The following is a 137,688-nucleotide window of genomic DNA, read 5'->3' on the forward strand; positions in this document are numbered from 1 at the left end:
TGTTTCAGTTTGTTTCTTATACAAAGGGATGAAGTCACTTCAATGGAAGGCATATGCTGAGAAAGTACAGTTGTTATGTAACCTCGGTAATTTATCCAATGATGAGTCACTTGCTTGACAGAACTAGAGCCACCAGCTTGCATGCGGTATCAAATTTATCTACAGTACGTTGAATAAAAAGTTGCTTAATGGAACATCTGCGTCATTTTTTTTTCTTTTGCAGAAGCATGTGGGTGGTAATTTCTTCAGATGTTTGGCTAACACTGTGAGTCATTCATGAGGGCTGTCATGTTCAGAACGCAGTCGGGCCACGTTGTTCTAAAAAAGAAACAAACTCTGCACCCCGTGAAAAACAACACGTCAGACGATTAATCTCCCTGTAATGTTATCTTTTTCTGAAGAACACCTAAATCTTTCCATTCTAAGAATCACTGCGGCAGATCAGCAGTGGAATAAACTTTCTCTGAAAAGGAAGATTTAAGAGGGAAACTAATCTGCTGAGGTTGACACATGACGTTCCCACATCTCTTGGGCACCACAATAGAATTTTCATTGCTTCTTTCAGTGTATCTGTGTAACTACACAAACCTCTGCCAGAAAGCAGATAAAAAAGAAAAGAAAAGTTGGCAGTTTAAGAAGAAATGCCATACAGAGAGACATGGGTGGGGGGGGGGCTAAATGAACACACTCGATTCTATTATTGTATCCCACTCTAGCTGGAGTGCACGAATGCCAAGAGCACTGATAGAGGAGAACAGTGACGACTGTGACATCACTGCTCCTTCAGCGCTGTGAGACGGGGCTCGACTCGGCTCTGCACCAGCAGCAGCAACCTAAGGCGATGGACAGATGATGGATGACTCATTCTCCGCCACCCACACCACTTCCAATCGTCAAGGAACTCTCACCGGGCTCTGCACGGTGATCTGGTCGCCCCGAGGGGAAGGATAGACAAGTAGTTGTGATGTTCAAGTAAGAAAGAAAGTTGCCGCATTTTATTCCCCAGATGATGGAAATGTTGATAAGGTTTTTTAAAAACAAATGCACACAGTGAGTCAGCTCTTAAGACATCCTAACACATTTGAAAGTGAGAGCACATAAAAAGTGCTCTTAGTGGAAAAGAACACTAGAAATAACGGGTGAATGATTAAAATCGTTCTTATTGTACAGTTATGGTTACATTGTCTCTCTCACCACCTTCATACCCTTTTGTATTCAATGAATTTAACAAAAAAAGAACACAGTCATAGATGATAGTGACTAATATTATTACTTTTGTTTATTTTTTCAAGTTTTCATTAGATATAGAAAAGCTCTGACAGTTCATTTGTTTTTAGGAAAAAAAAGTCTTGAGCCACCCCTTATTTCTTTATATTTTCTTCCAATTAGCCAGACTTTATTGTAATTTTTAACTGGTCTTGAGCAATAGGTCTCCAGGCATTTACACTCATTTACTGAATTTACACTCATTCTTAGTCCTGTCCTTATACCTAAACATTGGTTTGAGCAATGTTTTTTTCTAGTTAAGCCACTTCACACTGACCTATGAATCATTCAAGCAAAAAAAAGCTCCCAACTTAGTGTTATGACTACATATAACAGACACATTAGCAAAGAACCAGTTTTGAAATTGCATCTTTAAACGCTTTGTCACAAAAAACTTGCAAAAACACATAAGTGTGCCTGTTTCATTAGCTGAATCTATGAAAAATGGCAAAGATAACATGGTTTAGTATAAATCAAAGAGCTATTTGACTAAAAGCTCTTTGATTCCCAAAGAGCTATTAGTCAAAACCTTGGCATATCTGCATGGTGTGCAATGTACCTCGAAAAACGTGAAGTAGCAAGTGGAGGACAAAAGAAGAAGTTGCAGGCCTAACAAAAACAGAACATGTACAGCAGATGAACGATATCTGAAAGTCGTGTTCTTAAGAAACAGGAAGAAATCCAGTAAAGACCTGACACAGGACTTGAGAGATGAATCTGGCTCTACTGTTCACTGAAGCCTCATCAGAAATGCTCTGAGTAGAAGCATCGCTGCCAAGACATCATTTGTAAGGAAGGAAGGAAACAGGATGAAAAGGGTGGGTTATTTCAGATTATGTAAGAACTGGACTGACAATCAGTAGTGACAGGTCTTATGAAGTTGTGAATCCAAAGTTGAAATTTGGGGTTCAAATTATTGTGAATAGGGCAAGGAGGTCAGGAGAGAGCTACAGCAGAGAGTGTGTACAGCCATCTTTAAAACACGGTGGAGGCTCTGTCATGATTTGGGGCAACATTTTAGCCAGTAGTGTTGGAGATCCATACATCCGAATATCCAAAGACGAGCTTTGAATCTCCTTCAAGAAGCCTAGAGAACTATTCCTGAAGACTACTTAACAAGAAAGCTGCTTAAGAGAGTTCAGGCTATGTTGAAGAACGAAGGTCGTTCAACAAAATATTTTGCCTTACATATTGTATTTCCATGTTTGTTTGCACATGTCTCAATAAATCACTGCACCTATTTTCCATTTTCCTAGAATAATATGAAGAAATAAGGTGTGGCTCAGGACCTGCACTGTACTGTATTGTATGAACCAACAAGTGATGCAACAACTGAGCACACCTTTCATAAATGTGCTGATATTTTTAACTATATGTGCACCAGACTTAGTTTCTATGACACATTTGTTCATCAAGAGGAGTTATGGCGATGGCATATAGTTAGCATGGTCACACTTTTAACTTTTTCCTTCTTTAAAAAGTCTGTTTTGGATCAATTCTCTCCTGCCAAACTTCTTAGTCATCTTTTCATTCAGTACATTGGTACACAAATTTGTTTTCATGGTGCCATCTATAAATGTCATCTCCCCCACAGCTTCTGCGCTCGTGTAGCTCCATATCACCACACTGCCCCCTCCACGCTACATGGTCGCCGCTATATGTAGTCACTTAATTAGTCGTGACCAGATCCTCACCATCTCTGATTCAAACTATTACCAAGTAATGCCTTGGGCTGTTCTTGTTCTTTGGCAAAGACTCCTCTCAGTAGTTTTGTGAGCACTGGTTTTCTTCTTGGAGAGCATCTGCCGAGGTTGACTTCATGTAAAGTGACTGTCTGAGCAGTTAGTTTCCACATGCAATCCTTGGGCCAAGTCAGAAGCACTTACTGTTTTGTTGCAAGGTTACATAAACAGCAAACCGTGTGGGTGTTATTTTTCAGGACGGCCACTGTTCCTTCTGTTGGTAGTATGGCTGTGTTAGTGCTTCCTCTCATATGAAGTCCCACTGGTTTCTTTTTCAAGTCATGGCAAGTCCTTACTACTTGGAGCCATATTGCATAACTCACAAGCCAATGGCAACATTTCAAAGACCTGTAGTGTTCACAGCTTCTTTCCTAGTGAGACTTAAACACATGATGACGTTACATGTCTCATTTGAAATGACACATCAAATACAATACAATACATGTGGAACATGAGTTCAGGGGATGAAGACTGCTTGACTTCATCTGTGGGATTATGTATGAGAATGGTGTATAGAAGCAACTGCCCCTTGTGCGCTTATGTAAAGTATGCATATTTCATCATGTCTTCTCTTTCCACTAAGAAACATGCTGGGGCTATTTGACGTCTTCTTGCATTACTGACGTGAAATGAATGAATAAACACTGGGTAGCAGGGATCATGAGGTAAGGACAGAATAAACAGACCTCAGATGGCCCTGCTCAGTCGAGCCATTGTCCTCAACAAACCCCTCTATTCGGTTTCACTTTCCCCCTCCTCCTCGCCCTCGCTCTTTCTGTTTGCACAATAACAACTCAACTGTCTAATTCCATTATCCCACATTACAACAGTCAACAATAATATAACGAAGTGATGCTCCATGAGACGATGAATGTGTTTGTTAAAGGCGTCAGCTACTCTTGTATTGCATTGTACTCATCTGTCTGCTTGGAGAAACATTTACTTTTCTGAAAAGCAGAAATACGCCACTCTTTGGCATATCTAACTAAGCAAATCAAGTGTTTGTGTGTATAACTTACACTTATCTGTTCTGTTTGTTTAGAGTTGTGGGTTAACTGCAAAACAGTAAAAATAAATCAGTTTAATACCGTTTTAAAGTGAATGAACATTTCCACTTTTAGAAACAAACAGTTACAGAGACTTTATTCTGAATTCTACAAGTGCATTGTGCAATTTCTCAGTGTTATCACTAAGAAAACAGTATTTGAAATAACTACCGGTTAATCTTTGTCCCATTCAGCTGCCATAAACTAATGCCAATTACTTCTTAAAGCATCATAAACTAGATAAGTAACATTAGGCAACGTTTTACAATGGCTCCTCTGTAACTTTCCATTTGAAGGTAGCCTTTGCACACAGCACTTATCCTTTTAGATGAAAGTATAATTGATGGTTTCAGAAAGTGTTCGACCAGTGACAAGGACAATTATTACATGTAATTATATGGCTGCTTTTGCAATGAGCGTGGCTTAGTGTGAGAAAGACACACGTTCTTTACTGTGAGTGTAAATAAGTAAATGGACAGGGTGACCTAAGGCTGCAGAGATTTTAACAATTACTGTGAGGCAAATCCTTTCACAGAGCTAGGTTTTCATCTTTGAACTATTCCTTCCATCTCTGAGCCGCTGCCTGGGTTTGTTGGCTTTGAGCATTAAGGGAGCAGTTCAGTCTGGGTTAAGCCTTTTCAGCCAACTGTTCAAAGCCCTTTTGCACAGTTTGCCTGACTAGCCGCTTCTCCTGCTGAACTGCCTCCTATTCCATTTTAGGATTTATAGGAATCTCGATCCTCTCGTTCGACTCTCAAGAAAATCCACCCCCTGTATGGGATTAGGATTCGGTCTGTATTACATAGAAGTGAAGATTACATCCTTGGTAAATGTTAAACCCAAAAAGGGGTCCTCCCGTGAGACGACAAGAGCACCATGGTACAGGCCGTTGTGGATACTAGGACCATAACAAAAATACTTTCCGAGTTCAACAGGATTTGTAAACTGAATAGAAGTCAGACACATGCGGCCTGCAAAAAGATTTTTAACAAATTCTCTCCTTTGCCTCTTAAAAATGAATAAAAAAAACATCAAATGACCTGAAAAGTAGACCTACTGTGATCAGTTCCAGCTGCAATTAAATTGTTTTTGGATTGAGTAGATTTGCATGATTCACAGGTCCCCCCCAAAAAAACCAACCAAACAAAAACAGCCCCTCAGTTCCCCCCTCTGTCTAAAACAAGCCGGGCGGCTGTGCTCCCAGCCAGCGCTGTGTGCTGGAGATGCCCAAATTAATGATCTCATCTCACTTCAAACAGATCCAAGTAAAACTATTTACTCTGAGCATTTACAGCAAGTGTAATAGAAAGCAGCAGTGCACTCAACTCCAAATGTTAAACATGTATCAGGGGTTTAGTCTTGACAAATTAGAAAACAAACAAAATAGGGGAAGGCAGCACGGTGGTACAGTGGTTAGCACTGTGGCCCCACGGCAAGAAGGTCCGGAGTTCAATTCCACCAACAGGCTGATGTCTTTCTGTGTGGAGTTTGCATGTTCTCCCCCGTGAACCCACAGTCCAAAGACATGCAGTTAGTGGGGATAGGTTAATTGGAAACACTAATTTGCCCATAGGTGTGAATGTGGGTGCGATCGGGTGTCTTAGCCCTGCGACAGACTGGGACCTGTCCAGGGTGTACCCTGAGACAGCTGGGATAGACTCCAGCGCCCCCCGTGAAGGATAAGTGGAATCGGATGGATGGATCCATCAACTTTCTACTGCTTGTCAAGGTCCAGGTTGTGGAAGTAGAAACTTCCCAGACCTTCTTCTCCTGATGTGTATAGCACCGCAGACACTGCGCCAATTCACCTGTCTTTCTCCTGCTCCAGTTCCCATCACTTGTCACCAACACCCTCCCCGAGCTGGGCACCTTTTTTCAGCTGAAAACCACGGCTTCTTTTTTGCTTACCACATTGTAATATTTACAAATACTGAAAATGAGATATAAGAGTGGCGCAAAAGGGATTTCACAAATATGGCCTTGGTTGGTTACAGGAGGATGAGACTGTGCAAGATCAACTTCTTGTTATGAAAGGTAATGATTTTCTCATGTAACGTATTCTGTTTCTTCTTTAAAACAATATCAGAGGTTAAAGCAATCAGGATGAAGGCTCTAAAACTCCTTAATGTGGTCAAAGCTTCCGTATCACCGCGCACTTACCTGAAAAGAGTAAAAAATGACCAGTTGTCATGTTTGACATTAAAAATCATTCATTTCTGAATGTGTCGAACCTTCTTTCTTTTCTGCTTTGTGAAACTATCAGGTTAGGCTGAGCTAACAAAGTTTACACTCCAGCAACTTCAAAGTTACCCCAGATAGCAATTTGTTTGCAGAACATATCAGTTAGTGCTACGATCCTTTTCCCTGTAATAAGTAACCGTTTAATGTACACCTTCAGTCAAGACTATGGTACATTCTGCCTAATGATTATGACTAAATAAAGCACCCAACATCCAGCTTGGTATTAGGTTTGATACAGATAAACTGTTTATTTGATGTGAAAGAGTTTTTTTGACAGCAGTGCTTGAGGTTACTGATGGCATAATGATGCACTGACTAATCAGTTCACCTAGAGTTACTGAATAAGTCTGTGTCTATATTTCTGCATAAAAATGATCTAACAACTTGTTGTGGAGCTGGTTTAGTTCACTGGGTTGAGCAGGCAACCCACACGACTAATACAGAGCAGAGGTTCAAATCTACCCTGAGGCTGTTTACTGCCTTTTCTCTGGTCTTTCTCTATACTCATCTATTGGGGGGATTTCTTAAAAGTCCAATTAAAGTAATAAAACTAAAGCTTTCGCTTTGGTTGTTGTTTTTTCCAGGAAAAAGACTGAATAATACACATTTGTGAGGCAAAGAATCAATAGAAGTCATTACTGATTTGATCTTCTGCATTAACTGTGATCTACTGCAATAAAACTGACTATCATTGACCCTGATTTATCATGCTAAGAATGACTTGATTTGGAGGTTTGGATATTTAGGTTTTCTTACATGAACTGCTGACCTCAAGTCCTTGGCTCATCAGCTGGAACCGGTTTGGAGAGGCCTTAGCTGCTTAGAAGTTACCGTGGGATCTTTGTATGACTGTAACAACTCTTGGATTTTTGCTGGTCAACCACATCTGTGGAGGGTAACAGTCTCTTCCCTCCATTTGTACACAAATCTATGAACACAGACTCTTGCAGACTCTTGGGAGACAGACAACAGCTCCTTTTCAAAGGTCCTTAAAAAATGACACCATTCTAAAAGCCTGTTTTTACATCAGACTTTGAATGAGCCTTGTCCTATGAATAAAAGTTTTTTAAAAAGTCAAAGTATGAGAACCAGAGAAGAACAGTTCTAAAGTTTAATTAATCCTCTTTGATCTAAGTCAACCCTAACCCTCATCTGTGATGACCTTAACCCTAACACTGTGAGAATGTGTCATTTCTCTGATTATTTAAATGATTCTCCAAATTCTTGGCAAATAAAATGATTTAAACCTAAATCTAAATTTTCTTCTTTCCAAACCGGAGTTCAGGTTAGGGACAGGAGCCAGGGTTTGGGTCATCACCAGTGATGACTTAGACCTCAGAGGGTTAACCTAAAAACTTTTCACCACTAGGTGTCACTAGATTGCCCACTGCAGTTAATTGAGTTTTGTTTTATTACCGCTCCCAATTCAACTTCATAATCCTAGCTATAGTGGCTACTGTACGACAAACAGTTATCCCATAATAACTGCGGCCGGCCGGCATGTTTCTACTACTGTTTGGTTGGGATCTGCCCCAGAGTTTTTGTCCTATATGTGGCAGGCTGTCAGTCTACTGTTTACCTCTGCTGCCAATGCTGGGTGAGAAGCGTCCAGCTTTACTTACTCCTGAAGAGACTGTAAAACTCTGTGAAGGGAGTTTGATACGAGTCAGTGAGTCAGAGAAGCTCACTTCTTTGCTAAATTAAAGCGCTAATGCTACAGCCATACAGAGGTAAGTTGTTGAAGATGATCAGAACTGTTGATGATCAGAACTGATAGCGCTGTTCTTTTTGCCACTGTTAGCTGCTGTTATGTATTATGGTAATATGGTTTATAACCAGCTACTATTGTTTAGGCGGCTCTTGTCAGTTGTCCTGACATGAGGGTCACATGTCAAGTCTGCTGACACTAAGTAATTGCAACAATATTGAAAATAAAAAAGCATTTTTATGTGTTAAAGCCCTGACTTCAGTTCGGGAGATGACGCTTGCGGCGAGAAGGAAGACGATGACATCTTATTCAAATGCCGATCACGTTGTCTCTTTCCTTCATATTTTCACTTCATTGGTGAAGGGACCCCTTCTCACACGATAAAACATAAGTATGATCCTCCATATCTTGAGTTTATAGGTGCAGGCACAAATTAAAATGTCCCAGAGCGCCTATCATTTCTCTTCTCCTCCACCTTTGACATTCTGTGCCAAGATAGTGGCCATATATGGAATGCCAGGACTGCCAAAATGAATTAATTAAATACACCATCAAAAATTAATTAAATGTATCAATAATTAATTAAAATCGGAATTAATTAATTAAATACACATTTAATTAATTAATTAATGACACATTTAATTAATTAATTAATTAATTAATTATTTCACATTTTAATTAATTATTTAATGGTGTGTTTAATTAATTCATTTTGGCAGTCCTGGCATTCCATAGATACATACGTAAAATGTCATTACATGGAAGGGAGAGGTCCTTCCCAGCCACTATATTTAAATATGGTGGGGCAACATGGTGGCTTCCACAAACTGAAAACCTACTCCTGAGTGATTTTAATGCACTAATTATAAGTTTGCGAGCATGGATCAGTTTGTTTGAAGATGTAATTACATACTATTTTTTTTGTTCTTTTGAATAACCTCATCACTGACTCTACATTTCCAGATTACACAGAGGTAAGTGACTGATATACTGTGTGGGACTACTATTGATGAATTAAGACTTAGAATAAATGCAAATGCAAATAATAGGTAAAAAGTAAAAATGCCACTTTAATGGCTCCAATCAAAGCACAAAATTATCATTTAATAACTGAAAATATCTATGAAGGCACAGCTTTAAATATTTCGTAAACTAATTCCAATCATAAGGAGTGATTAAAAACAAACACTGGGCAGATACATGAGAGCCTGGGCAGTATAAACAGATGTTGCAACACTGTGTTGCATGTCTACTTGGGATCTAATCTGTGAAATCAACACCCATTTGTCATGTGGCTTAAAGGGTTTAGATTCTATTATTTCTAGCGTGTAATGTTATTGAGAAGAGTTTTTGGAGGGTGGAAAGGTTAGCAAATTAACAAATAGTGACTCACCACAAACAGCTTTATCTGCCATCTGCTCATATACATGCGGTTAATACAGGCAGCATTCATTTGGATGGGGCTATCGAGGGTTGTTTTGATGACTGAAGTTCAAGAATACCAAAGCTTTGCCAAAGCAGCCTTGAGTGAACCTGAGCACTAAGGACACTGTGCCACTGTCATTCTGCAATGAGCTAGGTGGAAACTGGGCCATCTATATCTGGACTACCCTCTGATTATGAAGAGATTATGCAACCGCACAGCATGCTTTACATAACTGGTTATAGCACTCATTCTGTATAGTCTTTGCTCCCGAAAAGGAATAATTATTCACCCAAGTCACCTGCCCCTGTGACATCTAAACAAATATGTCATTCACTTCTAACACCTATTACCTTCAACCACATTAACTTTCAGCCACGTTGCGAGTGTGATGCAGATGGGTAGCTGAGAGAAAAGGGCACTTACAATTCATTTACAATTACATGGAAAAGCAAATGTCTGATAAAACACCACAGGACTCTCCAAATCTCTCCGTAATGTGTGCAAACGTTTTAAAAAGTTTCACCGCTCCGTCCACACTCCAGGGGAACAAAAGGGGGTCAAACCTGGGGAGCGGATGAAGGTTTTGGATGATTCATATTGCTGAATGTTTACGTCCTTCTCTTTTTCTCTTGCGAGATTCATTCCTGCCATTTAAGGTTTAATGTTTAAAAAAAAATGAGCTTAAAGGTCATGCAGTTGCATCACAAAGCTAGCTATTCAGCTAAGAACTCTCTTTGAAAGCTGTGTCTAAATGTCTCCAAATAAGCATCGTGCTATTGATTTGCCTGCTAACAGATCTCACAGCAGTCCATCGGCAGCTAAACACCATGACTGTCATTAATTGCTGTTTACTCACCACCCTTTTTATTTCAGAATAACTTGGTGGAGGATGTTGGGAGAGGATGCTATCTGGGAAAAAACTCTGGTCCTGTTGCTTGTTTGTATTTCAGAGAAAATGGGAGAGCATTGGTTTACACAGTGCTGTGGCTCCTCTGAACGGTGGGTCAATCAAGGAAACCAGTCATTTGTCATTATTCTATCACATGGAGTCTGACTCTTCACACCTCTTTGGCACTACGGGATAAAGCTCAACACTCAGACAGATCTGGGAGGACATTTTTGCACTCTCCCTGCATCGCTTTGGTCGATGGCAGGTCATAGGAAAGAGGACTTCTGGTAACTGTTCTGTTTGCTTGATTACATTTCGAAACATCCTTTTAAAAATAAACGCTGGCTCGGTTTGTCATTCTTTCTGCAGCTGCCTTTTTGATTAATCCCCTCACATTCTCCCGAGACATGTCCCCGCTAATAAATGTAATTTGTTTTATGAGCATTTCATAAGTCTCCACCCCCACTTCTCCCCAAGTCCTAACCCCCCACTCCCCTACCCCTCCCCAAACGGTCAGAAGTGGTTGCTTTGGTAACAGCGTGACGTATTTAAGAGCCCAAGAATAGAAGCATGAGGAGGAAAGCGGGTCTCAGGCTCTTGGCTCCTGCCTCACAATAAGTCTGAATGCCATTCCAAATGTTTCCCTCTAATTTGTGTCAAAGGCCAACATTTAAATGATGCTGACATTTTTGTGTGATTACGGAGCGGGCAGGAAGTTCTGTGCCGACACGGTCGTTGGAGAGGTTACCTGCTCGTGGTTTCCCTTATGAGAAAAAAACAAATAAACACCCCACCTGGCTGGTTGAGTACACTAAGGTCATCGATTGATGCAGTAATCTGACTGAAGCATTTGGATGGGCAGCACACAAACAGAGGCACTGACAACAACTTATCAATAAACATATACCCGCATGGGCACACGCACACGCTCTGCTTGTTATGAAACAGCCCCCCAAGTCAAACAAAATGAGTCACAGCCTATTTATAGCCGCTGCGATACATCTCTCATGTGTATGAGCCTTGGATGGAGGCTACGTGTCGTGGTATAGACAAGCTGTTACATAAACATGTTTCTGCATACATATCTCGGGGGATTGATGATTCACAACATGAGCATTGCTCTCGATTTAACTGCTTTTCTTAGTCATCAGCCGAACCATAAATAATTACCAGCAAGGCTAAATTTGGAGGTAGAATGTAGGAATTGTTTTACTCACTCTTCTTTATATAAAGCTGAAAAAATGTTCTTTCAGAAAAAAAAAAAAACATTTTGAGAACCAAACTAACATATTCATACCGATATTAATGAAGCACAAACTGTATATAAAAGATGGGTGTGGTCTCTGTGACTTCACTCTTTTGTTTGTGGACTACTACTGACATCTCAGGGTTTTTTGATTTTGTTTTCTTTCTGTTTTTATCAGCAAGTGACCACATTTGGGAGAGAGAGTGGAGTGCATCATACTCGGCTAAGCCTAGCTACCTTTGTTAGGCCTCAGTCGCACAGGCCTAGAAACCTGCGACCATCTGACAACTACTGGCAATGAGGGAGAAATGTGTATTGCCCGATCAGCTAGCATGAAATTGGTCCAAAGGAAGTATACAGGAGCGTGCCAAAAACCTCCCTGCATTGGTTTGATCATTAGTGGGCTGCCAGTGGTTTGCACAATAGACACAACTTGCCAGCAAACTATATGCAGCAATCTCCAGCAACCAGGTTGCTAGACAAGAAATATACATTTATAATTAAGAACCAGAGGTTGCCAGGGGTTTCTGACTGGTCTTCTTTAGACCTGTATCACTAAGGTCTTAACAAGGTGCATCTGCGGACACAGATGGTAAATGGTCTGTATTTATATAGCGCTTTTCTAGTCCCTAAGGACCCCAAAGCGCTTTACACAACCAGTCATCCACCCATTCACGCACACATTCACACACTGGTGATGGCAAGCTACATTGTAGCCACAGCCACCCTGGGGCGCACTGACAGAGGCGGAAATGTGGAAACATATTTCACATATTTTATATGTGGAAACATATAAATACATAATTACTTATTACAGCGGTCCGACAATATTTTCACGGACCGGCCTTTAAGGTGTCCCAGATAAATACAACAAAATAAAACCAGTACCGGTACAAAAAAAAGAAGATTTATTCATAACACACGGGAAAAGACCCAGAGATATATAATATATGTATTATAATACATATATCATGAGAATTTCACTTGCCAAAAACACTGGAGTGCAGACTTCTTGTACTGTTTGCTAGTACAAGTAGCCACAAATATCCATGTTTGTTTAATTTGCTCAGAATTCCTCCAGTCTGAGATAACTGGCTGCTGCTTGCTACCAATCTTGTCCTGCTTCACATTTTTCTCCCAAGAGTTATTTCTCTGAGGGCAGTGTTCCAGACACTTTCGGTTTGGCAGTCATCTTAAAAGGAGGCGCAGGATGTGTCACAAGAGGAGCAAGTATATAACAGTGTGTGTGCAATTCTAGGAAGAGCCTAAAGTTAGTGAGAAAACGAGAGAGGGAAATCAGCAAAGCTGGAAGTCGATTATAAAACTCAATTTAAGCAGCAGGCATATTTGTTAATATTCAATATTACAGCAATGTAGGCTGTTTTTATCTTTCATAATGCCAACTGACTAGCACAGTGTGTTACTGTGTATCACATTAGATAACATTATACAGCAGGTGAAATGAGGTCAAGTCCGTGTCATCAGGCGATACTGTGGCGCTGCAAAGCGATGTTGTGCAAAGCCATAATAAAGCAAACATGAACAAAGGTTGTTCTTAAAGATCAGAGAGGACACGGAAACAGAAGATGTGTATGGGGACAAAATGAGCATGCTAAACAGGAGAAGGGATCAGATAAAGGGCCTCTGACAGGTGAACGTGGTCAGCGGCGAGATGGCTATCAACATGACCTTCTCGCTGTAACAGCTAAGTGTGTCAGCGGAGTGACGGCCTCCTCCCATTCCTGTCCTCCTCCCTGGACTATCCCCGAGGTTACATGCAGAGTGTATTTAAAGCTCGTCCCGAGCACTTCCAGCAGTGCGTCTTACATAACCCTCAGCCTTCAGCTTTGACTAACGCCTCCCGGCTCATCTGTCTGACTCCCAGTGGCTGTTTTTGTGAAGCCGGTCAGCTGGTGTAAACAACCTTGCTGTGAGTCTCGTCTGTGCCACCCACTTTGAAAGAACAGGGAACAGATATTTATGTCCTTCCTGCTTCCCACCGCTGCAGATAGATTCCGACCCAGAGCAAGCGAATTATGAGGAAATCCAGTGAAATATGACTCAAACGCAGTTTCAGAGTTCGTGTTTTGTCTACCAGCTTCTTCTGTAAACTTTTGTTCTACTGTTAACACTTAACAGTGTTCTGCTACTGTACGTGTTGTGTAATTTCTTAATAATTACACACTGTGAGGGGCTTTTTGTCACACTGAATACAGGGGAAACAGAGGGTGAAAGCAGTTCCTTTATTCAAGAAAAAAGTCTGTGACATAAACTCGTGGATGGCTTGACTTGAATGTCGGAGATAAATTTAAACTGAAGTACATTTTCAAGAAGAGTTGCAAATAATCTGTATTTAAAATATTCTCCTGAGACCTCATCCTCTGTAATGGACATTTAATTTTGGTCTATATCTTTTGACTTATTTGAGCTACCCTACTAAGTCCTGATGTGCTAAATAGAGGACATCCTGGCCTTCCCAATGATATCTCAAGTGCCTGGGTGGCCTGTTTTAGCTCCAAAGAGGCAGAAAATCACACAAAAAAAGTTCAACTACATGCTACTTTTTTCGTGTATCTATTGAGCCACTAAGTAAAAAAGTCATAAAAGTGTGAATTTTACTCAGAAAAGTGTCTTGTTTTTGTCACACACATTGTTTAAAACTCAAAGATATCCAATATGCTATCATCTGGATAAAGAAATCAGCCAAAAAATGGAAACTGGCTGCCAAACGCAATCAAGAAATTGCACTATAATGACTTATTAATGCAAACTTGCAGGTCTGTAGAAAAAGTTCACGTTTATGCAGGTTCAACTGACCTGCTGTGGCCATAAAAAGACTGTTCAGACGGCATGGGTTTCCAGAGCAACTCCTGTCGGTGTAATGTGTAGGTGACCCAGTACTCTTATCCATATAGTGCAATTGTTTTTCCACATGTTGTCCATGCATTATAAATAATAACTATTAGAGATTCTTTGTAACTTCGAAACAATTTGAATTTAATTGTTTTTGCTCTTCTTAAAACCACAGGTACACACAGGAACAGATGTTGAGCACACATGTTAGCTTCTCAGCATGTTTCCACATGTTGACAAGCTAACGAAGCTTGTAATGGAGGAATAACACTTCAGCCTCCTGCTCTGAGGGCTGTAAAGATGTCACATTGAAAGTGAAACACGTAATCACATATGCACATATTACAATCTTAAAACGCAGCAGATAGCATTGGAGATAAGTGATGCTAAAGGTTACAGAATGCTCAAATTGCTGTGCAATATAGTTTTATTATTTGATGCTGATGATCATGAATATCCAAGAAGGCAAAATTAAGATAAAATTAAGATAAAAATAATCATACAAATGCAATACTTATTGTAAAAATGTCCTACATCTGACAACACAGCACAGCTTAGGTACTGTTGCTTATCTATCACTGTTGGTTTTCCAGAAAGGTCTTATTATAAACAGAGAAGCTACATTAATACAATACACCGACTGCATTACTCATCAGTCACTTAAATGCTTCACTGTAAGTGTGAATAACAGATGAAAAGTTTGACTGTTAAATGAGAAGCATGCTAATTAAAACCGGGAAAGAAACATTTTGACTGGGATTTTTCAGAAGCTGTCAGTTATCAGTGCCAGCTGCTACACATCTCATCACCATATGATATATACACTCACCAGTCACTAGTTCAGCTAGTTCAGCTGCTTGTTATCTAATCAGCCAGCAGCATGCTAGTGAGCTTAGGCATGTATATATGCTCAGACGACCTTCTGAATTTCAAACCAAGCATCCATCAACATGGAGGAAAGAGGTCATCTGCAGCAACTGTTTGATGCTATTGTGTCGTTAAGGAGCAAAATCTCTGAGGAATGTTTCCAGCACTTTGTTGAGTCCATGCTACAAATAAATAAAGCAGTTCTGAAGGCAAAACAGGGTCCAAACCACTATTATCAAGGTGCACCTAACAGAGTGGCCACTGAGAAACTTCAGTAATTTCTAAACTTTACATTTATTATTCTTGTCCTTCCTCTGTGCACTCTGGGATTAGAATTAAGCTCTTGTTATTTTTCTTCTATTCTTATAATACGGCACATAATTTTCACTCCGTCGAATGAAAGCCCTGGAAATATTCACGTTCCCCCCGAGACATGAGATGTTTTCCAGTTGAGACAGCATGCTCTGTTTGCAGAGTTATCTGCCCTCTTTCCCCTGCAGGTCAAAGCTACAAGGTGAGCTGTTCCATAAGAGCCTTTAATAGCATGTTAAGAATTCAGCATGAACTGGTTGAACTCATGTGCCTCCACCTCTCTTAACATTGTTTTCTTTCAACAGCGACTGCAAGAGTTTTGACTTGCCAGTCGGATCATTTTGAGGAAATGAAAGATAATTAAAACAGTCAACTGTTTGTATAAAATGTCTTGCATCTTGTGCGAACAGCTTACCAAACAAATTATCATGGGGAAGTCATTTTGTAACATATTTTTGTCAAATTTGCCGTTGCTAGGGGTCACACTGTGGCTACGTGTTTTTTTTTTGTTTCTTTTTTTTGTTCACTTCCACAGAAACCTAAAGCAGACAACTTTCTCGAGAAATGTGTTGACATATTTCAAAAGCTTAACTGTGAACTGTGCATGGCACAACTCACTTCCTGTTGCACAGATCAAACACGAATGTGAGAATGACCTTTTACTGAATTCGTGCAGTTTTTAAATAAAAAATAAAACTTTCTGAATTAAATCTCTCCAACGACTCTAAATATTTCAAACTGCGGGCAAACTGATCATTTAAAATAATGATCTTTTTGAAAAATGGCTACAACAAAGTCAGTGGTGAAAGATCATTTCCAGTTTATACGTTAAATGAAGGACGGCCTTCTGACCAAAGGCTCCATTTATGCACTTACAGACTTTTTTGACATTCAAGTTGAGTAATAATCATAATATTCTTCCTATCACCTGCCTTTATAATTGTCTTTTTCTACCTAAGAACCTTCCCGACACGCTGGATTATGAGACCCACGGGTGTTAGCAGCTCATAAAGCCTGCTCGCTGCTACTGTAATTTCCCCTGTCAATCATTTCCAAATGTACCTAAATGGCCTGCTCCAATAAACACAGCCATGAACATGGTGTTTTTTTCTTGCTTGTGCCAATTATTGTGCAATTTTCTAAAGTTTAAGGCGATGCGTGTGCAGATAGAATGCACACACTGTTGCAAAGTATCCACAATGCATACTGTAAAAGCAGAATCAGGCTAGTGTTACACTCAGTCATGTTTCCAAGCTGCCATTGCATGAACCCACTGTTGTTAACCATAAGTGGCGATGATCTATGTCATTTACCCAAACTCATGTCACATGAAAAAACAGACCAAAAAAAAACCTTTACACTGACTGAGCTGAGATCAAACTGACCAGTTAATGCTTAAGCAGGGCTACTTGTTCAAGTATTTAATCTAAAATCACACATCTTAGGAACTTAATGTAACTTTGCTGTTTGTTTTAGTTAAAAAACACTACGATGAGCCGACACTGAACCCCTAGTACCGAGCAATGCTGTTACTGATGTGATGTTTAAACTCACAGTAATGCTGTTGGCTCATGTGGATACTTATTTTGCTTTTTTCATTAGAAAGTTTCATTATATTGAAAAATAAACACATAAACTGCTGTAACGCCTTCATCGTGTTAAACCAGTGCTGACACAACACTGGTGTTTGCTGAAAGGCTGATACCAGTGTACCACCGATATAGCATCTGTGCATTCCTGTGTGATGGCCACGTAATCAAAGTGCCAACCAGAGTGTGTTATGTGTCTGACATATTATAGCAGTCACTGCGATTAATAGTTGAATGTATTGTTTACTTCATTTGACTCATTGTTGCTCTTGTTTTTGCATAGTTATTTGCTGATACTTGATTTCCAGTATGTGGCTCTGGTTCCTCTTTGTTCTCTGTTTGTTTGGATGGTTTTGTTTTGTTTGAGCACTTAGTTCACTATGTTGTCTTTGTTATCTTGCTCAGTCATTGTTCCTTAAAGGTACAGTAGTTAATTTCTTAGGTTATTTATCAGAACCCAAAAATGTTCTACTCATAAACATACACCGATTAGCATGTAAATACATCTTCCAACAAACTGATGCATTCTCATAAACTTAGAATGAATCCATTACGAATATATAGGAGCCTTTATGGACGCCACCATGCTGCCCTGCTGTCTTCGACATTCCACCTGATGGTGTTTTCTATATATAATGACCACATGTTTGTAAGGGATACATAGTAAGACTTATAAACATGTATATTCTCATCATCTATTCCTCATTGTGTCTCCCTCCTCCTCTACCACCTCATCTTCTTGCTCCTCACCTCAAGCCTCATCTCCTGAACTGAAGTCAAGGCTCTAACACGAGAAAAGATGCATAAACATGCTTTTTTCATTCCCAATACTGTCGCAATTACTTATTGTCAGCAGATTAGACATGCCATCCTCCCGCCAGACAGCTGACAACAGGCCCACTACAAGCTAATATTATGCCAGCTAATGTTGGGCTTGAGTTTCCTAAAACTCACACTTTCCCATTGGTCAGCAGTTTACATTCTCACATCGTATGAGAGTTAACTAAAGGTCCTAAAGGTCCAAACAATGTTAGATCCATTTCAAAGCGGCTAACAGCAGCTAATAACAGCACTTACTGACAGAAAAGTTCAGAATATCCTCAGCAACTCACCTCAGTATCGCTGTCATCAGACAGAAGTGAACTTCACTGATTTATCGACTCGTATAAGACTCCTTTCACAAGGTTTTACAGCGTCCTGCAGAGTAAATAGACATGGACACATATTGGCAGCTGAGATAAACAGCAGATCTATAGCCAACACTCACTACTGGGGAACAGCAGTCAGAGTTGTTTGTCCTACAGGAGCCACTGTACCTACGATTATGCATTTAGAGGGGTAAGAAAACAAAACTTAACTGAATGCAAATTATAGACATCTACTGGTGAGATTTTAGATACTGTAACTTTTAAGTTTATTCAGTTCACTTGACCACTTTCAAGGGCTCGTCACTTTTAAAGGCCTCCTCTCCTCCTTCCTGCCTTTTTAGCTTTGTGCTAAGCTAACCACCTGCATGCAAACCCACTTCCGAAAGTTGGATGCACCAACCATTTTCACTGCAATGCATGGAGGCCAGATTAGCACCTGAACACTTTTTCAAGTAAGCCATGGTTTTATCATGTGCACAAAGGGAGGCTTAGCATTCCCTTACTCTTTCCATGAGAAACACATATCTACAAACCCTGAATATATCACTTAACGCCCCCCCACTAACCCTCATGCTGACTTTTGAACTGTGTGCTGATAACAGGCTGAACAGTTCCTCTACTCTTTAGGACATGGTAACCATGTCTTTGTTTTTTTGTTTTGCATTTTATCTCACTCCATCTTACGTTTAGCCCTAGAGAAGACGGCAACCTCTTTGGACTTTGTCTCCCTCGGATGTGGCCTTTTCCGGTTGTTTATTGCCTTTGTCCCAATTTTGTGAAATGCATTCTTGGCATTCAGTTCACACAGAACAGCATTTGCTATATCACCTTCAATTAAATATAGCCCGTTCGGAGATAAGCTTGTATCTCTCAGCAGGAAAGCAGAATAGCTGCAATATGTGCACTTCCTGTGATAAAAATCTTTTCACAAACTTATTCTAAAACAGAACTGCCAATACCTACTTAATTTGCTAAGTATTGCTGCAAAACGTGGAAAATTTAAAAAGCGCGTTTTCTAAAATGCAGCTTTTACTATAGGTGGAAAAGTCCACATGAACAAAGTCTTGTTTTGAGCACCTATGCTGTAACTGGCCTCTATCGGGAACCGAAGGTGGTCAAACAGTAAAGAGCAAGCGGCTCAAAGTGTATCGCACTGTCAAAATGAGCATGTTTGCACAGAGGGTTCACATTTATGATATGATGGTGTGCATGCAGTTCATTGTCGCTTGTGCACATGCAGTGTCCACTGTGAAAACTGGGGTCAGCTGAGGTTTTGTGCCCCAGCTGTCACACTCAGCACACAAAGCCACGTGTTCCCTGCCACAAACATACAGGAATAAGTACCTGTATCAACAAACGTACAGTCTGAATCAAAGGCACTTCAAATGGACTAATCACACTCTGGGTTAACAATACGTAATATGATGTACAGTGTCCAAGATGCTACTCTAAGATATAACACCCTCAACTTCAGCAACGGTTGAATCATTGTTAAAACCAACAGACAATATTTAAACTTCCCAGTTCTAAAAATGTTCTTTATTTCAAAATGACACACTAAATATCATTTTGTACACCAGACGATGACATTTTGGCCGTACACACCACATTTTTTATTCTATAAATTATTTTAAAAACATTATTTACAGAACCTGTAGTTTCCCAATCATTTCTTAGAAAGAAACTCGGACTACATTCTAACTAAAGTTCCCGGTAGCATTGTGCAATGTTGCTCTAACTATACTGAAATCTGCTTGTGACATACATTACTAGAGGAACCTGCTAAACCTGTACACATGCCTTTGACACAGAATGGGAGACAAAGGCAAAAAGACGTTGTGTGAATTTGTTCACGGGTCTCTCGTACGACATTCGAAACTTGAAGCATTTGCTTATTTGTCGCAAAGACAAAAAAAAAGTTATGGATAACTTCTGCTTTTTGTTTAAAAGGAAAATGGTTGATTTTGTAATAATGACTATCAAACATTCAGCAGTGGGTTTGCAAAGAAAAAAAAAGAGGAAATGTCAGAAATGTTCACAAAACTCAAGGGTTCATATAAATGTTGCAAAAAACTGTGATGCAAAAAGAAGTCACATGCTTTGCAATGCAAAATTATGCTGTTAAACTCCTGCTTACTTCCCCAGGAATGCTAACTATGTAGAAGGTGTGCACCTCCATGTTCTCTGCATACAGCAGCCCTACACTGTGATAACTGCCACTGACTTTGTGCCAACTGTATTAAAAACTGCATTAGAAACATAAAACGATAAACTAAAAGGCTGCAGGTCAAGTAATTCAACTTCAACACTGCACTCCTCCTGCATGACACGTCCTGGTATTAAACGTGTAGCGTGTAGACTTGCCAAAATAATTTGCAGTTACTGATGCTGAAACACGGTGAAACATCAGGAAGGGTTAGGACAGCTTAGAGTTATTTAAGAACATAATACCAGGTTCTTTTTACTTCCCCATTGTTGCAAAACCTGTTGGGGTTTTTTTTATTATTTGTTATTTTTTTGCCATTATCTAGTATTGCATATTATTTATTTGTTGCTCTATTCAATTCAACTTTATTTCTAAGGCGCCAAATCACAACAAAAGTCACCCCAAGGCACTTTATATTGTAAGGTAAAGACCCTACAATAATATATAGAAAACCCCAACAATCACATGACACCCCTCACTCCCCACAGGCAAGCACTTGGTGACAGTGGGAAGGAAAAACTCCCTTTTACCAGGAAGAAACCTCCAAATCAGTGGAGCCACCTCATTACAATCAAGTGTATTAAAGTATAGTTACATAAGGAAAGATATTTCTATATTATGCTATGTGCAAAACTGGAGCAAGGGAGAATCTGCAGCTCTCCTGACAATTAGTAAAACTCTCGAAGGTGATCAAGAACGTTACATGCAGTATCAGAGCTACTAAAGAGGACCCGGGGTTCAAAAGTGCTCCAGCAGGGTGTTATATAAAGACTGTAATCACAGTTCACACTTCTAAAAAAAATTGCTCCACAGCCTGTGATTGATATAAGGGGTTATATGCTTCTCTTGTAAGACTGACTCACAGCCGGTGTCTCATTATGCTCCACAGAAAGAGAGAGCGAGAGAGAGAGAAAGGCGCAATATTACCTAATTGTTATGGGAAGATTATCCTCTCGCAGAAGGCGGGGCGAGAGAGGTCAGATGATGATGGTGGTGATGATGATGGTGCCTGAACCGCCGTGTTATGTGAACGGTCGATGAGAGCGCTCCTTTGGATGGTGGGAGGGGTGAAGGGGGAGGGGGGGCGGTCTCACTCAGGAACACACACACAAACAGGGCCCCATCTGGTTCAAGTGAGGATAGGGACCGTCCTGAGCTGAACTCGACGTTACAAATAGGAGCTGCGGCATTCCAAGTGGAGCAGAGTGGAGGTGCGCTACACCGATGATAATATTGAATAACAGAGGCGAGTGAAGCCGCGCTTTGTGGACACCACAGAGGAAGGAAAAGCGCATTCTTCCTGAACAGGACCAAAAACACGTTTGGAGACGCCGAGAGCGGCCATGCGCACCCGCGGAGGAAACTCCTCATTCCACTGAGGTACAATAATGATCATTTTGTAAACAGAGTTTCCTTACAGTGATCTGATCAGCCTACAATAACACCAATAAATTAAAAATGTCTTTTTGTGTTTAAACACCTGAGTGTCCTTTTCTTTCAAGCTGGTGCGGGACTGTGATTTTTACTCCCTCGCTAATGTTCACTTTATGTTTTATGTATTTCATAAAAATCGTCGTACTTTTGACTTTTTCAAAAGCACCTACGGCTGCCTCAAACTGCGCTCATGATGCTGAGGTAAAGAAGAAGAGGAATAGGGTCATGGCAGATGATTTAAAAAAAGAAAAGCAGCCGGTCAGGGATCAGCGTGTCGGTGTCAGACATATGGGTCAGCGCTGATGGAGCGAGTGAAGACGGACACACCGGAAACCGGTCGTGAATCCGTTGATTAGGGTTTCCGATAGAATGCGCAGAAGAAGGATAAACTTGACGCACTAAATGTAAATGTAGGTTAGACTGTGATTGGGTCACCTTGTTATCTAGATGTATTTTTACATGTACTTCTTATTTACTGCCTTATACTCGGAGTACTGCCAAAAAATGTGTGGTGTGACTGACAGTTTGGAGTTTCCAGCACTCCCCTGTCTCACACTGAGTGAGGGCTTGCAAGGTTATATGGAAGTTGCTCCAGTTTTATTGGAGAGCTGTAATGGAGTTACATAATATTGTGTTGTAATAGCTCTTGCGTAACCACTAAATCCCTCTTCACTTGTCCTCTCTATCAAATTGATCACCAGGAGGCGCTGTTGCTACATTCCCGTCACACAGACGTCCAACAGAGTTCAGTGAGCCCTCAGCACCACACAGTGGCACTTGACGTTCATCACCAGCCGGGAGTTAATCATCCAACTACCCAGATGTTTGAAGAGGACTCCCAGGAGATGAGGGTCCAAGAGGACGTGGGAGTGCTCCGTGCCGTGGAGTCACCCTCGGCAGTGGCTTCTGCTGGAGGGGGAGCGGGAGGAGCTTTGTCTTTCACAGATGAAGCTGTGTCCATCCTGACTTCCAGTAGCCTGCTGGCCCGCTCGCTGCTGGGTCGTACCTCAGCCGTCAAACGCAAAGAGAGCCCTTCCTCCAGCGCCCGGCGCAAGCGCGAGTTCATACCTCACGAGAAGAAGGACGACAGCTACTGGGACAAGAGGAGGAAGAACAACGAGGCGGCTAAGCGCTCGCGAGAGAAGCGGCGCGTGAACGACATGGTCCTGGAGAGCCGTGTGCTGGCCCTGCTGGAGGAAAACGCGCGACTGCGAGCAGAGCTGTTGGCGCTCAAGTTCCGCTTTGGCCTGGTTAAAGACCCCTCCAATGCCCCAATACTGCCCCTAACTACAGCTCCCCAGCACACCCCTCAACCCTTGACTCCTCAATATTACCTCCCAAGGGGGGACGGCGGCCTCCAAGGCTCCTCAGCACCACATCCCAACAACCAACCAGCCCAGATGAGCAGCAGGGGCTCCAGGGATGCTGGGAGCATGTCAGAAGACTCGGGCTTCTCTACCCCAGGTGGGTCCAGCGTGGGCAGTCCGATTTTCTTTGAAGACCGCCTTAGCGACCATGGGAAATTATCCCCACACCGGGGTGAGGAGCTGGGGTATGACCTCCACCATTCGCCTACAGATCCCCACCACGCTGCAGGACTAACTGGGGGGAGGATGGATCACGCGGAGGCCATGAAAAACCTTCCTCACAAATTGCGTTTCAAGATCCCCGGAAGCAACGACGGAACCGATGCCCAGGGAGACGGTGGCGTCGCCAGACGCAGCCCCACGCTCTCTACTGCGGGCCGGGAAGCTCCAAGAGAGAAAGGACTGAGCGGAGGCAGCGAGGCAGGAGCAGGCCCGGCATGCACCAGCTCCTGGATCCAGCACATCGAGGGGGAGGAAAGCAGGAGGGGGCGACACTCCCCTCAATACAGTGCTTTGACCTCCAACTACAGCCTCCAGCCCCCTCCCGCTCAAGTGCAACCGGAGGTCCAGTACCAGCACGAGAACACTTACCTGAAGTGTCAGCTAAACTCCCTCAGTGAGGAGGTGGCTCAGCTGAAAAAGCTTTTCACAGAGCAGCTCATGGCCAAAGCCAACTGAGGACCGATGCTGTGAGCCAGTCAGCTAGACTTTTAAGGGCAAAGTTTACTTTAAGAAAGCCAAAAAGGACTTTCAAGTCTAGCTCATCATGTGTTGTTTTTATCTCAAGTATTGTATTGTATTATAATAAATGTCTTTAAAGCTCATCTCATAAACCTGCTGTCTATAACAAACACTCAGTCTGAGCAATCAGTGTTCCTCCAGACAGGGAGTCTTAACTGTACTAGTGTTAAGTGGATAATAGCTTCTTTATTACATACACTGTGACAACTAAAAACATGCAGCACAAAGCTGTTTACATCACATCATCACAGCACAAACCTCACACCGCTCAGCGACGCCAGATTAAAATGCGGCTGGAAGTCGGCCAGCAGGTCGTTGCCACACTGAGATGCGGGAAGTTGCAGTCCGGTAATTAGAGTGGTATGACTTACTGCACAAACAGTTTCCCACCGCTGAGATGGGTCTGCAGAAAACCCGCAAACACAGGCAGAGACAGACAGTAAACACACACAGAGGTGAGGTTAATAGCCATCAAAACCTCCACGGGTCTCGGGGAGGGCGGGGTGTTACTCGTTGCTCTGGTGTTGTTGTGTGTCTTTTAGGAACCACACTGTAACTTCTGCTCTGTTTTGGTGTCTCACACCCACTACTGATCTTTGTCCATGCCTGGGTTTCAACATATTTGTGTTACCTCCCTGTTTTCTGTGCCGAGGTAATGATGTAATAATAATGTCTCTCTGTGCGTTTTCATATTCAAAAATAAAAGAAACGTTTGATGGATCCAGCACCACGGTGGCGAGTCAATCATTGCTCATTGCTATTATAAATGGTTATCAAACTTAAAAAACTTAAAACAGCCTCTTTTGGAGCCAGAAATTCTTTCCCAGACAGTGAATTGCAGAAGAAAAAAAAGGAAGAATGTGAACGGGAATGAGAGAAGGGTCGACAGAAGAGAAGAGGAGTTTCTCTCCCACAGTCCCTGCAGGCGGCAAGATGGGCTGACAGCCAGGCAGACAGAGACAGTGGGCGAGCCCGCTGTTACTCAACAGTTCTGTTACAGACCTTGGAAAACACAAGAGCTCAAAGATAACAGCTGGAATTACAAGTGACAGGAGAGAATTCATGTCATGAAGAAGGGTTAACATGAATATAGTGAGGCCATGTGCACCCTGAAGGCCACCGGAAGACCTTGATAACCTTCTGCGCAGCTCTCAACAAGGAAGGAATGCACTGCCGTTCATTTCCTTCATCCACTTCATGTAATACTATGAAACAGCAGTGAAGAACATCTTAGCCTTCCTACTCAAATGCATGTAAATGGTAAATGGACTGCTTCTTACAAAGTGCTTCTGTACTCTACATGCCTCATTTACCCATTCACACACATTCTTATGAGCACTTTTTTCTGTGAGCGCTTCCTGTCTAACATTCACCCCAGACTGTGTCACCTTGTGCTCCGTCTGGAAAAATAATAACGAATCATGCTGCTTTGGCGTCAGCAGAGGGCAGCAAAGACAATCTCTTCACTGCGTGCCCTTACCATCAACCCAAATCTGTTAATCCTGCTGTGGATGGTTGCAGTTTTCATTGTTCCTATATGTGCTGGAAGCTACTTCACATGGTGATGTGCAAGAGTTAAAGCCAGCAAACGTATCAGAAGAAATGTGCAGAAAACTGACGCTTCACGAGGAAAAAACTCAGATAAAATAAATATTAAGTGCAATCAGTGTCTTATATTATTTTGTTATGAGGAATAAACTGTAAAAGCTTATTCAGCTTGCCGTGTGTCATTGTGATTATTTGCACTCACAAACATGAGGCAACAATTTTGAGTAAAATGCAGCTGAAATATATAAACATCAGTACAATTCATTTAACTGGATTCCAATAACTGAATGTTTTACATTGTAATTATATAACAAAATTACATGGAAAAGTGACATGAAATCAGCGTAACTGTTTTGTCTTATTGCAAAACAAAGACTTATGAAATCTTTTAAATACACTAGAAAGCAGCTGAGAGACACACACACACAAAGATCCGCCCTGCAATAAGATGAGCTGTCTATAAGCCTCTGAAATGTCAAAATACAAACACTGGATTAGAATAGATTTGATTAGTAAAACAGGCTGAGAGTGAAGTGAAGAAAGCCTGCGGTGAAACTGAAAGGGAACAAGGTAGAGGCAGTCGCTGCAGGTGTGGCGGGGGGAGAGAAAGGGAGTCTGCTTTAATGGATCCACTGCAACATGCTGTCGTTCCACTACCATCCTCACCCACATCCATGCACCCATACACCCCCCCTCCCTCCCCACACACACAACCCCCTCTTTCTGCTCCCCTCTTTTTTTTCCTAGTGAAAGGATAAAGCCTGTTGCTAGGCAGACAGTGCGACAGTTGCCATGGGAACGCTTGCAGACATAGCTAGAAGGGGTCGGGTTGGGGTGGGGATAAGGATGGGGTGCAAGGGGGAAAAAAGAGGGAGTGATGCGCAGACAGACAGAGAGAGAGAGTGAGTCTGTGTGTGGTTTGAATGGGGGAGGGGGACCCAAGTTCACGGCCGGTGCCTCTGCTCGCGTCGTGATGTTTGTCTCCTCCAGCTGAAGAAGGAGATAAAGCGAAGGAATGGTGATTCATACATGTTAAAAATGATGCTTCTCATTAGGGGGTTACCCTCTGATGATGCTTTGGAACAAAGACAAGTGTGGCAGCTTCACAAATCTGAAAACATGTGGGTAAAAGAAAAACGACCGCAGCATCTAATGCAAAAAGTTGCAGCAATTTAGGTTGTGTGTTTTTATCAAACTAGACGTCAGGGAGAAAAAAGGAATTCCTCATTTAAAAGGTGAAAAGTCCTACGCATGCTTCAAGCCGGGGGAAGAAAAAGAGATGACCTAATTGTAGAGCAATTACTGACACGTATTTAACCTGCTATTCATAAAGTAATACACTGGAATTTCCTCATGTTTCAGTGAAAGAGGATCCATTTCTTATTGTGAACACTCACACACACCCTTCTTTTTCTTTCTTTTTCTTTTTTTTTTTTTACGCTGCCATAAAAAAGAAGAGCGCAGCCTTGATGATAAAAGGAGATAATGAACACATCCGCAGCAGAAGTCAGCCTTCAAGGCACCCGTTCAGGCAATCTTTTGCCAATTTAAATCACTCTGTGGATAATGCACGTATTACTGAGAGCCTGAGCGCACCGTAAGCATCACTGTGTCTGCAGCAGGGCTACCTCACACAGAGGCGCTCCAGTGATGATCCAAACTGCATTCAAAGGGTACGTCACCAGGCTTTTACGCCTAGATTACCACATACATGCTTATTTTCAATTTGTAACATTTTTTTTTTTTTAAATAATGGGCAAAACAAAGATGGAGGCTGGTAATATATTTCTGCAGAAAAAGAGTGAGGCACATCTGTACTCCTCACCTGACACCCACTGCAAACATCTGCAGAACGATGTAGAGAAACATGCAGCTGCTGTGTTTCCTGAAAGTAGGGGTGATGCATCACAATGGGAAATGGGCTTCTGTTCCTGCGTTTTGTTTTGGGGGGGTTTCAACTTTCAACTAATACTACTTTTTCAGGTACACCTTGCTAGTACTGGGATGTAATAGTTAGGTGTTTTCAGAATGGCCTTAATTTTTTGTAGCATAACAATCGGATGAACAGGTATACCTAATAAAGAGGCTAGTGAGTGTATTTGTAGTCCTAGCTTGTGGTTTGTTTGTTTGTTTTAAGGTGTTGCAGTGTTTGATATATTGTCTTTGTAAATCACGACTCAATTACATAGCTGATTAGTCCCGTCCAGTACATTAGTCACACTTCCTGGTGTGAGTCTGTCTCTGATCCAGTCCCCCTGCATGCCACACTGACAGGTATCCATTCAGCCCACTCATAAGCCAACCCAAATGGGCATTGTTAAAAGTGGAGAAGTAAGATGAACCAAATAGCTTAACTCCTCTCCTCTTTGTTTGAGCCTCCTCCAGACTTTACACCTTTGAGCTTGACACACATTCCTGCTTGCGGTGAGGACTAATCAAAGCATGCCCTTCTATTACACATCATGCTTATAATGAGTCCAGGTGAGCTGGTTTGACTGGATTATTGAGCACAGTTGTTTGGGAACATACTGTACGCAGCGCAGTTCTGCGAATGCAAGCACCGTGACTGCCAGGAAACACCTCCAACATAACGAAACTAAAGATTTTTACTTGCGTTCGTCCACTTGCAACACTGACTAAACTGTCCATGGTTTCCTCTAAAGGTCACAAACAGGTTCGCCCAAAAGTTCTTCCCTGAGTGACAACAAATGAAGTCAAAACTGATCCATCGGCGAGGTAGCTGGAGGCCAAAGAGGCAGCACGTGCCAATAGTACACACGTCACGTGTCGCCGGAACTTGAGAAATGAAAGACATTATTTTTATCATTGTTTTTTCCTCAATTAAATCATATTTCCAGTCTGAGTTTGCACCAGCAGACTGGAAATACCTCTGCCTTTTTTAGTGAAAGTGAACTTTGACTTATTTTATGTTGGATTACATTTAAAACGCTATATTCAAATGTGCACCGAGGTAGAAATACACGAGCATGACCTCAAAGTACTGAAGTAAGTTCCTGTGGGAGAAACTGATACTTGTTTTTTAAAGAGATTTTTTAATGTCATGCTGCTTTACCTCTCACATATCTGTCTTTTTATGTTAATGTCAGGAAAAACTGCCAAGATTTACACAAGATTAAATAATTAGATATTTCTAAAGCTGACTTATATCATGTATTCGTAGCCTCTAAAACACTGGTGTCAAACAAAAGGCCTGGGGGTCAAAAACTCGGCCCACTCGATGGCGTTGGAAAATGTGAGGGAAGACATATCTTTATTTACTTTTAAATGTATTCTGAATGTAAATTTGACAGCTTTTTCTGGCTATCCGTGCCCAACCACAGTAATTAAGTAATAACTAAACATTAAATACCAGAGAAGTTGCTGTTTTTTCACCCATGATTGAAGAAATTTCAGTTTTTCTACACTGGGTACACAAACAAAAAAATGTGAGCTACCACAATGTTTTTTTCTGTAATTTTACACATCAACTTCTTAAAATTTAAGGTGACAGATTTCTTTCACTCACTACAGCATCATTTCTATATCATGTGGAAAATCTAGGACACACTGTTGGAACTGCACTTCTAGCTCTGGGATTACATGCGTAGGTAAACGTCTTTATGCCGACAGGATGGGGAGATTCACTTAAGATCAAATGTATAGCCCTCAATATAAAATGAGTTTGACATCCCTGCTCTAAAGCATCCTACTTAGAAATTGTGTGAAAAGTTAATATAAAATAATACAAAGAGGAAATATTCAAATGTCCAAGAATATTATATCCAAAAACTATACTTCTCAGAGTTCTTGTGCTTCCCAGTGCTCAATAAGAAGCCTGTAGCATACTTTTGTGGATCCCATGTAGGATGGGTGCTGTTTCCCTTTGTTTCCAGTCGTCCTAACTTACATAGTAACCGGAAACTCCTTTTATCCAACCTCCCACACTATTCAAGTTGTTGCATTATGCCAGGGGTGGGCAACTCCAGGCCTCAAGGGCCGGTGTCCTGCAGGTTTTAGATGTGTCCTTGATCCAAAACAGCTGATTTAATTGGCTAAATGACCTCCTCAACATGTCTTGAAGTTCTCCAGAGGCCTGATAATGAACTAATCATTTGATTCAGGTGTGTTGACCCAGGGTGAGATCTAAAACCTGCAGGACACCGGCCCTCGAGGCCTGGAGTTGCCCACCCCTGCGTTATGCGGTATACGTGTAGTTAAGTTTCTTAGGGGGTGCACGTCAGGTTACATAGAAGGTTGTGGCGCAGGGTTAAAATGGGGCAACAGTGCAAATTACAACATTAAAGCCAAACTGCCCAGCTGCTGAAGCTTTGGTGTTGTCAGTGTTGTCAGGCTCAGCTGAAATGTCAAAATGATCTTTTCACTCTTAAAAGCAGGTTGACCAGTAGACTCATGAAGCAGCGTGGCAGGCATGTCAAGTTTGGTATCTGCACAGAGGATGCAACTCTGATTTCCACGGACCAGCCTGTCTGTGTGTGTGTGCTTTTTCAATATCTAGCAATCTCATTATGGGTATCATATGCCCTCATCTGACTGAAACTGCCTTTGAGCATAGTCCCTCCCCTATTGGACCTGTCTCCTCCCCCTGAACCCCCCCACTCCCCTGACCCAACAACCCCCCCCCCCAACAGGATTTGAAGGCAAGAAGAAAGAGACAGGGAGGGGGCCACATCCGAGAGAGAAACAAAAAAACGTGACTAGGCACCCAAAGCGTCCTGTTATGCAACAACTGACCTACTAACATACATTTAGAGAGACACACACACGGAGGGAGAGAGAGAGCGAGAGAGAGAGAGAGAGAGAGTTGGAGGGAGGGAAGAATTGGAGCAAACATGACATGAGGAGCGCGCTCAAAACAAGGCACTGTGTTCTCACTCTCGCATATACCTGCACTAATCGGGAGAGCTGGTGTTTTCAAAGTGGCAAACGGCGTGTGTGTGTGACAGAGAGAGGGAGATATTGTAAGGGAGAGAGAGAGACAGAGCCAGCAAAGCGGACTGTTGCGCAGGAGCCGGACTGAGTGTGGATCCTGTCGCTTTTAAAGCAAAAAGGTAAGTTGTTATTATTGACTGCAGCACGGTGCATACATGCCCAATATATATATATATATATATATATATATTCTTGAGTTGCTTTTTTCCTCTGAGCAGCTGGTCGCCGCGTTTACAGTTTGTTTTGGTGCCTGGATGTGTTCGCCTCAATGTCAAGGCGAGGCTGTACCCCGCCTCCTTTAGAGTGTATGGAGCTATATGAGGATCTGTGTCAGAGAGAGGAAGCGGATGGGAGGAAGTCGGTGTGGGGGATCGAGGGGGGGAGGATCGGGGGGCTTTGCAAAAAGATTATGGGATTCCTTCAGAAAGAAAGAAAAAGAAATAGGTGCGGCTGCTTGGTGGAAGCAGGGGCAGGTGAGTGCGGACAGCCCGCCGTGGAGTTGTAGGCAGGGTCAACGCATCCGCATCTTAGCGCGCATGCCCAAATTGAATATTCATGGTTTGTTGTGGTGCTTTTAGGAGCCAATCTGCTGTGCTTAACCCGTACCCCTGCTTTCGTAACACACGTGGCTCACGTAATTGTTATTTAACCTGAATACATGGTGCAGTTATATTCTACTTAATAACACAGTTATTATTACCAGACCTATTAATAGGCTAATATTGATAGTAATGGGAACTCCACCAGCTTATACACCCTTCTTTTTGGTCTTATCATAATAATAATAATAATAATAATAATAATAATAATAATACATATACATATACACAATAATAATTATTATTATTGTTGTTGTTTTTGTTGTTGTCGTCGTTGTTGTAGTCCTGCATAAGCTGCGTGAATCAGAGTTGGGTTTACGTGCTGCGGGGCTCTGGAGCAGCTACAAATCTGTCCTCGGTTTCTTTTGGGTTAGTAGGCTAGTCCGTGCAGACAGCTGGAAAAATCCCATGCAGGCTCCGAGGACACACTTCTCTCTGTCACGTGTAGCAGCTCTTTGTAAAGGTTAACGCGGCTGTGCAGCCCTCCTTAACCCTTTAGTGGCCCGTAGGCTCGTATTAGTCTGAAGCAAGCACAATGCAAACCGGAGCACACCGACACGCGTGATCGAGGCATGATCGCGTGGATACGCGCGGACGCTCGGCTCTGCTTGTCTCTCCTTTGTTTACAACCCCGGCTCGGATTGATGGGAGCCAGCGCAGATCGCGTTTGAGGAATGGTGAAGTTCACGGGCTCCGATGAGTGCAGCCGAGTGCGAGGTGAGGCGCGCGTGTATGTATGTTTGTGTGTGTGTGTGTGTTTGTGTGTTGATCAGAACATCTGGATCAAATGTGGGTCAGATGTTTCTTGGTGTTCCTCTGTAGCTCGTCACACAGCTACAATAGACGCGTGCTTATTTTTCGTAATTATGGCAGCGCGTGGAAAGCTTGTCGAGTTTCGCTTGGAAGGCGATTTTGAGGCGGTGGGTGAATTTCGTGGCAGAGTTGGGATACACGCTTTTCCTAGGATGACCGAGAATCCGCTGTGCACGAACACGATTTGTCAGACGGTCCAACAAAGGAGGCGTGTGGGGGGACATGTTTTTCGCACTGGGCTGCTCACTGGCTCAGATTTATTTATTTCTGGGTCTTCCGTGGGTCCGCCTGGTGTAAATACGCATCGGGATCTTTTAACGTTGAACTTGAGCCACGCTTCACCGCAGGTCAGCACCGGCTGAAGCCGCAACATTCCTCAACTAGAGCGGGGGCTGAATTCAGGCACCGAAGTAACTCTACGGCTTGGGTTTGTTTTGAAAGAGAAAGTCACCTTGGCTTCATCTCCCCATACAGCTTTGTGCGGTTTACACTGCACGTGGGCATCGTACCCGTTGTTCCCTTCCAGATCTCTGCTCCAGCAGCGTGCGGGTGTTTTTACACACTGCGTGGTATAAACAGCAGATTTAGAAAGAGAAACAAAAAATGATTTCAGGTTTTTGCTGTGGGTCGGCTTCCCCGTCCTCAGCGGAGCGATACGTGCCTTAAAGGGATTTCACGCAGTTTGGGGGTCACGCTGTGGCCACAGTGTATATGCGGTGTGTTAAACAAAGGTTGCAGGTTGCATAATAAATTAATTAAATAACAAATGGATTAAAGAAAGGGGCAGATTATGCAATCTGCGGAAGCTCGTAGTCTGCGGCGATGCAGCGCTGCGCTTTGCTGCGCAGAGGTCGCTGCCAATTGGTTGGCGCACACACTGGGTCTCTATGCCAGCTAAGAATGTAGGTCACATCTGTCCTGGGGTGGGTGGAGAGGAGGGGATGAGGCGCACCACTGCCGCTGACGAGGAAGGCAGAATCAGAACACCACCAAAATAAATCCTCGCCCCGCCGTAACAAAGAAACGAGGCGGTCATGCAGAAATAGAAAAGTGGGACTGAGAGCTTAGCTTCATTTTAACACGTGTACATTTTTGAAAAGAAGAAGAAAGAAACAAAAAAAAACTTTTATGTCATTCCACGACTATTGCATCATTGCATTGCGCTACTGAGCCAACTCATTCTTTGTTAATCTAATTCTGAAAAAATAAAACAGATAAAACCTTTCTTTATCCAGCCTAAATAGAGTTCATGGTCAGGAGTATGGCGTGGTTTCCATGCTGTCCTACTTTTCTCGGGGTTTCCTGGCACATGTAAGATGATAAAAGATGAGGGTTTGTGCTTTGTTATTGTGCTGCGGTTTGGATCCAGCACAGAGGCGAATTACAGCATTTAGTAGGCCAATGGAGCACATGTGACTGGTGCAACACATGGACTGAGTCCCTCTGCTTTCTTTTTTTTTTTTCCTTTTCCTTTTGGAGAGAGGCTGAGTATCCAGAGTGATATGGCCAGTGTTCATGGAACAAGCTTAGAGATGACTCCGCCTTGCCTTGATGGCATGCTGTCCAAGCCTTTATATAAAGTTAACACCCCCCTACCCAAAAAAAAGACTTGTAATCCAGTGACCCCCCCCCCCCCCTCCCCCAGAAGCACTGCACCGCGTGCCTTAAATTGCATTTTTCCTAATGGTGAGTGGCTGGTTGGGGGTTGGACAGCGGTTTCATCATTCTCCTTTTCTCTGAAGCATGTGCACCCCCGACCCACGCACACACACCCTTCTCCTTTTATGTCAGACCTGCAACCCATTTCCTGAAATGCTCCACAGAAACACGTGTGCTGGCTTTTGAACTCACTTCACTATTTCCAAAGCTCACTGCCACATTTAGACTCTTGCGGTTCGGCCCCTGTGGTTGTGCGAGCGGGGGTGACTTGGATTCTTTTACCGTGCTATCATTCCACAAGTGCCACAGAAACCTGGCAGTGACTTGTGGAGACTAGATGATAGACTGGAAAGAGCGGTCTAGGTTGAGGAACTGTGTGCAGAGGTTAGGCAGTGCGGTTCAAACGCATGCAAAATGAAACACTTTGCGCTTCATTCTTGGCGGCAACGCCTTTGTGGGTTTTAAAGCATCTTTGGAGATGTGAAATCTATTGTTTCTTTCTGATGGCGCACACATGAAACGTAACGCAGGCTCAGTAGTGAAAGAAGAGCATCAACACCTTCTGCTATGATTCATTCTCATTCACACAGTCTGAATATTTGAAGGTGCAAAAGAGGGAGAGACAAATAGAAAGAAAAAAAAAGCACGAGCCTCCACTGTGAGTTAATTAAACAGAGGAGTTAATTCATGCGTCTGGCTCGTCCTGACTGTAGGCGAGATGTGGAATAATGTTCACGTGACGTCAGTCGACCCTCCTTTTGTTACGGAACATGGTTTTCTCACCATCTGCTTCAGGTCGTGTCAAGCCACTGGTCCAGAAACATTGAGACAAAGTCCAATATGATTGGCTAACCCCCTTCTTTCTCCCCCTTTTTGTTGCTATGGGTGATGCATTCCTTCTTCTGATGCAATACCAACACTGTCGCAATTGCCACTGTTTACCCCCCCAACACCCACCCACCCCCATCCAGCTACAGTATAATCTCATCTCCATCCCTTTTCTTTGTTTTAACTCTCCCTCACTGATTCCTCTTCGTTTCTTTGTCTTCGCTCCACTTGCTCTCACCTCTGTCTATATTTGCACAATGCTCTCATTTTCCATGCATCCTTCTTTTTTGTCCTCCCTTCTTTTTTTCTTTTCTTTTTTTGTCTTTCTTTTTTGTCAGCCCCTCCCTTGTCTCTTCACCTCTCCACTGCTGGGCTGACCTATATTCCAGCAGGCCGTACAGTTGGAGGCAGCTAAGACTTGTGTTTACAGAGTGCGGTCGGTCCCCAGTTTGTGGGTCAGTGGGACAGGCTGAGAAACAGTCTCTACCCTCATTCTTGCGTTGCCGTGCCCAGCAGCCACATGTCGGAGGCTCACGAGGACACCCTTAAATCATTCAGCTGAGACTTTCAAATATGGTGTAACTCTAATGTAGACCACGGGCTTTTATTTGATTACTCTGAGAGACAGTTTGAAAAAGCCAAAACTTGTGGCCCTGTTTTATAGTTAGTCTGGTTTCCTCTATATATGGGAGCTAAAAAAAAAAAAAGTGGGCTGAAATCTGTGTTTATTGTGAGGAGTTACGTAACAATATGAAATCCACAGGACGAGCAGAGCACAGTCGCTGCAAACATCTCACCAGATTATGAGATTACAGATTGGCACAGTGTAACAGCAGCGCTTACGCACTTCAACCTGGAAATGCAGATGATTTGCTGCACTTGGGATGAGATTACTATTCCATTTTCTATGCAACTTGATAAGCTTGACCTTCTGAGTTTTTAGGCGCTTTTCCAATTGGACCTGTGCGGTCCAGTTCATTTAAGAGCAGGGAGAGTTGTTGCTGTCTGACACATTTGAAGGAACAAGTCATGCAGAAGAACAATAACTGCACACGCTGCCTAATTATTTTTGCAACAGGAGTCTGTCAGGTCACATTAGAAATCACAAAAGTTGGCAGAAATCAGAAATCTCAGTGTGGCAATTGGGGGAAGCATAATGGTCTAACAGATCATTACAATTTCCACAAAAGTGTGTGCCAATCTATCCAGGCAATACTGAGATGCTTAATGGGATAACTGAACCATTTTGACAGCTCTAGAAAATGTAGGAAATGTGGTCTAGCTGTTGAGATACTTCACTCCAATCCAAAGTTGTGGACCAACAAACCAACTGCCTTTAAACACCACCGAGCCTTTAAACAGATGGAAGCATTTAGAAGAATCGCTGATTTGCTAAATTCTGCATAGTTGTGCCTCAAAATCAGCAGAATTGTACAACTTTGTTATAAAGGCGCACCTGTTCAGCTAATTACCGAGCGCTGAGGTGTCCCTCGCCATGGTCTGACCACCCTCGCATTTTACCCCCAATCTAACGATTCTGTGTTATCCCAGCCTGTGTTTCTGCCTCCCGCCTCCCTTCTTTCCTGGGGCCACTGACCTATATTTATCAAAGCCCCACCTCCCAGCTGCCCCCACACCTCCATATCTCTCTCCAGCTTCTTTATCCTTGACCTGCATTAACGGATGCCTTTGTCTGCCTTATCTGCTCACTCTGCATCATCGATTTGGCACTGAGTTGTTTCGGAGAAGAATGCTGCCACATTCCTGTGCGGATGAACCAAGGCGGGGGGTAGCAATGTTCGTGGATGGGGTTTCTCAGTGGAGAGCCAGTCTGGTGTGTGTGTCAGGGAACCCCACAGCTCTGAGACTGACTCACTGTTTGCTCTGTCTGGCCCACATATTCATCTGGCAAAACAAAAAAAGAGCTAATCCTTAAACAGTTTAGTTTTCATGCTCTCAGCATGTCCCAGACTGATGCAATTTCTGTGTTTTTATTTCATGTGTGTGTGCCTGCCTCGATTGCGATATATATATTTAATTTACAAGGCTTTAGTTTTGCCCTCAGCCGCCTACATAAAACCCTGTTTGCTCAGACCTTGCGACATTTTAACATGCAGCGTTGAACAAGTGCTTTTTTAAATCCTGGGTGTTGAGACGAAACAGGATCATCAGCCTGGCGATGAACCCACTGCCCACATTGCATCACAAAAGTCAACATCACCGGGCCGGGCCAAAGGGTCAGGGGTCATAGGTTCCAGACGGATCGGATCAATAGCAAGGCTGAAAGGTCAGACAGTGAGGTCTAGCAGCTATTCACTGGTTGCCAGGGGCGACACACTCAGTAAAGGCCAGACATCCCAACAGCAGAGGAAAGCTTTTCTGTTATAGACATGTATTTTTTATATTATTTTGCATGCCAAAATAAGCTGGAAAATGGTAAAAAAAAAAAAAAAAAAAAAAAGTTCAAATAACTGTAGTTCTGATGTGAGGCTGCAGGATGGAACAGCAGCAGTCAGCAGTGGATTAACATATGTTTTTTTCTGTTTTTTATCTCTGCAGGCTTTCATCTTGCAGTCAACTGCAGAGAGAACAGAGAAAGACGAAGGGAGGGAGACCGACGCTCCCCAAGAGACTGACACGCTGAGGTAGACAGGCCGACCTACATCCTGCTGTTTACGTGGAGATCTAGGACACCTCTACGCCAGTTTAGCTCTGTGTGCTCTATGTTAAACCTTTAACAACCAACTAAAGCAAGAATTTGGGATAAAAAAGAGGGAACTAAAGGACTGATCTGAACTGCTTTGGGTCTGTAGTACTCCGAGGAGCTCGGACACTGAATTGATAACCCTTCAAGTGGATAAATGTGGGTTGCTAATGCTGAGCTACAGTTGTTCTTTATCTTTTTGGCTAATTTGGACACTTGACTGTTTACCTGGCATAAATATCCAACATCTACAATAACTAGACCCAGAGCCGTGGGAGACCAGTTGTTTTCATCACTACCCCAACCCCCCCCCCACCCTTAACCTCTGGCCTAGTTCTTTACTCAGTTCACCAAGCAACATTTCAAACTGGCTGCCTCTGGACAAAAATGGAAAATCTAACATCGGCTCTGAAAACGTTAAACAAAAACTCAGGGAATAACCTAAACTGCCTTGAGACCTTCAACGGTTATGAAGAGTCTCTGCCTTCTATCCAAGGGACTCCAACTCGTATGGGCCGTCTCATCAAACCCAAGCCCAACATGACCTGCAGGCGAAAGCGGGAGTTCATTTCCGATGAGAAAAAGGACGCCTCCTACTGGGAGAAGCGCCGTAAAAACAACGAGGCCGCCAAGCGCTCCCGGGAGAAGCGGCGTCTCAATGATATGGTTCTGGAGAACCGCGTCATTGCACTGAACGATGAGAATGTGAGGCTCAAGACAGAGCTGCTCCAGCTGAAGCTGCGCTTCGGCTTAATAAGCACTGCCTCCTACATTGAAAAGAGCCAACAAATCGGTGCGGGTAGCAACGCAGGAAATGGAGGTTCCTCCTCCTCCTCCTCTACTCAGTACTACTCCAGTGGTTACTCTAGTGGTTCTCAGGTGATGGTGAACTCTGACTCCTCTGAAACGGAGCAGTCGGGACGCAGTGAAGGCCACAGGCAGCTGGTGAAATACTCTCCACGTGGCTCCCTCTCTGACATGTCTGACGGCTCCTCCAGGGACAGCCCAGAGCCAATGCCCTTTGAGATCAAGCAGGAAGGTGACAGGCTGGAGATGGACATTGCCAACGGCACCACCACCCAGATCATGTTTAACATCCACCGTGGGCTGACCTCTGTGCCCACCCACCACCAGATCCAGCAGCATTCTCAGGAGTTAGAGGCTGCATATCACAGCCAAGAGCAGCAGCAGCACCGCCTTCACCAACAGTCCCAACCCCATCAGGAGCCCGTTACCTCTATCAACACTGTCAGCCAGGCCGCCTCTCATCCGCCTGCTGCCCAGAGGAGCGTCATTCTGTACGGTGCCAGCAGTGCCTCTTATCCCGTGGACTCCTTGACCAGGACGCAGGATGCCGAGCTGCTGAACGTGCAAAAGCAGGGCAGCACCAACAGCCAGGTGTGTGTTAGCCAACAGCCCATTACAGAGAGCTCCACGGAAACAGTGGCCGAGGTGACGAAGCAGCTTGAGAGGAAGACATTAGATTCCCCACCGTATGAGTTCTCAGACTGCCGTAATGAGGCTAGAGAGAGACAGGTGTACCGAGTTTGCCAACTCCCCCAGCAGCAACTGCAGCAGGAGCAGCATCAGGAGAGCGATTCATCTGCGGAGCTCCACCACAAACAAGTGGAGGGTGTCAGCCACTCACACTTGTACCACCATCTCCAGCAGCCTCACTCATACCTCAGCACACAAGACGAGGAGCCACCTGTTCTTACTTATGAGGGCGGGCCCAGGCATGAGGCTTATTACCAAGGCCAATCAACCTCCTCTTGTAAGGAGGCCACATCCAGTGAAGGAGATCCCTGCAGTCCAGAAAAAGAGGCATCCACAGACGACGATGAGCTTCCCTCCTCATCATGCTCAGAAATGGGCAGCTTCCACAACCCGCATCTTACCATCCACCAGCCTGCCTCGCCTCTGCCCTCCTCCCAGTGCTCTCAGACTCAGTGCTGGGACCCTCAGGGGGAGGTGAGGGGAACCGCTCTGCCCCACAAACTGAGACTCAAACACCGGGCCATGAGCACCGGCAGCAGCAGCGGCAGCGGCAGCGGCAGCAACTGCTCCGGCCAGGAGTCCCCAACCACCCCTCCCTCCGCCACGCCGCCACCTCTCCCCCAACATCCCTACTTGTCCCTGACACCCCCACGAAACATTAAGCAAGAGAGCTCAGGCGGAGTTTGCAAACAGGCGGCCTCGGGGGAGGGGGCCAGGAAGGAGGGTGGGAAAAAGGAGACAGGTGGACGAAGGAACAAGAGGCGCGATTAGGTGACATGAACTTTTAGTTGAAGTCGTTATGACAACTTCAATGACTCAAAGACACAATTTCTCATCGAAGAACTACCCTGCCATCATGCCTTTTGCCCTATGATTGACTCACCCTTTTTCAGCCCTCAGGACAGGAAACTTGGCTTTTCTACTCCACTCCCACCCAGCGAGGCTGATCATCTTGTAGGGCTGTATTATATTTGTATATATTGTACAGAGTTGTCATTTCTTACATCCTCTCCATACTTACAGATGCACTTTTGTTTATGTGATGAGAAGAGGAATGGAACTGTCCACTTTTTCTACTTTTGTCATCCAACAATATACAGTTGAGTACATCGGTGAAAGCACATTTTGATAACAAAAACACAAATAAAGAATGTAGAAAAATAAACGCTTCAGGCTTTATCAGTGCTAAAATTTTGGTACATATCCGACTGTAGAGGAGCATACACGTGTATGGCTATCTGCCTTAATTAAAATCAAATGCAAACATACACTGGGGACATTCCCTCGACCAAAGAAGCACCAACAATACTATCAATAAGAAGTTCCATACCTCTTCCCAGACCCTACCTCTACCACCCCATGCTTTCCCCAGTCATCTCCATTATTTCTCAAAAGATCACCATCACCTTTATTTTTTAAGCACTTGGTTTGTATAGTACTGTGATATATGAATATATGTATCTATTTTAAACATATATTTTAGAAAACAAATTTGAATACAAATTCAACCAAAAAAACAAAAAACAAAACAAAAAAAACCTGCAACAAATCTTTGGAGGATTCTGAAAGCGACCCTCCTGTCTCGAATCGACTCTCTTCATTGTCTACTGTGGCTACAGGACCCATTCGATTTGAATCACCTCTCACTTGATTGTTGAGCTTTAGCATTAATCGGTTAGTTAATGCCTAGTTTACACTTAAACGGCCGTCCATTTTGGAGCGCCAACAGCACTGAATGGAGAACGCGTTTGTTCCCTGAGGCAAAGGCCTCGTTAAAAAAGAAAAAAGAATCTTTGGATTTTCTTACCTTTAACCAGCCTTTAAATATTCGGTGGACTTCACCAGCTGCAGGCTATGAGCCTTTAGTTCATTTGAGCTTTATCGACCATATCTTCTTGTTGTTACCATTCACTGGCCCAGTGTATTTATTTCCCCTCCCTTCACACGCCTATCACTGTAGAAAAAGCCCACAGGAACATAGATGGAGAATGTGTACAGCTCTTTTTAGATGCATACTGCAGCCTTGATTTTGAACTTTCACGTCAGACATGGGACGCTTGGGAGGCGTGAACGAAAGCAGGAGGAATTAAGTCACATTCTTATGAAACACACTACAGTGCACTGAGTCTCAAAGTTCCTCTTGTGGAAACACCTAAGAAGAGAGCCCTCCACAACTACTGTTTACTTTTATTGTCATGAAAAAGTGGTTTTGTAGTGTGACCAAACATGGCCCCTATGGCTCGCATTCAACATGCATAACTGAATTAATACAGCTCATAAGCTGACGCTACAGCGAAGTTCTCTAACTCTTTGATCGAGTGAAAAATTCTGAAATGAACGAAGAGAGGGCACTTCCCTTGTTTCCCATGTTTCTCCGTTGTTCATTTTCAGGGGTTATTCGTGGTAGTTCTGCTACTGGGCAGTGCTGAATTGCCTTCACTGGATTCTAGTTTTTAAAAGAAAAAAGTCTATGTACCATGTTTGGCTTTTTGGTGCTTGTGTATAAATGTAAAGTTTCCCCTCCCCGCCCTCAAACAACACTGTAACGTTTGTTTCATTGGTTTTTATATCCTGTTTTGTTTTGTTTTTTAATTTTTTTATAGTCAAGAGGTGATGTTCTGTTTTCCTCTATACTGTGTCTTTTTTCCTACTGACTGTGATGACATGTATTTGCCTCATTACCCTCCCCCCACCCTTTTCAGTGTGTATTAATCAGTAATGTTTGTGGTTTTGCTGATGGTTTTAATGAAAAAGACAAGGACAAAAAAAAAGAAAAGAAAAAAGGCGAAGATAGTGTGGTGTGTAGAGATGGGTGGTGGTTGGTCTGGTTGGTCATTACCATCGCTTCCTTTTGACATATGTAAAGACACTAATGTTCATTGTGGAAGATGGGAGCATTTCAAGAAAACTCGAATAAAAAAGAAATAATGTTGACCCGTCAACATATCAAGAAAACTTCTTGTTTGTCCTTGCTTGTGTTTTGGTGGCTTAATGCAATTGCACCTATGTTGATATTACGCGCACGTTCATATCTACCATATCCACTGACTTTTACAGCCTGCTGCACACGGCTGACACTGAAGTGAGCAGTCGTTTGGATCTGTGTACAACTCTTGGCTGACAACGTACAAAAACACAGTCTGTAGGCAGCACATCCAAGCTGGCAGCCTAGTTTCTGCTATCAACTGAGATGATGATCCATAAACCTTATGCAAGAGTCACCAGTTAGGTAATAATTACTCAGTGATTGGCATAAGAGAGTGAGTCACAATGAGAACGCAAACATGTTAAATTAGAGCAATTTGTCTTGAGGTTTATAAAAGTTCTTCCTATAAAGATCCTTCTTGCCGTTCCCAAAAAAGTTTAGCAGGAACACCCTGTTTTCACTAAGCAGAGATAGCCTTGTACTGAGCTAAATGTCCCCACGGGCGACTCGCTCTTTTTTGGCATCCGAGACCAATCTGCAGAGAGAGGAGTGTCGCACTGACACACTGACACACTTTGCCTGGTGGCGCCAGAAAACTCCCCGGCAAGCTCGTCTGATGTAACACTGGCCTACTTCTACACAGAGACACAAGCTCATTGCATGAAATAACCACTAAACATTACACTTGTGCGTGCGTTCTTCTGATTACGGCCTCTCTGGCGGCTTATGACTCGTGCTTTTGACCTCTGATTTCTCTCCACGTGACGTTGAGGGCTCTTAGAATGAAACGAAAATCTGAAATAAATCTCTATCCCACTCTTGACGTGAAACGCTTGGCCAAAAGGTTAAGGGATCGCTTTAGATTTGCAACTACTTAAACAGGTGTGCCCCACATAACGTCGCTGAATATTTATAGCAGAGGAGCAACACAGACCGGACTGAACAGCATCTGAGCTGTGAGAGTCAGCGCTGTGTGATGCAGAGGACAAAGCCAGGGCAGAGCCAGTCTGAGCCTCTGACTGCTGCCACCAGCTCAACTGTCCTGCCAACCTCCTGATCAAGTCCCACTGCGTTCATTGTATTAAATCAGGAAAGGCTGCTGTGTAATCCTGTCTAAGTCCGCATTCAGACTCATGGGCTATACGGAGCCCCATTTAAACACAAAGCGAGTGTTAGCCGGAGTTCAGCACTAGTATGCGACTAAATAGGTGTTTGGATTCTATATTCAGTGATCGATAACTAGACTGCCCTTTGGCTCAGGTGTCACATGCAGAAACTGTCTGGATCATTTCTTTCTCACCCTCCTTTAAAGCAAAATGGGTCATTTTCATAATAACATAAAGGGCAAAGGGAGGAGCAACACTGGGGGGAGTTCACCCAGTAGGCTAACTTGATCTAAGCCTCCAAACAAAGCACCTCTTTGAGGCTGACACATCAGTGCCCTTCACAGTGCACTGTCATACACACACACACACACACACCAATGCCCAAGAGCACACATGTACAAAAAGAAAAAGAAGTATACAAAGTATCATCTCATAGGATTTTGGCTCTTACAGGGCATTCCTTATTATAGCCAGCCTACCCAGCACCCATGGGATCATTCCAAGGTGACACTCCCTGTGAGAATAGCAGAGCTCAGGCAGCATTTTTTGCTGCGTCTCTTATTTTCCTGATTTGACTTGAACGGCTGCACCACCGGAGCCTGCATAAACAGGTCAGGAAAGTAGGTCAGTGTGCGTAACAACGGAAAAGAGAGGAGAATGAGACCGAAACACAGGGAGAGAGGGAGACAGAGAGAGCGGGAGGGAGACAGAGGAGTGGAGGGTGCTGATAGATGGATCGATCAAGGTTAAGGCTCCACCCGTGTCATTCTTGTTTGTCTCTGGCAGCAGAGATACTCTTGGCAAACCAAGCAGAAACAGGGCTCTCGTGTTACCTGGTTCCCCTTCTCAGTTTGGGGTAAAAGGGTTAGTGGAGCAGGAAAGGCAGTGGGAGGAGTAAAAGAGGCATGTGAGCACAGAGCAGAAGGGAATGGGAGGGGGGGTGCCTCAAGGTTCTTAAAATTGTAAGGTAAAGACCTTATAATAATAAAGAGAAAACCCCAACAATCAGATGGCACTCGGTGACAGCGGGAAGAAAGAACTCCCTTTTAACAGGAAGAAACCTCAGGCAGAACCGAGCTCAGGGAGGAGCGGCCATCTACTGTGACTGGTTTGTGGTGAGGGGAGGAAGATGGGAGGTGGTACACAAGAAATTTGTAACACATCTTCAGGTAAGACGACTGAAGAAGCCCCGGTCTGCACACTGTAAATCAACAGAAGCCTGTTTTCTTCCATTTGCCATTGGGTGCAGTTATGACTCTTTGCAAATGTTCTACAGTTTCTATATAAACACACACGTCCATATAAGCATACATTACATGTGCTCATGCAAACACAGAGTGCATATATTCAGAATTCACACAATAGCACAGTGCTGTTGACCTAATTATCTATCAGTCACAACCCTAAAGGCACATTTCTCAAGTCTAGGTTCTTATTACAGAGTCTGTTACACTAACTGTATGACACATGATTGTTACATAAAGACAACAAAACAGTGCTTTGAAGTGTTGCTTCGAGGGAAAAAGACCCCACATGTATTTGAGGCCGTTAAAAGAGCAAGTAAAGATCAAAACCCTTTTTTTCTTGCATAACTAGCTCATAGCGTGTGGCACAGTTCACATCTCATCCATGTTATACAGATTCATTAGACCTAGAAAGCATAAGTGAGTGGGGTATAAAGAAGGAGCAGCAAGACATAAGGTGGTTTAATAACATACAGAGGGTATGATAAGAAGCTTACATGTATTCATCACAGGCATGAATGCCATGATAACTTTGGGCTTTTAATGGTTTCATTAAAGTATTCAGTCAAAACAGTGACTTGACGTAATCTAGAAATAATAAGAACAGGTTAGATAAGTTAACTAAACCAGGACAGCTCACATTACGTCTCAGTCATTACTGACTGAAAATAGCAACTAAGTAAAGGGCTACCAACAATTTTATTGTCACAGATTGAATGTCAATCGTTGTGGCAAACAAGTCTACAAGTTATGTGTGCAACACCCTCATCTTCTAGCAACTATGATCCCAAGCCAACCGCCTGGTAGGGGGCAACCTGTCACCAAACCAACCTCGATGTCTCACTCGGACTGGCTGAAAACAGTATCATACAGACTGGAGGTCTTGATCCAAACGTTTGCTAACTTTTTGTATTATGATTATATTTCTATATTAATGCAAAGCTGCTGAGCGCCTGTCATGTTTTATAGTTGCCATAAGGAGGCAACTATATCACTATCTGTGGAGGAATTTCCGAGTTTTTATATCAAATCTATGACGTCCTGGTTGGACTCTGAATAAAGGTTATAATTGTGAATCTCTGCGAATGCACTGGCAGCAGATTTGCAAACTTTTCCTAGTTTGCCTCTTCAGTTAATCATTGAATTACCACAAACAGGTTATAATTGGTAACTTGACACCATTCAATCACAAACTGATAGCCGACTGATTCTGTCTTTATCGCAGTTTCATTGCTTCCTTGATATGCCAAAATCTCAGATGGCAACTGACTGCCAATGGATGCAGAATTGGTCCCTGTCTTTGAAGCTGTCATTTCCAAAGACAATCGGCTTGGAAGTTCATTGCACACAATGCTGCAATCTCCGACTACTGTTTTCACTAGTGTGACTGTAGTACCATCCCATTTGTAAGTTAGGGTAATCAGAGCCAGCAGTCTGGACAGGAGACACCAATGTGGCAGTCGCTCTGCTAAAGCAGGTAAAAATGCTGCACGGCAGAGTTGTTAGTTTTGGGCAGCAACCTTCTTATATTATATTATAGGTCATGTTGCATTTAGATGGTTTTTCTCTCATATTATCAGACTTTATTATATGAGCCCAACACTTTTGAGTACTTTTTTTTTCTTGGCAATGAATGTGGAGCACATAATGGAAACACATAACAACTTCAAAGTTTCTAGGCCAGCCTAACTTTCCTGCTATCAGTATTACCCAACAGTCGTCGGCACCCACCCCGGCTCAGGAGAGATCATAAATGTCACATTCTCATGTCTAACAAGCTGTTACAGGAAAACAGGAGAGTCGCGACAGTTTCATGTTAAAGATATGTTGCAATCCATTCAGACATCAGAAAGAAACTATTAATGTGTATATGAATGCTTTACATTCTTGCATTACCATTACTTCAGCTGTTTAGAAATGAGGTCAAGTTTTTAAAAAGCTTTTTTTACTTTTGCAAACACGTTTTTCACAGTGAGAGACGAAGATGAAGCATTTCATGTGCAGTTGTGCATCCACATTCAGACTGGTTTGAAGCGGCTGGTGGAGTGAATAGAGTCGGGACAGGGAGTGGTCTGGCCTTGATTTAGCTCTGAGCCGACTGGGTCATACACACACACACACTTTTACACACACACCACACACACACTCATAAAGAAATTTCTGTTGACCTGCAGCCTCAGCCTCTGACTTAAACGTGACAAATGTATACAAATGTAATATAATTTAATATGAAATGGCACCGGCCCATGAGAACAGAAAATAACCCATCTAACATGAAAAAATTACATCTAGAAAAGCCATTTTAGTAAAAATTCCAGCCCTAGTTGCGGTCCTAGTTTCCCTCAGTGTGAATAAAATCCTGCAAAAGACACACCAATTACATGTCACCACCTACACCTGCAGTGCAGCGGGCTCCCCATTACTAGTCCTCCCCCTTAGCAAAGCAGAATGCAAATGCAGCAGTGAGCGTGCTCCCAGCTGGCACGCGGCAACCGACCTGGCTGAGAGTTTTATCTGCAACACCAGGTTCTGCCAGCTCATATTAGACAGCACGAGAGGAACTGGGAGAAAGAAAAGGCAGGTGTGCGCGCATGAATTCACAACAACCAGAGTCAGAGTAAAAGAGCTTGGCTGGGATTCAGAGAATGAATGATGACGGAGGCCTGCAGGGCTCAGACAGGGAGTGGGAAAACATTGCAGGGAGTAAAACAAAGAGCTTGCTGTGTCATTTGCCCCACAGGCTTCCTTCCTGAAAGGCCGCGAGGACAGCAAGTAACTGCAGCTGGAGAAAAAAAAAGAGAGAAAGAAAGAAAAATGAGCTCAGTATGTCACTCCGCTGCAGCCCCACCTAAACAACACAAGCAGCACCCACACCTGCATTTCCTTGGTAAAACAGTGGGTTAACTTACAGAAGTCATAAGCAGTAGGTGCGACACAAATACCGCAAATTGTGCTGTTTGTGCATTCATCACAGCTTTAGGCACACTCCCACTGCAGCTCTCCACACACTCACTGCAGCCCAATGTGGCCCAATGAGACACTTTCTCAGGGGGAGATGCCTGGTCTCATACAGCGGGAACACAAAGGGACTTTGGGCACAAAGTGTCAGAGAGTTCATGGTGTATCAGTTCTTTCTGTGTGTAATAGTAAAGCTTTAAGTATATTTTTAAAAACCTTCAAAGTCTGGTGCACAGAGGCTAAACGTTTTAGCCTCTGTGCACCAGCCCAGTGGATTTGAAATCAACTGTCAAGATGTGAAGCCTTCCAACTTTAACTCAAGGAGTTTAACAAAAGTATTGCATTAACTGTTGAGGAATTACAGCCATTTTCATACATGACCCTCAAAAGTAAATGAATAATTGACTGACAAGCAGTGTTGTGGCCAGGTTGAGGCCTAAAGTTAATAAATGATCTGGAGCTGATCTCAAGTGTTTAACTTGCATCTATTATTGTTTCACTGAAACTCTCAATATGACATCCAAGGAGATACTGATGCAAGTGAGGGAAGTCATCAACAGACTGAAAACAAAATACGTAATAAACCTCCTTAATTTTAGGAGTGACAACATCAGACAATGATTTCCGTGGTTAAGAAAAAAAACTTTGCAACCAAGTTCGCAAGGTCTGAATGGAAATACAGAAGCTCTACAACAAGGTGAAAACCACTTGTTACACTCAAGAACAGGAAGTGCAGATCTAAAGGAGCCTGCATGTTTCTGAAAAATAATAGCTAGACGGATAAAACCCAGATGAACTAGTACCAGAATGATGAGAAGAGAAAAGTATGAAGGAGAGAAACAATCACATTATCTGTCAAACATGGTGGAGGTAGCATTATGGATTGGGCATGTGTGGCTGCCAGTGGAAGCGGGCTAGTGTTTATTGATGGCGTGACTGCTGAACGAAGCAGCAGGATAAACTAGGGCAAAGGTCAACTAGACTTTAGGCGTCACTGGTTCAAAAGATTTTCATCTTAAAAGTATTTTTTTTAAAAACAAACATTGTTTTTAAAAGTACAAAAGTTTGAGCCTCTTTTCTATTATCAGTTTCACAATAATTTTATAACAATGATGTGAGGCTGATGGGATGTTTCAGATATGGTTTAATTGGGTACTCTGTGGTACACTAGAGCAGTTAAGTGTCTGAAAAGGAATGTGTTTACGTAGTGGGACAGTAAGAAGTCATAAAATGATTACAAAACTCTACTACAGAAAACTGAGTGGTTGTAAACATGACTGAGATAAGTGTGCTGCTCCTAAAGGGGCCGGACATACAGAAACAGGAGTGATAAACGAAGCCGCACTCACCTCATCTAAATGTTGACTGGATGCTGTGAAAGCTTTTGTGACGCACACCACGATTAATCCTTTTTTACTGGTAATGCGTGATGAGTATTACAGTTCTAAGGAAGTGCAAGTGCCAAAAACATGTTTGTGTATTATCAAGACAAAAAGACGAGAGAGGAAAAAAAAGCCAAAGTCTTTCCTTGAGCTTACTGCACATTTCAAAACCGCACTGGTGGCGATAAAATCTTGCGTTGTTCTGTTGTGGTATTTTGTGTGTGTGTTTTTGTGTTTTCTCACACACTGAATGTCGTATTTTGTTTTGTTTTCATTTTAGCTATGAAATCTGCATTCACATCAATATTGTGGTGTAGGCTGAATTGCACTGGGGAAGGTATTACACAATACTAGGAATGCCTGTAGTTATAGTTGAGTAACATACAGCTGCCTGTGTGTTACTGTGGCTCTGGGCAGGGTGAGTGTGGAATGTTTGTTTTGATTTTATAAGGCTCAGTCCGGGGGGAGCCAGGACAGTGCTGTGTGTATAGCTGTGTCCGTGTATGTGCGTGGGTGTATGTCAATGTGTGCGCGTGTGGATGTCAGTGAGGGGAGGGTTCGTTCGTGGCAAATTACCCTAAACTTTCCTCTGTTCTTGTTTTCAATTCCCTATCCAGGGCTAAAAATTAGGTCAGCAGTCACATGTTGTGTGTGCAAGCCAAAAAAGCAACAAGAGACGGAAAAAAAGAAAGGAAAAGAAAAGCAGAGACATTCTTAACCTTCTTAACAGATACCTCTTTGGCCGTCTGTAGCTCAGCTTTAAATTTATCCACTAGCTTCAGATTTTTTGAGGTCAAAGCTTCACCGGCCAAAACAAAGACGGGTTTTCTCTCCTTAGAGCCCCACGGAAATGGCAGTTGACCGTGTGCTATACTTACTGTTGACTTTGGAGGGGATCCAGGCTCGGTGACCTTGTGGAAAGTCACAGTCACAGGTGCCGGAGTGCATGCGCGCGGCCTAAATGCCTGATACGAGCGTCTGCTGATAGGAGTGGCAGGAACGAGGAAACAATGAGCGAAACATTAAGTGTCACAGAGATAAAGGATCCTGCTTGGCAATCGCACAATAAAGTCAGTGTTTATGTTCTGCTCATGTTGTGGTTCAAATTGGAGCGCGCTGACTTGACTGCTAAGTTGTGATGGGTGTGAGCAGTTTCCTGAAAAGAGCATGCAGGAATGAAAACATATAACACTGCATCAACTGCCTGTGTACGCATACTGACGGCAAACATTCGGTGGCATCTGTAATATAATTTTAGTCAGTCTGACAGAAGACAATAAGATTAATCTTTAAATAAATATCAAGATAATTATACATAATTAAATAACTATATTTAATGGCCAGTGTCTGATCTGAAAGCTTTCCTGGAACAAAGAAAACTAGAGACTGTTTTCTGGAGGGATTAGATCATCTTCAGCGTCACTGAGTACAAAAATATTATCTGTTTAAACATTCAGAGTCACATTTGTTAGTACTGCCACCTTAGACAAAACATTACTAAAGGGACGTTGTGAAACCTTTGCTTACAACACAGGTGTTTTGATTTGAAACAGCAGCCATGTGTTTTAAACCTAGCAAAAACATTATGAGCGCCAACACTTGGTACAGTTCAAATGAGAACCTCGGTGATCATTTATAGCTTTATTTAGGATTTAATAACTATTCAAAATCAGGCAACACAAGCTCGCGACAATTAAATACATAAATAAAACTGGGTGGACTTATGTTGAACGGTTAACTGCATAAATGTGCACATATCTGTATTTGGCATCTTGTCTCTAACACTGTCACTCCCCAAAGGAAAAGCATGCATGTCAGGAAGTTGGAAGCTAAAAGTCACGTTTGAGACGGACAATTTATTATAGCTGCAGAACACAGCTTAGATTTTAGCTTCTAGGCCTTGAGCTCATCGCTCCCCACAGGTATCCTATGAGATATAAAGCTGTGGAGTGATACGTCAACACAGGGTCTCCTTTGACCCTACGGGTGGAGAGGTTGAAACAACAGCGGGTAATGCAAGCAGAAGCAGCAGTGGGAAATTTTGCAGCTTAAATGGAGCGCCAAACTGGGAGGGTGTGCTTGCTTTATGACATAAGGAGAGCGAGGCATGTTACGTGTATTATGCAATGTTCAACGCAGCTCGAGTTGCCTGCCTGAACTAGCCTGTAGGCTTCTATGAATCTATTTTTTTTAGATCACATTTATTAATGCAAGCCAAAGGGTGTAACATGCAGAGTGATCACATAATCCCTCACTGGCCTCTAAACCTATTAACAAGTTCACTGATGGAGCCAGCAAGATAACTATTGAAATCCTTTATAGTCTTCTAGTGCTCATTCGTCTTTATGTGTTTGTCCATGTAACTAATTTCTTGTTGTTGCTCCGCTATCCAATCAGAAACCAACTTTCCATTTTCACTACATAAAGTAGTTATTTTACCTTTTGTCACACTCAAGAAAGGAAAATCGAGTTAACATACAACAGCCTGCACAGCTGAGTCGTACTGAGGTGGAAACTGAGTTCTGGAGGCACTAATATAGGATGAATAGGAGCGTCACAATATGCCACTTTAGTCAAAAGCTTCAGGCGTGCTATATTTGAAAGCCTCTCTATCATTACTGTCTGAAAACAGGCCAGGAAACGGGTCATTATTATTATCTTCAAATGTAAATCTTCATTGAAACACATTACAAGCTAAAAGGCTTTTACAAGCTTCCATCTGGTCTAATGTTATGTCTTCTGATGCCTGATAGCAAACAGTCTGAAGCAAAAATAGATATTAGTCAGTGAGTCCTTTGTGGGTACACTGCACACGAGCCAGCTCGCTGGAAGCAGACGGGCAAAATGTAGGTCAGCTCCACCCTCTTTCTTCAACACAGCCCCACCTTGTTTTTTACCCTTCGACGAAATAAGATTTCAAGCAGTGGAGCCTCAAATGAACCCCGGGCAAAGCAACGGAAAATGTGGGGTAAAAGTGAAATGGTGGGTGGGTGGGGTGGGGGCTGTTAATCCAGAGCAAAGAGAGACTCAAGCAAATAAGGGCATGCTAAAAATTCAGATTTGGCACTCCGAAAATGGTTTCCCCCTCCTCCTCCTCCTCCTCCTTTTTTCTTTTTTTCCTTTTGGCCTCCTGGAAATATCTGCCTAGCTCCAAGAACTCTGACCATATACAGCAGCCTGTGGGATCAAAAATCAACAGACTAAACTGCAGTCACGTGTCTCAGCTGGCTTTGATTCAGCCCCACGAGCTGACTGCAGGAATGTCATGTCTGTGCAGTGACCCCTGTTAGAAGTGACCGTTATCTATCAGCAGGTTAAATTCGTTTTCCACAGTGTTACTGCACGGCCGTCAGTGTGCGTGTTCGGACCGCAAACAAAGCCACCTTTTAAGGAAGAAACAAAGGTGGTATTTGATCTCTGAGCTTGAAAAACAAAACAGACAGAAAAAGAGATGAAGGAGTAATTTATATTGTCTCCTGAGGCGATATGAGCACAGAGTCGGGGGTCATGTAGCAGCTGACTGCATGGCTGTGGATGGGTGACTACAGCCTTCCGTTATGAGTCTGCTGGTTGGGGCAGTGTGTCACATGCTGGGAAAAGCACACTTTCTCTCCTTCACACCACTGACAGATGCAGTGCTGTGGTCGTTAGAGGGTGGATGACTGAGAAGTGGATTTAACATACCGAGGGAAGCTAAATCACAGGTTATGCATCACCAACTGAGCAGTTATGAAAATATTAAGTGGGAGGAAAATGTTTCTGAGGTAATGCTGATGAGTCACCTTCTTTAAGGTGGTGGCATGCTTTGAAACCTTATGTGAAACTGACTAGATCTGAAGGCTTCCTATACTCTTTCTTACGTCCATACATCACAGAGACATGATAATAACGGGGCTGCACACTGCCCCAAGTCAACATGAAACGTGAGTAAAAAGAAAATGAATCATATAAAGAGAGCAGTGACACAAGGGTGGTAAACAGCAGTGGGGGGGTCGGCATGACTGCAGCTTGCAGATATGGTAGTGAAGATAAACCTCAGAGATGGGTTTCCATGTGAGATAACTAAAATATGATCTGAAAGCAGAAAGGCAAAACGGCATTCTGGGGCCTCTTACACAACTCGGAGCAAAAAAGCAACTTCTGTTTTAGACTGACGGCACGGAAACGAGCTCTGCTCCACCGAGGCCTTTCAATGGAAAACAAGAGGTCAGAAATACAAACAGGCGGTAGAAAGCAAAGGGTTGTTTACGCGGCGTGTGACTGGTGGGACAGCGAAACAGGTCAGCTGATGAAACATTACGTGTTTTTTTCTACAGGGTATAATTAAATTCCCATGCACAGACAATGTGACGTCCATCCAGAGACTCAAACCCGAGCTTTGCTCACGTTGTCCGCTTTGTTGTCAGTCACACGCATCCACTCTCGCTGCTCCAGAGGGTGTTACGATGCAACTGATGCTTCATCACACATGCAAAAACACCAAATCTAGTTTCTCATCCAGTTCGAAATGGGAAAAATCGTTGGGCTAAAGCAGAAAATGTTTAATACAAACCGGGATCAGCCTTGCTGGAAAGGTTGGGTTGTGTTCATCTGCCCAATTCAATGAAAAGTTCCTTTTTGCTCGTATACTGTTTCAGTACCGTGCATACACACAGACCTGGGTGGGTGCTACTTCTTTTATGACTTCACAAGAGAAAAAAATAAATATTTGTTTAAAATCAGAAAGATAGAAATCCAAATTCACTACAGACTATGGTACTATTCCACAGGCTACATGGTACTGGGGGCAAGAATAAGTAGATTTACAGCCTGCAGCTGGCAGCTCTGTAAGCCTGGATCAGACCTGCTCTATGGAGAATTTGTTCACGTTGAAATCAACCAATTTTAGTTGGATAGGGAGGAATCAACAGGCCTTTCTCCCTTGAGGCCATCTTCTTTCCAAGTATAGTTAAATCCAAGCAGAAAACATAAAGGTGAATGCTATAAAATCCCTCATGGTGCTCTAAGAGTCACAGAGAGGTATTTTACAACAAACATCACCCTAAAAAGATCTAATAATTGAAATATAACGATTGGAAAACTGTAATAAGAAAGTTTATGCCTTTTGAACATCAGATTTTCGGGCTAGAGCTTTTCTACATGCTTTATTTTACAGTGTTGTGTGATTGAATGATATATCCCTCAGAATTCATCACGTGTCTGTTGCAATATAAACTCTTTTGTTAATATTTGCTCAAATACAGGACTTTGCATGAGTGCTGGATTTGTTTTGGGGGGGGTTGAAAATTTAACTAGTCAATACTTACTTACATACTTTGATGTACGTGTCCCAAATTACAGATCCTGATTGATTTTGATGGTAAGAAGGACCACTGATAATTCCTCGCCTTTATCTTTAATAGTTTTTGAGATACTTATAATCAAACATTGCTGCAGATTTTTTTCAAAATGTGTCTTGAACAATATTTGACATATGAAGCTAAATTTTCACAGCAACCATTCTATATGTTCAAACTTTATACCATTAACTTTTAATGTAAATTACACTTATGACAAATGATTACATTATAGAAAAATCCCTCTTTTTTTTAGATGTGCTCAATTGCTGATGATCAGTTTACCAGGTGCATCTGATTATCAGCATCTGGCTACAGCTGTGATGCAGAACTATGTGACTGTATCAGCCTGTACCTGATTTTTTTTTAGCTCACAATCAGGGATGTTTGCTACAGAGTGAAGCAGGAGTATAATGGAGATTTCCAGATCTGTTCCTTTTACAGTGGCATCCATGTGAACATAATCATGCAGTAGCTGCAGGTGCAGAGAGACTGTCCTTTTCACTGACATCTCATCCTTCCCCACGGTGACGATGGCCTCATGCCATAAACAAAGAAATTGACCGTGACTGTGGATTCCTCTTAGGCCTCCGTGTGGATCTGGTTTATTGTGCCAGCCAGTCACTCACTCTCAGACAAGGACAGGCCTTGTATCTCAGTCCATGTCTCTGTAGGTCACCATCATTTTCGATTACATCGCACCCCCCGCCCCACGCCCCACGCCTCCACGGCTGCCCTCGCTGACTGCAACTCGTTTGAGGAGCAGCAATCTGTGAAGATGAATGAGGTGCCCACTGAGGAAACTCACAGAAGGAAATTAAAGGGGATTTAATTGGAATAATGACTTGAGTTCATTAATAACACTTCTAAGTGCAGTCAGTTTACCCACTAGAGCTGTAACTGCAGTCATCAGGGCCAACGGCAGAGCAGGGCGAAGAAAATCATCTTCTGTTCAGTGTTCCCTCGACTTCAAGGCTAACCCCATCCAAGACCAATGAACAAGTTATGGCCTGTCCTAAGAATAGTCCATATTATCCAATCACATCAATCCACTGTATCAGTTACAGAAGCTACTTTCATCACCTCAGCAGGTAGCTGTGTATCGAGCTGGGATCTTATATAAATAAAATATATTAAAGTATGTTTCTCAAGTTAAATATAGTTTTAAAAAATAAGTACATGGCAAAGAAATTATACTATACAACCAGAAACACTGGATCTTCTTTGGAATAGTGTCTATTAATGAAGGTGTTCAAAAAGTTGATTCTGTTCATGTGGACGCAGCGTTTTCAGTGGGAGAAACATTTCATCGCTCATCCAGGTGACTTCTCCAGGTGATTTCCTTACCTGGATGATTGAGCACGCATCAACACATTAATAAAGGCTATATTTTTAGATAAATGACACATTAGAAGCGTGAGGTTGGTTTTAAACACTGCAAAGCTTCCTGATTGTCTAATCCTGATGTGGAGTTCCACTTCTCAGCTATTTCACCACAGAATAAATCAATGCACTGCAAGAAAAAATCATCCACACTCGAACTCACAAACTCGTGACTCCCAGGACTGCCTTAGCCCAGCAGACCCAAACACAAGTCTCCAGGAAGCCCAAAATTTCATGCCAGGGATTATAGTTACCTCTATCAACTCATCCCATGTTTCTGCAATCGGGAAATTATTGCAAAGCTTTGAGTCATGTGGGATGATGCAAAAACAAAGAAAGAAAGAAAGAAAGAAAGAAAGAAAGAAAGAAAGAAAGAAAGAAAGAAAGAAAGAAAGAAAGAAAGAAAGAAAATGTAAAAATCAATGATTTTGAATCAGAGTTTTGCACTGTAAAGACATCTTTTAATGAAAAGAGTGGTGGTTGAAACATGATGGTTTCAATGATTGGGTGGTTTGCAAACAATGACTAAACTGTGACTTCTTTATATCAAAGAATGATTGAAGATAATGCTAAAAACTGCAACGGACAGAGGGCAATGATCTGAAACAAAGAAGCAAACGCAGGAAGAAATGGCAAAGGGAAGAACTTGAAGATTTTGAGAAAAAAAAATACACATTTTATCCAACTAAAGTGCTGTGGGGGGATCTGAAACAGATCATACTTGAAAAAAAAACCCACTTTAACACCTTGTAACCAAACCAATAAAGCAATAAAGTAGCTTCATATGGAAACCTTATGCCGTGTGTATTTGCATCTGTTCTTTTCTAAAATGCAGGAATCTCATAAACAAAATACATACTGTAACAAATGGTTATTGTTCACTCAGGCATCTGCAAAACCTTGGAGAGATATCTTCTATTATCTCTCGCATACAGACATGCTGTCTGTATGCTTTCACAGCTGGAGATTTTCCAAATATCACCACTCAGGTTCCGTTTAGATGAAATTCACGTCGCGTGTGGCATTTGAAACACAGAGAAGAGCAGTTTTTAGATAAAAGGAAACAATCATTGATATAACTTCACGCGGACTAGCTCACACAGGCCTGGTACAACCTCCTCCTCATGGCCTCATTACAGAATGGTCAGCTTATCAACTTGCATAATGGCAATAATAGCAATAAGAGATTAGCTGATTTGATTAACAAACTGAGATAAACAAACTGCAGCTAACTTCAAACAGGGGAGCCGTGAAAATGAGTGCACATTAAACCCATATTGCTCTGTCCACTTCTGACATTACTTATGAGCTGTGGGTGACATAAAATTAAACTTTAATAATAAGTATAGACAACAAATGACAGCTATGTTACTGCCATTTATTAGGGTGTTTGTTCTGTATTGGGTTTTATAGCACTTTAGCTCCAAGGCATGGCTGATATCTGGGCAATGAGCAAATGTCATATATTTATCATGTTTGTAACAACTCTATGACCTCGGTGCATGGATACAGAATAATAAAGTGATGCAATAAAACCCCTAGAAGGCAGTTTGATGGAAGCTTTGAGTGGGTCAGTGATGTATCATTACAACACTATTTACACTTGACATTAAAAAGCAATTTCAGATAGAGATCCTGTCTGGATAAGTACAAGATGTACACTCACTGGCCACTTTATTAGTTACCCCTTGTCAGAACTATGTTGGAAGTGCGTTTGCCTTCACAACTTCCCGAATTCTTTACGGCATAGATTCAACAAGGTGCTGAAAACATTCCTCAGAGATTTTGGTCCGTGTTGACATGACAGCATCACACAGTACCTGCAGATTTGTTAGCTGTATCCAGTTCCACCACATCCCGAAGGTGCTCTATTGTAATGAGATGGCGTAACTGTGGAGGTCATTTGAGTGCAGTGAACTGGCTTTCATTTTTAAGAAACAAAGCTTAAGATGATCTGAGCTTTGTGACATGGTCAGCAACAATACTCAGGTAGGTTGTGGTATTTTAAAGGTTAATTGTATTTTGCTTTAATACTTGAACAAATTGTTTCCCTTGTGTGAAGCCTGGGAGTACCTGGGACATAAAAGGCCTGTTTTGTGAAGTTTAAAGGAGCTCGTGTACAGCAGATCTAATCATTGCAGTGACGTCAGTCGATGCAAAGCTTGAGCTAGTTGATAATAATCATTTGTACAGTTAAAGCCCCAGAAAGTATTCGCAAAGATTAGCCGCACTATGAGGTGACACGCTTGGTATGTGTTATGTTTTTGAACTTGGGAAGGAAATGAGCGCATATCTGATTCCCCTCTGCTCCTGATCCTCTATGTTATATCCTAAAAACTATGCAGTTTTGTCTTTTTTCCTTTTTTTTCTTTTGATTACTAAAAACTAGAAAAGTGCAAAACAAAGGAAGCTTCTTTTTAAATCCAGGATTTAGCGTGCTTTACAGCGCTGCATGTAAAGGTTCATATTAAACACTTTTGTCAGCTAATTTCTCTCAGTGTTTTCTTCTACCAAACTTGGCGTAGCCATAGGATGCTAATCTCCTGTTCCACCACATCCCAAAGGTGCTTCAGTGGATTGAGATCTGGTGACTGTGGAGACCAGTACAGTACAGTACAGAGACCTCATTGTCATGTTGAAGAAACCAGTTTGAGATGATCTGAGCTTTGCGACATGGTCTGTTATCCTACTGGAAACAGTCATCAGAAGATGTGTACACTGTTGGCATGGTCAGCAACAATACTCGGGTAGGCTGCGGTGTTTAAATGATGCTTATTTGGTACAAAGAGGCCAAAAGTGTGGCAGGAAAGTATCCCCCACACCATTACACCCCCAGCAGCCTGAACTGTTGATACAAGGCAGGATGGATCCATGCTTTCATGTTATTTATGCCAAATTCTTTCCATCCAAATGTTTCAGCAGAAACTATGATTCATCAGACCAGCGATACCCGGTGTTTGCTTTGTTTTAACGAGTGGTTATTTAAGTTACTGTTTCCTTCCTGCTATTTTCTCTTTCTCTACTCCCTATAAACTCTAGAGATGGTTGTGTGAGAAAATCCTTGTGCATCAGCAGCTTCTGAAATACTCATCTGGCACCAGCAACCGCGCCAGGCTGAAAGTCACTTAAATCCCCTTTTTTCCCCAAATTCTGATCCTCAGTTTGAACTTTACCAAATATATGCACTCAAATGTTTGAGCTGCTGCCCTGTGACTGGCTCATTAAATATTTGCATTAACAAGCAGCAACAGGTGTATCTAATAAAGTGGCCAATGTATGTGTAAATGCAAGTAGTAAACCCACACAGTGTGGTCAGAGAACAATGTGGTAAGACAGACCACATCTGGAGTAGCTCCCCCGGAGGGTAACTCTTGCTGACACTGGAGATCGGCTGACCGTGGTCAGAGTCTGAACCTGTCCTCAGAACATCTGCTGAATGTGACCGGGCCAACCATGACACACCATATTGTGAAACTGCTTGACAAAAGCACCGCGGGGTCAGCGCTCACGTGTACATTCATTAAACATTTTCTTCCGTCTCGTCCTTACTTTCATATTCTCCAAGAGATTACTGCGCAAGAGACCTACACACATACACTGAATGCCACATGACCTAATCAAAATCCTTCTTATGTATAAAATGATTTATTATATGTCAAATCTGCCCTAACCACCATTCACAGCACAGTAACCTGCCCGTGCTATGCCAGCCAAAGCGAAACATGCAGAGCACGTGCCCCTCCCTCTAGGTCAAACTGTTCCTTTAAGTTGTTCATACAGTTAGCGGGCATGCAGCCAAGTGCACAACAGCACGTACACATTCACACCGGGCGCATGAATCTAACTGGCACAAGTGAGACTGACCTCGCCGTGTTCTCTGATGCAATCTTTGTTTCCAAACAAAAGACTTCAACTTTCTGTTTCACTTTAATGCTGCTGCTAGTGAGTTGCCTACAGTCTGATGACTTGATTAAAGCAAGAAACTCTTGACCTTGCTGCAGTGAGGGAGACCTGGTGGATCCGTAGTGCTGTGGGGGCTATGGTGTTTGAAGTTAACCCTGTAAGACCCAACCCATCAAAAAATAGCCAGAAAATTCAGATTTTTTGGCACTGAGATGTTTATTAACCCTTATAACAAAATCCACAAAAAATGTCCTATATCATGTTGTGCATGATATATTTTTATTATATATTTTTTTGAATCGCATTTGATACGTTGGGTGTTTTTGGCAACTTTTTGTTAACAACAATGTTAATTTTAGACAAAAAAAAAGAGTTTTGTCCATAACATTTTAAAATTATGGCAAGTACTGATCATGTTGATGAGATAGAGGTCTCAGAAACTCATGTATCAAATATGATACAAAGGGCATAATAGGGTTAAAGTTACATCAGGATAATGATAAGTCCATTATCTTCACTTTAGTGCATGAACGCACTGACAGCATTTAAGTGTTTTAGTGTTTTCTGAAAACCGCATACCATGGCTTTCAACTAACACCTGCATAGTCACATTTCTAGCAGCAACATTTTAGTCCTGCTCCCTGAGTTTAGTTAATTCTGAAGAAGTGAATCACTGCACGAACTCACCCACCCATCCACCCACATATACACGTACGCACAACTCCAAGGAAAAAGCACACAAACACACACAAACATATGTGCATACACCTAGACTTTATTAATGATCAAATCGGAGTCTTATCTCCCTGCTCACAGCAGGAGTACCAGTGTGAACAGTGCAAACACCCACAGATGCACAGTCGCACATATATTATGGTCCTCTATAGCTTCTGGGAAAAAAAAGACCAAATGCGTGCGCACTTGCTTTGGTGCCACGTGAGTTCCTGGTTAAGTAGGTCAGTCAGTAAGTCAGGAGTGGCAGGGAAGGAGTTCACAAACACAAGCTAACTCCATTACCTCACGTAGTGGATTAGTGTCAACAGGCCCATCCATCTGTCTAGAGCCATCTTGGCTCAAGTGACCATGAGAAGAGCAGCAGGGGTTTGTGTACCTGTCCCCCGGTTCAGCCAAGTTAAGCCACACAGATAACCTGTAGGCTGTGCACGCAAACATCCACACGAGGGAACGTGCGGTCAGCAGTGCACCGAGTCAGGCTGGTGAAGTTACACCTGTGGCAATCGATGCTGAGTTAGAGCAAACAGGCGGCTGACACAAAGCAACACATCCTGTTTGCTGTATAGTGTGTCAAAGTACGAACCGGGAGAAAACAACAAAAAGAAGGTGGAGAAGGTAGGGGGGGATGGGGGTGGCTTCCTGGTGCAATAACCTCATAAACAACCCTCTGGGAGTGTTTTGACTGCTGACTGAAACATATACAGGAAGTGTCCAATTGCAACGTCTCTGGTAAAGCCAGCAAGGGGCTAAAAGTTTTTTAATCTGTATGTAATGAGGAAGTTCTCTGGTTTAAAATGTTTCATTACTTTCGTAAGAAAACAAAGCACAACTTCATGAGCACAGAAAGGGTTGTCTTTTTTTTTCTCACAGAAACACAGAGCTGACATTCAGTTTCTTGGTGTGCCTATTTATAAATCCATCAGATACAGTACAGCAATTACTTTTATCTCTGTCTCTCCTAAAAATATTTGTGTCTTTAGCCTCTAAACATGCCCCTGTGTGTTAGCAGACACTGTCAGTGTCTGCTGTGTAGAGTGGAAATGCAACTGTAAGGTTTGTGGCAATGCAAAGTGTCTGCAACATACAAGCTGTCATCCACTGTTAGTAAGACAATAAATAAGTACACGAATGAATATATGGATTGTATATACTTTAAAAGCACACCTCGTATTCTGTGACCACAATAAATTATGATAACAGTGAGAATTTGGTGAATTTCACTGTTTTGTTGTCTTGTCTTTCTCCTGATCTTTCGCTTCTGCAACTGAAAGCAAACTATGACTGGCATCCCGTTAGTCACTCTCATTTTTCGGGTGAATAAGATTTCCAGTTAAGAAGACTTTGAGCCTGTGTACTTTTTATTCATAATTTGTTTTGATGGTAACAGTTTCCAGTACATTGCCTGGAGTTCGAAAAAATTTAGAACAATCAAGTTCCAAAAGCATCTACAGTTTCAATTTGAAGGAATAAATCTCTGAAGGGTTCGTGTTAGTGCCAGAATACAAGCAGTCACATAACAAAAGAACCTTGTTTCTTCTGTGGGCATGTGGCTTCTGCCAGTGCTAGAGTTTGACATGCACCAGTTGCATTATTTTTATTCACCAACTTTTCCTAGAATTGTAAGATCAAGACTTCTTGTTCCTAGAGGCCTAGAGTGGTTATTTGGCATGCATTTGCCAATTTGTCTGCAAAGACTTGCCGGCGAACCACCAAGCGGTAGAGGAACTTCACCTTCAAAGTAAAAGGTGTGCCTTACCGCTAAAACAACAAGTTCTGCTTTTGAAAGTAAACAATCTCCAGATGCACTCTTTACAGTTTCACTACAGCTCAGCAAGTGGTTGGCAACTGTTTGCAGAGAATTTGGCATCTTCGATGCAAGAAGAGGCCCCAGAAAACTGCTCACGACCAAACGAGGTTTTCAGTGCATCACTGTATACTAAAGTTGGACGATTAGACGAATTTATCGACCATCAACAACAGGCTGAGCTGTTCACCGATCGTTTTTACAAGAGCGATTTATTTATTTGCCCATGAGTAAGTTTGCTAATAATGTTCGTTGAAGCTAAGAGAAGCAGTCAACGAAAAAAACAATGGGGCTGTTTTAATGGCACCCTCTTCAAGCTGCAAGCAAATGCACCCTCCTTAGAGTGCGCCCAAATGCAGCAGCGATTCATTTATTCAAACTCATAACAGGTGGTGGACACGTAAATGCTCATGCAAGTTAGTCGTGTTTGAGTCCTTTGCTGGCACTATACGTCTGCACAAGTGGCACACCACTTTGGTTACATAATCAGGTTTACCTCTTTCATCCAGTTTAAAGCCAAAGAAATCCCAATTTGCTGACTTTGTATTTTTTTGGCAACTAGTTCCTTCATGTTTGGACTTCTTCCGTGTTCTAAAAGTGCAAATCAGTCCATGCATGATTGCATTGCTCCGCCCATCAAAAAGTCACCTGCGCAATTATATTAATTATCGTCATTTACTGGTTTGATGAATGTTGGTTGGAAAAATTTGACATATCGCCCAACCTTACTGCATACCTCTTTGAGACAGCAAGCAATCTCCAACTACTTGCCAGTCGGTTGAGTAATACACATTTTTCATAGCTAAGAAAGGGGTTACTGACTGGTTTCTAGGCAAGTATGACTTCAACCGAGAATCCCATTTTTCTCTAGCGGCCGGTGGTCAGTCTGGTCATATGACATTTATTTGATTTGTACACATTTAGTTTACCAAGCACATTTTCCTCAGCGATTAATTATCTGAATAAAGAAACCTTTTTACTAAAAATTATTGTTTCATGTTAATTGAGAGTGAAGAAACATTTTTGGAGCTTTTGCTTTAATGGTATAGTCGCTTTAAATGACAGGTGGATAAAGATAGGTGATTGTAGCCACCAGCTGTGTTTCACCTCTGCTATTATGAATCAATGAAATCCCTCCACCCTCTTTGTGCTGTTGGTGCACTCCTGAGCAATTTTAATGAAGTTATGCAACAAATGATACTGTCTGTGTTATTCAACCTTGTCACATCTGTATCTGTACACTCCAGTACAAAACAAGGTCACTTCTGAATCCGAAAACTAAGACGGAGAAGCAAAATGCTAAAATAGTGAGCGATGGCATGCTTTTATATACAGCTTTTATATATACACTGATAAATCCATGACCACCATAAAGCCAATAACAAAAACACATGCATGCCTTACAGTTGCATTTTTTCACATTATAAACTCTGATCATGCCACCTTGATGTCTTGATAATACAATCACTTCAATTGTTGTTAGATAATTTTAAGTATTTGGGGCTGAAATGAGCTTGTGTTTACCACATGTTTGGTATAAACTGCTGAAGCACTGTGGCCTGCTTCTTAAGACATTTATGCAGCATTGCATTCAGTAGCGCTGCCTCTCGCCGACTGCCAAGAAAAAGTTAGGAGAACGCTTGAGGCCTCGCTGGAAGTAAAAGCAACAGCTGTGATTACAGAAGCAGATGGAATAGAAAACGAGCGCAGTAGCGAAAAAAAACACACACAAAAAGTGAGATCCCTGAGGCAGATACGCTGAAGGGGAAAGGAGGAAGTAAAGCAGGCAGAAGTGAGCTATAAGTGCACACAGTGACAGCAAAGGAGTCAGTTTACAGTAAGGGCCTCCCTGCTCCTCCCAGCCACTCAATCCTTCCTCCTCTAATCCAAACACCTGGAGGGGGGGGGGCGGAGGGTGAACAGCGGGCCCCATGTGAGTGGTTGCTCACATGCAGCCAGGACTCAACGTGTTACAGTAACACCTTTAATGGGGCCATGGCAGGCAGTTATGTAAAACACACACACACACCCCACACACACACACATACATATATATAAACCAAGGGCATGGGAAAAGCTAGTTAGGTTAGCAGGTGGACATGACAGCAAATAGGACAGAGGGGATTGAAAACCATCAGCTGTTGTTTGTGTTTGTTGTCCTGCTGTTTACAGTAAAAAGCGTTTAGCAATAAGCACACAAGCCGGCTGCCTAAAAAACACAATGTGCCAGCAGTTTAGATTCAGGCAGGTTTTACTGGAAGTGTAATGATCAGAGGAGATGAAAAATCAAATTGCAAGAGTAGTTTCCTCTTTGTAGTCCAGGTCTATGTGATCCCAGGTATAGCTGACATGTCTGGCACTGCGGAGCGCTGGGAGATGGGCTAACAGGGTTAAGCACACACTCGTTCACACAGAGGCAGCGTCTCCATAAGGCTTCTACTTGTGGGAAAGTTCAGCTGAAATCCCCCTCAGAGAGTGCGGGTTGAGGATTTGGGCTCCACTTGTGATGCCGGTGATGACAATTAACATTTCAGCTCAAACACTTGGCTGCAGAGTGACCTTCTGCCTGAGCGCTGAGCAAACAGGGTAAATCCTAGAATAGCAGTCATAGAGCCTGAGAACTGTTTAGCATTTGGGTGTATACACAGAACCCTTTTTTCATGAGTGTGTATTTTTTACACCAGCAAAACAGCTTCCAAAGTATTGTATGTGAGCAGGGTGGGAGCCGCCCCCACCTAAATTGTATTTGACCTCCTCTTTTACTCCTATTGCTCTTCTAAGAAGCCCCCTCCTGCTTCCAAAAAATCCACTGGGATTCGTGGCAAAGCCTTTCCTCGGCTCTGAGGCAACTCCTGCACTGACAAATCTTTATTAATAGCAGCAAGTGCCTGAGCCGTTGGGACGTGTTAATATTCAGCCCGAGCAGGACTCTGCCACGAGTTGCACCAGAGTGTGGAGAATAAAAAAAGCTCCAGCCACAAAACAAACTTCCTATTCCCGTTAAACTAACACACGTAGCTTGTTGTTGTTCGGGAGAAACTAGGTTATCAGCGTGCGCTTAAATCAGGGAGTGGGGATGGGAGAATGGCTGCCATTGTCTGTGAAGCAACAGGCAGAGCTGAGGGAAAGGGTGGGTTCTTCAGAAGAAGGGAAAAAAACCCGGCTCGAAAAGGGAGTGGGAGTGGAGTGGAGAAGGGTGGGGGGGACAGGACAGCATGTGAAGGCAGAGAGTGTGTTGTCTGAGAGCCATGTGCTCGAGCCAGGCGTGTGAGTGACTGGAGCTGCTCGCGTCACTGCATGACTCACACTACAGAAGGTTGCTCTTCGCACATCTCCATTCACATACACACAGATGCACACGTAGACACGGATAAATCCATCAGAAGCGCGACCGCCTAAAAATAGACGAGACAAATAAATAACCCTTGGAAATGCACTCAAACCAGGAACTTACAGTAAACACAACAGGCCCACCCTGCCACGCCAGGCCTCAGACTTAATGAAGATGCAATGATAGGAATAAGGAAGATGCATTTTAGGAGCGGCAGGTGATGGCTCAACATATACCAGAATAAATGCAGCAAGGCTCTAAGGCGTTCTGTATTACTTTCAAATAATTACGCCCCCTCTTTTCTCATTTAATTTCATCACTGCTGAGTCAACACAGGCATCATTTACTCTTCTGTCCTCTTTTGTGTTTCCCTGAGTCCAAGCGTCACAGTCAGTGTGATATCACACTAGTTCTTCAGGGAGTTGTTTTCCTTTGGAGATATAACCTACTTAAATGCACACGTGTCATCTGTTCACGTCAATGATAAATTTATTCATTTTACAAACCTTTGGACTTTGATAGGTCAGCTGTGTTTCAGCAGGATGTTTGCTCATGCTCAAAGCTTCCTGGAATCTGAAAGCATGTCACAAAGAAAAGAGTGTTGGAGTACCTCAGCGCTGTTATTGAGTCTGACTGAAAATAAGAAGGTCAGATGACATTTACTTAAAATCAGTTCCACCGCTGCCACTTCTGAACTTGAATGAAGAAAAAAACATGCAGCATTGAAGCCTGGTGGGGTTTCTGTGCTCACGGCCAGAGCTGTGTGCTTGAGATGAGGTTATCTCACACATTGGAAGCTGAAGATCTTTAGTGACACATATTGTGTAAATGTCAGTCAGTGGAAACCAAATCACACAATCAAAAAGCAAGGGAAAAAAAGGGTTCAGGGTGGTGGTATAATTTCTTGATCTATCCATCCATCCATCCATCCATCCATCCATTCATCCATCCATCCATCCATCCATCCATCCATCCATCCATTCTCCTCCGCTTATCCTTATCAGGATCCCAGCTGCCATAGGACTAGAGGGAGGAGTGCACCTCACATCAGTTTACAATCACCAGTGAACCTAACCCAACTAACTGCATGTCTTTGGACCATGGGAGAAAGCCAGAGTACCCAGAGAGAAAACCCACACAGATGTGGGGAGAAAATACAAACTCCACACAAAACAGGTCCAATGATTTGACTTGAACCCAGGACCAATATTTCGGATAGTTTCAGGAAGCTACCTCCAGGAATTTGCTGACATTTGGAAGTCCTTGTGCAGACGCTATGACGATTGTTGCTCACTTATACTGAGAGGATGATTGTCATTCTCTCACTGACAAATTCAAAAACTGCGGCGCAAAAAGTATCCAGAAATGCACAGGAGGAACTGAAATCACAGGACATCGGTACAGCCAATCACAATCATGCGTTGACCTGACATGTAGCTACATTTCTAGGGAAGTACACATCAGGTGTAGATGTATGTGGGTAGATCATAGCTACAGCATAAATCTCCCACTAAAGCATAAATCCACCTTAAGTGTTCAACAACCAAGTTTTCGAAAGGCTTTGGAACAGTCTCTGACTCCAGCTACTTTTAGCTGATTAAAAAGCGCCTAAACATTTTTCTTACCTCAGCCAACGAGGTTATGTTTTTATAGCATTTGCATCCATGGGTGTCATCATTCTGAAAACTGCTTGAAAAGTTTTGAATGAATATTGATAAAACACTGTAGGGGTGCAGAGTGAGGTCACGTTAATGATCCATTAAAATTTGGCTTACATCCACCAAGATCTTCGAGACCAATCAGTTGAAAACCCCTGAAGATGGTGATTCTTGATCACTTGCAGAAGTAGAAGTAACCCACAAACATCAGGCAAGCCTGAATCTCACATATCTTCTTACTTAGTTTAAAGACAAAGACATTTTTACACCCTTCAGAGCAGCGCGAAGAGAGATGCAACAGTATTGCTCCATAGTAGCACAGCTTCATTAAAAGTTTCTCAAAAGAGAACTTTATAACTAACCCCGCTTCACAAGCTCCCAGCGTGTGACAAAGAAGCTGCACTGTGGCATCATCAGCCGTGGCGAGGAAGCGGTTAAAAATTCCAATCAGCATCCTACGTTCATTCCAGAGGTGAGAATGGAAAACCATGAATAACTCTCGTGGGCGTCAAAACATCTGTATATGAATTTAAACGTGCAGAGTCGCCATCAAAGTAGGGCGTCATGTTTAGCCCTTTATGCATATGCATGAGCCATGTGCACGTATGCCGTAACCAATCTGCACCCTGCCAAGCGTGCCCAACTGTGCTCGGGTGCAAATTATCACGACTGTCACTCACACTGATACGCTGTTTGTATACACAGTGTCTGTGTGATTATTTTCTAATGCGTGCGTGTTAATTGCACATAAGGGTCAGTATGTGGAATATTCTCGACCCCCCCACCCCGCCTCCCACTTCCTCTGAGAATGAGGAACAAGGTTGTGTTTATCAACAGCGTGCAGGGCCCACACATGCAAACGAGGCTTCAAGCTGGCTTTGTTACACCTTCTACAGCACACGTGTGACATCCGCAGAGGTGCTAAAAACCACAATTGTAGCACGCTGACCTCAACAACCCATGCAGCATCATCGCACTTTATCTCAGCTTTTGAGCAGTTAAAAAAAGAAAATGCATCTCTTCAAAAGTGGGTGAGGAACCTGCCTCACGGTGGTAGTCAGCTTTTCACAGCCTCACATGTTCCCTACGAGTACAAACAAAACAGCAGTGTGTTTCATAAAGATAAGGACAAGTCGTCTTTCACATGCTGCACTTCATCTTGATGCAAAAGAAGAAAAATTAGGATCACAAGCTTGGCCACCGTAAGCAAGCCCTCCTCTCTTGGCTTTGTTTTTGTTTTTGCTGCACTTCCCCCTTACCCACTGCACAGGATGTGATGTCATTACACCTTTTGCAAAGAGATGCAGAAGTTACAGGGGTCACTGGATGAAAGATCACTGGCCTGATCGCGACAGAACCTGCTAAGTTTTATTTGCTGGTTGATTTTTTTTTTTTGTCTTACCGTGACATGATTTTATCTAATGGATTTCACTGGATAAAAAGAAGTTGCTTCTATTGAATGTATATGGAGTGAATCACAGATGTGGGTGCAAAAGTTAAAACATAAGTCCACAAGCCTGCCTGATTTATAAGCAAGGGCGAAAGAAATTAGTCTCATCGTTTTCTGACCATGCAGATGTTCATAACATGTATCCACAGCGGGCCAAAAACAGGATACACACCTCAGTTTAAAAGTGTGCGTGAACATGAACTGAAACCCTCTAACTTCCTCAAACACTCCATGGTCAAGAGAGGTGAAGATCATCGGTTTTATTGACAACTGGACTCTGTTTCTAGTCCATCCTCATTGAACGTCTCGTGTGGCCCCTGCACAGCACCACTCCAAAGTCAGATGAGAATTGTTCTTGATCAGTCAGAGTGAAGGCCACAGATGATGCACTATTTCCGTGGCTACATGCAGCTCACGCACCCAGCTGAGCTCACTGCCGGACATCACAGGCATGCATAATACATGAGAAAGTGTCCTGTTTCTCCTCCAGAACTGCTGACCTGTGCATCAACCTCTTACACACATACACACAGTGCGAGGCAGGTCTCATCTAATGAATCCAGAACCCACATCCCTTTGCTGAGTGTGCATCTATTGCTGCCAAGTTCTTTGTTTGGGTAGATGGTCCAGCAGCCACTGCGGTGCTTATCCTGTGATCAGGTGAACCACCGAGCAGCTCCTGGGCTGAGCCCTTAGGTATGTTTGTATTATTTATTTGTATTTAAATTTTTAAAAACAGGGCCTCCACAAGAATATGTGGGGCTCTTATTTTTCTGCTTTAACAGATAGTAGTGTTGCCTTCATGCTATCATCTATCAAAATACCTATACCCCAAACACCTCTATAGTATTTTTTTTACAGTAAAGTGTATAATAAACCAACTGTCCTGATATTCAGTGTAGTGAGCCAGTGCTACAGCCGAGTGGCTGCTCCACGTCAGTGCAGTTTGCTCGTAAATTAACTCGCCCTTTGCTGAGCAGATAGTGCTCTGGCGCCATCTAGTGGTGAATAGAATAGAATAGAATAAAATAGAATAGAATAGAATAGAATAGAGTGTGACCCCATAAAGACTTCCCTAAACCTGCTGCTCTGGAAGTCCAGCAGTTCATCTAAACAAAAGGCACTTAGGCTACGTTCACACTGCAGGGAAAGCGCATCAAATCCGATTTTTTTGACCCTATGCGACCCATATCCGATCATGGTATGACAGTGTGAACGGCACAAATCCGATATTTTCAAATCCGATCTGGGTCACTTTCGTATGTGGTACTGAATCCGATACATATCTGATGTTTTAGAAAGCGACTGCTGTTTGAACGGTCATGTCGCATTAAATCCGTCCTTTACGTCACTGACACAAGACAGACGCCAATTATCAGCGCCGGAGAAGCGCCCGAGAAGACATCGCGAACGCTTCCTGGCCATCCAGTGTAGATGTCAGTGAAACTGTTGGGAAGACAACGTGAACATTTTATTTGTACTGTATAATCTGCAGATTCTGACAGAAATCTGCAACTCTCCTTTGAAGCACCGCTCCTCTCTAAAACAGCAATAAGGATAATTTTTAATGTATTTACATTATTATGTAAATAACAAAATAACTTAAAGCAAAAATTGGGAAACGTAAAGTCCGAAGTCTTTATATTAAGGGCCATCAGTCAAACAATATTGTTTGCTCTGGGTCTAAACAGAGCGCGTTGTGTGTGACATCTTCTTTTGCGCATGCGGGCCGCTTTGAGCGTTCACACTAGAGCGCGTTTGCTGTCGCATTTTATTTGTAGTGTGAACAAGCAGACAAAAAAATCGGATTTGATCAAAAAATCGGAATTGAGCATTAAGACCTGCAGTGTGAACGTAGCCTTAGTCTAAAACAGACATAGACACGTTTATCCTACCATGAAACAATAAGAGAAGGTACGACCTCTCCCATGCTCCCAGAATGTGGGTGTGAATGCCAGAACACTCTGGAATGCACACAAAGCCTTTGCAGCCTACTAAAGATCACACATCCTATCACTACACAATCGATTATACACCTCTAAACATATATGGAAACTTATATCATTAAAAGATTATACTGACTACTAAGTACAATTTTCCATTGACACACACATTTCAGTGATTTGGTGATTCAAAGAATATGAACTTTTAATATTCATTCAGATGTTTTCTGACTCTAAATTTTCTTTTGTCATTTCTCAGGTTAACAAAAGTTGAACTTGCGCACATTTAAATGAGCCGTGTTGCTAAAAAAGGCCAATTAACATATCGTTGTTGACAATGTTGACTAGATTTAGCACTTTGTTTTAGTATTGTCACTTTTTAAGAATAAATCAACTGACATAGTGCAAGTGCAGATGAAAATCTGTCGACTCATATTTCCACACCACTGTCCCTGACAGTTGCTGTTTGAACGCATTTACTTAAAAAGCTCCTTCTCATGTTTCCTTCTCAGAGTATGACCATGCTATGTCATAACTGTGCTTTTTTGACCAGCTCTGGCCACATCCTGGGTAGTGGAGTGGGAGATGAGATCGACCACACCGAGTGTGTGATCTGCATTAACGACGCTCCTACGACGGGGTATGAATCTGATGTCGGGAGCCACTCCAGTGTGTCCTATGTGTTCCGAAACCCCAATGAGTTCCTACGACGTACAGACAGCCACTCTGTGATCATCTTCTGCGGACCTCCGTACAAGATAAGAAAAGATCCCAAAGCAGCCTTTTATGGATCGCTCCAGAGAGTCAGCATGACCTACAGAGACATCTCCTATTTGACTGTCACCCCTAGCAAGATGCTCACATTTGATGATCTTTTCCTAAGAGAGACAGGATATGACCGGTGAGTATCAAGTGTGCTGACAAAATGTCTTTTCTTATTCTTCTTGTTGAATTATATCACATTCATATATCATTTTTCTCCTGCTCAGAGACCAATCTCACTCGTAGCTGAGTACAGGCTGGTTCACAATGGTCATAGCCATTGTGATATGTGATAACATCAAAGCATATGGGATGGTTCCACACAATCACTGTGGGTGAGTATAACATTAAGACTCATGCTGTCCTTTTACATAACTTCAACCCATTATTAAAACTCACAGACATGTTAAAAACCATTTCACCAGAAATGTCTTGTATTTCCCATAAGAACGCCCGGAATCAAGAAGGTGCGATACCACTACTACGATCGCTGGTGGGTTAATGAATGTGCAACATACTTCCAGCATGAGAACAGGCGAAGTCAGGGCCAACATCGTTTTATTACAGAGAAACGTGTGTTTGCACGCTGGGCAAAACAGTACAACATCACCTTCACTCATCCCAGATGGTAAAAAGAAGAAGACGATGTAAAGGATTTCATTGGTGTTTCGTCAGTGCTGATGCTTTGAATGGCTCAATGTGGGGGGAAAAAAGAAGTACAACTCACTATCATTTCTATTAAGAGCTCCAGTAGATTTTGTTAATGTACAGGCTGTGATCAGCTGGCCTGTTGCTCTACAGTGTCTTGCAAAAGTATTCGGCCCCCTTGAACTTTCACACATTTTGTCACATTACAGCCACAAACATGAATCAATTTTATTGGAATTCTACGTGAAAGACCAATACAAAGTGGTGTACACGTGAGAAGTGGAACCAAAATCATACATGATTCCAAACATTTTTTACAAATAAATAACTGAAAAGTGGGGTGTGCGTAATTATTCAGCCCCCTGAGTCAATACTTTGTAGAACCACCTTTTGCTGCAATTACAGCTGCCAGTCTTTTAGGGTATGTCTCTACCAGCTTTGCACATCTAGAGACTGGAATCCTTGCCCATTCTTCTTTGCAAAACAGCTCCAGCTCAGTCAGATTAGATGGACAGCGTTTGTGAACAGCAGTTTTCAGATCTTGCCACAGATTCTCGATTGGATTTAGATCTGGACTTTGACTGGGCCATTCTAACACATGGATATGTTTTGTTTTAAACCATTCCATTGTTGCCCTGGCTTTATGTTTAGGGTCGTCGTCCTGCTGGAAGGTGAACCTCCGCCCCAGTCTCAAGTCTTTTGCAGACTCCAGAAAAATCAAATAATTTTCATTACTGATTAATTTTTAGTTCCCCACTTGTTTAATGGCGTTTTCTGTTCATAAAACACAACACAGTTTTACTCAGAGGACAAAGTGACAGCTTCACATTGCTGGTGGTTTCCTGCAATTTGAAAGTCCCAGGGGCAGGTGGGTCACACATTCGACTCAAGACTTTGCATATGACTGGTAGCATTAGCAATCAGCAATTAGCCTGCATTGTTTTGTTTTGTTTTGTTGTTAATGTAATTTTCTGTGACATACTTCACTTTCTCTGCTATTTTGATTGGAGTGAAGATTTAAAATTGGGTGGACCAGTACTCTTTTCAACTGCCATGCTTACATTATCTTCAATTTTGAAAAAATATGCCATTTTCACTGTTATGGCGATCTTTCACAAATCTAGCTCCCTCTCAAAAACAATATGAAAACCCCTTTAAAAAAATGTGGGGAGTTATCTGCTGGCTCCCAGTGCATTTTAGAATTTTATTCTTAAAAAAAAAATAAACCAATAAATGGATCAGCATGGAGCAGTCTGCTCTTTCCAGTTAGGACCACACCAGCACTTGACAGCTTCAAAACCTGCTTGAAAACTAATTTTTATTCCTTGGCATTTAACGCAGACTGAGTCTTAACAGGTTTTTAGTTGTGTTCCAACCCTGGGCTACACTTGTTGTTTTGAAATGTGCTCATTAATAAACTGATTTGACTTGACATTTATTCTATCGAACAACAATTTGAAATGTACAATGAATTTGTCAATATGTGAAGCTTGAACCTGAACATCCTTTCAGCTCCAACGGATATCACAAGATATTATTTGTAATTAAATTCACATTTGGTAAATGAGAACTTATGTCTCATTTTTCCCTTTCTGCTGTCAGGATAATTGTAATTGGCAAGCATTCATCAGTTATTTCAGAAATGGATTATTCTATTATTTCATTAATTAATTGGGTAATTGGACAAGAAATAGGAAATATTCAAAAGGTGCATGCGAACTGCCCATTAGAAATTGTCGTCATTAATTCCCTCTTACTTTTGCTGTTTTGCTTCCACCACGATAAAATCACACTTCATGCACAGCTCTCTCTGTCTGTGTGTGTACTTCAAGAACAAGAAAGCCTAATTTCTGCTGTTCAATGCTTAAGAAATTTTTAAAATTATGCAAAACTGCAGAATATTGCAGAATATTTTTAAGGTTATCTGCTATAAAAAGCCAGGCCAGGAAAATCTCCTTCATGTTTTTCTGGGATTTATTCTCAGTTACTTTGACACAAAGGTATTTGCTGTGATGTGATGAAGTATGAATCCACATTTTTGCACAGATTTGGCCTTTTAAAGGGATGTGGTCCTAAACTTTGGATCAGCTGTAAAACATCCTGTTTCAGCGTTGTTTTCAATAAATTGCATGCACAAAAAATGTTTTGTCTCACTCCCACTTCTTCTTGTTGCAGCTTAAGTGGTCTTAAACTTTTAATCAGGAATGTATGCATTGTTTATATGAAGGATAGTGGGACAGACACTCATCACGGCACTCAGAGCAGGACAGTCAGGAAAGGATGTCTTATTATTATGGCATGACTGACATAGTGGAAGTTGGGGGGGTCCAAGGGTGAGCCGAGTTGTGTAGTTTTCTTTGTGTGCGAGTGTATAAAGGAACGTGCAGCCCCACATTCCTTTTAGAGACTGCATGAATGAATCCACTCTCTTTTATGTGTACATGAAATAAAACCTCACCAATGGTTTGCCTTTTATTAAGGAAATTTTCACGACACTATCCAGATCAAAGTATTTGGCTTGCTGCAACAAAGCATGGCGGTGTGAAAATTATTATCTGTAATTGCAATCAGCAGATAATTTTCCTTAGAAAACCTTTGGAGTTAAATGTGGCACAAAATTGAAATACCTGATGTGAAAATTTGTATTCTACTAACTATATTTTGTTGTGTGACACCACTCTTTTTTGTTTTTGTTTTTTACACTCCAGGGACCACAAAGGTTCGTGATATTCATATTTGCTGCCATCTTCTTCCTGATGGGACTCTTCATTTCATGTGGCTTCAATGACATGATCTATCCTCCCTTCCATGTGGACGTAAATTACACGATTAAACACACAGATCTGAAGAAATGGTCTGGAAGAGACCGCTATGTTTCAGTTCAGGGGAAAGAGGTAGGTTGCACACAAACAGCCAAAAATTACAACTGTAAGAAAGTCGGGTAATCCCTCTTTAGTCTGGATGATGCGATGTCCGTGTTTTTCAAAAACAATTTCACTTTTTGATTTGTCTGCTGATTGAAGCGTTTCTGGATCATGTCCACTTATGGTTTCTTCTTGGCATGACTTGAAGCTTTTTTTCTGTATTTGTTGATGGCACAGTGAACTGTGATCACAGAGAGTGATGTAGGTGTGTGTTGAGTCCATGCAGTCATTTCAAGACAGAATCATCCCCATTTTTAATGCAGTGCCACTCGAGGGTCATCTATAGATTTTTTTTTATTTTTTAACCCAAATGTAAATAAAATCTGTGCTTTTCATCAGTGTAAATAATGCATATTATGCAGGTGTTTCTCTTATGTTAAACATCTGCTGAAATTTTGTCCTCATACATAAGAGAAATATAACTCTGTGTTTTTTGTCTATGCATTTCTTTATTGGGTGAGTCAAACCAGCAGATCACGACAGATACTGCTAAAATATAAAACATAAATATGCTGCCCCACCAACACACACAGCTATCACCCGTTTGTTGTTTTTATTCTTAAGATGAATTATTCTTGAATGAAGAGACACTGATTTGACACAAGTAAAAATATGGTTGATTGTGTTTATTGTTAGTTAAGAATAAGTTAAGTGAGGGTGAAAAAAGAGAAAAAAGGATGAAGAAGGGAGGGGAGAAAGAAAAACGGAGAGTGATGGAGAGAGGTGGTATGAGAGAAAGGGAGAAGAGGGGAGGTGAAAAGAAAGGGATAGAAAGGAGGAGAGAAAACCCCAACAATCCCCTCTGAGCAAGCACTTGGGGACGGTGGATAGGAAAAACTCCCTTTAAAGGAAGAAACCTATTGCAGAACCAGGCTCAGGGAGGGTCATCTGCCTTGACTAGTTGGGGGGTGAGGGAGGGGAGAAAGGAAAAAATGGAGAATGATGGAGAGGTGGAAGGAGAGAAAGGGCAAGAGGGGAGGTAGAGGGGTGAGGAGATAGAAAAGTGGTGGAGGAAAACCAGGCTACACCACCTTATAATCAAGTGAGGAAGCAGGAGGGTCCCTCCTCCTGAAAAACCAGAAGCTTTTCTTCTTCTTTTTCAGGCACTGTTCCTGGAGCTCTTTTTTCTGTAGGATGAGGGTTTTCAGGTCTTCAGTTGTTACTGTAATTTCCTCCTCAAGTTTCTTGCATTTTTTCTCCAGTTCTTCTAATTGTGCTTGTTTTTCTTCAAGCTTTTCTTTCAGATCTTTAGATTTTGCCTCCTGTATTAGCTTTTCCTCGTGCATGTCTGTATTCCTCTGTTGTACTTTGTTGTACATGTCTTCTAACTCCTCATTTCTGCTCTGGATTTCTTGAAGCATACACTTCAGGTCATTATGCGCTTTCTCCAGTTCTTGCTCTTGAACCTGCATGTCATTGTTTTTGCACTTCAACTTGTTATTAAGTTCCTTGAGCTCTGCGTTCTTTCTCAGCATGTCATTGATCCTATACTGCATGCCTGAGCATTGTTTTTTCAGTGTTCCCCTTTCTCCTTCTAGTTCAATGGTTTTCTCCCTCATTTCATTATGACATGCGTGTATTTCTAGACTTTTCCTTTGTAAGTCTTGGAGAATAAGTTGTCTTTTCCTGCATTTTTTCCTGTTGCTCTTTTTCCTGAAGAAGCTCTTGGTTTTTCTCCAATGCTTCATCAAGCTGTACTTGCAGCTGCTGATTCAGGTTGACAGCGTGTTCGAGATTCCCATGGGTCTCCAGACTAACAGCCTGTGCTTGTTGAAGCTGGCAGGACATTGTTCTTAACTCATGGATGTTCTGCTTCTTTTCTGTCATCAGGCTTACAATCCGCTGCTTAGCTTGATTAAACATTACTCCCCAGCCCTCATTCATGATGTCCACGTTGGGCTGCTTCTGTTGGTTCACGAGCATTTCCTTGTGCCTTTCTTCCAAGTCTTTGTTTTGGCCTTCCAGTTCTCTGTATTCAGTTTCCAGTTGTTTCTTCTCATGAACCACTTGTGCATTTCTCTGCAGTACTTCATTAATCCTTACTTGCAAGACTTCATTTTGTTTCTTCATGTTGTGAAGTTTGCATTCCATCTCTCTCTCCTTTATGTCTTGCTGTTTCTTCTTTCTGACTTTAAATTTTCTTTTCTCATTTCTTAGGTTTTTCTAATTTACATTTTAAACATGTTAAGCTATTTTCCAACTTTTTCTGTGTGAACGTCAGCTATCATAAGTTCTGCACTTTTGTTTTCAGGTGAAAATTTCTGTATTTTCATCTCATTCAAAATTTTTAACTTAAAATTCAGCAATTAATTTATTCAGTGCATACATTCAGATTCAAGCATTCACACTGCAGTTTCTTCGGAAAACGCACTTTCTAGTTTGGCTTTGTACGTTTACAAAAGATGTTACTGTTAGCTAGTTAACACTTTGTGTGGTGAGCAGCTTCACTCTTCTCCACTGCTTTGAGGAAGACACGGGACGGCAGCGGCACGTTGCTGGGAAGAGATAGATACACTTTATAGCGACCATATTTGTGTAGGTGGAAAAAAAATCACAGTATCTTATTTTAACTTGTGTGTTTGTGTGTGTTTGAACCTTTGAAAGAAACAGGCGCAAGCAGTAACGACATTGAAGTACCACGCACGAGCGCCTGCAGGGGTCAGTGACGTCAAGCATTGCGGAAACCACTTCAAACTAAAAGTATATAAGTATGTTTAATTATCTTTTAATGCGTCGTCTATTTGCAGTTTTGTCCTCGCTCGAAGTGTAACAGGTCATACTTGCTTTTTAGCTTCTGAAAATAATTTAAAAGGTAAGTCTTGGAGGAACTGATGAGTCAGTCTAATAAAAAAAAGATGAAAATAGTGGAAAAGAGATGCATTTTTTGACTTTAGAAAGACGTCAATTAGTCTGTGTCTTGTTTTAATTAGTTCTTGTTTCATTAGCAAAAAATAAATAAAATCTTACTGGAACACCTTTAGGTTATATTAATTTGATTTAAAGCTCACTAGCCACTTTTTCAGGTGCACCTGTCAAACTTATTGTTAACACAAATATCTAATTGGACACAGTTATACTGCAGCAGCTCAGAGGATTTAAGTATGTAGACATGGCCAAAACGGCCTGCTGAAGTTCAAACAGAGCATTAAGAAGGTGACTTTGAATGTGGCATGGTTGTTGGTTCCAGATGTATTGGACTGAGTATTTCACAAACTGCTTATCTGCTGAGATTTTCCCACACAACAATCTCTAGGACTTGCAGAAAATCATCCAAAAAATATGAGATATCCAGCTAGCAGCAGTTCTCTGGGCGAAAATGCTTTTTTGATTTCAGGACAGAAACACCAGACTGCTTCAAGCTGATAGGAAAGCAACAGTAACTCAAATGACCAGTTTTAATCAAGGTAAGCAGAAGACCATCACTGAATTATGTAACATGTCAAACCTTGAAACAGATGGGCTGCAGCAGCAGAAGACCACACTGGGTACCACTCGGAAATGGAGGCTTTAATTCAGGCTCACCAAAAATTGGTCAACGGAAAAACAAAGTCTGGATTTCTGCTGTGAAATCTGGCCTGAACATTAAATTTTGTATCATTAGTTAAGGCGGAACTATTGGCACACTCAGTCCAACCTATCAACACCACAGCTTACCATAGTATTGTTGCTGACTATGTCCATCCCTTTATGACCACAGTGTACCCATTTTCTGACAGCTGCTTCCAGCAGGAAAACACACCGTGTCACAAAAGCTCAGATCATCTCAAACTGGTTTCTTCAACATGACAGTGAGTTGATTGTATTCAAATGGACTCCACGGTCACCAGATCGCAATCCAGCAGAGTACCTTTGGGATGTTTGGGAGTTATTAATCTATTGCACTCTCCCACAGCATGTCTTTTGTCTCATCTCCCTCCCCTCAGCCCTGCCTCTCTTCATGTTAAAAGGGAGTTTTTCCTTCCCACTGTTGCCAAAGTGCTCACTCATAGGGGGTCGTCTGATTGTTGGGGTTTCTCTAGATTATTTCAGGGGGTTTTACCTCACAATATTAACCACCCTGAGGCGACTTTTGTTGTGATTTGGTGCTATATAACTACAATTGAATGTGGTGGAACAGGAGATTTGCATCCTCTGGCTACACCACATTTGGTAGAAGAAGACAGCGAGACAAATATAACTGACAAAAGTGTTTAATATAAAGCTTGAGATACAGCACTGTATTGCATATTGAATTCTGGTTTTAAAAAGCAGAGTCCCTCGTTTTTAACTGTAGTTCTTAGTCATTAAAAAAAAAAAAAGGGGGGGGGGGGGGGGGGGGGTTAAAGTTGAAAAAAAAAAAAACTAGTTTTCAGAATATAACGTAGAGGATCAAGAGGAAAGGTCAGTGAGATGACAGAAGTTCTTAAACTTGACACATGCCATGCGTGTCAACTCATAGTGCAACTAATCTTTGCAAATACTCTCTGGATCTTTAACTGTATGGTCGTCATGCACTATCGCAAGTTTTGCAGCAACTGACATCATTGAAATGATTAGATCTACGGTACATGAACTCCTCGTTAGGCTTGAGGGAGGAGGGAAAACAAAAACATAAATCAGGCCATTTATGCAACGGGCAAATGCAGTCTTCAAATGAAAGACACAATTTGTTCAAGTATTTAAAAAAAAAAATAATAATAATTACAGTTAAAATATTCTCCGTATTCATCAAAAATGAGGAAATTAAATTATGTACAAACATTTTCTTTCAAAATGCAAAGTATTTTGAGCTGAGACGACCCAGCAGTCAAAAATATGTTACATGAAAGTGCAGTCAGAGTGAATCACAAAGGAGACACTGTAAAAATAAATAGATCAAAAAAAGAAGTTTAACAAGCCGACTTTACTTAGCCAAAGCACTAACACTGAAAGCTAATCAATTCATAGAATCACAGTTACCCCCCCCCCAGCATTCAGCAGCAGTTTCCACATGTACATCCCCTCCAGTCCATCAAAAATATCTGCTGCCTCAGTTACCCAATCTTAAGAATGTAATCCTTCCAGTCGGAGCTGCCAGTCGCACACAGTGAGTATCACAGCAACACCGGAGGAGCAATTTCTGAAACTCCCAGAGTACGCACTGATCCCTGATGATAACGGCCCCGCCCACTTCCCACACGGAGCCATCTCAGAGCTGACAGCCTGCTGCGGGGCCCTGGGATTTCACCGCCTTTATGCAGCAACTGACCCCGATTCCCTTTTTAACGTGCCAGTTATTAACAGCACTCAGCTGTGCAGGGGAATATCCAGTCAATGCTCAGTGTTCACATATAGATAGGCCACTGGAGCCAGCATGTGTTGCTCAAGAGAGGAAGGCATTATTCTGTGCCTCTTTGGGTCGAGAGATTTATTGGAAGTGACATTTTTGGAGGCAAAGAAATGGGTCTTTTTCTCCCCTTCTCACATGTCCTATGTGGGGAATCTTCTTGTCCTATTTTAAGCCCTTTCAGCAGCCAAAGATGACTGAAACAGAGCACGCATCTTCCTCAAGAAGCCTCTAAAAATAAAGGCCATTATGCAGAAGCACAGCAGAGCTCAGTTCATTTTGCAGTCAGAGAATTTGCACATTAAAGTTTCTACTTTGTGAATCGTCCGAGACTAGCGGTTGCTCTCAGTGGTTTCTTCTGGCTTTTGTGCTTGTGGCGCAGAACAAAGTCAAAGTTGGCTGTTGTAGACATAGCATAGAAGACGTTTGCCTTGTCTGGTATGAGAAACTCTGGAAAGATGAAAAGAAAAAGAAAAAAAAAAAAAATCACTGTCAGAAGAGCATTTTCCTTTCTGTTACCAGTTAAGCATTTTTTTAAAAAAAGGAGTTCTCTTCTGACCTTTGCTCTGAGAGATGACCTGTGTCAGGGTGAAGTCCTGCCAGGTCATGTGCTCAAGGTGATGTTTCTCCAATGCCCTCTGGATCACCTGTGCAGTTTTGTCCTGGCTGGTCAGCTATGAAAAACAAAGAATAACGAGTGCTGTTACACATAAACACACACACACAATAGTGAAGACGGAAGTTCACGCACCACTGCGTTTAAGGAGCATTACCTCTTTGGCTCATATTACACATTCAAAGAGCATTGCGATAGCAATAGAAGTATTCTGAGCCTTAAGATGTAGCCCTGTCCCACTCACAACTGTGACCTTCACAGAAAAGCTTATTTTCAGCAGGTGGAACAAAGTTTCTCTGCCCTCAAATCTGAATTTACCGTTACCATACAAGTCTGATTTTGTGACAAATGATGAGAAGGATCAGTTCTCCTGATCACATCCACTGAGAATGAACTACTGGCTGTAGCACTTGTTTCCAGGATATAACTGAAGCTGGTTTCACTTTTCTAAAGTTTACTTATACTTTTGCAGATATGAACGATATAAGACAAATTATTTGAATCGTAGGTATCACACTAACTACACACCGAGATAGAAAAGCAGTAACAGGTGAAGTAAACGCAAAAGGCCAATCGTATGTTCTGATGGTCCTTATGGTCAAACTGAATGAAGATTTGAATGAAGGGGCAGATTTGCTAAGTGGGGCGAATTATTGTGAAGGTTGAAGGTCGATCTATAAACAGCGAGCTGTAATTTGTATACAAAGACCGAGCCAGTTCACTTCATTCTACCAAGGGAGGGTAAAATATCAGCGGACCCAATGAGGGAAAGCGACACAGGCCAACTAACTCAAATGTATATACTAAAGTGTATATTCAGGTTTTATGCATGTGTTGCCTCGCACTGAAAACAGCAAGGCGATTCAGGTTAATGAGGAGGCTGAAGGAGTGTTTTTGTTATAAAGGGACAACTTCTGATAGAAATCGTTGGGTGCTACGCATGAGACCCTGAAAAGGTGGATTTATCCAGAGGAGAGCTGCATTATTACAAACATTCCACTAGTATGTCATGTACGATGTGTAGAACAGTAAACAACATTTACTCTTTGTTTAAAGATGACTAAGTGTAATTAGAGATCTTAAAAAACAAGCAAGCAAATAAACAAACTGCCAAATTCTCCAGTTACTGAACATCATAAGTCACAACGTGATGATGAACTCACCAGGATACTTTTGTACATGTTGCCGTTGTTGTGGCCCAGATCCACGCTCACCCTGATGATGCAAGAGTCATCCACCTGACGGTTGTACACGGGCAGTGAGGTCATAGACACCGAGCGCTTGTGGTAGGCCGCTTGAGGCTTCGGCCGAGCCCCCCCACAGGGTGAGGCTGCGGAGCTGAGGTCTGCTTGGCAGTCAGGGGAGTCTGCAGACGAAGCAGCTGAGATGCTGGGAGAGGACGAGGAAGAGGAGGACGAGGACAAAGAGAAGGACTCGGACACGTTGTTGTAAGAGCTGTGAAAGGACTGCAGAGGACAGAAGATGGGGGACAGAAATGAGAGAAAGAAGACTGCTGAGTATTATTGTGTTAGAGTATTTGAAGCCTTTCACAAGTGTCTGGTCTGCAGGGGACAGCGAGGCTATTGAACCATGGTGAAGCAGAGAACTGCGGGCCATTAAACACCACTCCAGCTCAGCTAAGCACCTCCTCGATACAAACTCCACTTGTGGAGAGCTCACGCTAGTTTCGATTGCCCTTTTGTGAAGCAGAGATTATGTAACTTTTTCAGTTTTTAAAAAGGCATTCAGTGCATTTTACTTCACATTAGGAATGTTTCGGGGGTTTGTTTGACTACTTAAAAAGGGCAATTGTTTGTCCAGTGTAAATAGTGACTTATTCTAAAACCGAGAGACCCGGTCTGAAGGCACAGCGTGACAAAGCTTTCAACAAAGACTCCACTGTTAATGCAGCCAATGACAAAGGATGGACACAAAACATTCAGGGAAACGATTGCACTGATGCACGCAGCTAAACACAGCCGTTTACCTGCAGCTTGATAGAACAGGTTGGGTTTGGGGAGGACAGATCCTCCATCTCAGATCCACTGGATCCAGAAGACGAAAGACTGATCTGGTCAGCCGGCGGTTTCTTAGTGCCGTCACTCGCCATCTTGAGACTGAAGACAGAACGAGTTTTCATTAGAAATGCCACACCCGCCCCATTCAGTTACTTGAACAATGTAGTTTAATACCAGAGTATACACATCACACAATTCACTTCCATTTTAGTGCATACCACAAGTTGTAATCTAAACATCTGATTGTTCTTGTACTGCGGTAAAACATGGGTCAACAAGTACTGTGAACCAGCAGTGGCTTAACTCCAAGTTTTGCGTGCAGCTCTTTGTGCTTAGTATAATGTGCATGTTTGAATATGCAAACTGGACTATAGCATGAGACTCACAAGGAGAGTTTCATCGAGAGTGTGCGCTGGCTCCATGGAGGTGGCGAACACAAGTCCACAGGAGGCTCCAGGTGTCTCGACAGCTCGTAGCTGTAATAAGAAGATGTTAGTGAGCACCGGGGTACCTGACATCTTACTGACATATCACTTTATTCCAAACTCAAAAAATTAAACTCAGAAAAAGAACTCGGGGGGGGCAGACAGACTTTCAGACTTTCTGAAAGGTGCTAGCGGACATCCTCCCATTCTCAGTTCTCAGTTTGCACATCCTCTCCTCGCATGTTAATCAGCGCCACAATTTGGTGCACAGAAGGCGAGGAAGATACGAGAGGGGGAGTTGAGGAATTTTACAAATTCAGACATTCTTTGCCTCAAGCAATCTCAGTTAAACAGGACATTTGACACTGCTGCATCACGTCTAGGGTGAGTTACCAATTTACAACATGACACAACGAGATAAAGCCATCATGCACATTTTAAATATCAAACACATGCAAGCAATGAAGGGCAGCAAGTCTGGCAACACTGATCATGCATCTTAAATATTTACAAAAAATATAATTTGCTCATGAATACAAAAGGATTCGTACTTCTACCACCAAAAAGTGAGCACAAACATTATCAAATGATCCTTTGAGTGGAGTAATATCAAAGGAAAGCAGCTTTATTTGTCCAAATGGAGATTTAACAATCACATGACAGTATTATGTACATTATATCTTCTCTGATGGCCTCCCTTTAATGTCCATGTTAAAATCAGAGTGTTTCAGCTCACCTCTCCTGATCAGTGAGCAGCTTGTGTCTCTGCAGCCAGGCAGCGATGCGGGGCTGGTGTCCGAGGCTGTATTGGGAACAGGAAGCCTGCAGCAGACGGATCTGTGACAGAACATCAAATTCCTGTAGGCAAGGAGAGGCATGTTGATGAATAAACAGATAAACCAGGCTTACAGATGCTTCCGCATAGTGACACAACAAAGAGATTCTTTATGGTTATACAGCTTTTGTGTTTTAATCACAGTCTGTGCAAATGTTAAAGAAAAAATAAAAAGCTTTTAGCCTGACACATACTAAGGTGTAGGAATGTAAATGTTCAAACTCGGGTAACAAAGAGCTGATGGTCTTATGTGCACCTTTGCCCTTTCCCCTCCTCCCCCTCCTCCCAGTCAAAAACAAAGCCAAACAAAAACAAGGAGTGACAAAAAGAAACACTTACCCTCCTCCTCTTCTCAAAGTTTATAAGTCCACCCTGTAAAAACAGTACACTGTTAGTATTTCATTTATTACATAGCAATCATTAACTGGATAACAAAGTGACACAATAACAGCACTAAATTAAATGATACACCCTTATGTTTTTCCATCAGCATGCAATATAAGCCAAATGTACCCGAGTTTAGTTATCAGGGGTGATTTATGCACTGAAAAGTTCTCCATGATAAGTAGTTTCCCAGGCCAAGATGATAACACCAAAACACAGTAACTGGGAAACCGAAATGGTTGAATGAGCCAAAAAGTCTCTCAGTTACTATGAGAACCAAGTTTATTTATGTGTATATAAATGGGCAAAATGCAGTTTTCCTGAGGCTGAAGTTTATATGTTTATAATCTCCCATGAAGAGCATCTGATGGCAGCGCGTACATCATTTAATCAGGTTTCACAGTATATAGTGTTGCATACACACTGAGTGTATCCAGCACATTGTGAACACTTTGAACCCTTAAGTCTATGAACTAATGTCCAGAGGACGTGTTAGACAAGCGTACCTCCACAGTGTCTGGCAGAGCAGTGTCCAGCATGGTGAGGACGGTCAGATACGTGCCGAGGTATGGAACCGCTCCACTCGATGTACTCTGCAGGCAGACGACACGTAAGCACACAGCTAATAGGGAAACTGTTATATTTTCTTGTGCCAATATAGCTGGTTTTTATTGCTTTATTGTGGCAAATGGGTTAAAATTTACAACATTCAGACAAGACAGGACCTGTTAGCAGCACTGTGAGGTCTTATTACAACCCAGGAGAATGTGCATATGACTCATACAAGACCCCAGCCAAGTCTATTATTACTGTCCTATAATCCTGGTGATCTGAGGCCATTTGAAACTTGCTCAGCACTGAGTGGGGCTAAACATAGTTTTGGGCTTGTGCCATGATAGATAGATACTCCACCCACACTCAGGGAAATCAGCTCTCTTGTGCCTTGCTGAATTGTAGAACAGGGATTTTTTGCAAGAATCCCTTTTCAAAAGCTGAAAACAAATCCTGCGTCACTCGAAAAGAGAGTCCTAGGATGACCTTGTAGTATCTGCTTACGTCAAATTCAGCCATAAATGACACTGGTTGTGTCGCATGTCGTCAGAACCGGTCACCCCCCCACCCTGAAGAATGGCTTACCATCTGTCTGGAGAGTGGACACCGTTTCAATATCCTTGGAGAAACGTTATCAGGCGTGGGACCTCCATCCTGTCACACACAGTCAGACAAAGCTATATTCAGTTCAATGTTATTTGGATCATTTCTCCTCCCGTCTGTGTGCTCAGTATATGTATGTAAAGCAGCATGTAAAAGATGCCGGCCCGTGTGCCAGCTTATGAAACAGCACAGCCTCTACTTGTTTCTTTGGTGCAATATTAGATTTTATTACACATTAACTCAGATATCCTGTTCAACAGTTAGCTTTCAAAGGAAGAGAGGCCACTTGCAAGCTTCACGAGTCTCACAACAGACTCAAGCTCCCTATAAGAAGGAGTGATTGTTTTTACATCGATAAAAACCACTGGCTGAATAAAACACTGAAAAGTGAAGGAGGGGGAGGTCATTTTTCACTGAATAAAGCATGTTATTGTGAAGCTGTGGTTGCTATGTACAGAAAGTTTTGGTGATCTAATCCATTTCTCTATTGAACACTTCTACAGTAGCCAGACACAAGATACGGCTGACACAGTTCCCGCAAGGAGACTAAACTTAAAAGAAGAAAAATGGAAAACATTGCGTTCTAGTTTGCCATCAAAATGCTGGTAAACATTTTTGTAAATATGAAATCAAAAATTAAACTTGCTTAAGAGTGAAAAAACAAATGAACATGAAACGGGAAAACAATCACCTCCAAACTAATATTCTCCAAACTTTAAGCATGTGAAATAATCTTTGTAGCTTTTAAAACGTCAGATTCTGTTGTAATTTTGGCATTAATGCAAATTTACAATCAAAACAATTCAAGATTCTGTGTTAAAACTGATCTTAGTGATTTCAGTTAACCTTGAATCCCAATCATCTCAATTGACTGCTGAGAGGAAAAATTATGCACAGCTGCTCGGGCTGACCTCTCTGCACTGGTAAACATTAACCTTAGATGCACACAGAGTTCAAGAATCAACCATATGCATTCACTGTGCAGAGTTATGGGTGCTCGCTTTTACTGAAGGATATGAAGAATTTAAATGTTTAAAATTTAAAACATTAAAAAAATGATAATGGATCAGGAAACAGAAATTCCAAGTAAACATTTACCACCATCTCCGCATAGCTCTGAGCACCTGCGGGCTTATTTTGCCTGTTCATTAGCATGTTTCCCAATAATGCCTTCTGGGTATTTCAGAATAGCGCCAGAATCAAACATTGTTCTAAGGAAATTTACACACCTGGTGTCAAATGATGCACCACTCAAACACGTAGACTCCTCATAAAGCAGCAGGTAACATTTATGTACTACTTCCTTCCCTGTCCCCTCTCTCCAAACTGCTCAGAGCAGATGGCTGCTCCTCCCTGAGGCCTTTTCCTGTGAAAAGGCAGTTCTTCCTGCCCACTGTTGCCAGGTGTTGGTTATAAGGGATCATTGGGATTCTCCCTTCAATATATAGTATTATAGGCCATTTACCCTGAACTAAACTTTCAACATGGCATAAGTCTAAATGGACGAGTACAAGTGCAAACACTAAAGCATATGTAAGAAGTTTCAGTCTCACCTCCATCAGGAACTCTCTGTTGGCCAGAACACAATTCTCATCAGGGAAGGTCTCACAGAGGTTATCAAACGCAGCCACGTTATCTCTGCAAAGACAATGATAAAGAGCCATAGCCATTAGATATTTTAATTATTAACAATTATACAGGATGGCAGGAGTTAAAACTTGACATATTACTGCCCGTTTACACCATTAAAGGAAAACCACAATAAGTTATGTCTCACTCATCTTTGAACTTAGATTTTGCTTACTGCAGCGTTTCATGACCCGACCTATAATACGGGTCACCTAAAAGCCCAGCATTTGCTGACTCGCTCCGTAAATTGAACTTAATGAGGGTTCAAACCGCTCGTTAAATGATGATTATGTAGCAAACTACACAAACAGCAAAAGCAAAAGCGGCCTTTGAACCTGCAGTTATCCAACCATACCTGCTGACAGCCGCCCAGGTCTTCCTCAGCCTGTAAACGGCATTGGACTGCAGTGCCGACAGGATCGCCTTGAGAGAAGAGAAGTTCTTCAAGCGACGACACTCCTGTACAATAAACTTGTACTCAGTGAACGCACATCATTTAAAAATAAACCATTAGTACTTCTTGTGTTGTGATTTAGAACCAATATTAGCATCCATCCAAGCTGCAAAACAACCACAGCATTTCAACTGACCTGCGCTACTTTGATCCACTTCTCTATGATGCGAGCCCTTTGCGCTGGCGAGGTGGGAGCTAGAGGAGAGGAAGTGGGACTGCCATCTGTAGGCCGGCAGAGCAGCGACCCGATGACCTGGTTGGTTACTGCATTGAACTGTGCAATGGTGGCTCGGGTGGTGGGCGACATGTTTTCCTTCTTGTCTCGTTGGGACCATACACAGCCCAGACACTGGTATGGGACCACTTTGGCAAAGAGAGCCTGAAATATCAAGAAAACCAAATCAGGCTTTGATCATTATAATACAACATGGGGGGAAAAATGGTGTAAAGTTCTCCTCTAACATACAGAGTCCACTCGAGTGAGCTGTTCAGCAATGGCTGCAGCAGAAAAATCCATGATGCCACCTTGATCCTGAGAGTTTTCACTGCCTGAATCTTCGTCACCAGACCCCAGATCATCTTGCTCAAGATCTGCAGAAGCAGAACTGCCACTTGATGCCACTTCTGAAAGAGCCAGCATCAGCAATAATCATAAAAGTGCAATCACACCTCGAAGTAAAGTTGCGCGTGGCCGTAATTGCTATGGGTCATGCTACGCAGCGAAGGATCACCTTCTTTCTGGAATGTCCTGAGCAGCTCCTCAGCTTGCCCGGCGAGTGAGCAAAAGTTGGGCTGGCTGCGCATGCTGTCATGCACCGCAGAGCTGATCCTCAGGTGATCCAAGAGCAACCGAAGCGCCGGGTGTAGGGGAGGGTCCCTGAAGTCCTCGCTGTACTCATCCAACCACGTCTGGACAAAGGCCAACAGAGGGCTGGAGAAGGCAGGAGAAAAGCCGTTACATTTTTAAATGACACATTAAGCCAAGGAGACACAGCAGAAACATAACAGAGACATGCTTCATATACACTTTACCTACCTCCGGTAACATTTGCCATTATCCAGATCTGACAAAACACTGTCTCTGGATATAAAACACAAACAAAAATTCATGTGTTATTGTTTTGTTTGCATATTATAAATACCTGCTGCTAACCACAGTCTAAAACCTTTCTGTGCATAATAGCTGTTGTTGTAAGCCTCTGGATAATGAGCACCTGCAAGCTACTTATTATTACATCAAAGCTGGCAGGAGACCACTGCTTCATCAGGTGGAAACAACGGATGAGAAGATCCTCAAGCAACACAACAGCCAACTTTGCATGTACAACAAGCATCGGTACCTCTGAAAGAGCAGCTCTATGAGCTTCGTGGGGTTGGTGAAGGTTCTGTACGTGGAGAGGAAGATCCTGCTGTAGTCCTGTTCCTGGCAGCCAAGGTCGAGGAGGTGATTTACAAGCAGGTCCAGGGTGGCGGCCTTCAGTCGCCGTACCTTGCAGGTTCGGTACTGCACGAAACCAGAGCATGGGCTTCCTTCAGTAGCATTTGCGGAGGACGGGACGGGCTCTCGACGCAGGGTGACCCCGTAAACAGCACCGTCTTCCATCTCCTCGCCCCACTCCTGCACTGGGTTCTGAGAACAAAAGCAGGGATCATCAGTGCTGAAAACATGCACATACACACACACGGTATATACCGAAGAATGTTTCAGGTCACACGAAAAGGTAAAAATAGCAAGCCCTCACAGCCAAACACACAGATGATCCTGCAGAAAAACGAGCAACACAAAAAGCCACACTGATCCCACATGAACCACAGCAACTACATAATATTTGTTTATAGTCATAACCAAGTCTACTATCAGTTCACAAACAAGCTGTGCTAGCTTGAGAAAATACTTAGTACTCATTTTCACAACGCAGAAAGCTAAAATTTCCTAGAATTTTACAGGTACACATGAATGTTTTTGGACAAATAGAGCTTTTAGATCAAAAGTTATCACATCAAATATTACATCAAAGCAAAATTCTCACTGAGCACAAAGTTGCCATCACAGTGAGCAATGAAGAAAATAATAAAAGGGTGCACTGGAGGACTATGGTTGGTTTGTGCCAAGAGCAGGTGTCATGTTTTTAGTGAAACATAATGGTTTATCATTACATAAAGTTCAAACAAGACACCTGACCCGATCTGAAACTCAGTGCACTTAAGACAGGGAAATGGAGGTTTAAAAAAAAAAAGAACATTGAATACTCAGCACTTTTTTAATTATTAGTGCAGCAGAGAGTAGCTGCATCATAATCTGCAAAAGTTGTTTGAGGGGAACCGAAAACATCTTTTTTTTTTCTTTTCTTTTTTTAAACACTCAAGACTGAAAATCAGCTGCAATATGAGGACAACTGTAAAATGTCACCAGTAACAAGACTGAACGGTTTCTCATCCATTTCTATGTCTACTTAATCTTGTCATATCTTAAGTAAATAATCAAAATTGCTTCAGCTGAGTCTGAGATATCGTGACTTTAGGACATACAAGCTCAAATAAATAAAAAAAGTTTCTTGATGTTGAAACCAAAGACATGTTGCTTTCACATTCTGAAAAAACTCTGCTTTACACATTAACTCTGGACTGCACCTCTAGATGCTCATAGCCAGTGCGAAGCAATCTGGGTCACACGAAATTTATTACTACTGTACACAGCTGAACGAGACTGAAAGCTCAGTACTGAAAACAGTGTGTCATAAGCTCAGTCCATATATGATATCCATATATCAAATATGGGGTGGGCTTTGCACAGACACAAAGCTGATAAAGGTATCAGACTGTTAAAAGGCTCCGGACATCTCATTTAAAACCACGGTGGGAGGTCTTGCATGCTTTTTAGTCAATCATTTTTAAAAAGCCATTTTGCAAAGGCAAACGTTCAGCCTCCATGTCTGCTAACCAGTAACACTCCAGCCCCATTGTCCTTCATACTAACTGGACTCAGAGCAGCACAAATGGAAAACTGTTTTCCACTCACTGTGTCACCAGTGTGCTGGCGGTACTAAGCACTGCCAAATCCATCTCAGAGTGAGAAAGCATAGATATTTATTATCTGACTCTGAGTGCAGCCGATCACGGAGGTTAACAAGCTGCTTTGGGGTTCAATGATAGAGTTCATCCAGAGGACCCAACGAGACATAACCGGGGAAGCAAACATGTTGTCACTCTTGAACTTCTGTAGGCCTAACAATACGTTTGAGTCACAGGAGCATGTGTAGGCATGAAAATGACGACTGCTATTCAAGTTGCACCTTTTTCCCAAGCAAGCTCTGCAGCTGGCACAGTGACAGCGTTCAGATAGTACAAAATCAGCTTTTACCACCATAGCCCCTTTACTTGACCTTTGACAGCAACCCTGTTTTACGGGTACATCAGGACTGGGATTATTATGATAGATGGGAACACATTTAAAACACACTTTGGAGGTCTTTAAACGTTTTAAAAGCAATGATATTCAAATATAACGCATGAGAGGAAGCAGACTTTGTGCAGCTTCATAGACGAGCCTGTGACAGCCCACAGCCACCTCCAGCACAGGTCTGCAGACTTACCATCGTTATCTCCCATTTTCCCATCTCGCCGGGTCGCTTAAGGAGCGCCGAGTTTCATCTCAACAGGTCCTGAACCTAAAATGAACTTCCAGCCTTCCCGAAGAGTAAGGTCAGGGCTTCATCTTCATCCGAAAACTTGTTTCTTTGCTCTTTTTTTGTTAGTGTTTTTTCCCTCCAATAATTTCGTCTCGAACTACATTCGCACGCCGTTTACAATTAGCGATAAATCCCGACTTCCAGCGGACCGTCTTCGCTACATTTTATGCCGATATACAAACGCGGAGGGTCGTTTCTATCTATTTAAACCAACGCGGACGGCATCTCAACCCGCAGTAGTCCTCTAACACCCTCTGCGGACTCTCCTCGTCGACAGTCTCCCTGACTAACCGAACCTCCCTCGACTTTATAAACAGAAGGCGACTCCTGGAGCCGAGTGAGTGCTGAGGTGTGTCTGTGAGCGGAGGGGGCGCTTTGGACTCCGCCTTACTTTTTCCCTTTAAGGACAGGTGCTTGCTTGCATGTGTTTGCTAAGAGTTAAATGGAAATATAGATACAGTGTTTATGGCTATAAACACATTTTTGTTTATTTGGGGTTGAAAAAAATACAATAATTCTGTGGGACTATTTTTTGCAAAACGCAGGTTGACGAGAAGCTCTAGCTAACTAGCTATGCTACCAGCTTGCTCATGCTTGCTGTTTCATGCTCCAGTTTTAGAGAGCATGGACTGCTAAAGTGAGTCTATCTGGTTTTTATATGCAAATAAATAAATATAGCCTAAATGGTTTCAGGACGTTTTCCACACATACTGCAACCAGTAGCATGTACAATTCAACTGTAAGCAATCTTTTAGGGAGAAAAATAAGTGCACACCTGCCATCAGTTCAAGTGACTTTTATTGAAATTGTATCAAGTTCATCGGCTCTTCAATGCCTTCCTTGACTTGCTGGTTCCTACGGCGGAACCAGAGCTTAAAAAACATTTCAGGGATCTCATTGCTGAAATGTATTAGACAGGAAAGGGTTGCAAAAAAACTCCCAAGGCATTACCTATACTATGGAATACAGTAAACACAGTAATCAACAAGGGGAGAAAATACAACTGGATGTCCCTCCAAAATTGATGAAAAGACCGGTTAGAAGCTGCAGGAGTTCCAGGTGTGGACTGGTCATGTACTACATGTAACAACAATGTATGTAGTCTTCATGTGAGCGATGTGGTAACGAGGAAGGACAAAGAAAAAGACATCCATGCCTAGCTAAACTTTGCAAAAACATACATCAAGTCTCAAAAAAGCATGTAGGTAAGTCTTTCTTATGAGACCAGTGTTGATTTTTTGTCCATAATTCCAAAAGATATGTTTGCCACAAAAACAGCACTGTACATCACCAAAAATACCCACATTGAAGCACGGTGGTGTCTGTGGGGCGCTTTATCATCAGCTGGAACTGGAGCTTTAGTCAATGTGGAGGGAATTTTTTTGAACTGACAAATACTAGTCAGTTTTGTCGAAAAACCTTCAGGTATCTGCTAGAGCACTGCAGAGGACCTTTGAGCAAAGCAAAACCCCAAATATACATCCAAACTAACAAAAGAATTGACTTTTCAGATTAAAGACTTGTAGTGACCCAATTGTAATTGTTTTAAATGACATATTATACTGTATATGCACTAGAAGCCTATTTAAAATGCTACAGTATTAATCACCCAAAAAGAAAATGTGCATTCTGGGTAATTAGTGTTTAAACTGATGCTCTTGATGCTAATACCTAGGCTGGATTATCATATAGGCATTGTGGACACTGGACCAGGGTTTTGTGCCACTTGGCAGCACACCCAAGCAGCAAATTTTAGGTTTCGGTGCTTTTATAACCAAAAACATGGGTATATATTTTTATTTCTTCATAACAGAATTATTATTTTGTAGAATACCTAAGCTCATGTTATGAAAGAGGGAAAAGGAGGAGGAGAGCAAGAAAATCATCATAGAGACAGACATTAAGAACAGGAAGGAGACAACAACAGTTGTATGAGAACATTTCTCTTAATCATAAATCATCCTTATGAAAGGATGATGGTTCATTTTCCTTTTAACATTAGATACTTTAAGGTTGAAGTTGTGATGGTTACTTTTCATTTTCCACTGAGATGCTGTGCTCTCCGTCATGATTCAGAGCTATTATGTGTGTATAGGTCTTGTCATTGAGGAAAGAAAAAAAGTTGGATAGGTCCCATCAAACATTTGTGCCCAGGGTTTCCAACTTTATCATGTTAGCATGGCTATTTTTATAGTGGGGTGTTACTAAGCACTATCATATTCAGAAGCTGTCTCCTACATCATCTGCCTGAAACGTCTTCATCAGTAAGCTCCAGTAACTACTCTGTAAGTTCAACATTAGACCATGTTGTGAGATACCAAAACAGGCCATTCAGGAACAGAGTCCATAGCCTCTCCTTTAGCAGGTGAATGTAAACACAGTCTTCTAATGTCAAACTCAGCACATGTCACATCATTTTCCACTGTGAACATAAAGCATATAAGCACAGAGCTTGCTGGTTACTGGCTGTTCCAAAGGGTTACACAGAAAACACAAGTATGGAAAAATGTGTGAAATTCAAAGTAGGAGAATGTTATCAGGATCACCTGATATGGTCGTAAGATCAGGACATCTGCAGATTTCTGTCTGTCACTGATTCCACTGATATGTTGTTGCTAAAAAGAAAGTAAGTTTTATGTAATTAAGTATGTATTTTGTTGATTTTTAAGCTATATTCAACTTTATTGTTGATGATCTGTATGGAAATATATATATGCTTAATCCCCATGTTACTTTTGTTCTCTAACCTATGAACTATGAGGAAATAAGTGCGTATGTGCGCTCATGTTCCGTCAGAGTCCATTGGCTCCAGCGTTTCGTAGAGCCAACTTTTCTGTGAAAGCTGGCACTTCTTTTCTGTACTCGGTCACGTCCTTCTTTTATTGTTCATGTGAAACATTCAACAAAAGCATCACATTGTCTTTGTTTAGTCTCCTTCAGGGACTCACTGAAACACTCGGCCACGAACGCGTGATCAACTGCTGCCTGATGTTTTGGGTCACAACTATTCATGAGCGCTATCTCATACAAGTCGTATTGAAGTGTTTTGCGGTAACAAAAGCAGTGAAACAATTGATAGGAGAGACTTCCTGATTCTACTTTGTCTCAAATCTCGGTGCAGATCACGTTTCCATTTTCCAGCCAGAGCAGTCCCTAAAGCTACGTCACTGCTTTGACACTTACGACACCCTTAGACGTCATCCACCAAATTCTAGTCACTGTTCATGGTGTTGGCGTCATATTCTGTTGGAAGGCCACAGGCACTAGTAACACGGGCCAATTGTAACACGTTCAGTCCCTCAAAGCAGAAACTTTGTTTTTAGGAACGGTGCATGCTAATGTGCAGAATTCATTCACTTCAGCAGAAAAGTGATTTTGACATAAGAAAGTTACTTTTGGGGTTTATAGTCTTTTTATTTTGCTGCCTAAAGTATAGATGAATGTGAATTTAAATTTAGGTCAATTGTATCCTCGGATTATATCCATGATTATATCCAAGCTTTGCTATCTAGAATACAAGACTGGAACATGGATGATATATAAAAGGAGCAGAATGTAACAGAATTGGAGCACCGCTGTTTGTCTATCCTTGGTACCTTACTAAATGGACACATTAAATGTAAAATGATTTAAAATAAAATTTAAAAATTAAAATATACATTTTTGTTTAGAGTGTTTTATATGTGTTAAAACAGTATTAGCCTACAAAAATGATTTCCTATAGACAGAAAGGAAGTTTCTCTGTGTCATCTCTTAATATTGTTATATTTAGGTTAGAAACCTTTCCACTGGTGCTTCGTAGTATTGAAATGAAGAGTTACATTGTAAATTGGGACAAAAAATATCTGATGACAAATTAAAATATGAAAAAAGAGCATACATTAATAAAAAATAATAAAAGCTTCACAAAAGACAATAGTGACCATTTGTGAATGATATATAGTTGTATTTCACACTAATGCAAGATAAAAATGTAAAAAACAAAAAACAATTTACATAAAAAATGTAGTCCAAAAATGAAGAAAAAAGAATAGTTGCTTTTTTAGACTTTTTAGACAAATCTAAAAGTATAAGCACCAAACTTTCTTTTAGCTTATATTATTGGAAGCAACTACAGTGCTGCAATTTGAGATATAACAGTTTAGTATGAATACATTTTTTTCTTTATTGCAATTATCTCTTTCTGCCATTAGAATAAATAAAGATGATGTGATGCAGACAAGTTGACTGGAAAATAAAATCCTCCCTCAACTGGGTCTGCCCACTTCCTTGCAGACTGTTGGGGTGATGTCATACATGACTTGTCCTCACTAAGTGGTGATGCACAGGTCCAAATATATCCAGTTTAGGCTCATCGCTTCACAAAACAGGCCCCTGTAGACTTCTTCAGACCTATGCATATCTTCTTGCATACTGAAGTATGTCTGGTGAAGAAGGGAAGTGCAGTTAGATTTCCTACATTCGTGTGCAGCACCTTTTCTGTGATCTGTACTGCTTCTTCATCAGGTCACGGTGCTAGTCCCTGACGGTAAAACTGTGCTGTCACTGAGTTCTCTGGCAGACTGTATCACAGTTTTTAGACTTGGGATTTCCTCTATTAGCTTCTGAAATGGAAGCTTTGTATTTGCTCAGTTGTTTGTTTGTTTGTTTTACTTAAACAGCTAAACGTTTAGGATTTGTATCTATTTCACAACTGAAGCACATTCAGTGTCATTGGGTTTAGGGTTAGGGTTCCTAACAACAACTGCATTTAGTAACAATTTGGATGTCTTACTAGGAACTAGTGAATTGTGGTGATGCTTGAGAAAGAGGACAACCGATGTTGCTGAGATTGGCAGCTGGGTTTCTCCAAACTTACTTTTCAGAGTCATGCCACCTTTAAATATGTCACTGTTCAACATTCAGTCCTACCTCCACATACTGTCAGGAATGTGTGTAAATATGTGAGGATCTTGAGTGGCAGACTGTCTGTAATGAGAACGCCTGTCGGGGGTTACGGTCTTGATTAACAATTGGGCTAAAAGAGCAGCATTTGCTTCTCGACTCCAGATACCTGATTGATTTATGACATTGCGTAGCAGTAATGGATAAAGAAAAGCTGGCCAGTGAGTCTCTCATCCCATCATAAAGAAACACATTTACAGGTAGTTAATAGAAGACTCTGGATTTAGGAATTCAAAGACTTCAGAGGTTGACTGGCGCACAAAAGGTGCAGCAGTACGGAATGCAGACAGACCGTTTCTTATCTGCATAGCAGCTGAGATGAATACCTTTTGAATGTCACCCTATGCATCACCTCATGACAGGAGCTGGAATGGACACGTGTTGTTTATTGACAGCATCTTCATCTATTTGCATTTAGTCAAAGTCTTTTATAGCCATTAACTGCTGAACTTAATTATAGCACCACTATAACAGTGAAATACTGGGCTTACCTTTACAAAGGTGTTGAGAGCTAACTGATTCAGTAAAGTGGTTCTACACAGTTTCTATGCCTTTATAAATTTACAATGGGAAATTACATACCCTCCAATATATTAGCTTGTGTCCCACACACAAAACAAGGAAGTCCTGTCACAGCACAGTTCTTAACAGCCCTTATTATCTTTACTCAGCCTTTATTTAATAGGGAAAAAAAGCGCTGCAAATAGAAGCGACTGAGGGATTACCAATACGCTGTGTTACAGAGACGGTGAGTGCACACCAGTCAGTCTTAAGGACTCGACCACTCTTGTAAATGACTCACGGGCTGTTCAGGTGTTCTCTGGAATGAAACAAAAAACAAGCTTTGTTGACCACTTCAGGACCTCTGACGTGAAACCGCTAAGAAAACAGCATCTTGTGGGATCAGAGGTCTTAAACATTGTTCCAGCAGGTTCCCTGGAAGCATTCATGGAGGATGATGTATTATGCCACAAGTCAGGTGGGTTACTGAATCAGTGTGCTGCATCTACGCAAACCACGAGCAGATCAAATCAGTTGGTCATGGGTAATGTTACATAAGCGAGGTCTTGGCCAAAAAATACCACAAACCTGCCCTCTGTGCATGCTGAGATCACTCATGCTGACACCTGGAGATCACTCAGTATTGGCATTCTTCAAACATTTAGTGTCACAGAGGAGCTGTACTGAAAATGGAGTGAAGCGACACTGAGGCGGTGGCTCAGAGTCAACGTGACAAAGTGCACGCACCATAAACACAGCTCGAGAAGTCTTTGAATTCTTTAAAACAAGAAAGTACAATGCTCAAAAAATGAAAGGAACACTTTTTAATCACAGTACAGCATCAAGTCAAAATGACCTCCAGTAGGACACTAGTGTGTCTCTAAACAAACAATCAGAAATAGACTTCATGAGGGTGGCCTGTGCTCACTGCCCGACAAGAATTATTGAGGTCCACCCTGGACGTGATGTTCACCCTGAGCACATGTGACCGCCATGAAAGGGTTTGGAGAAGCCTTGGAGAACATTATGCTGCTTGTCACATTGTTCAGCATGACCAGTTTGGTTGATGGGTCAGTGATAGTGAGTCATATCCATGGAGGGACACACAAACTTCTACAGGCTAGGTAATAACACTCTGACTGCTATTAAATATTGGGATGAAATATCTGGACCCAGTGTCAGACCCTCAACTGGTCCAGTGGGTCCTGGGTTCCTCCTGGTACGTGACAATGCCCAGTCTCATGTGACAAAAGTATGCAGGCAGTTCCTGGAGGATGAAGAAATTGACTCCATTGACTGGACCCCACGATCACCGGACTTAAATCCAACAGAACAACTCTGCGACATCATGTTTCGGTGTTTGGAAGCTCAGTGTTGCCCTGGTCCAGATCTGGGAGGAGCCCAGGCAAGCATGTGGGAACCATACACACTACTGAGAACCATTCTTCAGCTTCAGTGAAATTTCAGCAAAAAGGACGAACCTGGCACGTCATTTTGTTCCCTCCTTTATCTTTGAATTCAGCCCTCTATAATTAATAACTGTCATTTTCATCAAACAGTGTGGCATCCTATTCCTTCCTACAAGTTTCCCCCCCAAATTATTAATATAGATACGCAACATGATTTTTTCCCCCATAACAATCAGATGTTTTCAAAGTGTTCCTTTAATTTTTTTTAGCAGTGTATTCATTCAAAGTCAAGGGCATCCTGTTACCTGTTCTAAAACGCTCTGCATTAAAACATCTCCAGAAGTGTGTCTACTGGCAGCTCTCTGACTGAAGGCCCTGCCTCTGAATCGTAACAGAGTATTTTAAAAGTATTCAGCTATTTTCCATTACTGCTGAGTTGTTGATATGACTGCTAGAAAGTTGATTTTTATCAAACCCTGACAGACTTTCCCGCATTAGTCATTAGACACTTACGTAAAGTCAGCATTTACACACTACAGGTGATTTTACTGTGAATGACCTGTAGTGAGGATATGCACACCCTCTCATGGTCAAACGTAGAACAGCAGTTAGTTACAGTTTGTAGAAATCCATAAAATCCTATGTTTTCTAAGTTTAAAGCTAAAAGGAAAGATGTGACATTTATATGTTAGTTTTGTAAGGATTTATTCAAAATCAATATATAGAATTTTTTGAGGGGGGGGAAATGGTCATACTTTCAGTTCCAGCAGGGAACAGAAAGTATGACCATTTAAGCTTAGAAAAGAAACTAACCTGAGCTTATCCCCAGTACCTGAAAGACTCGAGTCACATCAAGTCTAGCACGGATGAAACTATCAGAATGACACCAATGCTGAAATACTGGGAGCACCTTAAAGCCTTTGGTATATGAATACATAAAGACTCACATGGATTTTTATAGAAAACTATGCTTTATTTGAAAACAGTTCAGCGTCACAAAAATGACATAAAAAAAAATCCCCTCATCCGAACCAGCATATCTATCAAGATACAAGTTGGGTTTTTTTGTTTGCTTTTGGTTATATTTCCATATGGCTGCTGATAACAGGAACACCGCAGCACCAGATGCTTTAGGCAAAGTGGTATAAAAGCACTATGTATACCTGACTGCCGGGGTAATGGCTTTGGTGCCTACAAGGTTAACTGTTAATTCAAATATGACACAAGTTACACACATTTATAGATATTTTAAAAGAAAAAAAATACAAGAATAAAAACAGATCATATTACAAAACTGTAGCAGATGACCCTTTATATGTACCTTCCCGTACTACTCAAATATTAACAGTAAAACGTGACAAAAAACAAGAATTCTATATACCACTAACATGTTTGTTCATTTTTCTTTTTCAGTTGATAAACGTGCAATCGCTACGTTTTTAAAATCCACAAAACCTGCCAGACTTCATGATGCTTTCAGCAAGAAATAAAATGTGGGAATGTGGACATTTTTAGGTCTGTGTCCAAACTAAGGTTCAGAAGAGCTTATAAAACATTTAGTAATAACCAAATTCAGCAGATACAGCTTATAACCGATGACATGAGCTTGTTATCCAACTTCAAACTCAACAAAACCCCAGCTGTCTTTAGCCCACGATCTCACCCTGCTAAGGCTTACGCTACTACATGGAGTGGTCTACTGAGCTGGGTCAGTCTTGTTCTTCTTTTTCAGGATTTTGAGGAGCTTCTCGGACATCATGTAGGGCCTCTCCGGGCTGCCGTCATTCCTCTCCAAATCCTCCACTGGAAAGAGGTCAAAGAAAAGGACATTAAACCAGCGTGAGTGCTTTCGAGGACTTGGCATAAGTTTAAATGAGCATCAGATTTTGTGATGTATATTCACAGGTAGGAAATCGGAATGAAAACCTTTCAGTTCTGCCAAAAAAAAAAAAAAAAAAAAAAAGCATCTTTTTTGGGGGGATTAAACAGATATCACTGGTTAAATTGTGTTTATTAAACCAACTGCACTGCAAAACACACCGTCATTAAAAAAAATATTTTCAAAGGCGAAGCTACACTAATTTACAGTTTAAAAAAACAAAACAAAATTGCACGACTAAAAGACTCACCAGCATTCATTAAACAGACAAATGTGTTATGGCTTAGAGTGAACATAGATTAAAGTGCTTCACTGAGTGTATTAAAAAAGATTCTGTTTGCATCAACTGTAAACAATATATTAATGTGAAAAACATTAATAACGCTGTAAATTAGGCACATGATTGGCTTCAAGTTTCTATTGGCTAGTGGCAGTGCGAGCATGTTTTATAGAGGCAACACAGAGTTAGAAATATGAAGTCACCTCATAGGGAGCCATTCATTTACCCAGATGTTCACTTAAGTTTCACATTTTCAATAGCCATAAAACATCTGCCAGCTTTCAGCATGCTAAACAGGATGAAGCGAGCGTCAATAAATCTCTGAGTGTGAGGTGACATCACTCGCATCACAAAATTCATACAACAATTAAACACATACCAAACTCCTGCCTGCTGTAAAGCCCTTGTGTTTGCATAAGTTGACCCTTAGTGACCTCCTTACTGACGAATAAGGTCTGTTGTGGGGATTTATTTGAATTATTTTAGAAACAATCACAAACTGTATATAAAACACGAGCATGGTCACTATGACATCACCCTTTGGTTTTTGGAACCCCAACTTTTGGCCCTTCCCATCATATAATGTTTGTTTGTTTGTTTTTTTAACAAGACGTCAAGTGTGAGGGTGGATCTCTTTAAGTCTGCTAGAGTAAATTGGACCATAATTAGTAGTTTAATCATTATTCTGTACTCATCAAGATATCACACTAGCCACTGATGATGGCTAGTTTGAGGATTGCATTTACTGAGGTCATAAATATAGTAAGTAGTAGGCTTGTTTTCCCACCGACTTCCATATAACTTGAGGAGTCGCCCCCTACTTGCCGCTAGGATAAAAGCAGGTTTAAGAGACAAATGTAACTCTATTAAACTACCCTATTACATAAGCAAGTAGTTTGTTTAAAAAACTCTGGTTATAGCTTCTACAGGGTTTGGTTACCAGCTGTAACCAGAGTTTTCTTGTCCTACACTGTACTACAGTAGTGCGATTTTGTTTGTTTGTTTGTTTGTGTGTTTGTTTGTTCTTTCAATTACTTCCTAGCAACAATCCATGCTTTAGGCTTAATTTTAGGCAGTCTGCTTTACTTTTGGTTAAAATATTTGCCTAACAAGCAAAAGATCACCAGTTGGGGAGGAGACAAATTCCTAGCAGGGTTACATCAGGAGGGCATCCAGTGTCAAAATCCACAAGATCAAATATGCAGATTGGATCGCTGTGGTGATCCCTTGCGAGTAAAAGAGACACCGAAAAAATGAAGCCATGTGCTTTACTCTTAAATGAGTTTTCTAAATATAAAAAAAATAGTATTAGACTGTATTTGCTGTGAGTTTGTGAAATTCTACTGAAGACAATGTGGTATATGCTGCTGTATAAGATGCTACTTAGTGTCGGATGTAACAGTTTTAAAGACCACCAGAGGCAAACTATACTAAGCCTAGACAATCCATTTAGGGAACGTTCAGTGTCCTATTACCTCAGGAGGACGCTGAAATCACTCTGAACTGAAAAACTTCCTTCATTCATTTTGAAACTTGCGGGGTTTCATCTGCACAAAGTGGACTAAAGCAAAATGCTGAATCCCTGCCATTTTAAGGCGTGGTGTTTTGTAGCTGTACTAGTATCTGAGAGAAGTTAATACGGGAGCAGATAACAGAGTCCCAGCTCATACTTTGAAAGGGTCCAAAATAAAAAGACTTTCTGAATTTTGCTCTGCCTGTAATTAAGTGGAAAATCTGAGTTTTTCCCCCCACAAACTCCTCCTCTCTAAGCTGCGTCCTCCTCATGAGCCTCCTGTTTCAGCTGGCTGTCTTCATCGTGTTGCTGCTGCTGCTGCTGAGCGTTGGGCTCAGATGGATCCTCCTCCTTGTTCTTCCACAGAATCTCACGAAGACTTGGCGACATGTAATAAGGCCTCGCAGCTGAGCCGTCATTGCGCTCCAGGTCTTCGCCTTTATCATGTTTTTGATTATTTTGTGTTAATGGGTGAACGGGAAAAATGTATGTATACACCAGGGTGTTAGAGGGCAAGTGGGAAGGGAAAGGGAAATAAGAAGGGGTGAATTAGGAAGTGAGAAACAGGAAAGGAGACACAAAAAGAGAAAGAAAGTCAAATGGCAAGCAAGCAAAAGCACCCAAAGTATCACTTCATCACCAAGCAGCAACATTTTTCAGGCTAACAGGAGCAGGCTGTTATTTTGAAATGTAGCACACCGTATTTCATGCAATTTAAAATTAGTGACAGCCCAACACCAGAAGCAAAGTGAGAAAAGTTTTCATTTAGTTCATTCCTAACATTACGCCCTTCCTCCACTGTTTTTTTTCCCCTTTCACCTCAGAACCTGTTTGGACGTTTGCGTGGATAATTTAAAGTCACATACAGATGTCACAATTGACTGAGAATGTGTCACTTACAGAAACACAGGAACAGAGTGTCCACGCACATCGAGTACACGCTGAAGAATGCATGGGCGATGAGGTATGAGCAAACCACCATAGTCTGACAGAGATGACAACAACCACACAAACATTATCCTTCAACAAAACAATTAAAGACAAGAAAAGAAAAAAATAGAAATTCAGCCCTGCTTACCAGGATGGGTACCCAGTAGTAGTTCAGGGTTGGAGCTGTATTCTGAAAGGCTTTCACTCTCCCAGAGAAGAAGAAGAAGGAAAAGACCCCTGTGGAGAGAAACCCCCAAAAATATATAAATACAATTCCCATGTACACTACACAGTCTGAGCTGATGATTACAATTTCTATTAGCTATAAAAAACATTGTACATTATAAATCTGTGGAAGCGATCCAGTCCTATTTAATGCTCCAATTAAATCCTGTTTTAAAACATTTTTAAAAACCCTAAAATAAAGAAAAAAATAAATTAACAAAAAGCAGACTCACCCAGAAGCCCAACAATGAGCAGTTTGCCCAAAAATAAAATGAAATCTGTCACTTTATCCAGCACAGCCACCCTGCAGGGATTTAAAAACAGCCATTTACTCCAGTCAGCTTTATACGATTAAACATTTAACAAAATGCTTTCTGATGAGGTGATGATTTTACACTCACCTGATCACATTCCTCATGAGGAGGAAGAAGGCGTCTCTGGCAGAGGTGCAAAAGTTTTTGCCATAGATTGCCGCCTAGAGGCCAAACACACTCATTACATCAAGATAACACTTAACATTATAAATACCAAAGCTTTTAATCATGCCAGCTCAGAGACTTGAATAAATAATGATTGAAACACGTACCATAATATACGCATTTCTGTTCAGGAACTTGACGAATTTCTCCAGACACCAGAAACAACACTTAAGACAGCACAACAGGAACTTTGCAAACTTATTTTGGGCTCCTGCGAATGAGAGCAATCAACCTTTAACAGATGTTAGACATAAATAGATCACTTTTATAGCTCGTATTCTTACAAACGGCGGACTGCAGCCTTGAGATGACACCTATATAATATTGAACTCCATGAAAAGTAGCAAACCTTTCAGCTTGTGGTCCAGATACTCCAGCAAAACCCTGATGATCTGAATGATGGAGAGGATAAGGGAGCCAAATGCCAGAGTCCCTGTGTGATACCTTAAAAAAAGTAAAGAATGAAAACAGGAAGACCGTCTCAGGACCCAGCAAAGCAAATGTCAGAAGACAGTTTTACCAAAAGTCTTCACCCAACACAGATACAAACCTGAGAGATCTCCCAAGAGAAGAAAACACTGGGAAAGCAGGAATGTCATCTGGCTTTTTGGCAGCCCAGTAGTAAGAAGCAAACGCCCCGGCTAGGGTCATCTGTCCCAGTCCCAAGACAAAATTGGCACACCAGAAAAAGAGGAAGACGTTGTAGAACTGCAGGGCAATTAGGTATTTATGGTAAGGGGTCTCTCCACCGTAGAAGGCAAAAAGGCACTTCGAGTCAGGACACTGGGCTTTCATGGGACTTGTCGAGTAGTTCTGAACAAAGACACGGTTAATTTAGTGACGCCGCAAATGTATTTCACAAATCCAAAATGTTAAATGCAAGTAACATGGATGGAAGTGAAGTGACATGAAAATAACACAAATGAAGAAGAGAAAAACTTACAGCTGGGTCACACGTTTTTCTCGAGTAGTCGCAATTTGTTTCATTGAAGATTTTGTAGACAGCTTGATTAGAAGTGGACAAGAAACTGATCAGTTCTGTTAAGGCTTACAGTCATTAACTGATGACGAAAAACTGACAATTATGAGAGGATGAGTATAATAATACTACTACTACTAATAATAATAATGTATAATATTTATGCTCCTCTGTTTTGATAGTTTTTTTTGTTGATGAATGCAGTGAACGTTGATCATGCATACTGTGCAGCTGCATAATCAAACTTCAGCCTTGGCTTTTAATGTGGATTTAACAGCCCTGTTCATCATCACAGCACATACTCTGTGTAAAGTGTCTTTGTCAAAACTGTTTAATTCATAGGCACATTAATTTTTTAATTCACATCCACAAAAACAGTTAAAATTCTTCAAAGTTATTCTGACAAGAACATAACGAAAAGTACAACTGAACGGTTTTCTTTTCTCACCATGCAGTTGGGCTACACTGCCTGCTGCTCTTGCAGGTGGTTAGAAACCAGGATAACGGGCAAAGAATTAAATTTCTCTCCTTGCATTTTGAATAGAATCAACCCTAAATAACAACACCACCACGAACCATAACTTGAAAGGATACACAGCAGTTACTCCCCAGTAGATAATGACCACAGCCAGGAGGAGGAACGTAAACAGTGGGTAGAAAAGGGAACAAAACATATGTCCAATTGCTCTGAAAACAGGACAACAGCATCAACGGTAAAGTCAAACGCAAACATCTACCTTCACAGTTATGTATCAGGTTCTTTATCTGCACCCTTAGTCCAGCACTTTAATTCGTTATTGTGAGTCACTCTAAAATAAACAATTTAACATCTAACTTTCATTGATCTGTTTCTCTTCTACTTGCTACAGCTCTAAAATGAAGTCTGACCTGCTGGCTTCTTTAATAAGAGCAATGGCAATGAGGATCCTCTTCCAAAGGAAGATGAGCAGCAAAATGATGATGACCTCCACAATGGCTAGAATAATAACTACATTAGGAGATAAGAGGAAGAAAACGAGAAAAATCACATGAGTGTCTCAGTTTTAGATCAACATATCTTGAATGTGGATGATAATCCGTGGATGTATACTGACTGAAAGCCAGCCAGGTCTGTCTAATTTGCAGGTAGACTGTGAAATCTGTCTGTAAGCCCAGATCCTGGATAGTCACATTAGCGCCGGGCTCTCCTTTCAGGGCCGCATACTCCATGTAGCAGTGGAAGATACCTAAACAGCAACAGGAAGCGCACAGAAAAACTGTAAAGCAGGTGGCAAAAGGGGCCTTTCTTTGTTATTTCCTTTTGGGTTTGTTTCCCTACAGATGAGGAGATCTCTTTCCATTCAAGAGTCAGTTACAATGATAACTTTCACATTTACCTCAGCAAACCTCTCTCTGTCCCCCGCTGAGCCTGAAAAAACTGTCTTCTATGCAGTCAATAAAAAAGCTAACTAAGCCACAGAAACACACAGAAATGTAAGATCAAAGGTCAAGTGGGATACTAGATCAGACTTAGGAACATTCTTACTATATTTGCTGCACATCATTTTACAGTGATGTTTATCTTCGCATTAGCCTACACATTATTTTTTGTGCCATGCCATTGTGGATAAACCTCTGGTCACTGATGGGAGATTAAGCTAACAGACAGGCTGCCACCGCTCTGAGATCAGTTACAGATCCTGTTTTGTGGGTAAACAAGAGTTACTACTAGCAAATAGATGAGCTGATGGAGAATAGACAACATCAGCACTTTCAGATTAAATGTATCTGAGAAATTACTTGGTTGAACAACTGCAAAATCCAACTACTTGTTTTGCTAACACTCTGCATTTGATTTTCAATTCCAGTCCTTCAGAACAGATTTGTTTTGAGTCGACAGTCTTATGGTCGTGTGTTAAAGCCATAAAAACACATATTTGCATTGCATTTTCTTTGACTGCAAAAGCAGTCTGTCAGTGATTCTCCAGTAGTACACTGTAGAGTAGCAAGCCCATATGGAAAAGATATATATAAATCTTATAAAGTTTGTATCTGTCTTGTGTGAAACAGATATAAGATCCCTTGAAAAATTATATAATGAAACTTGTATGTTTTGGATACTTACTAAAATAATATATGAAAGTAATGAGAAAGTGGCCACTTTCATGAGTAAATCATATAAGTTTTTACTATTTCTTTTCCATATGGGAGGTAGCAAAGATTGAAGGTTACGTGGTTGGTAGGAGGGGTAAAAAAAGAAAAGCTTAAAGCAGTTAATATAATTACTTTTTGGGACACTGAAACTGAACTTGCCAAGTGTGCACAGCACTGTTTAGAAATACTTTGAGGTAAACTGTCAAATGATCAACGACTTGGCAAGGATGAATAAAATTCTTTTCCCACACTAATGAACGTGTTTTTTAATATACACTTGGTGTGCACATGCAAATGTCAGCTCAGTTTGTTTTGGCATGCAACATCTTTTTTTCCAGCGGTGTGTCTCATATTGACAACTGTATGATTTTAATTTACCTTGTAGTGTGAACAGATCAGGTTAGGATATGTTTTTCTTCACACTCAACTAAATTCTATTTGAATAAAAATGTGTCATTTAACATCACAGCTGTCCTTGTGGGTCAGCTCACTCAAACTTTGCGTCTTCCTTTCATGCAAATTCTTTCAGTTTCCATTTTTTCACACTGACTACAGTTTTCTGACAACAAGGAAATCAAAAGTTACCAACCCTGCATTAATATTCCTGCTGTGGTGAATACTAGTGTATTCACTGTGCATGCTCACAGTTATACTGACACTCATGATTTACTTACTGACCGGCTAGTCTGGACCTGCTTTCTAGGTAGGTCCAGATTACTAGGGCATTATGAACCATGATGACATTTAATCCACTTGTCCCTTACCATATCCTATCACCGCTACCAACATGCCAATCATGATCCAGACCATGATCCCTGCCAGGAAGCGGAGGAGGATGAGGAAGAGGAGGCTGATGATCATGGCAATAGCCAATCCCCTGCAAAGAGGAGGTACAGTCAATTTAAGGAAAATCTCTTTTCAATACAAACAGAACTGATAAGAAAAGGATAAAAAAAAAAAAAAAAGGGAGAGTTTATTACTTACAAGAGGATCCAGTACCAGGAATGTGTGAAATCCTCAAAGATTTTCATCACCACCTGACGAGCTTCCATTACCACAGTGGCATTCCTGTGGAGAGAGCCCCGTGTGTTTATCCATTTGAGGAATTTCTCATCGCACATTATCTGTAGTGGCAGGTTGACACAGGCCAAGAATATAAGTGACACAACTAAGTGAAATTAGTTGTGTCACAAAATTCCACTAATGTATACTCACTGTACACCAGCTATAAGATCTTTGGCGTTTCTAATTCCACTTCCATCATTAAACGTTGAGCTGTTTCCCACAGTTATCACATCGCCTTTCTTGCCCAAAGCTGGGAAGCACCTGCGGGTGACTGAAAGAAAAGTAGAGAAATGTGTAATTGTGAAAATACGAAAACAAAAAAGATGAGATTTGGTTCCCTACATGTGTAAACAATGTCATTTGAAAACTATTAAAAATAAACCTATTATATCTTCCTCACATTCTTTAATACATTTACTGTTCTAAAGGTGGATGTTCACATTAATCTCAACAGTTCAAAACTTCAGGCTCGGCTTCCAACAGATTTTTCTTTTTTAACTTTTGGCTCGTTCAGGTATTCCTAATATGGTCCTCTGAGGCGTGGCTATGACCACATAAGCCCCACCCCATCAGCTGCTCAAATTTATTGGGTATGATTCACAACCAATCAGAAATAATCTGGTTTATAGGGATAGTGCAACCCCTCCATTAATCAGCCAAACCCTAAGGCCTAATATAAGATAAATGTGAATTTGTTAGAACTGTGAATCTGTGGTGTTCTGTCAAGACAACTGTCAAATCTAAAAACAGACATAAACTTAGAAGTGTTAAAGTAAAGATCTTGATCTTTTGATCTCAATCATCCAGTTAAGGAAATCCAAAAAGTTGATTCTGTTCATCTGGATGTAGCGTTTTCATAGGGGAAACGTTTCGTCACTCATTCAAGTGACTTCTTCAGTCTCAGCTGACTGCAGGTTTCTCCATATAAACAGTGCATTTGCACAATGACTGAAACCAAACCACTGAATGAACAATGGGCAGTGAGGTCAGTTCTTTGATCATTAATATGTAAATTGTCATGACCATTGATCAACAACTATTGATCAACAACCACTGATCAAAAACCACTGATTAAAGACCATTGATCATTGAGGCTGGGAAACCTGCAGTCAGCTAAGACTGAAGAACGCCACATTTTCAGCTAATAGTAAATAATTTTTGGTCATATACCAGATATTTGTTTAACTATAGTAATAAAATATTTTACAATTCTTCTGCCAGGAAGGAGTGCAGAAAAATGTGAATGATGTGTTTGTTTGTGTGTGTAAATCTGATGGGGGGTGGGGGGCAATCTTCTCTGATAGCCTTTTTGTAAAGGTCAAAGGTCATGACTCATGCAATGATACTCTAGTAGAGTCCAAAAATAAAATTCTAAAACTAGCAAGGATTATTCCACTGCCTTAAAATTCTTTTGAAAAAGAATCACTTACACATATTTAGAGATTCTACTTACAGGGTTTGCTGGGAAGCAGCATTGCAGGACAGAGACGTTGGCTGAGGATCTGTGGAACACCCTAAAAACACAGTATATCCAAAACACATGTGAAGGTCTGCAGAAAACATTCGGATATATCAATACCAGAGATAGTACAGAAGATTTCAAGTACAACTCACCATTGTGTTGGTCACTCCTTCTTCGCAGAAGTTTTTATAGTAGGCAAAGTCACTACTGATAGCGTATGCACTGACTAATGTCATGAACTTTTCAGGACACTTCTCCACACACATCTAAAGATGAACATGGACAGCAGGACAGTCAGGCCACATTCCCATCACAAAAAGCAGTCAAACAATTTTTTTTAAAGGAAATAATGTAATAACAATCCTCCTTCAGCTTGTTCTTGCTGCCTCTTCGACACAAGTGAGGTCTACAACCTCCCAGTCCTTTGCTGCACAGGGTTCTAGTTATCGTTTTCTTTCAGACTGCAACTCCCATCTTGGCCAAGTATTTCACCAGTGCCTTGGCAGTTTTTCGGGGGTGCACTGTTGAGAGTTCTTTCCAAAGTCTTTGGATGCTTTCATTTTGTACCACTGGCAGGCTTGTTTTGTACTGTGTGGCTCTCTGAATTTCTTGATGATACTTCTCAGTCTAGCCTGTGATACCTGGAAACGCTGTGATAATTTTGTATATCCATCTCCTGCTTTATTAGCATCAATAATTCTTTTTTCAAGCTTAAACTGATTTCATTTGAACAGTTCAAACCACATGTTGAAGCTTTTTCTATAAAAATTGGGCATAAATTGGAATAAAATCCTCAGTTTTCAGTTCATTTCATAGGCTTTGAAGATTACAAAGCATATCATTGCACAGCAGTGGTTTGTGCTACGGCTCAATAAAAGGGTCAGTTTTTGAAGGCCTGGTCTTCTTTTCTGAAATAATTCTGTTATTATGGGTATAAATGTATTCTTTCTAAAGAAAACCTGCTGGTAGGGGGCTGGGGGAGTCACTTCTATCCTCATCTGTAAACAAAAGCAAAAGGCAACTCTGCCCAAACTCTACACTCAGAATTTTAAGCCTTCACAACAAAGGACATACTGTAAATAGTGTTTTTTTTTTTTTTTTAAATAAACATTTATAAACAGGGGAGTTGGCACCTGTGTGGTTGGGCACTGGAACTCCAGCAGCACCATGGGACTGGCACACTTCATGATGTTGAAGTAGAACAAAAAGGGCTTCTTCCTGTTGCAAACAAGAAAAAGAAAGTTCACAGAAATGTACACTAATTTCTGACAGCGGCTGAAAACGAGGTGCTAAACGTTTGCACTGAATGATAAAACAAGAGATGGGAAAAAAAAAAAAAAAAAAAAAAAAAACACAGCACAGGTTGATGGTGCCAAAACTGAAAGGGCATCAGGATGATTATTATTCACTGTTATTGTCCAGAGGTCCATGCAAATTATGAGAGAGGATTAGAATTTACATGTAGTCCTACATGAATGAACCAAAGAAATACATTATATTAAATAACATGAATTCTTTCTGTGGACAGGGAATTGACTTTGTATGTAGTATGACTAATTAATTAATTAAAATTTAAAAAAAACAACAACATGCATTTGCCGTTTTATTTTACACTGATCAGTGTGTCCTGGCTTGCAAGTGAGAATATGACTGGAATACTACTCGACATGGAAACAATGTTTCATACTGCTTCATAAAGTCTTGCACTTCTTGTGAATTAATTATTTTTTTCCAGGGACAACACAATGCTGTCACAACAGTGTGTGCAGGGTTTATTCACCTACACATAATAGGTACTTTCCAGTTTACTCTTACACATTCAAAAAATACATGGTTTGGCTTTTAAGTACAACATCCATACTAATAATACCAATACTAATGCACAATAGCAGCAGGTAAAGAAATCCAAAAAAGTTGATTGTGTTCAGCTGAGACCGAAGAAGTCATTTGGATGAGGGAAACGCTACGTCCAGATGAACAGAATCAACTTTTGGGGAACTCATTTAATGTAAACATGCCAGGAAAAACTTCAAGTTAACTTGTTAGTCAAAACTGATTCTATTAATGTTCCCTAAATAAGTTAGCTAAGCTTTTAAACCAATCATATATATTTACAATTGATTTTATATAACTTTTTAGATGGTGGTACGCCAAAAAGCCTGAGGAATCTAAAGTTCCACCCAAAACTTTTGAGCCACCCCTCATTTCTGCTTCCAAGCAGCCAGACTCTCTCACCACACCTGATCATTTTCAGAGAATTGTTTGCTAAGCCACTTAACACTGGCCTATGAACCATCAAGGCATGAATAGGCACCTAACATGAAAGAGACAGGCAACAATAAATCAATATATGTATCTTTAGGCACAACACACCAAACACTTGTTAGAGTTGTACAAACTCTGTCTTTTGTCTAATATACATCCATGTATGTTTACACGTTTCAATAAACTGTTACAAATATTTCTAATGTTCCTAGCGAGATTTTTTTTTTTTTTTAAATGAGGAATGACTCAAGTTAGCAGGGCTGTTGGTCGGTGGGGGAATTTATCTCATTTTTACTAAAAATAATGATATTGTTCTGAATCATTCAAAGCAGAGACAGTTTTATCTATACTTTGGAATGCAACTCACTCGAGTGGAGTGCCAACCTGCCCACAGAACTGGCCTCGGCTGTCTGTGGGGTAGATCACCTTTCTTGGGTCACCCTGGGACCAGGCTGGGTTAGAAAAGAAGGAAAAAAGAGAGATACAAAAGGTTATGAAACTTGCTTTCAGTTTGGATATTTGTGATTCTGTGTTGTCTCCTTACCGAGTATTCCCACTGCAATGTAACCAAGTATGGCAATAATGAACAGAATGCAGCAAACAATGTCTGTGCAGCCCCTACAGTGGAGAGAGTTCAAATGGTTAATGGAGTCCTCTGTAGTCATCTGCACAGTATAATAGCCAGGGGTAAACCACATCTCTGTCTCACCTGTTCTGGATTGGGCCCCTGAAGTTCGGGTCATGCTTCCTGGGCTCACCTGCATGAAAGGAGAGAAGTGCATTTATCACTCAATGAGCTCTTAGCATTGTGGCCTCCTGAGAGGTTTAACCCTTTAAAACCTGAACCATGAAATAGCTGCCAAAAATCTTGAATTTTGATTTGAATAATGGAGTGTTCGTTGAAACCTTTAGGCAAAATATATCAAATTTTAATCGGCATATATATGAGTTTTAATTTGTATCACATTTGCTACATAAGGCATATTTTTGCAATTTAATCATTAAAAATGTGTCATGTAATTCATATCATTTTTTGAGGGTAAAAAAAAAAAAAAAAAAAAAAAAGTCACCCTGATGATGTAGAAGTCACACACAAAAAACTCACAAAACACATGTATCAAATACAATATGCTGGGCTTTAAAGGGTTAAGAAAACATCTTTATAATAGCTGCTCAATAATTAATGTTAAAACCAGAGCTGGATCAAGGACATGGAGCAGTGCACCAGAGTCTTCCTCCCATTCTTCTCACAGATGACTTTCCCTGAAGGCCAGACACGCCCAGAAACTCATCAAATTCCTCCCTGCTGACTAACCAGGAGCTCTTGTAAAACTTATAGTAGAGCAGGAGCAAACATCCCATGTGAAAAGCCACCAGCGGAGCTAGTATTGTTATTTTAATACAGCTCTATGTCAAAACAAAGCTATCATGCTCATCAGTAGACAAACACATCTTCCCAGTTCATAAAATGAGCAAACTTTTTTCTTTTGTCTCAATATCATTAGATTACAACATGCTGTCTCTTACAATAAGGACTAGGTTTTCTGTTCTTTCAGCTGAAGTTGCAGGTTTAAGCAAACACTTAAGCTTGCTCCAGGTTATCTGACGGTAGTGTGTCTGCTATCTAAGCAAATTTCACTTTCCAGTTCCAGTCCAAATTCTGTAATGGTTAATCCACAAGCTCTTTAATCCAAATGATATTTTTAATGCTAAATTGTAACAAGAAGCAGCCCAAACCTGACGCCAGATGTAAACAAGCAAGGAGCCAACCTGACAGTGAGGGTTGGTGCTTCAGTGGGGATATCCTGGCAAATCCTCCTTTCTTAAACTTAAAATAAGAAAAATTTACAAAAGCTCACTTGGAAAGTGTTTGCAGCAGTCTGGGCAGAGGGCTCTTTTCCCAGACACTTCTATAGAACTGGAAATGTCTTTTGTAACCACAGTTTTAATGTAGCAGCACGCTAGCTTCACGTTTCATATCCATCTTTCATACTGTCTATGGTTTTTGGTGTAGCAGCTTTGAGCTTTAACTCATCCTTTCAGCCAGCTCTCTTTCTTGTCTTACACTCACAAACAAAAAGCGGTTGGTCTTTCACAGCCAGGGATATCATCTTTCTATGAGATTACAAAGAACTATCTGTGAAACAGTGCCGAAGGAGGCAACTTCAACACTCTCACCTCCCATTGTTATGTTGCTGACCTGATCAGTGGGTCCATAGCTTTGCTTTGACTAAAGAGTTAAAAAAAGGTCAGCATTTCAGTGCAGTGCATAATCAGCCTGCGGTATAAAAACAACGTTTGTCGAAGGAGGGCAGTTTGGCTCATGCTTAATGAAAACTTAAACGCTATTAGCTTGCGTTGGGAGGGACTGTTTGCTGTTGCCATTACTGTGACAATTATGCCACAAAAAGACATCTCCACCAGCTTCAGGCCTACATCATAACAGTGCCCAGACATACAGATTAATAATGTGTAGCATATGGAGTCTTGAAGTATAGACAAACAACAGCTGTGATGACTCTGAAGTATGTGACTTATGAATGTGGTCAGTGGGGTTATGTTGCAACAAACATTTACAGCCTTTTGAAGAAGTCACCAGTTCCTGTTATAGTGAGCGTAGGTGCTGTATTTCACATGTGTTCTGGTATCTAACTTCTAACATATTTCAAACAGGTTTAGTTTTTGAACTTTGAAATACACAGATTAAGTCCAAGAAAGAGATCTGCACCTCTGGTGGTTATCTATATTCAACCTTGTAACAATAGTGCAGGAGAAAACACTGATAAGAGACTTGCGTGACCTCCCACACCTGTATCACTGTGCACACACATCCACTGCCGGCAGTGGCGCACAAAAACACCCCTATTCTCAAGGCTGCCGCTGACACTGTCGCTGCATTTTCAGGTGTGAGCACTTATGCACTATACAAAAAAGGCCGATCTAAAGATTACCCAGTGATCACCAGCGTGCCTTAGATTCTTTTTCTTTTTTTTAAGAGTGGCTAGTTGAGGCAAAAGTAAAGATAAACAAGTCAATACCGTTCTTTCCATAATATTCTCCATCCTCAGGCATGTTGAAATTCCTTCCCGGGCAAAAATGTTTTTCTCCTTCTTTTCACAGCTCCTTTATCTGTTTCACTTCATCCAGCTTTCCTCTCTGCTGCCACAAATGACTAAGGGGGGAAGCAAGTATGGTTTGGCAGGAAACCAGTTCAACCTGTTCCTGAATAGCCGCACAACAACCAATGCTCCACCCAACTTATTTCACATTCCCATCCCCGCACAGCTCTCTGTTTATCCCGAAAAAAAAGCAGCTTCTTTCCGACCTGTGCTCCCCCTTGATCTCCCCCTACAGTACCTCCCCAGCACTTCCAAACATGACTTCTGTCGACCTGCTTTTCCCCTCTTGTTTCCGTGTAAAGTTGCAGGCAACTTTAACTCATCTACAGAGAGGCTGGAAGTAAAAGAAGGTGTGGGTGTGTGAAAGAGTAGGAGGAGACTAAAGTTCATTTGTGTATGTGATCAGGAACATGTGTTTGCAGTAAACAGAGGAGGAGTTCTCTATCTGGGGGTGGTTTGCGTAAATGCTCTCGCTAATTGAATTCAGGTGTTTGGGATATTTATGGCTGCAAAATGGTCACCTGCAGCGATGTGACAGCTCACACCAGTGTTGCGGAAAAACTAAAATAGTATATATTTCCTTCCCATGGATCTACTGCACTGGGGGCAGAGGGAAACCCAATAAATCTTACAAGCTTTCATTCTTGGTGCCTGTATGATTTTGGTCTCCACTTCTGTTTGTTCCGACAGCCCAAAGCAATCAGAGCGTGTTAAACGAACTCATCATTTTAACAAAGAGTCCACAGACAGACTAAATGCCACGAATGCTTTCCACAGACACTCACAGAAACCAGAAAAAAAGGGAGCTGTAATGAAAGTTTCCATCCAGTCTTTTCTTTTTTTTGGCTAATGTTACTGCACAAGGGAATTATCACTGCAAGCCTTTGGTTTCCTGTACTTCTCTAAACAGCAAAAACGCGTTGCAATAACTGGCACGGCGACACCGATCCAGCTCTTTTCCTTGGAAACTGACTTGAGGATTTAAAATCAAGTGGGATGGAACTGGTCGAACAGTCATGTGTAACTCATTAGAAATGACCTCCATCTGCAGACAGCTGCTACTACACATGGGACGATGCAGTGAGGGAAATGAAGAGAGCACATTTTTTATTTGAAGTTTTAATCTGATAAATACTCTCCAGTGTGCTGCAAGACACACTAGCATTTACTGGAAGCATAAAAAAGTATAACATTTCCCACATGTAGAAGCGCTCTAACTTACTAATGAAAGGCCATGTTGGTTTTTAATGAACCTTCACAAAGAAGTTTACAGTCCAATCTGCATTACTGTTGTGACTGAAGCTAAAGCTCATGTCTTCCATTGTTTCTGCTCAGCAGCATTTTTTTCTTCAGGTGAAGCATTTACTCTTTAGTGTGTCCCGACATTCCTGAGCTTCCCTGTTTTATTTTCTTGATACCTGCCCACGCATCCTGGAGTTACATGAAAGCTTCTCAGAGTGTTTTCTAAGGACATTCTGACCCTTTGCAGCACAAAACACACAAGTGGAGCTATATTTTTATTTATCAGCTGACTGATATACTGGCTATTCATTTAGGACATTTCCTAAAATAAGATTTTACACTTTTATTCTTTGGAAACAATTCAGTTCTTTCAATTTTATTTATTATAGCACCAAATTAAAACAACACTTCACCTTAAGGTGCTTTATATTGTAAGGTAACGACCCTGCAATAATATAGAAAAAACCAGGCAACCCCCTATGAGAAAGCACTTAGTGACAATGGGAAGGAAAAACTCCCTTTTAACACGAAGAAACCTACAGCAGAACCAGGCTCAGGTGTGGCTCCATGCTGTAGTGATTAACACATTTGCTAAGTAAGTCAAAGGTTGCTGGTTCAATTCCAGCTAGAGACAAAAATCCCCTTTAGGTTCCAACATAAAACCAAAGACAGAACTGCATGCTGTGGTAAAAATGTAGTTTGTAATGTAGTAAAAAGAAACGTAACCCATACACACTGTGAGAGTTTGCAGCCTTTGGTGACCAGAGACCACGGAAAGTAAATGATAGTTGACCAATTGCCTGATTCCAGTGTGTATGCAGCTTTGGGCTTCAAATGTTCTACATCTGATGCACATATGCTGATCTCAATATTGGAAACACTGCCCATCTTTAGAGTTGTTGTTTGGGGTTGCCACTACCCACGTAGGTTCTCTTTGGGTACTTTCTCTGGTTAGATTCATTGGAAAATCTAAACTCCCTGTAAGTGTGAGTGCATATGGTTGCTCTCTGTGTTAGCCCAGCAACAGACTGTCCAGGGTGTACCCTAGATCTTCCTCTATGGTGGCTAGGAAAGGCTCCAGCTGGCATAAAGTAAAAATAGATCAAATGTTCACAATAGCTTGTCTTGCTCTCGAGCTGCATAAATGTTACCAAGGGCTGCCGCTGGTTGCACTAGCTTAAAATCCTGAATCTAAAGGTCACAGCCCTTCCTGTCTGTGTCCCACATGTCTGTCAGTACAGAAAGAGGGTGTGGATAACTTCAGTCCAGGTTTAGATCTATTTCCGGTATTACAGAAAAAGCAACACAATGACCACACGCAAAAATGCAAGCAAGCTGTTGGATCCTTTGGGAAATGGTTGCAAAGATTTGGACTCCACTTTTGCAAGAGAAGTGTTTCTTTTGAAAATTGCAGTATTTTCAGACAGCAGCTAATCTTTAAGCTCATCAAAAATGAACATTTGAACAATAACTTTAACTACATCTAATGATCATATCAACTCCTATTCTCTGCTGTCAGATGCAACGAAGAGATTTCTGCTACAGATATGATGCAAAGTGAAACCCACACACTTAATTTTAACTGAAACTTGTAACACTTATCCAGAAAATCATCATTAAAAATACCACCAGCTGACAACAGTAAGTCTCTATGAAGCTGTTTAAAATTTTGTTTATATGACATGAACACTCAAGCACAAATTGGCACAATGTCCTGTGATGGTAATAACAGGAACTGTGAGTGAGATTAAGGCGTGATCTACAAACACAGACACTGCCAGGGAGAATAAATACAAGACCACAGCTCAGTTTTTACCCAGTAACTCACTCTTAGTGCCTCACACTCTCGCAGTTCAAAGCAGCTGACAAAACCACAAACCTGTTAGCAGAGTCACATAACCCAGATTGGTCTGCAAGGGTATGATCATGCACCGTTCAGTGGAAACAGAAAGCTGCAATAATAGAAGTATTTTTATTTTGTTTGGGGGTTTTTTGTCAATGCAGCACACAAAGTGAAATGAAAAGAAGGTGAATGGATGAAATGTTTCCCCAAAAAATCTGAATGTAGTTTCAGCAAAGTCTAACATGACATGACGGAGAGATCAGGGGGGCATGGAGATCAGGTTTCAAACTACACTACTAAATATGGCTTGTAATTACGCCTAACTTGCACCAGGGCGAGGCTGCATGGTTGCTTCAGGTCCTGTCATTGAGGTTTCTTCATATACTACAGCCTGAAATTACTCCAACGCATAAAACTGGTGGAGATCCTATAGTGCGTTCTGACATTTTCTGCCACATGGAACATGAAGGTTATTGTTCTTTTCTTCTTCTTTTTTTAGTTGTTTCTTTTAGCTGGTATGAAGATTCACTGAAAGATATTAAAGAATTCGAGAGGCTGTAGGCATTCTTACTCACTTTCGCAACTAACTACACTGAGCAAATTCACATTGTACAAAGAGGCACACACACATACACAGTATTCATTGCAATCTGTGGAAGGTAATCAATTAGCCATCATGTGGCAAGCACAGTGGGAAAGGGTGTGTCCAGGGACGAGCAGGAGGAAAACACTAAGAACTGCAAGCAGAAGTATCTGGCCTCACTTTTCATTCCTCCCTATGATCATGTTGATGATAACAGTATAAACTGCAAGCTGCATGTGAAGAGACTGGAAGTTTGTACAGAAGGCACATTGTTATTGATCCAAAAACAGACTATGAAAAAAACACCTCCCTGCATAACTTTTTGTTTGTTTGTTGTTTTTTGTTGGTTTAAATCACTCTTCGTTTCATAGAAAACCACTTCGCCTGTACTGATTTCACTGAGCAGAAAGCTGTACTACAATCACTGTTATGTGCAATAAAAACACATTTTCAACAGGTATTTTGGGATAAGTGGGGGCATAATTACACCCACATTACCTGATTACGAACTACAACAGCCAAAACAGAGAAGGACTGATACTGTATTCGGGTCAATAGTTGGAGTCTGCGTGTGAAATGAAACTAAAGATAGCCTTCCCAAAGCAGACTGAATGCACTCGGTGGACAAATTGAAACCCTCTTCACTTGTTAGAGGAATTTTCTAATAAGCTGTGCTCTATATGCATCCTGGGTTAGCTGAGCTGCCTGCCATAGCAGTCTGAGGAATGTGGCAGCAACTGGACAAGCACAACACAAACTGGGGCATTGTGCACCCTGACAATATAGCAGCATATTTCAGGCATCCCGTGTTTTCAAAACACAACCGCAGAACAGGGCTCGTGTGCCGTAACTGAAAACGTTAACTCAGAAGTAAAAGCTAGCTTGCTTTGCGTTAGTTTGTGACAATACACGGGTTCGACACCAGAGAAAGTGCTAACTTGAAAAATTAAAAGTCGAGAATGAAGAAATGTACTTTGTTAAGCAAGGCTGCTGAGACCAGTGTGAGACCTACTTTCGCCGCTCCGAAAGCACAATAAAACTTGGTTTTACATTAACAGCCGATAAGGACTTTGGACAAATGAAGTGAGCGTCTCCGTTTTATACTTTAAATATTTACCGTATTTCGATTTCTCTTCCAGTTCCATGATTATGGAATGTTTCTTCTGGACCACAGATGCTCACGTACGATCACTAAAGCGCATTTCCAGCCCTGACAGACGTCCGTGTGCTGCGCTTCCCTCAACTTGCTCACTTTGTATAAGTCCGCTCCAAAATCTTGTCCGTTCTGCCAACGTTTAAAGGGGGATTTCTCAAAGGAGAGCGTTGACCAATGAAAATCAGGGATGCCATGATGGACAGGGTATGCAACCAATCAGATGCCGAAGGCGGGAGTTTATGTTCCCAGAAACTGTGTTAATGTCTGGTACCGTTAGTGATACAGGGCTTGTTCAGTCTATAACAATGCAGCAGATGCGGTTCATCTCAATATTTAACGAGGGCTTGATGATTTGTTTGGATATTATTACCAATTCACAGCGAAAAATCATATTCATTGGACCAGAATGCAGCAAAGTAATGACATAGCCTAACTTTCATTGGCCGATGAAATCCAAGACAACATTAATTATAAAAAGCAATTTATTCATTCATAATTCAACTTACAGGCTTAACATTACCTATTCAGACTCTGCGCTGTGTATGAGTCACGACAGCTCCCCTTGATCCAGAGAATGCACGAAGATCCATGACACAAATAAAAACCTGGTGTAAATTTACTTCGGGAAATCACTCAAGTATTTTGAGTGAAATACAGTTTAGCTATGGAAAGCAAAAGCGTTGTGGAAGGGGAATACCCTTACATGATGTCATGATAAACAATAACATTATCAAATGTACTGTGGCATAGGAAGAGACAAGAAATGACAAGAGCTGTTTTAAGACAGATTTTTGAATTGGGCTATGTTGCTTCTTTTTAATAAGTCGGGTTTCTTTATTGTTTGAGACACTATGGATTCAAAAAATATCTAAACTAATACTGTATAACCTATAATAATTATAATAACAATAATAACTTTATTTATAAAATGCTTTCAAGCTATGTGCTGAACAGCTATTTGAAGAGTAAAAAAAAGATAAATAAATAAAAACAATAAAGAATATGGATATGCATCGACAATATGCATCATCACTGGCACTGATTTAAAAAATCTGATAGAAACTACGATGCTATCAAATAAAACGAACAATATTTAAGTGTAAATATGTGGTGTAACAGATCTTGTGACGTGAAATCAAAACAGACATTTAAAGTGAAGGTATCTTATTATTACTTGTGCAGTCTCAATACTGTGTTGTCCTCTTACCTCCAACCTATTTTGGCAGATGGTTGCCCCTCCCTGCCTGGTTCTGCTGGAAGTTTCTTTCTGTTAAACGAAAGTTTTTCTTTCCCGCTGTCACCAAGTGCTTGCTAATATTGTAGTTTCTTTACCTTATAAAGGGTGACTGCTGTTGTGATTTGGCATTATTCAAGTAAAACTGATTCGAATTGAAAGGAAATGTTATTAGGGAGCACACAATTATTAAACTGTGCTATTTTAAAATACATTTGTAAAAAAAAAAAAAAAAAAAAAAAAAAAAAACTTAAATAAAATTGAATAAAAAAATAATGAACGAAAAACGAAATTATAATCTTGCGTCCACCTTCTGGAATTAGGGTGTTGACATGATATATAAGGATCTTTCCTTGTAGCGATCACGCTTTTATTTTGGGAAACGGGAGCACAAACAGCCACTCCCCCGCTAATGAGCCAATCAGAGTGCGCTACAGCTGCCGAAGCGTCATCTAAAGTCGGTCATGTTCAGTGATGATAAATGGCCACAAAAAAGCCGAGCGGTTGTAGTGTTACCTGTTTGGTCTCGGATATTATATGTGTAACCTTCATTAGAAAGATGATTGATTCTATGTGGGAATAGTGGATTACTGTTCAGTCAGAGGCGTATAGTTACGGCATTATGCCACACTTGTCACGGCCTTTGCGTGATGACGTAGACTGAATGTGTTTACGTCCAGTCCTGTAAAAGTCATCCAGGGAACCTAAGTAGAGCTAGGTCGAGGGTCAGTTGTTCCACTTGACGCAGGTAAAAGTTCGTCTTACGGCTGTCATTGGGGTGTTAACAGTTATTCTCAACACATAATACATTTTTATTTCAGCTATTTGGAAATTAGCACATTAATTCCCAAGTTAATAGTGAGCTAGCGCTGTTAGCTTTTAGCTACAGAAGTTACCTAATGTAGCACTAGTTAGCCTGACTAGCCTAAGTGATAAAGAAGCGTGGATCTTAAAGGTCTTCTTATTTTCTAGACCTGTTTTCGTCATGGCATTGAGAAGGGCTGTGTGTCGTCTCTTAGTCAACCCTCACAGATGTGCTCTCATCACAGCTTCCAGAGCACAGGGAACTGCAGCACCTATCACACACGGTTAGTACTGTGAAACCCACCACTGAGGTATGGGTGGTTTCATCACCCACAGTGACATCCTGCCATCAGTGTCGTTATGATCAGCATGATGTCCAGACTTATCATTTAAAGTTGACAGCCACAGGTAGAAATACAATGGTTTTAAATTTGAAGCTGCGTTTGATACCGAAGTAAATATACCTTCAGTTCAGATAGTGTTCTCAAAATGCCACTTGCATTTCCATTTGCTGTTTTGATAGAGGGAAAAAAACAATAATTTATCGTATATTAGGATATATTAAATAGTCACAGATCCTTAGTTCATAGTATTAATGTTTTTCTGTTGGGTTTTTTTGTTGGTGTTGTTCCTTCACAGATGCAGAGAAGTCAGAGCAGAAGCCTAGAGCACGTACGTGTTCACTTTAAAAAAAATTCTGAATAACATTTTTTAGACTTTAAGTATTAAATTTGTTCTCTAAATGCCTGATAGCGAAGGTCCAGTTTGACTGGCGTGATGCCCTGGACCTGGAGGGTCAGCTAACTGAGGAGGAGATCATGATCAGAGATTCCTTCCGGACCTACTGTCAAGAGAAACTCATGCCTCGAATCCTGATGGCGAACAGAAACGAAGGTGAGAGAGGGCTTTTTATTTGCCCACATGTATATGCAACATTTAGTGCATATGCTCATTTAGTGTTGTAATACACAAGTGTTAGCTACATAACTGCACATCATGTCTGGTTTTGTCATTTTTATCTCAAGTGTTTCACAGAGAAATCGTGTCAGAGATGGGAGAGATGGGTGTCCTGGGTCCAACTATTAAAGGTCAGTCCAGTCAAATGTTAGGCAGTGATGTTGGTTTTAATGAAAAGCTGTAAACTCTCACCGTACTTCAGTTGCAAAACAGGCTTTTTTTCCTTTCCTTTTTTTTTTTTTACATTAATGACAGAGCATGGACTGTGGACCTGTGCACACTGAAGTTGTGTGCAATGTTTGCTTTTGGGAAGTCTCAATAGCAAACGTTTTAGCCTTTTACACTTTTTTACTCTTTTTATATAATACTTAACATTATTTTTTGTATGTCTAAAGAGTTTGGAAAGGGAGTTACTGGATTTTGCTTTCTTTCCAAGCTCTTTAAGCTTCCATGACCTGGATGACTGAGAATCTACACAGATATGTTCCCATTTTATGCACTGTCTCTGCTGCTCTTCTTCCTGTGTTGAATGCTAAGGTTATGGCTGTGCTGGGACAAGCTACGTGGCCTATGGTTTGATCGCCAGAGAAGTAGAGAGAGTGGACAGCGGCTATCGTTCAGCCATGAGCGTGCAGTCATCTCTGGTGATGCATCCCATTAATGCCTATGGAACAGAAGAGCAGAAACAAAAGTACCTCCCCAAGTTGGGTAGGAAGGGAAAACAGTAAAAATACTTTATCAACAATAATTCTGATGTTGCCGGTTTAACTGTGAAACACCAATGCAGACTTCATCAGCTCTCAGGTGTATGTGTTACTGAGTGTGTGATCCCCTCTGCCCCAGCTCGTGGAGAGATCCTGGGTTGCTTTGGGCTGACAGAGCCTAACCATGGGAGTGACCCTGGAGGCATGGAAACCAGAGCCAAATACAATCCATCCAGTCGCACCTACACTCTGACTGGCTCCAAGACATGGTAAGCAGTGTCACGGTCCTTCTAGTACACATCTAACCACTCAACAGCCATATTAATAATACGTTTGGCAGTTATTTTGAGTTAACAAGCCCACGCCACATATTTAAAGTACTGGAAAAAAATTTGCAATTTTTGTGGTTACTCATAGAAATCACTGGTACAATTGTATACAAACTACTGAAAAGTTGTTTGGTGGTAACTTTGACCCAAAATATGGTTTAAAAGTACTTTCCAAAACCGACATTACTTGTTCGACATGTGCATAATTTACAGTATTACTCCGTTCTATTCAGTCAGGGCTCACACGATCAAGCTCTCTGACTCATCCCACAAGAACACCAAACAAATGCAGTGCAGATTCTCAACCACGTGCACATGTTTGCTGGTCTGGCTGCAAGAAAGCAGATGATTGGCTCTTTGACAGGAGGGCTTGAAGAATTAATAATACGTTTGGCAGTTATTTTGAGTGATGCACCCCATTAATGCCTGTGTGTCCATCTTTGCCTTATCATGTTTTTTTAAGAAGTGTAAATATATGACATGTTGATTGTATTCATAATATTCTGAATCTTTTCTCTCTAAATTGCAAAGTATAAACAGACTTGACTTGTTTGTTCTTTTGGTACAATCGGTTTTAACCGCGTGTGTGTGTGTGTGTGTGTGTGTGTGTGGGTTTGGTTTTTGATCTTCTTTCACTTCTTGTAACCTCTAAGAATTTTTCTTCTTAGGGTGTTGTGTCATTAGATGTACACATGGGGACGCTCTTCACAGCTAAAACAGTAACAGTGTAGTGTATAATACTAAAGTTTACTAGGGTCATTTTTATTGTTTTCAGGGCCATACCTATTCTATCTTTGTTCAGCAGTTAAATTAAAATTTAATTCTGTAAAGCTGTGTGCAATTTACATCTTGTAACACAATAAATTTACATATGACGTTTTTTTGTAAAAGGTAAAACTGGTTGATTTCGTTTGGTAAGAACCATCCACAAAGCTACAGTCTGAAACTAGAAAATATAGGTGTTCTGTGTGCTTTATTAAAAAAAAAGAAAAAAGTTCTCATGTGTCTCGATAATGTTTCATTTGCTTCCTCTTTCAGGATCACCAACTCCCCAGTGGCAGATATAGCCGTAGTCTGGGCCAAATGTGACGACGGGAAGGTCCGCGGCTTTATTTTGGAGCGTGGCATGAAGGGCCTCTCGACACCAAAGATCGAAGGGAAGTTCTCCTTGAGAGCCTCGGCCACCGGGATGATCCTCATGGACGAGGTGGAGGTTCCTGAGGAGAATCTGCTGCCTAAAGCATCCGGCCTGGGGGTGGGTATAGCAGCATGTTTATAAAATGTTATTTCATCCCTTTGTTTTATTCGATCCCTAACTTATTACTTATTAATTGAATAGTTTCTATCTCTCATGACTACTGTTTGTTGTTGTAGGGTCCCTTTGGCTGCTTGAATAACGCCCGTTACGGTATCGCATGGGGTGCTCTGGGTGCTGCAGAGTTTTGTTTCCATGCAGCTCGTCAGTACACACTCGACAGGTCAGACGAACAAATGACCTTTTTTTAAATCCATGTTTTTAAACTCTATTTAATTTACTTTCCTTTATTGTAGTGTATTAATTGTTCATAATAACAATGTTTGTTTTTGTTTTTTTATTCCACAACAGAATCCAATTTGGAGTACCATTGGCAAGAAACCAGCTGATGCAGAAGAAAATGGCTGACATGCTGACAGAAATCGCCATCGGCCTGCAGTCCTGTCTGCAGCTGGGCAGACTTATTGATGAGAAGAAGTAAAAGCACCTCTATCCTCTAACTAAAGGGCATTAGATGGGATGCGGCAGACTCTTAGCACCTCTTCCCATCCTTCAAACCAAATAGTCACTGTGGTCTCTTTCTGTCAGGGTGACGAGGGGAAAAAAATCCCTCAGTGCGTCTCAGAAGTGTCATGAGGTCAATAAAAGGCTGAAAGCTAAAAGTGTAGAGCCTGAATGTCATCGAAATGATAAATATTTCATTACCTAAGTTTCAGTCTCATTTTGGGTGTTTGTAGTGTAGTCATGAAGGTACTGGACACAGTGAAAAGATACAAACACAGAAATGATCTTTAGCTCTTCCTGCTAAAGACTCTCACTTCACTGAAAAACAATGCTTAACAAATCTGGCGCTTCCTTAACAGAGCGTCTCCAGAGATGATATCCATGCTGAAAAGGAACAGCTGCGGTAAAGCCCTGGATATCGCCAGGCAGGCCAGAGACATGCTGGGAGGAAACGGTATAGCCGACGAGTACCACATCATCCGCCATGTCATGAACCTGGAGGCCGTCAACACCTATGAAGGTGAGGGCTTGTTTGACAGTCTGAATATGTGTGTTTAAGTGCGCTACGAGGTTTGGTTATGACTGAGCAGATTATGCAAAAAAAATGTCCATTTTAACTAAATTGCTTCATCACTAGTGAGTCGTTTTGTAAGAGCGCATTAATCCCGAGCAGCAGCCATCTGTGCCCCCACCTCCACATGAGTAACCCCCGTGTTATCTCCTCCTCCAGGTACCCATGACATCCATGCCCTGATCCTGGGCAGAGCCATCACTGGATTGCAGTCCTTCACTGTGGGCAAATAGTTCAGATGCCTTTCTTCCATTTTTCCAAAACAACAGGACAGCTGTCAGAAATGCAAATCGCATCAAAACCGTTAGAAGTCACGAGCAGGCTTCAGATCCCTTATGGAAATAATTGATTGTAAAAAGCATACGTGAGTGCGTTATTTAGGGAAAAATGTGTCATGTTTTGAACGTGTCAATCAAGGTTTGGACTGTTGTAGAGCGTAATTACCTCAGAAGAGATTCTTTTACACCCTAAAGAACAATTTTTCACAACAGGAAGCAACTTTATGGATTGTTTACTGAAAAAACATGTATTTTAAATAATTCCAAATAAGGTCAAGATCCAGATTTGCTGCCGTTATAGTTGCGTTAAAAAGATAAAACTGTCGCTATGAAGCTACAAAACATAAATGCCTGTTTTGCTTGTGAAGTGTCATGCATTTGAAATGTTGAATTGGTGTGTCAGACACAGTATACTGTGATTACTTGTAGCACTTTACAGGATCTAACACTAATGGATCATAACTTTGCATGATTTGCGAGAGGTCAGAGTTGTTGATCAGCGCTCAAATAAACGTTAAAAAAAACAAATGTCTGCACAGGAAGTGACGTTCAGGTTGGATGAGACCGGCTACATCTTTTTGCTCTGCTTTCATTTTTGGTACACTATGGTGACAACTTCATAAAAGGAGAAAAATGTGAGGCATTGTTATATTTGTAAATGATTAAGAGACAACATACAAGACTTCATAAAGTGTGAAAATAATTTGTGTCTGACAGGAAATAAAAGTTGTTCAGTTTAAGCTGACTGTAGGATTCTTTCTTCTGTCCATGAGGAGCTTAATGCCACCTCTCAAATCCTAGCTGTCTTTTCCTTTTCCTCATCTAAATGAATGTTGCTGCCCTGTTCGGGTTGGGTGCGGATTTCACTGATAATCCTCGTCTCACTTTGTTGTAGTTTAATCTCTCTCTGTCTCAGATGACACAGCACATGTGGAGTCAGAGAAATGTGTGGAGCAGATCTCTGCACCTGTGGGACTCAAAAATGTCAGGACTCCTGGCCTGATCCTGTTGTTCAGTGAAATAACACTCGAGCTCACTGACTTCAACTCTACGTGAAAAAGCTGAAAGGGTTTATTATAAGCTTAAAGGTTGTTTTAATCAGCTTTTGATTTCATGTTATTGTATGGCAACTGTCACTGCTGTCATCAAGGTTAGTGGCTGTCTGGGTCTGGCCTGTGCAAGGGTGGTTTATATTTACATTATAGACGCTTCCCTTAGGCAGTGTTATTAGAAGGCATAGGATACATTTTCATTGCTATGCAGGTTTTTCTATCAATGAAGCCAGATGATACACAGCAAATGGTTAAACTGCAGGAATGTCTTAAAGACATAAAGCTCTGGATGAACTTTATGATAAAACAGGTTATTGTAATTAGCAACTAGTAACTTTTGGGTGGACTTTATACCAAAACAACAAACAAAGGGCAACTATGAGAAATATTTATCAAACATGCCTCATCAAAGTAAATTAACCAAATTACAATAATTTATCTCCCTAACTAAGATAAACAGGTGAGAACTATAATTATATAATGAGAATAACATGATAAACAACACCTCATGGCATCAGTCGTAACAATGTTAAACAAATATGTAGGACTGTTTGTTGATGCTGAAAAACTAGTTATTGCATTTATCACTTCTGTGCTGGACTACTGTACTTAGTTTTCAGGTCACTCTATAAGTTCCTTAAAAAGCCTGAGTTAATCCAAAACACTGCAGCAAGACAAGGACTAGAAAGAGAGACCATATTTCTCCCATATTGGTTTATTTTCATTTGCTCCCTGTTCATCCAGAATTGAATTCAAAATCATTCTCTTTAAATATAAAGTCTTGATTAATTGGATATCATACTTCCTAACACAGCACTTTGCTCTCAGACTGTTTACTAATGTGGTTCTTGAAAGTAGAATGGGAGGCAGAGCCTTCAGCTTTCAGGCCCCTCTTCTGTGGAACCAAATCCCACTTTGGTTTCAGGAGACAGACACCCTCTCTTGGGTTTTAAGATTAGACTTAAAGCCTTCATTTTTGATAAATTTGGGGCTCAATCAGATGACCCTGAACTTTTCCTTACAGTGCATCCAGAAAGTATTCACAGCAGTTCACTTGCATTTGTTTAGTGAGAGCCACGTTTTTTTGTTTTTATGTATTAAGGCACAGATCTGGTGTATAAGGGCGCAAGCACAGTAGCCTCTATCATCTGTAAATGGAAGAGCTCAGGGCTCTTCCTAGAGCTGGACACCCAGCCAGTCTGAGCAATCGGGGTAGAAGGACCTTAGTCTGTAATGTGACCAAGAACTCTGACTGAGCTCCAGTGTTGCTCTGTGCAGAGATGAGAACCTTCCAGAAGGACAAGCATTTCTGCACCACTCCCCAGTCAGGCCCGTATGGCAGTGTGGCCACTCCTCATTTAAAGGCACATGGCAATCCACCTGGAATTGACCAACAAAATTATCTGGTCTTATGAAACAAAGAATGGTCTGAATGTCAAGCGTCATGTCTGAAGGAAACCAGGTACTGCTCACGACCTGGTCAATATCACCACTACAGTGAAGCATGGTGGGGGCAGCATCATGCTGTGGGGATGGTTTTTGGCAGCAGGAACCAGGAGACTGGTCATAGTTGAAGGGAAAATGCAACAAAGTACAGAGACGTCAAAGAGTGGTTTCAAGATCACTCTGAGTGGCTGAGCCAGAGACCAAACTCGAACATGACTGAACATCTCTGGAGAGATCTGAAAATGGCTGTGTGGTGATGCTCATCTAATCTGATGGAGCTTAAGAGGTTCTGCAAAGAAGAATAGGAGAAACTGCCCAAAAGTAGGTGTGCCAAGCTTGTAGCGTCATACTCAAAAAGACTTGAGGCTGTGATTGCACCCAAGGCTGCTTCACAGTGTAGAAAAAAGGCTGTTATGTTATGCATGTTATATTTTTGTTTCATATTTGTAATAAATTTGCAAGAATTTCAAGCAAACATTTTTCAGTTTGTTATTATGGGGTACTGTGTGCTGAATTTTGAGGTAAAAAATGAACTGAATCAATTTTGGAATGAGGCTGTAACATGACAAAATGTGGAAGAGTGAAATGCTGTGAATACTTTAAGGATTCACTGTAAAACTGGCAACCCTTTAAAATGTAATGAGCTCCAAGGTACAAGGTTTATTTATTCATCATTTTAATCACAGGGTTGCATAATCAAATGCACTTGTAGTCCCGTAATGCTTCTATCCATTTCTTTTTTCTAACCACTTATCCAGCTAGGATTGCTGGGGGGCTTTTAGCAAGAGGCAGAGCACACCCCGGAGAGGCTGCCAATCTGTCATGTGGCTTCAAACTGCTCACAAAAATCTAAGAATGCCATTCTTTTCCCCCCCATAACTCTGTGACTGGGGAAATATCTGCTACTGTGTACTGAGCCTCCAACCTGAGTCTCTGTTATTCCCAGCTTTGTGTTTTTTCAATAGGTTTCCACTGAGCAGCTTGGTGTGTTCCTTTGTCTACCACTACAGTCTGTTAAAATCACTACACTACACACAGCTATGTTTTGTGAATTCTACCATTCTAACATTAAAGAGTCTTTATTCTGTTGGTCTTTCAAAATGAAATCAAGAATAGAAGCAGCTGTGATACAGTAAAGGCAATACTATGAAACAGTTTTCTATTTAAATCCCCCAATCTAAGTATCTTCTCTGTAACTGTCCCTGTATCAATATACTCTTTATGTGTTTGACAAAAGATAAAACAGGACTGTCAATTTATTTATACAGCGCCAAATCACAACAACAGTCGCCTCAAGGCGCTTTATATTGTAAGGTAGACCCTACACTAATACATAGAGATAACAACTCAACAATCAGATGACCCCCTATGAGCAAGCACTTTGACGACAGTGGGAAGGAAAAACTCCCTTTTAACAGGAAGAAACCTCCGGCAGAACCAGGCTCAGGGAGGGACGGCCATCTGCCACATCCTGTAAGTATAAGGTGACCTCTAGAAATCTTAGTTTTACATAAACTAAGTTTCTATGCTCAAATAAAACTAACATCTTAATGACAGACATTTTAACAGTTCTGCACACACAATCAAACAGAGCAAATCAGCAACCCCAGAATGAAGCATGGTGGTGGTAGCATCGTGCAGCAGGTGGTGTTTTTATGCAACAGCCCAGAGTAGCCGGTTAAAGGAAGAGAAATGTTTTTTTTAAACCCATAAACATGTTTTAAAAAATGTTTAGGAGATTATTATGTGTTAAAGCTACATGGGAACACATACAAAACAACAGCAGTAATGTGCTGAAGGGGTCACATCAGTCCAGAAATATGATCATTTTCAACTGATTCAGACAAATTTAACTCCACTTTAATGATAGTAATAAATGATAAATAGTTCTTACACTATGTTTGCTTCAGCTGTGACATATCAACAGCACACAGCAGTTTCCTGCTTCTACACAGGCAGCCGCTCTTTTGTCTCTACTGTTTTGTCTCTCCATGTCTACCTCACTTCATATCCAGGACAAAATATTGTCAGTGCTTCAGATAATCTTTTTTCTTTTTAATCCATAAGGCCATGAGGGATGTTGGGTTGTGCAAGCCACTGTACAGATAAAGACCTCCATCCTCTCCAGCTCCATCGCATGTCTGTTGCTGCCACTTTGAAGTGGAGGGAATTAAAGAACTGACAAATCCCCAGCCTTACATGATGCCCAGGCATGTTTTACATGGTGCTTACATAAGGAAATTGCTTTTTTTTTCTCATCCAATTGCCTTTCATCCTTTTGGGTATGGATATGTGACTAATTGTACCCGGCATGGACTCTGTCTTCAGGGTTCTTTCTGTCAGGAATGATGGAAGCTGACATGATGGTTCTCTTGTTATGGGAAATTAGAGGACTGCTCGTATTTCCTCATCCAGGCATTAGCAGCAGCCATGGCGGTCTAATACTTGGATAATTAGGAGGCTTTTCATCTCAAATAATCATCTGGATTATAACCCCAGAGAGTTAGCAGCTCTGTCAAAATGAGTCATCGTCATGATGGGACTCAAACGGCAGAGTTGTAACACATTTAGTAGGGACAAACACGACAATTCTCTGACCACATCCAAATACAGGATTAGTTTGTCGGTATGAGCAGTACAATTTTTGGACGGCAGGTTAAAGCCCATCTTCAATTTAACTCAAAGGCTTAAAGGCTACACATTTTTTGGACTTCTTAATCCTACATGTGATAGCAGCAGGCTCTACCATACTTTGCATTGTATGTTAGGTATATTAGGTGAGACGGTTGAACTCTAACAGCCCTGCCGTAGAAATATCAAGCCCTTGCAGTGTGAACTTTGGTAAATCAGGGTGTTAACACTCAATAACTCCAAACACACCTTCACTAATAACATGCCTACTTGTCTGATCACCACATCTATGGTGAACGATTTCCTCAGTGTAAAGCATTTCTATTTCTATTCTCACTTGAGGATTTAAATACCACTTAAATGCTGTTAACTGAGGTATTATTCAATTCAATTCAATTCAATTTTATTTATATAGCGCCAAATCACAACAGAAGTCGCCTCAAGGCGCTTTATATTGTACAGTAGATAGCACAATAATACATACAGAGAAAAACCCAACAATCATATGACCCCCTATGAGCAAGCACTTTGGCGACAGTGGGAAGGAAAAACTCCCTTTTAACAGGAAGAAACCTCCGGCAGAACCAGGCTCAGGGAGGGGCGGGGCCATCTGCTGCGACCGGTTGGGGTGAAAGAAGGAAAACAGGATGAAAGACATGCTGTGGAAGAGAGACAGAGATTAATAACAGATATGATTCGATGCAGAGAGGTCTATTAACACATAGTGAGTGAGAAAGGTGACTGGAAAGGAAAAACTCAATGCATCATGGAAATCCCCGGCAGCCTACGTCTATTGCAGCATAACTAAGGGAGGATTCAGGGTCACCTGGTCCAGCCCTAACTATATGCTTTAGCAAAAAGGAAAGTTTTAAGCCTAGTCTTGAAAGTAGAGATAGTGTCTGTCTCCCGAATCCAAACTGGAAGCTGGTTCCACAGAAGAGGGGCCTGAAAACTGAAGGCTCTCTCTCCCATTCTACTTTTAAATACTCTAGGAACAGCAAGTAGGCCTGCAGTGCAAGAAGTGCTCTAATAGGGTGATATGGCACTACAAGGTCATTAAGATAAGATGGGGCCTGATTATTTAAGACCTTATATGTGAGGAGCAGGATTTTGAATTCAATTCTGGATTTAACAGGAAGCCAATGAAGGGAAGCCAAAACAGGAGAAATATGCTCTCTCTTTCGAGTCCCTGTCAGGACTCTTGCTGCAGCATTTTGGATTAGCTGAAGACTTTTCAGCGAGTTTTTAGGACATCCTGATAATAAAGAATTACAGTAGTCCAGCCTAGAAGTAATAAATGCATGAACTAGTTTTTCAGCGTCACTCTGAGACAGGATATTTCTAATTTTAGAGATGTTGCACAAATGGAAGAAAGCAGTCTTACATATTTGTTTAATATGTGCGTTGAAGGACATGTCCTGGTCAAAAATGACTCCAAGGTTCCTCACAGTGTTACTGGAGGCCAAGGTAATGCCATCCAGAGTAAGAATCTGGTTAGATACCATATTTCTAAGATTTTCAGGGCCGAGTACAATAACCTCAGTTTTATCTGAATTAAGAAGCAGAAAGTTAGCGGCCATCCAGGTCTTTATGTCTTTAAGGCATTCCTGCAGTTTAACTAATTGGTGTGTGTTACCTGGCTTCATGGATAGATAGAGCTGCGTGTCATCTGCATAGCAGTGAAAATGTATGCTGTCTTCTAATGATGCTGCCTAATTCTATTTACATGTATAATGTAAATAGAATTGGTCCTAGCACTGAACCCTGTGGAACTCCATAATTGACCTTAGTGGGTGAAGAGGACTCTCCATTTACATGTACAAATTGGAGTCTATTAGATAGATATGATACAAACCACTGCAGTGCAGTACCTTTAATACCTACAGCATGTTCTAATCGCTCTAATAGGATATTATGGTCGACAGTATCGAACGCTGCACTGAGGTCTAGCAGGACAAGCACAGAGATGAGTCCACTGTCAGAGGCCATAAGAAGATCATTTGTAACCTTCACTAAAGCTGTTTCTGTGCTGTGATGAGCTCTGAAACCTGACTGAAACTCTTCAAATAAGCCATTCCTCTGCAGATGATCTGTTAGCTGTTTGACAACTACTCTTTCAAGGATGTTTGATATGAAAGGAAGGTTGGAGATTGGCCTATAATTAGCTAAGACAGCTGGGTCTAGAGATGGCTTTTTAAGTAAAGGTTTAACTACAGCCACCTTGAAGGCCTGTGGTACATAGCCGATTATTAGAGATAGGTTGATCATATTTAAGATTGAAGCATTAATTAATGGCAGGACTTCTTTGAGCAGTTTTGTAGGAATGGGGTCTAAAAGACACGTTGATGGTTTGGAGGAAGTAATTATTGAAGTTAACTCAGAAAGATCAATTGGAGAAAAAGAGTCTAACTTAACATCGATGGTACTAAAAGTAGCTGTAGATAATATTACATCTGTGGGATGATTATTGGTAATTTTTTCTCTAATGATAAAAATTTTATTTGTGAAGAAGTTCATGAAGTCATTACTAGTTAACGTTAAAGGGATTGTTGGCTCAGTAGAGCTCTGACTTTTTGTCAGCCTGGCTACAGTGCTGAAGAGAAACCTGGGGTTGTTCTTATTTTCTTCAATCAGTGACGAATAGTAAGATGTTCTGGCTTTGCGGAGGGCTTTCTTATAAAGCAGCAAACTATTTCTCCAGGCTAAATGATGATCCTCTAAATTTGTGACACGCCATTTCCTCTCCAGCTTACGAGTCATCTGCTTTAGGCTACGTGTTTGAGAATTATACCACGGTATAATAGGTATTAGAGTTATGATTACAGATTAGCCAATAGTCAGGAGGGTGTTTTAGTGGCACATTAATACATGTCATTGCCAGAAGGTTTCCTGAGTCTCCCAGCACAGCCTCAAGAGCATGGAGGAGCCAGCCAGACAGTCCTTAACCCATCAGTAGGATCGGTATCTGCTCCTTTGTGCAAGGAGAAACAGGAAGAGCACTGCAAGAGCTAAAAAATGACCTCCAGCAGCACACTGATGTTGATGTCTGGGTAGAGAGTCCCCATGACATCAGGAACATTCCCAGATGTTGTCAGGCATGCATATCAGCACGTGGGGCCATACAAACTAGAGTACCATTCAATGTTGCTGCAATTAAATTTTTGCAAAATGCACTATAGCCTGCCACATCATTTGTTCACTTTGATTTCCAGGGTGTGTTTGAATTCAGCCCTCTGTAGGATGATCATTTTCATTTCCATCGAATGATCTGGCATCCTTTCCTTCCTAACACTTTACCCAGTCTGTATCAGTGTAGATAAATGTGGCTTTTTCCCATTAAGTTGTGATGTGTTTCCAGAAATATTGGCGGGGATCAGTACTTTGAATGTATCAATAACTTCCAGGACTAAAACACTGGCTGTCATCAGAAACACCTGGCTTACAATTTGTAGCGCTGATCTACTAAATGTGCCCCTAAAATGTCCAGTTTCGGCATAGCTGGCAATAATTAGACATACTTAGATTGAGATTTACGTTGTTGTCTAATGCACAGTAACTTTAACGCATAATAAATGCTCAAGTGTGCATCTTGGAGGTGTGTCCATGCATGTTGTTGCTGCAGGTCTGTAGCACACAGGCATCAATCCATGGATCCGTGCTCTGCTGCAAGAAAAAAATCAATATTAATGTATTTAAGGAAGTAATCGTGCTTCTCTCTGCAGGTGATGAAACATTTGATCTCACAGTATTTTTACAAGTGTTTGTCCCCAGAGTCAGGATCAAATTAAGAAGAAAGAAGGCTTGTAAATAATGCTGCCCCTTTGTATAATATTACTCCTGGAACGGGGATCTGAAACTGTCAAAACTGACTACTATGGAGTTTAAGTCCATTTTTAACCAGACTTTTACATGGAAAAATAAAATATATCACTATAAGGATAACACAACCTGAGTGTAAGGTGAATCTGCGTTATATCATTGACTGCTTTGACAAAAATAATAGCCAGCTGGGTTTGGACTAGATGTTGGACATAAGAAGAACTCTCATATGCTCGGAGAATACCTCTCTGACTTTATGATTATGCATTTATTTTATTTTAAAAGGTCTCGAATTGTTTTTGTGTTTTTTTTTTCAAAACAGTGATCATCATTATTGTGAAATGCAGAAGAATGCAAAAGTCTCATTTCTCCTATTAACGTCTGCATGATTTTACACTTGAAAACATATATTAAAAAAAAAATTATAATTCGTAATTTTTTTAATATTTAAAAACATACATAATATATTTACATTTTGACCATAACCTCACCGTGACTGCTGCAGCAGTATGGCAGTGTGCGGTAACGCATTTTTAAAATGTGTTTGTGTGATCATTTGAGACTGTGAAAGTGGATGTGCTGCAAAGAAGTGTCTTTGCCCACAGTTACCTTCAAGGTAACCCAAAGGTGCTAATAAGGTTCAGCTCCCCCCTGTGTCCCGTCTACAAACCCGCACTTTATTCAGTTTAACTGAAAGACACACTGACATTGCCACCTCCGGGGACGTCCCGAGTTATGTGCATGAGCAAAAATTGCATCTCTACGCGGTAGAAAGGACTAGTTTCCTTACAGGGGACTTCTCGGTAGCGGTGCATAAGCCTGCCGTGAGCCGACAGTTTCCAGCAGAGTGAGGGTGAGTGGGCTAAAGTGGGCGGACCTGACAGTTTACAGCTGCCGGCGGGACGCACGCTTCATTTCAGCACCAAGGACAGAGCAGGAGGCAGCAGGCACCCACAGCACCTTACGTAAGGACCCCAACCCAGGAGCGCTCTTTACCGCTGAAGGACTGGATGGATTTGGTGTCTGAGAAGAAGTAAAGCACTGAGATGCAAACCTATCAGGACTTCGTTTTCATTTAGCCCTTCATATTTGCTTTATTTTCTTTGTAAAACTGGAGAATTGAACTTCATATTGACGGCAAATTGATTTTATTGTTATTATTAGTATTATTATTATCATTTTTTGCGTAATGTCTTCGTGTAAGAAATATCACCGTCGTGTTTGTAGTATGGTCTAGTTATAAGAAGTGAAGAAGAAGCCCACACGTGTCATCACCTGTCCCTGTAACCATGAATGGTTATAATTTCACCGGTTTCAACTCCACCCACGAAGCACACGCTTACGCTTACTCGGCGTCGATAGACGACCCTCTGTACCGGCAGTACAAACCCCCGGTGAAGGAGCTCATCCCTTTACCAAAGGCGGTGCTGTATCTGCTCATGGCCGCCCTGGTAGTAGTTGGAGTTGCCTATGCAATTATTGGACACCTCATCAAGGATCTGGCCATTGACATAGCAGGTACGTGCCCGTCACCCAGAGCAGGCAAGTCAAACTCCTTTTACACCGTGGGCCGTGTATGCAGCCCATTTAGATCTGAAGTGGGCCTGTGAAACTCCCCTTTGTGTCAGTATAAAGAAGTTCAACTACACATTTAATGCTTGAGATATTTTAATAAAAGAAGTGCAATTTTACAGCTTAGTTTTTATCCACATGATAAAGAAATGCTGCTCTGGGATTAAATTGTAAGACACAAATGTGTAAAATTACAGAAAAGGTTCTGTTAGCTCATTGTGCAGACTGTGCTGAAATTATAAAACTGAACTTTATTTGTTAATTGAAAGAATGTCTTTTTTAAATTGTGAGCTCACTGTAAAATACTACATTTCAACAGTAGAAAAAACAGGAACTTTGTGTTTTTAATTATTCATCTTTACTACTTTGGTGGAGAATGAATGGCAATAGGGGAGAACTTCATCAGTTGTAAAAGCTGTAAAACCTGAGAAAATACAGTTACAAGTCTAAAACTGGTGGCCAGTTCTGGCACCTGGGTCTCCTGTTTGATACCCCTGACCTCTGGGGAAATGGTTGGATTACAGCTGTTGTTTCTCTGAGAGTACAATAACAGGGATGCAGCAGCAGTGAGGATACACTGAGTACTGATGCATGTACTTTTAACACCACTGTGATCCAAATGGGTTCATCTGCACTCAAAGCAGCTGTTATTTTTGCTCTACATGTTAATAAACATGCCAAAAAATGGGGACTGTCAGTGCTTGGTAGCTTTAGTTTAGCTTTAGTACTACAGAGGCTTAAACTGAACCACTTGTTAATCACTTTCAGCCAGCCTGTTCAGGAATTCAAGCTTTCTTTTTAAGACAAACTTCAGTTATCTGTCAGTTTTCGCCATTAATGCATCACCTTTGGTCAATTAGCCTGCTCACAGCTTCCAGTTTGTTGTGAACAGTCCTTTGCTAAGCCCTGTCTTCCTTCTCTAGACTGTATGCTTGGTCCACCTGGAGATGAAGACAAAGACAAGGATGATCCCCAACGCATGGGCAGCCATCCCCCTTCAGGGCATCCGTTTGCTCACAATGCCTTCCACGTGTGGGACCAGGACGATGTGGTCATTCCTCTATCTCGCGACGAAAGCCCCCAGACCAGTCCGCTGCTGCTGGCCGCCATCCCCTACATCCCATCATTCTTCCCACACTCCCACAGCCCACCGAGTCACGGCTCTCCAGGTTTCCCCAACTGCCCAGAAACAAGTAAGGAAATCCCAGGGGAGTTCTGATTGTGACATGGACCTTGACTGCATGCCTGAGTGTGCATAACACATGACTTTGACAGAAGGAGATGGCTGCGAGGAACGCAGCATGTACAAACTGCACATCTCATATCCCGCGTCATTACCAGCAGACCTTCAGTGACTGTGAAGCGAGCAGCAGTAATGAAACTGTCTCTAACACGTTAAAGGATTTGTCAGTATTACACCACATGGCTTAAGACTGTTGTCACAAAATGAGAAAAGCTGACAACCTCAGGCAGGGAATCCAAAGAGGAAGCGATTAAGAGGAGAAGATCAGCGTGTATTGTCTCTGTGTGCCTGATCTTCAGCGAGATACATTTTAGATGAGTACAAAAAGCATGACATGTTGGTATAACGTGTTGATATAAAGTATTTTTGTTGTTTTTTCTGTTTTTTTTTTAAAGTAAAATCTGTCTGGGATGTATCAGGGGGGCTACTGTGTCCAGTGTGAGTGACATATGACGATCCAGGCCGTGAGATTGAAAGACTGTCCATCTGCTGCAGCATTATAATCCACCTGCACAACAACAGATTAGCTGTAAAGTCTGCTCACAGATTTGCATCTTTTGCAGTGCAATGTGTCTCTTTGTTGGTGACTTTAATGTTATT

At 41.5% G+C, this 137,688-nt stretch overlaps 6 protein-coding genes and 1 pseudogene across 13 annotated transcripts in view; 5 read left to right on the top strand and 2 right to left on the bottom strand.

Moving 5' to 3' along the window:
- The window catches only part of LOC100707003 (uncharacterized), a 12,091-nt gene extending 11,897 nt beyond the window's left edge, over positions 1-194 (top strand). For all 3 annotated transcript variants that reach the window (XM_003443157.5, XM_005468522.4, XM_025906743.1), the window contains one exon: positions 1-194. This exon is cut by the window's left edge. The gene's annotated coding sequence lies outside the window, so the exon portion shown is untranslated.
- Positions 195-21,669: 21,475 nt separating this feature from the next.
- Positions 21,670-24,808, top strand: nfil3-6 (nuclear factor, interleukin 3 regulated, member 6). The gene is made up of 2 exons (XM_003443158.5): positions 21,670-21,919; positions 22,675-24,808. The coding sequence occupies exon 2, from the start codon at positions 22,795-22,797 to the stop codon at positions 24,016-24,018; it is 1,224 nt and encodes a 407-aa protein (XP_003443206.1). The 5' UTR covers positions 21,670-21,919; positions 22,675-22,794; the 3' UTR covers positions 24,019-24,808.
- Positions 24,809-30,399: 5,591 nt separating this feature from the next.
- Positions 30,400-41,634, top strand: nfil3-2 (nuclear factor, interleukin 3 regulated, member 2). 2 transcript variants are annotated; one of them, XM_005468520.4, is made up of 2 exons: positions 30,400-30,698; positions 37,038-41,634. In XM_005468520.4, exon 2 carries the CDS (start codon positions 37,570-37,572, stop codon positions 39,448-39,450), a length of 1,881 nt encoding a protein of 626 aa, XP_005468577.1. In that variant the 5' UTR covers positions 30,400-30,698; positions 37,038-37,569; the 3' UTR covers positions 39,451-41,634. The 2 variants fall into 2 exon arrangements, with proteins under 2 accessions (XP_005468577.1, XP_005468578.1); XM_005468521.4 differs by lacking the exon at positions 30,400-30,698 and adding an exon at positions 31,511-31,895.
- A 28,701-nt stretch (positions 41,635-70,335) lies between these two features.
- Positions 70,336-71,293, top strand: LOC109201824 (alpha-N-acetylgalactosaminide alpha-2,6-sialyltransferase 6-like; annotated as a pseudogene).
- Positions 71,294-78,346: 7,053 nt separating this feature from the next.
- On the bottom strand, positions 78,347-91,052 carry LOC100707799 (ral guanine nucleotide dissociation stimulator-like 1). Its single transcript, XM_003443160.4, has 17 exons — positions 90,587-91,052; positions 88,334-88,623; positions 88,030-88,074; positions 87,725-87,924; positions 87,460-87,617; positions 87,130-87,372; positions 86,895-86,998; positions 86,464-86,548; positions 84,893-84,961; positions 84,262-84,348; positions 83,711-83,743; positions 83,273-83,394; positions 82,498-82,587; positions 82,081-82,210; positions 81,257-81,559; positions 80,037-80,151; positions 78,347-79,927 (listed from the first exon to the last, which is right to left on the bottom strand). The coding sequence occupies exons 1-17, from the start codon at positions 90,608-90,610 to the stop codon at positions 79,788-79,790; spliced, it is 2,238 nt and encodes a 745-aa protein (XP_003443208.2). The 5' UTR covers positions 90,611-91,052; the 3' UTR covers positions 78,347-79,787.
- A 7,434-nt stretch (positions 91,053-98,486) lies between these two features.
- LOC100704411 (choline transporter-like protein 2) lies at positions 98,487-118,834 on the bottom strand. Of its 5 annotated transcripts, none has more exons than XR_003219880.1 (23): positions 118,651-118,834; positions 111,456-111,504; positions 111,291-111,364; positions 111,114-111,198; positions 109,615-109,699; positions 108,634-108,747; positions 108,473-108,533; positions 107,170-107,290; positions 106,939-107,022; positions 106,719-106,831; positions 104,916-105,047; positions 104,710-104,809; positions 104,416-104,508; positions 103,786-103,870; positions 103,393-103,655; positions 103,192-103,286; positions 102,950-103,053; positions 102,765-102,838; positions 102,597-102,667; positions 102,287-102,375; positions 102,109-102,193; positions 101,411-101,645; positions 98,487-99,339 (listed from the first exon to the last, which is right to left on the bottom strand). XR_003219880.1 is itself a non-coding variant. In XM_013270174.3 (22 exons), the coding sequence occupies exons 1-22, from the start codon at positions 118,676-118,678 to the stop codon at positions 99,233-99,235; spliced, it is 2,112 nt and encodes a 703-aa protein (XP_013125628.1). In that variant the 5' UTR covers positions 118,679-118,833; the 3' UTR covers positions 98,487-99,232. The 5 variants fall into 5 exon arrangements, 3 of the variants coding, with proteins under 3 accessions (XP_013125628.1, XP_005468576.1, XP_019213773.1); XR_003219879.1 differs by lacking the exon at positions 118,651-118,834 and adding an exon at positions 113,785-114,233; XM_013270174.3 differs by lacking the exon at positions 101,411-101,645 and having other exon boundaries at positions 118,651-118,833.
- A 1,757-nt stretch (positions 118,835-120,591) lies between these two features.
- On the top strand, positions 120,592-126,065 carry gcdhb (glutaryl-CoA dehydrogenase b). Its single transcript, XM_003443064.5, has 12 exons — positions 120,592-120,671; positions 120,896-121,011; positions 121,367-121,399; positions 121,481-121,621; positions 121,753-121,815; positions 122,222-122,392; positions 122,528-122,657; positions 123,756-123,972; positions 124,092-124,195; positions 124,324-124,449; positions 124,836-124,996; positions 125,207-126,065. The coding sequence occupies exons 2-12, from the start codon at positions 120,909-120,911 to the stop codon at positions 125,278-125,280; spliced, it is 1,323 nt and encodes a 440-aa protein (XP_003443112.1). The 5' UTR covers positions 120,592-120,671; positions 120,896-120,908; the 3' UTR covers positions 125,281-126,065.
- Positions 126,066-137,688: the final 11,623 nt, after the last annotated feature.

The sequence above is a fragment of the Oreochromis niloticus genome, linkage group LG4 (genome assembly GCF_001858045.2).
Source record: "Oreochromis niloticus isolate F11D_XX linkage group LG4, O_niloticus_UMD_NMBU, whole genome shotgun sequence".
Classification (NCBI taxonomy): Eukaryota; Metazoa; Chordata; class Actinopteri; order Cichliformes; family Cichlidae; genus Oreochromis; species Oreochromis niloticus.

Excerpts from the sequence above, each read along its gene's own strand:
- nfil3-6 (XM_003443158.5), top strand. The coding sequence starts at position 22,795 with ATGTTTGAAGAGGACTCCCAGGAGATGAGGGTCCAAGAGGACGTGGGA.
- nfil3-2 (XM_005468520.4), top strand. The coding sequence starts at position 37,570 with ATGGAAAATCTAACATCGGCTCTGAAAACGTTAAACAAAAACTCAGGG.
- LOC100707799 (XM_003443160.4), bottom strand. The coding sequence starts at position 90,610 with ATGGGAAAATGGGAGATAACGATG. Across the intron at positions 87,373-87,459 it reads AGCTCACTCGAGTGGACTCT|GCTCTCTTTGCCAAAGTGGT; the intron begins GTATGTTAGAGG and ends TTGATATTTCAG. Across the intron at positions 79,928-80,036 it reads GGTCATCTCTCAGAGCAAAG|AGTTTCTCATACCAGACAAG; the intron begins GTCAGAAGAGAA and ends TCATCTTTCCAG.
- LOC100704411 (XM_005468519.4), bottom strand. The coding sequence starts at position 113,818 with ATGCCTGAGGATGGAGAATATTATGGAAAGAACG. Across the intron at positions 107,023-107,169 it reads GATCTTATAGCTGGTGTACA|GAATGCCACTGTGGTAATGG; the intron begins GTGAGTATACAT and ends CTCTCTCCACAG. Across the intron at positions 105,048-106,718 it reads GGTAGCGGTGATAGGATATG|GTATCTTCCACTGCTACATG; the intron begins GTAAGGGACAAG and ends GTTGCTGTTTAG.
- gcdhb (XM_003443064.5), top strand. The coding sequence starts at position 120,909 with ATGGCATTGAGAAGGGCTGTGTGTCGTCTCTTAGTCAACCCTCACAGA. Across the intron at positions 124,196-124,323 it reads CGTCAGTACACACTCGACAG|AATCCAATTTGGAGTACCAT; the intron begins GTCAGACGAACA and ends ATTCCACAACAG. Across the intron at positions 124,450-124,835 it reads AGACTTATTGATGAGAAGAA|AGCGTCTCCAGAGATGATAT; the intron begins GTAAAAGCACCT and ends CTTCCTTAACAG.